Source organism: Ostrea edulis, chromosome 9 (assembly GCF_947568905.1).
Source record: "Ostrea edulis chromosome 9, xbOstEdul1.1, whole genome shotgun sequence".
Taxonomy (NCBI): Eukaryota; Metazoa; Mollusca; class Bivalvia; order Ostreida; family Ostreidae; genus Ostrea; species Ostrea edulis.
The window spans coordinates 35,606,708-35,734,750 of record NC_079172.1 but is presented as its reverse complement, the minus strand read 5'-3'; the positions used below and the strand labels follow the sequence as shown (position 1 = coordinate 35,734,750).

Here is a 128,043-nt window from a genome sequence, read left to right as displayed (position 1 = left end):
AAAAAAAAAAAAACAACTTAATACTAGTGAACTCGTGTAAGTACATTAGAGATTGCACCAAAAATACTAACCCGAATTTTACCGTGTTCCCGATTCTACTGACACAACAGGGACCTTAATTTCTTCACTAAGGCCCAGAACAGTTATCGGACCCACAAACTTTGAGGAAACAACCCGTGAGGGTGCAAAAGTTTTATTCCCATGAATTCCTCAGAATTGATATTTCGGTACGCGACCTTCTTGTTTGATCAGTTAACTGCAATATATAGGTCATTTGATATTTTAAGACAATTTTCTCGGACCTGATTGCAGTATAATAGAACAAAGGAAACACTCCTGTGCAGATAAGAGAAAACTAATGCAATAGATTGTCCGATCTTACTTCAGAGATCCTCATTATTCACAAGATGGCGCTACGTCTCCTAGTGTATCTGCTAATCTTAACATGCTTCACCAAAGTAAAGGGGGACAAGATGGAGGAACCGGAAATTGCTGGAATGGTCCTCAAATTATCTAAAACCGTGGAAAAACTGGAATCCATTGTAGAGAAACTACAGAGGGACAATGGGGACTTAAAGGGCGCCCTCGCAGATCTGTCCACCAGACTGGAAGCTGAGACACATCAAAGAAAGCTAATCGAACACCGCCTTCTTGAATGTGAAGGACGTCTGGATTCAGTGGAACGACATGCTGTTTTTGATAAGTTTCCGACAGGACAGGGAAATAAAAGTAGTTCTCATGATTTAATTTTTCGAAAAAGAAATACTCCAAAGAATGTACAGAGGCGCAGACGACAGGGTAATACACATTTTGTTAGTATAACCATATACATGTATACATGTAGTATCAATTGAAATGTTAAAATATGCGTTACTGATTTCACCACTTGTATACGAAATTTGTAGGAATTCGCTCCACCAATGGCACCATCGCTTTTTCTGCGTTCATGTCCACCGGTTTGTCCCCCGGCCATTTACGAACCTTGGTATTTGATGCTATTTTCACCAATGAGGGAAGCGGTTATAACCATCACATGGGCATATTCACGGCTCCCCGCTCTGGACTCTACGTCTTCACGTGGACAATACGAGGGTCGACAAGTTCAACGTACTTCAACACGCAGCTAGTGGTGAATGGACTTATATACGGCTCGATTTACACACGCTATCACTATTCGTCATCAAGTTCGGGTACATCAGTGGTGTACGTGGCTGAAGGCGCGGCGGTCTACGTCCGGACAGGTCCCACTGGGAACAGTGGGAGTATAGTTAGCAGCTATGATGGATACACAACATTCTCGGGGTGGACAATTGATTAAATGTTGTAATTAACTAATGTAATTATAGTATGCTTTCATTAAAACCGTGAAACGTCTCAGTTGTAGTGTAATTGTAAGGTGTTTCCACTGCAGGTTGTACATCAGAAATCTACGTTATACAGTAATTAATGAGCGAAAAATCAATGTTGAGATTGAATGTACCCCCTCCCCCTTCCCATCATGTATACCTACTGCCAATGAGAGAAGGGGGTTACTCTGATAGTACCGTGTCCACTATGTAGCGCCAAATTAATATAAATTCAAATGATTGAAGATACCTTTAATTATTTGAATATAGTGTCATTTCATTTAATGCGGTCAACAATTCCAATAAAGATCTCTTTGAATGATTAATGGTTAATTCTGAATTATTGTGCGCATTAATTGAATTATTGATAGCATGAATTATTTTGCTAAATTGATGCGGCAATAATTGAATTGTGGTGCTCTTCAAATAAATTAATGATATCAAGAAGTGAATTGATGCGCGTTACTATTCAACTGAAGAGAACAACAATTTAATTGATGTACGCAACGATTCGATTGAAGAGAGCAATGATTCATTTATTGCGTGCATCAATTCAATCAATGGGCAGAGAAATTGAATAATATTGTTCTTTTAATGGATTATAACGCGCATTCGAACTCGGGTACATCAGTGGTGTACGTAGCTGAAGGCGCGGCAGTCTACATCCGGACAGGTCCCTCTGGTAACAGTGGGAGTATAGTTAGCAGCTCTGATGGATACACAACATTCTCGGGGTGGACAATTGATTAAATAATTGTAGTATGCCTTCATTAAAACCGTGAAACATTGCAATTCTAGTGTGACTATAAGCTTAACAACATGCTTTCACCGCGGGTGGTACATCGGGAGTATACAAAACAGTAATTAATCAGCGAAAAAAATCAATGTAGAGATTCTCTCTCTCTCTCTCTCTCTCTCTCTCTCTCTCTCTCTCTCTCTCTCCTCCATGTATACCTATCGCCAACGAAAGAAGGGGATGTTAAACTGGTATTCAAATAATTGAAGATACCTTTAATTATTTGAAAATAACATTAAGTCATTTAATGCGCTCAACAATTCAATTAAAGATCTCTTCGAATAATTAATGATGTCTTGAATTCTGATTTATTGCGCGCATTTATTGAATTATTGAAAGCATTAACTGCCCTGATGCACGCAATAACTGATTGTCGTCATATAAATTAATGATATCAAGAAGTGAATTGATGCTCGCTACAATTCAATACGCAATTTCCGAGTTGCCCAATACATGTAGTTCTTTCCCTTTGTGGAACTCTTACGCACAGTGAGATCGACGCAAACATACTCTCGTCCACACGCGATGGGTACAAATGCTTATAGCTGCCTTCATTTATTGCTTAAAGGCCGATTATCAGACACCATGCTACCACCCAAACTGCAGGGACACACAGTATTCATTTTATTAGTATTCAATAATACAATAGCTCAAACAAAAATCGATTATCACTATCTTTCTTTGATTAAATATAATAATAATAATAATGTGCGGCATTTATATAGCGCATTATATAATTTGTAATTACTCTAAGCGCTTTAACAAATTAATGTAAAACATGATAAGATTAATCAGAGCATAAAATATAACATCCAAATAAAATAAAACAATTTAAACATTACGAGTTCATGCGACAAACCAGCCTTTACTTTAAAAAAGAATATATTACAAAATATGGCTATAAGATTTCCTAAAAAGATATATCACCCCTGCAGAAGAGGAAATAAACAATAATTTAATATTTGATTTAATGGCCCAATTCAAACAAATACTATTTTCGATATGGTCAATTTAATGTATACCAATGGCTAATATAAACGAAATTTACACTTTCATTACTTTTATCCGTATTTACACAGCTAGTCTATAATACATGTACATGTATACATCTTGTACCCACCGAAGCCTTCAATAGAACACTGAACGTACCTCCATCACAGAAGAGCTGTTATCTCGGAAGTTGCGTATTGGAGAGAACAACAATTAGATTGATACACGCTACGATTCAATGAAAGAGAGCAATGATTCATTCACTGCGCGCATCAATTCAATCAATGCGCGCAATAATATAGGGTTATTATTGAACTTATTGAACTTATATTGGTGAATATTGGCACGAGTTGGCTGTCAAAATGCACGAGCTTGCGAGTGCATTTTGACAGCCAACGAGTGCCAATATTCACCTATATAAGTTCAATAACCCTTTTATCATATAGTCAAAATATTTAGTTGTTAAATTATACCCCTTTTCACTCAAAATACTCCAAAATAGACGAGTATTCGTCAATATTGGCATCTAAGGTGAAGGTGTGCAATATCAGCATGCATTTCTTAACTGTTCAATATTTAACCCGTCATTAATGCATGAAACAAACTGATTTTGTGAATGGGGACATCATAATTTATGTACAGTAAAACATTTTGCTTAAGTATATATCAAATACCGGATCTGTCAGATTCGGAGGACCGTCGTTTGCCACTTTGGTTTGTTTACGTCGTTACGGTAACGTCAATATTGAACGCTCATACTTGGAATGTTTCGGGCGCATACAATTTACACACTGCAAAGTTAGCGTTCAATAAATTATACGGATATTGAACGCTAACATTCTCTAGATTTTACACAGATTTTATAATAGACTAATTATCAGCTATATAATAAATTCAATTATTGCATTTATAGCGGATTGTACATAGAGCGCATCAATTCAATTAACGCGCACAATAATTGAATTATTGCTCTCTTCAATATTGAATTAATGATATTGTCAATTAAATGGATGCACACAATCATTCTTTTAGAGAGAGCAACTATCTAATTAGAGATATCTTCAATTCAACATATCCACAATTGAATTATTGCTCTCGATCTTTGAAAGAATTCATGCGCGCATTAATTACATATACAATATTGTTGTAAATGATTAACGATATCTTCAGTTAAATTAAAGACATCATCAAATGATTCATACCTAGCTCTAAATTAATATTCTAGGGCAAAATTTCTACCACATTGATGCGCGCATCAAATCATGTTATTGCGGGTATTAATTGAGTTGATGTGCGCATCCATTCAATTGATGATATCAATAATTGATTTGATGCGCGCATCAATTGAATTATATGCGCAATTATTAGATTAATTGAGTTTATGTTAAATTCGTGCATTATAGTCCACCATTCTGCCTAGATTAAATTATGTAATAATGACATGTAGAGTGGGTACCTTATTTTCTCAGATATAGGATTCACGGCGGGTGTAACCGGTCAACACGGGATGCTTAATCATCCTAGGCACCTGATCCTACCTCTGGTGTGTCCAGGGGTCCGTGTTTGCCCAACTATTTATTTGTATTGCTTATAGGAGTTATGAGATTGATCACTGTTCGCTATCTTCACCTCGCATGTATAAACATGTCCACACCCCATGGATGTTTATTGCAGAAAACCTCTAGACTCACATTTAATTCAAACGTTGCGCATGGCATTTTCGCGTACCAATTAACCTCTTATGCCTCAAAGTCAATCAGGACAAGATCAGGGACACTGAGAGCTAGTGTAAAGTTTCTTTACCAGCCATATCTTTCAACATTGAATCCAAGAGTGATTATGAATTTAGTAACATGACTTCACCTAGTCATCTAAACACAAGGTCACAGAAATTCATTGTTTACCAACATAGCCGTTTAGTGTGAAAATGTCAATGACGTGAGTTTTCCTTTATATAATTACCTGCATGAGATGTAGTAAGAATTACATCAGTCACATGCAGGAGATATGTAAAAAAAAAAAAAAAAAAAAAAAAAAAAAAAAAAAAAAAGCCCTAAATACCAGTGTATAGGTACTTAAGTAAACAACTTCAAGTACATCAAAAATTGCACCCAATTCGAATTTGACCTTTTTTAAAAAAATCTTATACAGAGACACAACAGTGACTTTATTCACGAAGTCTTTAAGCCCCGTAAAGTTACGGCACACGTACACTTTGCGGAAACAACCTGGGGGTGCTGAAGTTTTATTCACACTATGTCCCTAGAATTGATATTTCGGTACGCGACCTTGCTAAATGGTCAGTAATCTGCGATCGTTGTCTACGCTATTGAGTGTAACCTATGTGACGTAATTAATGTGGGGGAAACTAAGGATTCAGTTAATCAAAGAACATCGGGGCACAAATTTCAAATAAATAATGGTGGTAACCAACTTCTTTACAAACATTTCAATTCACCGGACCACTCCATCTTGTCCATGAAGGTAAGGATTTTGGAAAAAAATTACCATCACACAAACAATCCAACATTAAGTACCTATTTTCGTAAACAACGAGAAGATCACTGGATCAGAACCCTAGGTATTGCATTTCCATATGGATGCAATGATAATGTGTATGATGTGGGAAATTTGACTAGTCCACAAGGAAATAACGTGAATGTGTTGGGACTCTTTTCCAATGCTCAAAGACGGAAACGCAATCATGGATATCGTTCATATAAAAGACCAAGTATAAATGATGTCACGTTTGATTCACTTTTAACATTACATCAACAGACAATGAAGTCCACATCATATTCGCACAAAACTTTACTCTGTTCTGTTGAGAGTTTTACGTGATAATGGATGTTGCCAATCACAGGCTCTTTAAACCACCACGGATCATGAATGATATTCCTTCCAAATCATGCAGCCAGTTGCTTGAGATAAAATTTACATACAAAGGAATAGATGTCGTCAACATATGATAAGCAACATTCTTTGTCATAAAAAAAGTCTACACCTAGTATTTCCGACAAATATACTTCTACTGTTGCATCCAAACTTTTAAAATATAAACAAACTTTACACTGCCTAGATATAGACCATCTTATACTTAATCCACTTACGTGTTCTAATTGTTCTTCATCTTCTTTCAACTATAGTCCAGCTGGACATGTCATTACTGGTGATGTTGATAGAGCTGAAAATGAGGACTTCAAATCACTTATTTTAAAAGGTCCTAAGTACAGAGAACCTCGGTCTTTCAATGGCGACAGAACTTCATCTCTATTATGAATTCTATCGAAGATTATGCCAGACGATGGACTAAATATGAAAAAGAAGAACTTGATACATTGTCAGAATGGATTAAAAGTATACGAGGAATATCAAAATCCCGCATTATACATATTAAAACAAAAGTGAGTACCATCTATCCTTCTGTGTTTAGTAAACCAGAAGTGATAAAAGAATTACAATGTAGATCATGGGTTGCATGAGGAATATGTTTTGGTTCCAGCTGACCAAGCTTGTAACAACATTGTCTTCGTTTGTAAGGCTCATTATCACAATTGTGTTTTAAACGAACTTGGCATTGATTCCACTTTTGGTAATCGTACTTATACTCCAGCTGCCCTTTCAAAAGATGAAATTCTTCAAAACCAGGCTTCAGTTTTAGACACATTTAATATCCCAGTCAATGGGTCGGATGAACATGAGTTACCGTACCTATACTGGATTCCTAAACTACATAAATACCCTTATAAAGAAAGATACATTTCAGGATCCAGTAAGTGCTATCTTTGCTCCTCACGAAAATATCATCAGCTGTGAAGGAGAAACTTCAAATTTACTGTGCGACTATATATTCCAGAAGTGGTGTAAATCAAATGTGGATTCTAAAAATTTCTTAAGAAGTTTTAGTAAACTTGAAATCGCAAAACTTTTCTCAAATCAACAACATCAGAACCTATGACTTTTCAACACTTTACACGACCATTCCTCACGATATATTAAAGACTAGACTTCTTGATATCATAGACAGTTGCTTCTTTTAAAGAAAAGGGGAAACGGAAATATTCATATCTTGTGATCAGTCATCCAAAAAATTACTTTGTTAAACACCACTCTGATTCCATGCACAAGTACTCTGAAGTTGAAATTTTAAAAAAAACATGATAAGAGTTCCTCATTGACAATATCTCTGTGGTCTTTGGTGATCAGGTCTTCCAACACTCTGTTGGAAATCCCATGGGAACGAATTGTGCTCCTTTGTTAGCTGACCTGTTTTTATACTTCTATGAAGCAAAATTTATTCAAAAACTTCTACGTGAGAAGTAAAATATCTCTTGCTGTGGCCTTCAATTCAACAATTAAATATATCGCTGACGTTTTATCTATCAACAATAATAACTGTCATTTATATGTCAATTCGTTATATCCCTGTGCGCTCAAAGTAAAAGACACTGACACTGGAGAGTCATCCACTTCTGTTTCATACTTAGATATTTTATTGAAAGTAGATAATTATAAACGGCAAACTAACAACTCAACTTTATGACAAGCGGGATTATTTTAATTTCTCCACCGTCAACTGTAGTAATATTCCATTATCACCTGCATATGGTGTTTATATCTCTCAACTCATTCAACACGCAAGAACTTGTTCTGCATATGGTAAGTTTTTAAATCGAGGCATGCAAACAAGTTGAAAGTACAGGGGTTTCAACAGTCTCGTTTAAAGTCAACATTATGCAAGTTCTCTGGTCGTTGTAGCGACATAGTCTTCGGGTCAGGTGCTGTCTAGCGTGTTTCATGCCGATTGTTGGACTGTTCTTGGCGCACTGATTTTGGCTACGGATTACTCCGTTTGCCTGATCGGGATGTGGGGCTTATGGTGAGTGTGACCTGTCAACAGGGGACGCTTACTCCTCCTGGGCACCTGATCCCACCTTTGGAGTGCTCAGGGGTCCGTGTTTGTCCAACTACTATTTTCTATTGCTCTTCAATGTTATTTCGGATTTCAAACATTTCGGTTGAGCATCAATGAAGAGACATTATTTGTCGAAATGCGCATCTGGTGCATCCAAATTGGTACCGTATAAGTTTTATATTATACGAGTTATGAGATTGATCACCGTTTGTTATCTTCACCTTTCATTTAGGTTATTTGATAGTATAAGACAATTTCCCAAGAATCGATTGCATTTATAGAGCACAGGAATAACTTCTGTGCTGATAAGAGAGAACTAATGCGATATATTGTCCGATCTTACTTCAGAGATCCTCATTATTCACAAGATGGCGCTACGTCTCCTAGTGTATCTGCTAATCTTAACATGCTTCACCAAAGTAAAGGGGGACAGGATGGAGGAACCGGAAATTGCTGGAATGGTCCTTGAATTATATAAACCGTGGGAAAACTGGAATCCATTGTAGAGAAACTACAGAGGGACAATGGGGACTTAAAGGGCGCCATCGCAGATCTGTCCACCAGACTGGAAGCTGAGACACATCAAAGAAAGCTAATCGAACACCGCCTTCTTGAATGTGAAGGACGTCTGGATTCAGTGGAACGACATGCTGTTTTTAAGAAGTATCCGACAGGACAGGGAAATAAAAGTAGTTCTCATGATTTAATTTTCCGAGAAGGAAATACTCCAAAGAATGTACAGAGGCACAGGCGACAGGGTAAATAAACATTTTGTTAGCATTACTATATATAGTATCAATTAAAATTACAAACGCAAGTCATCACTTATGCGTTACTGATTTCACCACTTGTTTACGAAATTTGCAGGAATTCGCTCCACCAATGGCACCATCGCTTTCTCCGCGTTCATGTCCACCAATTTGTCCCCCGGCCATTTACGAACCTTGATATTTGACGCTATTTTCACCAATGAGGGAAGCGGTTACAACCACCACATGGGCGTCTTCACTGCTCCGCGCTCTGGTCTCTTCGTCTTCACCTGGACAATACGAGCTAATGGAGGATCATACTTCAACACACAACTACTGGTCAATGGAATTATACACGGTTCAATCTACACACATGATTACTACTACGCGAATTCGAACTCAGGTACGGCAGTGGTGTACGTGGCTGAAGGCGCGGCGGTCTACGTCCGGACAGGTCCCACTGGTAACAGTGGGAGTATAATCAGCAGCTATGATGGATACACAACATTCTCGGGGTGGACAATTGATTAAATGTTGTAATTAACTAATGTAATTATAGTATGCTTTCATTAAAACCGTGAAACGTCTCAGTTGTAGTGTAATTGTAAGGTGTTTCCACTGCAGGTTGTACATCAGAAATCTACGTTATACAGTAATTAATGAGCGAAAAATCAATGTCGAGATTGAATGTAACCCCCCCCCCCTCCCATCATGTATACCTACAGCCAATGAGAGAAGGGTGTTACTCTGATAGTACCGTGTCCACTATGTAGCGTCAAATTAATATAAATTCAAATGATTGAAGATACCTTTAATTATTTGAATATAGTGTCATTTCATTTAATGCGGTCAACAATTCCATTAAAGATCTCTTTGAATGATTAATGGTTAATTCTGAATTATTGTGCGCATTAATTGAATTATTGATAGCATGAATTATTTTGCTAAATTGATGCGCGCAATAATTGAATTGTGGTGCTCTTCAAATAAATTAATGATATCAAGAAGTGAATTGATGCGCGCTACTATTCAACTGAAGAGAACAACAATTTAATTGATGTACGCAACGATTCGATTGAAGAGAGCAATGATTCATTTATTGCGCGCATCAATTCAATCAATGTGCAGAGAAATTGAATGATATTGTTCTCTTAATGGATTATAACGCGCATCAATTCAATTACTGTTCTCTTCAATTGAGTTGATAATATCGTCATATAAATGGATGTACACAATCATTCTTTTAGAGAGAGAAACTATCTAATTAGAGATATCTTTTATTCAGCATATCCACAATTGAATTATTGTTGTCTTAAATTGAGTTACTGCTCTCTTTGAAAGAATCGATGCATGCATTAATTACTTATAAAATATCGTTGTAAATGATTAACGATATCTTCAGTTAGATTAAAGATATCATCAAATAATTCATATCTAACTATAAATTAATATTCTAGAGCATTATTTCTACCACAATGATGCGCGGAATAATTGATTTAATGCGCGCATCAATTAAATAATGTGCGAAATAATTAAATTATTTGAGTTTATGTTAATTTGGCGCTCCATTTTCCACAACACATTTTTATCGCAGAAAACGTAGTGTAAAGTTTCTGTCCAAGCCATGTCTTTTCAACATGGACTGCATGAATTATTATGAATTTAGTACCATGACCTTCACCTAAAGTCATCTAAATAGGACAAGGTCACAGAAATTCAATGTTTTACCAACTAATATTTCGTAGAGTGCAGCTAAAGAACTTCCATAATGAAATATGAGGTACGTTCTCATAAATTTTCATGGACACATGCTGTTTTTTTGTTGAGGCCAAAAATATATGTGTGTTTACGGTAAGCTACTGAAAAAATGTAGGGTTGGTAGGACGCACTTTTTTTGTTTGTTATTTAGTGTATTTATTATCATTTGTGTTCTTCTTGCATATCAGTTTTCCACAACTTCACCAACTGCTAGGATGGAGTTATCTCGTGCAATTTCCCCCACAACGTTATATTTATTGTTCTTTAGTTGATTTGTTTGTTACGTTTAACGTCTCACCCGAGAATTTTTCACTCATATGGAGATGTCACCATTGCCGGTATTCAAGGGCTCCAAATCTTAGGCCTCATAATGCTCGGTGCTTACGGCCTTTGAGCAGGGAGGGATCTTTATTGTGCCCAATTTAGGTAAAATTAGATCTTCTCTGACCGTTACACCGGAGAACGATATGACAGGGTTGTGTTTGAGGTCATGTTATTTCACCTTTCACACTAGACCAATGAAATGATTGCTTTCACTAACATGAAAGAAGATGGCAGTAGCTACGGGCGATTTTAAAAAGCCACAGAAAACATATTTTAACGGTAATGGATGTACAATATCTAAGATTTTCCTTTGCTCTTCCTTTAACGCTGATACATTATTAGTATCTCACAAGTGGTGATCTCAAAAGCTTACAGAAGGTAGAAACTGACTATTCAGAACGACTTATGAGGATGATCGGTAGGCGAAATAACAAGTCTTGGATAAGTATTGGTTCTGTAAAAAAAAATAATTTCGAATCATTCTAGAAGGGGTGTATGTACAGAAGATCTATACACGCTATCCACACTTCAGGTGTTGTAGTATTTGTAACTGATTGCTTCATAAATACCACGGTATGTAACAAAAGGTGCTGCACAGGACTTCCCGTGCCCCCCTCCTGTATTTTTTAATGTTCAATACTTTGGGTATTTCCGGTGTATTTTTGATAAAATGTGTAACTTTAGTGTTTCCATTTCAATGGAATACACAAATCTCGCATAGAAACCGTTAAATGTCATAGCACCGATCATTATAGACTGTTATTATGAGTTAAATGTCATAGCACCAATTATTATAGACTATTATTATGAGCAGTGATATAACATCATACACTAAACAAGTAATTAAATGTATGACATCTTTATATCAATAATACTGATATCTTAATGTATCAAATCAGATAAACTAAACATTATTTCTGTTCCCAGTTTTGTTTCTGCTTTCCCAAGTAATCATATCTTCCATATTCATTATTATCAAATACACCCTGTTTTCAAGATTTGTGTGTGTGTGTGTGTGTGTGTGTGTGTGTGTGTGTGTTAATATTTGCATATGAAATGGGAGACAATTTGATATTTTAGCCAGTTGGGGGGGGGGGGGGGGGGTGATTCTACTTAACCAGGTTTTCAAGGGGTGGTGTGGAGCTATATAGCCAGGTTTTCGGGGAGAAAAATAAGGAGGAAGACTAAGTACTCTTGTACAAGGACACAAGGTACACAGGTAAATATGTATATACATTTTGAAAATATCCATTCTTTATCTTTTTATCGAATCTAATCTTGCTTTGGTATAATTGTGTAACACAGGGTATATTATAAAACCTATATTGTGACACAGAAAATACCAGATATTGAACCAGTAGTCATGATTCAACGAAAGACTACAATGAACCTTTTCCAAAAAGTATTTCCTGTGCACAAATGAGATATAAGTCGCAATATGCCGTGTATAGGAGATAATACGCCCATGATAATACATGTATCTTGTTGCCATGACATACGTTTTCCAATTATGAAAAAAATATTTAATTCAGTGTCCTGAATTTACCATGGTAATTTGGTGAGAAGATTACGAATTAATTTTCGAGCGTGTAATTTGTATTTAGGACAATTGGAAAAAAGTTGTTTTGTGTTGTGCAGGGAAAATTCGAACAAACTTTGAAACTTTTTCGAGGAAGACACGGAAATGTCATTTAGACGACTGTTTTATCATATGGGACAAATGTAGGAATCAGTTAATGGAATTTTTCTCTATTATATACACTCGGAGCACTTAGTAATTTGAAATTCATAATGGAATCTGATAGAAATCCTGGACGTTCGTCACACAGACTTATATATTTATATGTACTCGTAAAACCTATATTTAGCGAATTTTCGGGACGAAATGACAACAAATGTAAAATGGCACAGTCAGCCACCATACTAAACCCCTAGACTACCCGCTATGATCTTGACCGCAGCCCAGAGCCCAGAACCTATTTTATCATTAACAAGGAACCTCCCACAATCAACAAATGAAATAAACGAAACATGTACATAAACACTTCTTCTACGAAAACGATAGTAAAGTCTTTACCGTGAAAATGTCAATGAAGTCTTCATATGAAGGAGATATGTAAAAAAAAAAAAAAAAAAAAAAAAAATAATAATAATTACAATGAAAAAAACAACAACAACACAAAACAACAATAACACAAAAATACCTAAATAACAGTGTACTGATGGAATCAACGTCGTCAAGTATATAAATAATTGCACCAAATTCGAATTTTACTCTTTTTCCAATTCCATACAAAAACACTGCAGGAAACAATCCGGGGGCGCAAAAGTTCTATTCACATGAAATCCTCAGAATTGATATTTTGGTACGCGACCTTGCTAATTGGTCAGTAATCTGCGATATATAGGTCATTTGATATTATAAGACAATTTTCCAAGAATTGATTGCGTTTATAGAACAAAGGAATCACTCCTATGCTGATAAGCAAAAACTAATGCAATATATTGTCCGATCTTACTTCAGAGATCTTCATTATTCACAAGATGGCGCTACGTCTCCTAGTGTATCTGCTAATCTTAACATGCTTCACCAAAGTAAAGGGGGACAGGATGGAGGAACCGGAAATTGCTGGAATGGTCCTTGAATTATCTAAAACCGTGGAAAAACTGGAATCCATTGTAGAGAAACTACAGAGTGACAATGTGGACTTAAAGGGCGCCCTCGCAGATCTGTCCACCAGACTGGAAGCTGAGACACACCAAAGAAAGCTAATCGAACACCGCCTTCTTGAATGTGAAGGACGCCTGGATTCAGTGAAACAACATGCTGTTTTTAAGAAGTATCCGACAGGGCAGGGAAATAAAAGTCGCACTGGTGATTTAATTTTCCGAGAAGGAAATACTCCAAAGAATGTACAGAGGCGCAGACGACAGGGTAAATAAACATTTTGTTAATATTACTATATAATATATATATTATGGTATCAAATAAAATTACAAACGCAAGTCATCACTTATTCATTACAGATTTCCGCATCCGTCTTTTACCATTTGTTTACGAAATTTCTAGGAATTCGCTCCACCCATGGAACCATAGCTTTCTCTGCGTTCATGTCCACCGGTTTGACGCCTGGACATTTACGAACCTTGATATTTGACGCTATTTTCACCAATGAGGGAAGCGGTTATAACCATCATATGGGTGTCTTCATGGCCCCGCGTTCTGGTCTCTACGTCTTCACGTGGACAATACGAGGTAATGGAGGAGCAGTCTTGAACACGCAGCTACTGGTTAATGGAATTATTTACGGGTCAATTTACACACGCGATCCCAGCTACTCGGATTCGAGCACGGGTGCATCAGTGGTGTACGTGGCTGAAGGCGCGGCGGTCTACATCCGGACAGGTCCCTCTGGTAACAGTGGGAGTATAGTTAGCAGCTCTGATGGGTACACAACATTCTCTGGGTGGACAATTGATTGAATGTTATCATTAATGTAAATTATAGTAGATTTCATTAAAACTGAGAAGATTCGCTGTTGTAGCGTGATTATAAGATGCTTCCACTATACCAGGAATCTACATTACACAGTAATCAATGAGCGAAAATCCTTGTTAGGGTTGAATGTATCCCCATCTCCCCTTCATGTATAACTACCGCCAACGAGAGAAGGGTAGGATACTATGGAATTACCGTGTCTGTGGAGCGCCCAATTAAAATAAACTTAAATAATTAAAGATACCTTTAATCATTTGAAGATAGCATTAATTCATTTAATACGCGGAACAATTCAATTGAAGATCTCTATTATATCTTCAATTCTGAATTATTGCACGCATTATACGCACAATAACTGAATTGTGCCGCTGTGGTAAAAATAAATTAATGATATCAAGAAGTGAATTGATGCGCACTACAATTCAATTGAAGAGAACAACAATTCAATTATTGCTCTTTTAATGGATTATAGCGCGCATCAATTCAATTAATTCTCTCTTTAATCTAATTAATCATATTGTCCATTAAATGGATTGCACGCAAACATTATTTTAGAAAGATCAACTATATCTTCAATTCGACATATCCACAATTGAATTATTGATCTCTTAAATTGAATTACCGCTCTGTTTGAAAGACCTAATACGTACATTAATTACTTATATACAATATCGTTGTAAATGAATAAAGATATCTTCAGTTGAATTAAAGACATCATCAAATAATTCATATCTAGCTATAAATTAATATTCTAGAGGATTAATTCTACCACATTGATGCGTGCATCAATTGAATTGATGAGACCAATAATTGATTTGATGCGCGCATCTATTGAATTTATGCGAACATCAAATCAATTATTGCGGGTACTAATTGAGAAGATGGGCGCATCAATTCAATTGATGAGAGCATAAAGAGCGAAATAATCTAATTATTTGATTTTATATTAATTTGACACTCCATTGTCCACCATTCTGCCTAGGAATATGTGATAATGACATGTAAAGTGGGATCTTGTTTTCTCAGATGCATTAACATGTCCACGCCACATTTTTATTGCAGAGAACCTCTCGAGTCAATTCAAAGGCTGCTCATGGCATTTTCGTGTAACAATTAAACCCGTATGCCTCAAAGTCAAGTGGGGTCAATATCAGGGGCACCGAGATTTAGTGTAAAGTTTCCGTCCACACCATATCTTTTCAACAAAGACTGCAAGAATGATTATGTATTTAGTAACATGACCTTCACCTAAAGTTATCTAAACACGACAAGATCACAGAAATTCAACATTTTTACCAACTAAAGAACTTCCACACTGAAATATGAGGGTTCTCCTAAAAGTTCACAGACACATGCTGGTTTTTCTGTTAAGGCCAGAGATATATGAGTGTTTACGGTAACCTATTGATAAAATGTAGGGTCGGTAGGTTGGATTTTTTGTTTTGCTATTTAGTGTATTGTTATTTGTGTTCTTGTTGCATAGCAGTTTTCAACAACTTCGCGCATATCTCAACAGTTTTCAACAACTTCACCAACTGCTAGGATGGAGTTATCGTCGGAAACCCACGGTTGATTAGCTTTCGTTCCTCTCTCCATCACCCGTGGGTCCATTCATTCCTACTCGCTCGTTCTCAAGAATAATTAATGAGACAATTTGATTAGGCGCTCATAGTATACCCCGAGCGAATTTGTCCAATCAGTTTACTGGACACTTTCAGTACAATTGGTATACAATTGTTGTGATAGCAAAGGTATGTTAATGTTACCTTTAAAAACAGAAGAGTTCCGTAACTATAACGATTACTTTGATTGGACAATATTTATTCACGAGAACGAGCGAGTAGTATGGACCTATGGGTGATGGACAGAGGAATGAAGCGTAATCAGCCGTGGGTTTCCGAGGATGGGATGGAGTTAAATCGTGCAATTTCCCCACAACTTTACATTTATTGTTCTTTAGTTGGTTTGTTTGTTACATTTAACGTATCACCTGAGAATTTTTCACTCATATGGAGACGTCACCAATGCAGGTGTTCAAAGGCTGCAAATCGTAGGCCTACTAATGCTCGGTGCTTACGGCCTTTTAGCAGTCAGTTAAGATCAGATCTTATCTGGCCGTTACACCGGAGAAGGATATGACAGTATTGTGTTCGAGGTCATGTTATTTCACCTTTCACATTTGACCAATGAAATGACGGCTTTCACTAACATGAATGAAAATGGAGGTAGCCATGGGCGCTTTTAGAAAGCCACAGAAAACTTATTTTAACGGTAATGAATGAAAACTATCTAAGATCTTCCTTAAAGTTTGCTCTTCCTTTAACGCTGATATTTGGAATTCGTTTAAACTATTCATGGATCGACGCCATTTTGTATGAACTTACAATCTGAATAGATTACGCTTGAGTAAAACGATTCCTGATTGGTCTTTGATTCTTTCTTATTGGTCGAATATTTATTGAATTATTCATAAGATTGGGGTCGATAAGATGACATCAAATGCTATGTTGTCAGATCCTTCTCCGGTGTAACAGTTAGAGAAGATTTGATTAAATTGTATCGTGCCACACCTGCTGTGACACAGGGCCTCAGTTTTTGCGGTCTCATCCGAAGGACTGCCCCATTTAGTCACCTCTTACGACAAGCAAGGAGTATAGAGGCCCTGACGTATTCTAGCCCTGAACCCCACGGGTTCTTTAAATTGAAGTGATGATATTGAAAATATCTATAAATGTCGTGGAATTTTGGAATATAACACGTATTGACTCTTTCAGGTGGGCACATTTTATGAAGGTGAGAGGCAAAACACTCGCCGTTTTCACTGAACCCCCAATGGCGAAAGTTGCCATTGTTATAAAAGTAGTGCAAGAGCCGTTTTGGTCCCGGAAAAAGATGGAATTTCCGGAAAATAACCGGTAATATATTTTCCGATAACGTTTTTTAGGGTCGGGACAAAAATATAGGGTCGGTAGGGTTACCATAAACACACCCTTTCTATAGGCCTTGAAAATGTGTGTGTGTGTGTATATATATATATATATATATATATATATATATACACACACACAATGTATATATATATTCACACAAAAATCAGAACAATGCACAGTATTTTGGCGTGAATACTTTGTAGAGTTGTATTTACAAGCCCCATGGCCCAGACCGACGTCAAGCCAGAAGGACCCAGTTGAAATATCACCTGTTAGTGGTTGAGAAGGGTTTAAGTTGTACATGTATAATGTATCCTGTCTGAGAGAAAGGAGGGGGTATATGTTCTACAATGTGTCTTATTTGTACAGGGGGAGGTGTATAAGTTATATAATGTGTCTTATCTGTACAGTAAGGGGTATAAGTTCGGTATAGGACTACCCCTATATACTTGCACAGTAAGGGGGCATAAGTTCGGTATAGGACTACCCCTATATACTTGTACAGTAAGGGGTATAAGTTCGGTTTAGGACTACCCCTATATACTTGTACAGTAAGGGGTATAAGTTCAATATAGGACTACCCCTATATACTTGTACAGTAAGGGGTATAAGTTCGGTATAGGACTACCCCTATATACTTGTACATTAGGGGTATACGTTCGGTATAGGACTACCCCTATATACTTGTACAGTAAGGGGTATAAGTTCAGTATAGGACTACCCCTATATTTTTGAATTTATAGAATAGATGGGTAGACTGATTCGTCACTTATAAAATTAAATGGGGAGTGTCTATGGTGTGCCCCTGATATGCGAGGATTGTGTCTACTGCATAGGTAATTGTCACAGGCACATGAAGTGTGGGTAGCTTGTATAGATCTTATGAACATACCCCCCCCCCCTTTTTTTTTTCTAGAATGACTCATAATTATTTTTATACAGAACCAATAATTTATCTAAATATGTTATTTCCCCACCGATCATTCTCATAAGTCAGAGATTTATCTAGGTTGTTTTTACTACCGGTAAAAGGTACCTTTCCCCTTTGGCAACAAATGGATATTTCCCCTTCCACAGATAAAAAATTCCCATCATTTGTAGAAACTTCACAAAATTGTATAACAATTTTCAACAAAAATCATTTTTTTGATATTCTAAGTCATTTTCTATAATTGTCAGACTTACAATATAGATACAATGAGTAATTAATCAATTTATATGGCTGTTATAATCTGTATATATTATATTCCATGGATGTCCCTCATCCCCACCCCCTGGAAGCTCATGACTGGATTTCTCAAAAATTCCCCTTAAATATAAAATGGGTAGTAACATCTAAATGCTGGATAAAACCCTGTAAGTCATTCTGAATAGTCAGTTTCAACCTTCTGCAAGCTTTAGAGATTACCACTTGTGAGATACTAATATAACCTACTAATACATATATACATGTATATTAGTATCTCACAAGTGGTGATCTCAAAAGCTTGAATGTTCAATACCTTGGGTATTTCCGGTGTATTTTTGATAATATATGTATATGTAACTTTGAACAGTGTATTTATTTCAATGGAATTCACAAATCCCGTATAGAAATAATAATAAACTATTACTATGATCAGTGATATGACATTATACAAGTAATTAAATGTATGATATCTTTAAATCAATAATACTGATATCTTAATGTATCAAATCAGATAAACTAAACATTATTTCTGTTCCCAGTTTTGTTTCTGCTTTCCCAAGTAATCATATTTCCATATTCATTATTATCAAATACACCCTGTTCTCCATGCAGATTTGTGTGTGTGTGTGTGTTAATATTTGCATGACCATGTGACCTCAAAATCAATAGGGGTCATCTTCTACTGAAGATGTACCAGAGAACCAAGTTTGATGTCTGTCAAGAAAAGGGTTCTTAAGATACTGAGCAGACAGTATATTCCTATGTCCAGTTTGACCATTGACCTATGACCACGTGACCTCAAAATCAATAGAGGTCATCTTCTCCTGAAGGCATATCAGTGTACCAAGTTTGATGTCTTTCAAGAAAAGGGTTCTCAAGATACTGAGCAGACAGTATATTCCCATGTCAAGTTTGACCCTTGACCTTTGACCATGTGATCTCAAAATCAATAGGAGTCATCTTCTCCTGAAGATGTACCAGTGTACCAAGTTTGATGTCTGTCAAGCAAAGGGTTCTCAAGATATTGAGCGGACAGTATATTCTAATATCCAGTTTAACCCTTAACATTTGACCATGTTACCTCAAAATCATTTGGGGTCATCTTCTCCTGAAGACGTACCAGTGTACCAAGTTTGATGTCTGTCAAGCAAAGGGTTCTCAAAATATTGAACGGGCAGTATATTCCTATGTCCAGTTTGACCCTTGACCTTTGACCATATGACCTCAAAATCATCCTTAGGATGTACCAGTGTGCCAAATTTGATGTCTTTCAAGCAAAGGGTTCTCAAGATATTGAGCAGACATTATATTCCTATCTCCAGAGTAGATTGACCCTTGACCTTTTGACCTGAAAAACAATAGGGGTCCTCTTCTACTCATAACTAACCCAAATATGATATATCATTATCATCAAGTGAATGGTTCTCAAGATATTGAGCGGACAACATGTAGTCTACCGACCTACTGACAGGTGCAAACCAATATGCCCCTCTTCTTTGAAGGGGGGCATAAAAATTGTTTTGTGTTGTGGACAGAAAATTCGGACAAAACTTTGAAACTTTTCCGAGGAAAACATGGAAATGTCATTTAAACGACTGTTTTATCAATGGGACAAATGTGGAGGTCAACTAATGGAATTTTTTACTATTCTATACACTCTGAGCACTTCCTAATTTGAAATTCATAATGGAATCAGATAAAAAAAAAAACCTGGACTCGTCAAACAGACTTAAATGTTTACTCGTAAAACCGATTTCGGGACGAAATGACAACAAATGTAAAATGGCACAAATCAGCCACCATACTTAGCCCCTGGACTAGATACATAAACCCCTTTTCTACGGAAATGGAAGTAAAAGTCTTTACTGTGTAAAATGTCAACGGAGTCTTCACATGCAGGAGATATGTAAAAAAAAAAAAAAAAAAAAAAATTATAAAAAACAAAGAAAAAAAACCAAAAAACAATAAAATATAACATCATAAAAATACCTAAATATCAGTGTACTGATTGGCGGCAAATATATAAATAATTGCACCAAATTTGAATTTTACCTTTTTTCCAATTCCATACAGAAATACTGCAGGAAACAATCCGGGGGCGCAAAACTTTCATTCACACGGAGTCCTCAGAATTGATATTTGGAAACTTCGGTACGCGACCTTGCTAAATGGTCTGTAATCTGCGATATATAGGTCATTTGATATTATAAGACAATTTTCCAAGAATTGATTGCTTTTATAGAACAAAGGAATCACTCCTGTGCTGATAAGCAAAAATTAATGCAATATATTGTCCGATCTTACTTCAGAGATCCTCATTATTCACAAGATGGCGCTACGACTCCTAGTGTATCTGCTAATCCTAACATGCTTCACCAAAGTACAGGGCGACAGCGACAGGATGGAGGAACCAGATATTGCTGGAATGGTCCTCAAATTATCTAAAACCGTGGAAAAACTAGAATCCATTGTAGAGAAACTACAGAGGGACAATGGGGACTTAAAGGGCGCCCTCGCAGATCTGTCCACCAGACTGGAATCTGAGACACATCAAAGAAAGCTAAGCGAACACCGCCTTCTTGAATGTGAAGGACGTCTGGATTCAATGGAACGATATGCTGTATTTAAGAAGTATCCGACAGGGCAGGGAAATAAAAGTAGTTCTCATGATTTAATTTTCCGAGAAGGAAATACTCCAAAGAATGTACAGAGGCACAGGCGACAGGGTAAATAAACATTTTGTTAATATTACTATATATATGGTATCAAATAAAATTACAAACGCAAGTCAATACTTCTTCATCATTGATTTCCGTATACGTCTTTTACCAATTGTTTACGAAATTTGTAGGAATTCGCTCCACCAATGGAACCATCGCTTTCTCTGCGTTCATGTCCACCAGTTTGACGCCTGGACATTTACGAACCTTGATATTTGACGCTATTTTCACCAATGAGGGAAGCGGTTATAACCATCACATGGGTGTCTTCATGGCCCCGCGTTCCGGACTCTACGTCTTTACGTGGACTATACGAACTCATGGAGGATCATACTTTAACACGCAGCTACTGGTCAATGGAATTATTTACGGTTCAATTTACACACGTGACGCCAGCTACTCGGATTCAAGCACTGGTACATCAGTGGTGTACGTGGATGAAGGCGCGGCGGTCTACGTCCGGACAGGTCCCTCTGGTAACAGTGGGAATATAGATAGCAACTCTGATGGGTACACAACGTTCTCTGGGTGGACAATTGATTGAATGTTGTAATTCATGTAATTATAGTATGTTTTCATTAAAACTGTTAAACATTGCAATTCTAGTGTAATTATAAGATGATTTCATCGGCACTCGGGTCATGGATAATGAAAATAAAGACTATATAGAACTATCGAGGAAATTCGAATTATGGGTGAAGTCAATTTACAAACGTTTATGGAATTCATTTTTTTTAACAGCATATTAGTATATAATAAGCAAAACAAATTACCCCCCCCCCCCCAAATTCCACATTATGTAGTGGGGAAAATGGCACGATTATAGTTCGAATTTCCTCGATAGCTCTAAATAGTATTTATTTATATAATCTATGACCAGAGCGCCTATGGATGCTTCCAGTACAGTTCGTACAAAGTATATACATCACAGAGTAATTAATGAGCGAAAAAGCAATGTTGAAATTGAATGTACTGTTTTCTCATCGTGTACTCCTCCTACCAATGAGAGAAGGGGAGGTTATTCTGAAATTACCATGTCCACTACGGAGCTGAAATAATTGAAGATCCCTTTTTTTTGTGTGTTAATTTGAAGATAGTATCAATACCTTTTTTTGTTAAATTGAAGATAGCATCAACTCATTTAATGTGCGCGACAATGCAATTAAAGATCTCTTTAAATAATTGATATCTTCAAATCTGAATATATTGCGCGCATTAATTGAATTATCAATAGCATTAATCATTCTGCTGAATTGATGCGCGCAATAATTGAATTGTTGGTCTCTTCGAGTAAATTAATAACATCAATAACTGAATTGATGAACACTACTACTCAATTGAAAAGAGCAATTATTCAATTATTGCGCGCACCAATATTGAATGGGTACGCGCAATAATTAAACTAGTGCTCTCTTCAACTGAATTAATAATATCATCAATTCAATTGATGTTTTGCAATAAATCTTTTAGAGAGAGCATCTATTTTGAGATTGATCACTGTTCGTTATCTTCCCCTTTCATCTTCAATCCAACATATCCGCAATCGTTGATCGCTTAAAAAAATGATGTGCGCTCTAATTCCTTATACAACAAGTAATTAATAATGTCATCAACTGATTTGAAGGAAACATCAATTCGTTTATACCAAGCTCTAAATCAATTTCCGCGAGCAATATTTTTACTACATTGATGCGAGCAATAATCGACTTGACACGCGCATCAATTGAACTAATTATTGCGCACATTAAATCAATCATAGCGCACAATTATTTGAGATTGGTGCACGTATGAAATCCACTATTGCGAAATCTCACTAATCAATTGATGCGCGCAATGATTTAATTTATCAATTGATGATATCTTCAAATGATTTAAGATACATATGTATCTCCAATACGCCAGTTTCGAGATACGAACTCTTCTGTATAGGAGGTGCATTTAGTGGAACTTTGAATGTCTAAGTGGGACAGAGTGGATATACAGCCAACGAGGAAGACGATGAATGTATTAAAAGCGGCTTTTCTTTAAATATGTAAATGTGGGAAATACTAAATACTATCGAAAGAAATGTTTTACCGAAGTGGAAACGTACAAACAATGTCATTTGCAAGAAATATCTTGGATATGGTACTTATGACCAGCGAAATAACGTGATAGGATAAGAATTCTATGCATTTAATTACTCCCTAAATACTTATTACTTACTTAGTTTGTGTATCAGTCGAATTCGGGTTATCAAACAGCGTATGAGAAACTTACTGAGTACATTCACTTACACAGTGATGCATATCTGTCCCACTCCCGCGTGTAAACAAATTCTTTCGCACCTTACTATGTACGAGAGTTCTCCAAATGGAAATAACTCGGACGTATCTCGAAACCGGCGTATTATTTGAATTTATGTTAATTTGGCGCTCCGTAGTCCATCATTCCATCCACATAAAAGTATTTCATAATGACGTGTGAATTGGGACCTTATATTTTCAGATGACTAAACATCATGTCCAGGCCACATAGGTCTATTTATTGTAGAAAACCTCTCCACTCGCATATTCATGACATTTTGGCGTATCAAACCATTATGTCTCAAAGTCAATTAGGGCAGAATCAGGGGCGTCGAGACTAGAGTGTTAAATTTCTGTTCTTTTCAACATTGATTTTAAGAATGATGATGTATTTATTACCATGACCTTCACCTAGTCATTATAACACGTCAAGGTTACAGAAATTCAAAGTTTTGTCCGAACATTTTTTTTTCATAGTGTACAACTAAAGAACTTTAGCACCGAAATATGATGGCTGTCCAGAAAGTTCGAAGACACACGCTATTTTTTGTTTAAAATAACGACTGTGGTAATTGTGTGACATAACATTTTGATATAGGCCATGATAATATACAAATACGAGGACAATGCACAATACTTTGTGTTTTAGCATAAATACTTTGTACAGTTGTTTATACAAGTCACACGGCCCAGCCCGACGTCCAGTTCAGATTAACTATAACGTTGCGATAATTTCCTATTCCTAGTCCAACATCACACTTCAGGTATCTCCTTAAATCAAACACATTAGAATACCATTCACTGTCCTGGTGAGGTATTGGAAACCGAAGATTTGTTAACATCACAGACGCGACTTCCCTCATGTTAGACGTGTGGGCTTCCATAATAATGTTTAACATTTTCATTACATTTAGTGGTCTTAAACTTCTTACAGCATCTCCGAAATAGAACAATACATCGGAAAATCGTCTATGTAATCAACGACCTGGGTATATTCAGTTACGGTTTTGTCTCTATCGAAGTTTCCCCCCAGGACAAAACAGAACATTCTATTATTGTAACACTCTTCCGTTCGGATTGCTGACGTCATATTTTCGGGTGTTTTCAGAGATCTATATTTCTTGCGGTGTTTTCTAGATACCCCCTTTAATCGTCAAATAAACATCAGAAAATAACATTAGTTAATTTTACCACATCAAAATTAAATTATATTTAGCTTTGACCTGTTTTTATTACAACTATTAACTATTTGAAATCATTTGCCCTCCGCAATTTTTAAGGACCGCAATTTCCCAATTTCTTTTGGATTTGGAATTTCAGAACAACTATTTTGGTATACATTGTGCAGATCTAGACCCATTTAAAATGTTTTCACAGAAACGCGTTAGACAGCCCTAGTATATTGCATTTAAAAAAAGAAGAAGACCTAAGTTGAATGTCACTTGTTAGTGAGTGAGGAGGGTTTTAGTCATACAATGTGTCCTGTCTTTGAGAGAGAAGGGGGTCTAATTCTTCAAGGGACAACTCTACTTTATCTCGTAATGATTTATATCTTGTTTGAAGAAATATGAGAGAGAGAGAGAGAGAGAGAGAGAGAGAGAGAGAGTCAGTCCCACTCTCCTCATTCTGCACATACACTACAGAATTAATGACAGTCACCCAGAATCCAAAAGCCTGGGTATCACACAATGCTCCAAAAACCCAAGTTTGAAGTGTGAGTACCACATAGAGATCTAAAAGCCCGGGTATGAGTTGTGGGTACCACATAGAGGTCCAAAAGCCGGGGTATGAGTTGTGGGTACCACATAGAGGTCCAATAACCGGGTATTGAGTTGTGGGTACCACATAAAGATCTACAAGCCTGGGTATGAGTTGTGGGTACCACATATAGGTCCAAAAGCCCGGGTATGAGTTGTGGGTATCACATAGAGATCTAAAAGTCCAGGTTTGATTTGTGGGTACCACACTGAATTCCAGGAAACAGGTACACAAGAGGCCCACAGACCTTAACGGTTACCCGAGTACCATAGCCTATACAGATCTGTCTGGGAGTCTCTTATTTACATTTAAGCCACATTCTTTTGTACACAGCTTTATCATGCATCCAATTCCTATTCAATTACAATAGAAGGAAAGTTGAAGTTTGAAGCATTTATACAGCCCTTATTCAAATGTCCCCAATTGACCAAATGCCCCCCCCCCCCCCCCCCCCCCCCAAGTTTCATCTGACCAGACCATCAAGGCCATGGATATTGTCATAATCATTATGCACAAAAATTATTGTCACAATACATAATATCAAGTAGATTTCGGTTGCAGAAACATTCTTGTTCTTTAGCCATATTGGCCTCACCCTAAGTTTGAACCCCTGACCTAACCAGGGGTAATGCATTTTATAATACATACATGTAGATTAAAGCTTCATGGACATCATAAACATGCATTCAGTTTATCTTTCACTACTGGAAGTAAAGAAAAGGATTTTTTAAAGTAAATAAGTCCATTTTATATGGCCACATTGGCCCCACTTTAGGGCCTAAACCTTTATTTCAGGTGCAAACTTAGGTAGAGGGCCTCATGAACATTATAACTATGCATTTATTTTTTTTCTCATACATATGTGGAAGGAGAGAAGATTTTATAAGATTAAAAACATCTCACTATATGGCCATATTGGCCCCACCCTTTGACATGAATCCCTGATCCAGAGGTCATGAATTTCACAATTTAGGTTGAGAGCTTCATGGATATCATAACTATGCATTTAGTTTTTCTCAAACATGTCTGAGAGTAAAGAAGACTTTCCAAGATTCAATACATTTTCACTATAGAGCCATCTTGGCCCCACCCTAGGGCCTAAACCCCTATACAAGGGACCATGATTTTCACAATTTAGGTAGAAATCTTCGTAATCATGCATTTGGTTTTTCTCACACATGTGCGAATAAAAGAAAAGATTTTTGAGGCATTATTTGCAGTTTTGGCCCCACCCATAAAGCCCCAGGGGAGCCAAGATCATAAATTTCACATTTCATATTCCTCTTTTCCTAAAGAAGCTTCAAACCAAAATGGTAACAATTGGCCTTGTAGTTTTCAAGAAGATCGATGTTAAAAATGTTAAATTGTTAACGGATGACGCACAGCGATGGATGAAGACCAATGGCAATAGGTTACCCGAGTGACTCAAGTGATCTAAACATAGTTAGTTACATTTAACTGACAGTTAATGTCAAATTAATGCTAAGTATATTTAAAGTGTTAAACAATGGCAAGTTAACTTTTAGTAAAATATAATGAACCTTTGTGCAACTCTGTCAAATAAGGAATTAATTGAGAAGTGGCTAGTTTCATTGGATAGGGGTTGATGTTTCTGCCCTGAAATATGAACTAATCACTTTGCACTTTTTGTGTTTTTAAGCTGACAATTACCAATAGCATAGAAGGATATCATCAACAGAGAAAGAACTTCAAAGTACACATGTATATGGTTAAACCTTTCTTTTATTTTTCTTCCTTTTCGATCTTTTAACTTTCTTTTCATTTCCAAACACAGGTAGATACTCTGTTGTCTGATATTTCCTAAATTTAGCCTGCTCCACACTTTCCCATTCACTTTTCCTCTTTCGACCGAAATCTGGAATTGTATCCACTGTGGCCTCTTCTTTTGAGAATGGAATGAAATCTGTCCCAATGTTCCTCCCACCAGAAGCAGTGTTCTTATAAACATAAAACTGAGAATAGTCTGTTGTATTTTGTTGTGTACTCAGTGAGTCTATCTTTTGGGAATCCACTTCATTTGCTGTTGTTTTTGTGTCAGCCAATGAGATTTCTTCTTCTTTATCATCTTTTGTATTGAAGTCTGTGATTGGTTCCTTTTTAATGGACTCACTCTCTATCCATGGCAGACTTTGTACAGGAATTAGATCAGAAATTAAGTCCACAGCTTCATCCAGTCCTGAGGACTCGACAGTCTGGGATTTCTAAATTTAATAATACACGTCGTTGACATATGGAAATAGAAACGACTGAGGCTCTTAGTTTTAGGAATAATGTCCCCCCCCCCCCACCCCATAGAAAGGGGAGGGGGAATTTAATTTAATTGAATTTACTAATCAATACAGTACAACACGGTTACAGTAAATAAACTTATTTAATGAATTCACGTTTACAGCGAAGTAAGATCTATTCCCCGTAAATTCAATTTATTAGATAAAATGAATTATGTTTGTAGTGAATCGAAATTGCTCATCCCCAGGACTTTGCTAAAAGTGTGTTTTACTGTACAACTATAGCCAGTGAAGTCTGTAAGTCTGAATATATACAAAACAAGGTCCCTGAAGGAAAACCGTTAAATGAAACATTCATAAATTGGGCCTCATTTTTAGAAAGAATGGTAATAATTAGTAGATAATTAATAAATCTAATATTCACGCCCCAGAGATGACACTCAATTGAAATTTCTGGTCCACGCAATGTCATATCATAATCATACACATATATAACATAAAACTATGTCAATGCCTCATGCTTACTAATTTCCTTGACTACGACTGGCACACTACAATGAGGAACAGATTACCTTGATTCCTAATGCCATAAGTGATGAAATCTTCAACAAAGGACACAGTGTAGTACTTAGTTTTGAAATGGAAGCAGCTGGGCAGTTCCTACTGGCAGCTAGACCAATCAAATGTTGTGTAAGCATCTCAGGTTTACATGACTGACAAGTGAGAACCAATCGCATCTGATCTCTCTCCAAGCCTTTAATAACTTCATTTATTCCCAAACAAAGTCTTGCCCTACAAATAATTTAGATAAATAAAGTAATATTAACACCCTAATATTTTGACTACTTGTATGTGGTCCTCATTGTCATTCCAGTTTTTAGCCGAGTTGCAACAAAATTGAACTCAGCTATTGGTTTGGTGATGCGGGCGGGTGGGCGGGCGTTTGGGCGTCAACAATTGGTTTCCGGATGATAACTCGAAAAGTTTACAATCTAATCAAATGAAACTTTAATATACTGTTGGGTACCAGGTAAGGAAGACCCCTATTTATTTTGGAGAAAAAAGGTCAAAGGTCGAGGTCACAGTGACCGAAAATAGATTTAAAATTCCAAAAAAATTTGGTTTCCGGAGGATAACTCAATTTTTTTTAATTTGAATCACATGAAACTTGGATATATTGTTGGATACCAGCACAGCAAGGCCCCTATTGATTTTGGAGAAAAAAGATCAAAAGTCAAGGTCACAGTGACCGAAAATAGATTGAAAACTTCAGACAAATATGGTTTCTGGACAGTAACTCGAAAAGTTTAAAACTGAAATTAGTTCTTCACAATTATAAATATGCCACATCATTCCTGACTTTACAATGTATCCCATGCAACTTGGCTCATGCACCGCTGGGTGCATATATTAATAATTTTTTTTACAACATGATTCCCCAGAGCAGGGTAAGACTGGGATTTGATAATGCACTATTCGGGTGAGTGATGTGACCTACAGGCTTTTTGTTGTAATATGAAGTGATATTCTACAGTTTTTTGTAACTTTCACATCCTGCTTATTTTTCTTGCACACAAACATGTCTGCTATGAAATTTACAAATCAAAAATATTTTCTAAAATTCTGAGACATCAAACAGACAATACTGTATGTGTATGTATATATACAATAAATATCCGATATCTATCTTTATTCTCATTCAGCTTTAATTTTTGTCATTTTCACTGCTGACCAAAATTTGTGATATTGAAACTGCAGTGAAAAATAATCTTGCTATTAGCCATTACATTTATTGGTAAATAGAATGGACAAATAAAATTATGAAAATTTAACAAAGAATAAAAATGAATTGTCACAAGACTAAAGGAGTGAATTTTAAGTTATATAGAGAATGAGGTGGGATGCTTGCAGATTCTGTGAAAGATCACACATGAAACAAGAGGCCCATGGGCCACATTGCTCACCTGAGTCACCTTGGCTCATATTTAAAGATTTTTCCTATATATTCATATGTAAAACTTTAATCCCCTATTGTGGCCCCAATCTACTCCTGGGGGCCATGATTTTTTTCAAAATTGAATCTGGACTATGTCATGTAAATTTCCACTTTCCTGGCCCAGTAGTTTTTGTGAAGTAAAATTACTAAAACAAATCTAAATCTAAAAACATGATATGCATGAATAAAGTTCCACGCCATACAATCAAATGATATAAAGTTGAAATAAATATACAATTATACACTTGAAAATGTCATGTTAAAATGATGGTAAAGAAACCATAAAGATTTAACCACCTATAATATGTTTTTGAGAAGATTTTTCATATATATTTGTATGTAAAACTTTGATCCCCTATTGTGGCCCCATCCTATCCTCGGGGGCCATGATTTTAACAAACTTCAATCTGCACTATGTTAGGAAGCTTTCATGTAAATTTCCACTTTCTTGGTCCAGTAGTTTTTGAGAAGAAGATTTTTAAAGATTTTCCCTATATATTTCAATGTAAAACTTTGATCTTTGATTTTTTAAAAAGATTTTATTACTTATGTAAAAGTTTGATCCCCTATTGTGGCCCCATCCTAACCCCAGGGGTCATGAGTTTCACAAACTTGAATCTGCACTATGTTAGAAAGCTTTCATGTAAATCTCAGCTTTTCTGGCTCAGTGGTTCTTGAGAAGAAGATTTTTAAATATTTTCTCTATATATTTCAATGTAAAACTTTGATCTCCTAGTCTCGCCTCATCCTACCCTCGGGGGCCATGATTTGAACAAACTTGAATCTGCACTATGTCAGGAAGCTTTCATTTAAATTTCCACTTTCCCGGCACAGTAGTTTTTGAGAAGATCTTTAAAGATTTTCCCTATATATTTGTATGTAAAACTTTGATACCCTATTGTGGCCCCATCCAATCCCTGGGGGCCATGATTTGATCAAACTTGAATCTGCACTATGTCAGGAAGCTTTCATGTAAATTTCAGCTTTTCTAGTCCAGTGGTTCTTGAGAAGAAGATTTTTAAATGACCCCACCCTATTTTTGCATTTTTGTGATTATCTCCCCTTTGAAGGGGACATGGCCCTTCATTTGAAGAGACTTGAAAGCCCTTCACCCAAGGATGCTTTTAGTCAAGTTTGGTTATAATTGGCCCAATGGTTCTGGAGAATAAGTAAAAAATGTAAAAAGTTTACAGACGGACAGACGGCGGACAACAGGCGATTAGAAAAGCTCACTTGAGCTTTCAGCTCAGGTGAGCTAAAAAAGTGTGTACACAGTGCTGATCAAAAGACAGACACCAATAGTGATTTTCCTAACAGATTCATACCTGTCAGTCTTTGTTTTACTCTGACCATCTCCCTGTCCATTTGTCTGGACATCAGATGGTGGTTCTGTATTCTGAGTCTGATCATTGCTGGCAGGGTGCACTACATTGTTATCAGTTTCCTCAGCGTCTTTCCCGTCCTTTCTTTCATCGGACACGCCCCCCTCTGTGACCTGACCATCTTTTGAAATATCCGTGACAGCGTTCCGTCGTTGACGTTCTTTTTTCAGTATTCTTTGTTGCTTTAATTGTTTACTTCTCGCTTCCCTCTCTTCTGCTATTGGTGTTATTACTCTAAAATACCCATACAATTTTTTACACCTCAAATTAACACAAAAATATCAAAAACATATGATATATATTTGTCAAATACACAGCCAATTGAACATTAATCTAACATTAGAATAACTTTCATTTAATGCTAAATTATTGTTAAGCTTAATTGGCTGTACAACTTGAACATAGTCCTGACCTCCCAATTCCATCACTTCCTAAACCCTCCTTCTAGATCAGCCTGTACAGGTATTTAAATGATACTGCCATTGTAAGTTATGTAAATATCTTTATATGTGTTTAAAAGTTAGACCAGAAATTTGATACATCATTAGGAGAATATCCTCACTATACTCACAGTAAATCATTCATCACACTATAGAGCTTATATAGCATTACCTACGCCTTCATCATTCAATAGAAAATTGTACTAATGTTACAATTCTGCATAGTCTTCCTTGTTATGTCATACTTTATGTCAATCATATTATTGTACAAATCATTTTATGTGTATACATTAATCTATGAACTGCATGGTTCTTGGTAATAAACAATACAATTACATAAGCCAATTTCCAATACTTACATGTCTTATCACAGGTGTGAATTAGTGCTTCTAATATCAAGCTTTGTGTAAAGTATGATACAGTATAATTTGTCCAAACCGAACTCTGAGTACTCCGGCGCTCTGTCAATTCCGGCCATAAAATATAGTCCCTAACATTTCTTTAACAAATCCTTTATTGATAATTCCCTGTACTCCGGATACTGCGTATTCTGTATATCGGCCGGCTCACACAGTCCCAACTGCTATCAATTAACTTTTAATTATCCTGTGTAAACCGGCCCCCGATGATACACCACCCTAATTGTTGCGGTCAATTGTATTCGGTGTACACAAGGTCCCAACTGCTCGTAATTAGCTCTAATTATCGCATTTAAACCAGCCACCCCACGATGACCAAACTGTCGGTATTCGGTCGATCACACGCGGTGTACACAAAGGGTGTCTCAAGGGAAGCCACAGGTAAGTAAAAGAGTGCAACTGGCGATGAGTCGCGATCAGTTTAAAATAAAACCTTATTTTTAGGGGGTGCAATTTTCAATTATGACAGCACCACGCACGAGGTAATGGCGCCCTCCCCCTAACGACAGATGCGAGAACTGACATTAAAAGACAAAGTTCAATTAATCGATGAATTCGATACATTCTTGGAATGAAACAAAATCGGCAACAATCCCGTTGTGTTTTCCAAAAGCAGGGTTTCCCCTCGTGGACTTCTCGGAGCTCTACGGCGAGTCAGACAGTGATGATATGCAATTAGTTAGCACAACTCGCCATGTCCGGTCGATCACTTGGCATTGTAGTAGTTTCCATTTCACAAATTGAGACAGTTGAAAGCGATACATTTACAATGAAAGCTGGGAAAGACAAATTTTAAACGAACACAACACAAACTTGACGAACGTACATAATGTAGCACTTGATAACGGCGATGATGTAGACGAAATTGACAATTTACCAACAGAAAATTGCGTGAATAATTCCCAGATTTTAAACTGTTTAATAAAAATTGAAACTTTTTCAAATGAGCATGACAATAAAACACTGACATTTATATTTTTACATTTTGAATTCTTTTGTGATATATTAAAACGTTTGCAATCATTACACACGTATGCATAGATAGTGAATACAAGGGAAGCAACTCTCATTCTTGTCAACATTCTGCACTCCGGACTCTGTGCAAACCGGCCAATTTCTTTGGAACCACACATAGCCGGTTTAGACAGATTATACTGTACATGTAATATCCAATTATAAATAGTTTCACGTTAATCATAAATTAATTAACCTCACCACACCAATCACAAGTCCACAAACACCAAGACAAAAACAAACTACTCGGATGGTAAGGAACCAATGGACAATGGCTCCCTCCCCCTCCCTCTCTCACGGTATTAAAGGAACAAATGGACAATGGTGCCCTCTCTCCCTCTCTCACAGTAAACTACCTAATAAAGCTTATCTATAAATTTCATCTTTTCTGGCCCAGTGGTTCTTGAGAAGAAGATTTTTTAATGACCCTACCCTATTTTTACCTTTTCTTGATTATCTCCCCTTGGAAGATGGCCTGGCCCTTTATTTTAACAATTTAAAATTCCCTTTACCTAAGGTTACTTTGTGCCAACTTTGGTTGAAATTGGCCCAGTAGTTTTTGAGAAGAAGTAAAAAATGTTAAAAGTTTACAGACAGACAGATGGACGGACGCCGGAATACGGGTGATCAGAAAAGCTCACTTGAGCTTTTAGCTCAGGTGAGCTAAAAACGTGTCGGACTAGTGAACTCTCTATAGCACTAGTCCGTACGGACTAGTGAAAATCTGGAAATCAATCTTGAAATGGTATTATTTTTAGCAAGATTTGTCTGAGCCTCTTAGATGTTTGAACTTTGGTTGATTACCTGCATGGTCAAGTGTTTGCATGACTATGACAGCCTGATCTTCCAAACACATGGAGTGCGTTCGAGAACGCCGTTCTTTGAACGTGCACAAATTGTCAAATTCCTGCCGATTTCGAACGCCGAGTACACATTACGATAACGTGTTTTAGGTGCAAGAATAGTGTGGTCTGAGAACATGCACGTTTGTTCACACATGTTCTCGTCATTCGCGACTCTAACACAGTAGTTCATAACTGACTTGGTCAATCGAGTGAAATTTATTGACTTTATTGATAAAATTTCGAACTCCTGTGACTCTAAGATCTGAGCACCAAAATAACAGAAACGTCGATCTCGAACGCACTTATGGACATTTATAAAAGGATTAACTCCGAGGTTAATATTGTATGCTTCTGAAGATCTTGAATGCGAAATAAAATATGGTGGTCTCTTTTTTGGTAAGGAACCAATGGACAATGATGCCCTTCCCCCCTCTCTCTCACGGTAAGGAACCAAAGGACAATGGCGCCCCCCTCTCTCTCACAGTAAGGAACCAATGGACAATGGTGCCCTCCCTCTCTCATGATAAGGAACCAATGGACAATGATGCCCTTCCCCCCTCTCTCTCACGGTAAGGAACCAAAGGACAATGGTGCCCCCCTCTCTCTCTCATGATAAGGAACCAATGGACAATGGTGCCCCCCTCTCTCTCACGGTAAGGAACCAATGGACAATTCTCTCTCTCACGGTAAGAAACCAATGGACAATGGTGCCCTCTCTCTCTCAAGGTAAGGAACCAATGGACAATGGTGCCCCCCCCCCTCTCTCTCTCTCACGGTAAGAAACCAATGGACAACTCTCTCTCTCATGGTAAGAAACCAATGGACAATGGTGCCTCCCTCTCTCTCAAGGTAAGGAACCGATGGACAATGGTGCCCTCCCTCTCTCAAGGTAAGGAACCAATGGACAATGGTGCCCTCCCTCTCTCAAGGTAAGGAACCAATGGACAATGGTGCCCTCCCTCTCTCTCTCTCTCATGGTAAGAAACCAATGGACAACTCTCTCTCTCTCACGGTAAGAAACCAATGGACAATGGTGCCCCCTCTCTCTCTCACGGTAAGAAACCAATGGACAACTCTCTCTCTCACGGTAAGAAACCAATGGACAATGATGCCCTCTCTCTCTCACGGTAAGGAACCAATGGACAATGGTGCCCCCTCTCTCTCTCTCATAGTAAGGAACCCATGGACAATGGTGCCCCCCTCTCTCAAGGTAAGGAACCAATGGACAATGGTGCCCTCCCTCTCTCTCTCACGGTAAAGAACCAATGGACAATGGTGCCCTCCCTCTGTCTCTCTCTCACGGTAAGAAACCAATGGACAACTCTCTCTCTCACGGTAAGAAACCAATGGACAATGGTGCCCCCCTCTCTCTCTCTCTCGGTAAGAAACCAATGGACAACTCTCTCTCTCACGGTAAGAAACCAATGGACAATGATGCCCTCTCTCTCTCACGGTAAGGAACCAATGGACAATGGTGCCCCCCCTCTCTCTCTCATAGTAAGGAACCCATGGACAATGGTGCCCCCCTCTCTCTCTCAAGGTAAGGAACCAATGGACAATGGTGCCCTCCCTCTCTCTCTCACGGTAAAGAACCAATGGACAATGGTGTCCTCCCTCTCTCTCTCTCTCACGGTAAGAAACCAATGGACAACTCTCTCTCTCACGGTAAGAAACCAATGGACAATGGTGCCCCCCTCTCTCTCTCACGGTAAGAAACCAATGGACAACTCTCTCTCTCACGGTAAGAAACCAATGGACAATGATGCCCTCTCTCTCTCACAGTAAGGAACCCATGGACAATGGTGCCCCCCTCTCTCTCTCAAGGTAAGGAACCAATGGACAATGGTGCCCTCCCTCTCTCTCTCACGGTAAAGAACCAATGGACAATGGTGCCCTCCCTCTCTCTCTCTCAGTAAGGAACTAAATGGACAATTGTGCCCCCCTCTCTCTCTCACGGTAAGGAACCAATGGACAATAGTGCCCCCCCTCTCTCTCTCATGGTAAGGAACCAATGGACAATGGTGCCCCCCTCTCTCTCAAGGTAAAGAACCGATAGACAATGGTGCCTCCCTCTCTCTCTCTCAGTAAGGAACTAAATGGACAATGGTGCCCTCCCCCTCTCTCTCATGGTAAGGAACCAATGGACAATGGTACCCTCTACATCAAGCAGCTGACATACAGAGAAAAACAGATTAGATATTTCAGATCTACAATCCTTCATTTACAAACTTTGACACAACACACATGCATTGTGTTCAACAGATGTACAGTAACTCCACTAGCTGCAATAATGTAGCCCTATCCAATTTTTTTAAATTCTGACGTTTTCGGGATAGGGCTACAATTCCATAGGATCTCCGTAATGGTGCAAAATAATTTTATGAATAACCGATAATAAACTCTGTGTATTAGTCCCAAATGTTGTTTACACCAAAAGGAGTACCAACTTTGTGCTCGGGCATGTCTAATAAAGGTGTTTTTCATTAAATATAATGTACAGCATGCAAAATTCTTCGTCTGCTCCGCCATGCTTGTTATCGCAAGATCTCGTAGGTGGATCTAATGAAAAACCTATACATTGACAATCAGCGCGAAAATGTAGTTACTCGAGCCACTTCGACAAAGAAAGGAAAATCATATTGTTGCAGAAAGAATTTATATGGCATATGCAAATGACTTGACAATCGGAAGTTTATACTTCAGTACATCAAACATGGCGCACAAATATGAATCGAGAAATTGGAATTTATCGAAATTGTTGGAAACGGTAGAATAGTGCCTCACAAATCTTTAGTTGCAGGTTGTAAATTTATATATTGACTAAGAAACATAGAATATAATTTTATTTACGTAAAGAAAGTCAGGAAATGTTTAGAATGAGCGCAAATGTTGCGGGAGTGAATCACTCCCGCATTTGTACCATTACGGAGATCCTAAGGAGTTGTAGCCTTCTCCCTAAAAAAAAAAAAAAAAAAAAAAAAAATCAGAGAGGGCTACATTATTGCAGCTATAACTCCACTTCCGTGAACAGACAACAAGATGTGGAAACTTACTCTATCAGTATCCGTAGGATGGCCTCCTGTGTTTCCAACGGCAAGTCAGATCTGAAAGAGTCAAGGCGTTTAATTTATTCCTAAACAGAAGGATGTTAGATAATTGTAATGATGACTTTATCAATCATTTCTTTTTTCACCATACACAATCTTCAGCCAGGAATTAATATGCAAATACTTCTATTAAATATCTATTCATAGCAGGAATACCCAAAGACTTCTAGTCATGTACAATTATTTTTATCATTATCTACTGTGAAAACAGCAAAGAGACCTCTACCGAATTCCATTTGTTAACAGTAACAAAAGGCCCATGGGCCATAGCACCCACCCAAGTCAAACCTACGCAGAGCATGTCAAACACAACCAATTTAGTTTTTATATAAACATGGTCAAAATAAGTACATGGAAAGTTTAATGGATATCATGCATTTTGTTCTGACACCTTATTTGCATGATAGCACTATATTTACATTTAACTCGCATGCATTTAGCTTTATTCACCTTTACTCTGTGAACAAATTACTTTAAAAAAGCAAATCTGACATCGTCATTCAGTTTTGATCTCTGCTGCACAAGCCCTTATAGTTACGCAGAATACCTATCAATTCAGACCATTTTACCAGTGAAAATGAAATGTTGTCGGACTGACGGACATGTCCGGTAATTTGACTCTCGGTCTGGTTCACTTCGTTATATTTCCAGTCCGAATGTCCGGTGACTTTCCGGCAACGGTTTCGGAAACTACGCAGCGTTCCCCCCCCCCCCCCCTAATATAACTGGTACTGATAAACGGTACCATTACCAATGCCAAAAACTGTTGATTTTTCCCAATTTTGAGACTAGAAATTCCCAATTCACTTGCCGCTGCTATTTTCGAGTTCCAGTTCTGTTTATAAATAAAAACCATACAAAAATGGCAACATGTTCCAATGAATTAAAATGGAACAATAATGCTGTCCCCGGTAAACCTTCAAAACGAAAATCCAATGACCAGGAGGCTCAAAGTCTTTCATGTTTTAATATAAAAATAATACTATTTTTTTTCGGTCTGGTAAAATGTGATTCGGTCCGGTAATGTTCCTGTGTTTACCAGACCGAATGTCATGTAAAACATTTCAACATTTCGCGATCACTGTTTTACTATAAAACATTCTGTGTGTGGCGGATCCAAACTTATTGGCCTAAAATCATTAAAATGACTAAATTGAGTATCTGATCCTGAAAAAATGTCTAGATCCGCCGACCTCGCATGTATGTTTTGAGTGAATGAGGCATTTGTGAAGCAAGTGAATGTAAACACGGTAACACTATTCCGACTCACTAACATCGCATGTACACTAATTGCATACTATACCGCCATAATTCTAATAATGCATATTTCAGATTGTAATGTGATAATAGAGGGCGAAGCCCTCTCACGGCCCTTCGGGCCGTGAGAGCGGAGCTCTCCCTATAGGTAACACATATATACATGTTTAAAAGGAAAATATAGGAAAATAAAGAAAAATTAAACCATACCTATGGAACTTGAAAAGTTTGGTACCAATGGCGTCGATTCGAATATTAGCGCGTGGACATGTATTCCTCCATTTTGAATCTCGTCTACCCTAGTTCACGTTGTTCTGAGATGTTGCACATAAAATCCGTAAAAGCATGTGAATCTTATTTTCTTAATCATATATAATCACTCCACGATTAACGCCATGTTTTTTGCTGTGGTTCAAACGCTATGTTTGTAAATTTGCTAAATAACGACGCTGAATATGACGTCACAATGTACTGTTTGCATCAATTTGCGTTATATTTCCCGCGTTCAATATATAGGCGGATCAAATGTCCAAAATTAGGATGCTTTGATACAGCTCCGTCCGCGTGCTAACTTCGGGTTGTTTTTGTCCTGTTTTGGATATAGATACTAATGCCAAAACTTTTTTGCTTCGCCCTCAAACACGGTCACACCGTAAAACATATTAAGGAAAATATAGGAAAATAATGAAAAATTAAACCATACCTATGGAACTTGAAAAGTTTGGTACCAATGGCGTCGATTCGAATACTATCGCGTGGACATGTATTTCTCCATTTTGAATCTCGTCTACCCTAGTTCACGTCGTTCTGAGATGTTACATAAAATCCGTAAAAGCATGTAAATCTTATTTTCTTAATCATATATAATCACTCCACGATTAACGCCATGTTTTTTGTTGTGGTTCAAACGCTATGTTTGTAAATTTGCTAAATAACGACGCTGAATATGACGTCACAATGTACTGTTTACATCGATTGCGTTATATTTCCCGCGTTCAATATATAGGCGAATCAAATGTCCAAAATTAGGATGCTTTGATACAGCTCTGTCCTAGTGCTAACTTTGGGTTATTTTTGTCCTGTTTTGGATATAGGTACTAATGCCAAAACTTTTTTGCTTCGCCCTCAAACACGGTCACGCCGTAAAACATATTAGCGAGCGCTGGCTCGTACTGTGAGCTCTAATGACTAGAGCGCGGGAAATAATCCGAGCTAAATCTCAACCTCTAAGAAGAATTTTTTTTTTACGCCAATCCCAGAAGTCCCTCGTACAAAATGGCGGATGGTTCGATTCGTAAAATAATAATAAAAAAAATCTTTGAAGTATTACAAACCTTTCTTATTTGAAAGGAAAGGATGACAATCATATTCTTCCCCCTTTCTTTTTCTTTTTAAAATATTGTCTAAAGAAATGTAAACAGTCACGTCACAACTACCAGGCTACGTCACAATACACTCGTTGCATTTCCCGCTAAACTGGTTCCTACATTGGCGAGAAGAGCAAGACAGTAATCCTACGTATTGACAGTGAACCAGATCAGTTTTCCTTGTTTTCAATATAAATTTTTTGAAAATGTATTCAGATATGCTGCGCTCGCCCCAACGGTCACACCGTAATCATATTAAGACATTGACACAACTAATTCTTGAATAACAGTTACCTGGCGTTTACATACGGACTACATAAAACCATTTTCTTGGGCCTTTTCTTTTGCTGCTTAGCTCGCATTTGACTTTTTAAGGAGCCTTGGATGTCCGAGAGAGACAACGTGGGGGCCGCCATAATTGATTATCGTCGAAATCCTTCGTGCGCTTTAAAGAATCATAGTTATTTACTACTCCATCCAAAGCGTTTTGGCAACATTGTTTTGTTTTGGTTGAATATATTTCCCGCCACGTGAGATGCCTCCGAGACGATCTTCTCGACAAGTCAGCAATGAATCGGAGAATTTGCCTGAACAGGACACACAACAGCTCAACAGCAAGGAAAACAACCAGTGGATATGTTTCCTGAATAGTAAGAATGACAACCGCTGCATACAAAGTGGTTCTTTCTTTTCATTGAGACCATCTTTCACTGACTTTCAGACATGCTGCTGTTTGTTTACAATGTTGATATATATCCAAAACTAAGAAATTCGTTGATGGGTTGATACTATGTTGATGGAGCTACTGTTAGAGCATGCTCATCCACATGTATAAACCTTTCATTGCTTATTTTGAATAAGTTTCTCTTACATATGTTAGTGTTAAATCTAGGATCAAGAGAGTCATGCGGGTTAGAATAGGTCCTCAGTACCCCTTGCTTGTCGTAAGAGGCGACTAAATGGGGGGGTCCTTTGGATGAGACCGCAAAAACTGAGGTCCCGTGTCACAGCAGGTGTGGCACGATAAAGATCCTTCCCTGCTCAAAGGCCGTAAGCGCCATGCATAGGCCTAAATTTTGCAGTCCTTCACCGGCCATGGTGACATCTCCATATGAGTGAAACATTCTCGAGTGGGACGTGAAACAATATAAAATCAATCAATCAATCTAGAGAGCAGTCTTCACGAAAGCATTTAAAACTTGCTGGCCAGTCGGACCAGTGAACTGTTTGAATTTACTGGCCCACAGTGAAATTTACTGCCCCCGCCCCCCCAAATTTTCATAGTACATGTTTATCACATACATTATGGAATGCATTATAAAACTGTGCAATTAATTTACTGAAACTATGCTTAATTATTACTCATATTCATATCCACCCTAAGACATCCTTTCTGTCGATACCAGAAAAACAACACCGTACACGGTATTCTCTCTCTCTCTCATCGCCCGCAACAGGACTACAAATTTACGTCTTTTTCACAAACGAGTAGCCTTCTCTACCAATACCAAATGTAAACGATTGATTAATTCTGTAAACTATAGAAATTGCATACAATCAGAGATAACTGCAATTGACGATCGAAGTTCATTTTAATTGGACAATGCAATAAAGCAGCAGTTACTGCAATACAGAACACTGCCATTTTTGTTGTTTCAATAAGTTGTTAGTTGAATATTCACGTGATCAACGTACAAGTTATCTTGACAATTACAATTATTGTTATCGTTCTTTACTTTAGAGAAATAAACAAACCACGATGTCAAAACACTTAGTTACTTTATGTGCTAATTATTGTTTTATTTTAAGTAAATAAGATGTTTAGAATATTTAAATCCAACATTATATTTAATGTAACTTACAAAAAGTCTACAAGCCCATCGGACTTCCTGATTTTTTATTTTCACTGACCCGACCCTAAAATTCACTGGCCTCGGTCTTCGGACCACTGAGTTTTCGTGAAGACTGAGAGAGGGCACACATATCATATGTTCAAAAGGGCACTTTTCGTCGCGGCAAGAAAATTTTTCGGCACTTTCATTGTATGATACTGTGATTATATAGTTATAGAATAACCATTTAGCCTCTTTAAAGGTTAATACCTGCTGCCTTGATTTTAAACTTTTCAATCAACCTTATGAAATAAAGAACAATTGTTTATATTAACAAATATTTTTAAAAATTTATAGAGAAAAAAGGGCATGGTGCAATTAAAAAGGGCATGGTGTGGCGCCATGCTAGTTTGCTTTAGATTTAAAACTATAAATATATGTTAACAGTGTGTAGTGTACTGAAAATTGCACACTCTAGGATAAATCATCAAAATTCTCCGTTTAATTGAAATGTGTTGATTATCCTTAAAAATTGTCCCCTGCCCATACCTACTGTATATCACTAATAATAGGAACTCTTCAATATCAGGAGATAAACAATTCCTTCTTGGGAATCCTCATTTGCACAGAAAACTTTTTATTATTTGGAATGTTCATACCTAGATGGTAAACAAAGCGAAATTAATTGTGATAGTGGATGACGGGTGTATATGTGTGTCCGACCCCCCCCCCCCCCCCCCCCTCTCTCTACCCCTTCTGGATTTGCCACTGCATTGCACCTGTGACATTAAAAAACGGGATTTATAAAACTGAGGTGTAGAAAACAACTCATTCATGTATGAAGGTCTTGACACACTATTTATTGAGTGTCCCAATTGGAACTTGGTATGTTATAGGCAAAATTTAAAATAATCAAACTTTGTCGTGACTCTTTCAGGTCCGTATGACATATACTATTTAAACTATAGAACAATCTGTCAAGCAATCGTTTTGCACGATTTTGTGGATGATATGGTACTCTTGAATAGCTCTATTCAATACCTTTCCAACGGTATAAACACGAGCCATCAGCTCCACCTAGTTTTAAACTTATAGTCATTTCAGTAGAGCCAGTCATTGACCACTGTTGTAAAAATGGTTGGGAAACGGGCTGAGAATATTAAAGAAATTAGAACTCTGAACTTATATAAAAGTTCTCACAAAACTCGGTCATTCGGTAATGCAGATTTTTATTGAATTGGGGGAAGTTTATGAGTGTGACAAGGTATCTTATGAGGCAGTTCGTAGGTGGAGAAAGAAATTTCTGACTGGCACAGAGTCCGTCAGAGATGCAGCAAAATCTGGCCGACCTGTTACTGTAACAGGCAAGGCAAATGTCTCAAAAGTCAGGGATATAATTGAAAGTGATGGCAGATACATGATTCGTGATATTGCCAAACTTTTTATTATTTGGGATGTTCATACCTAGATGGTAAACAAAGTGAAATTAATAGTGATATTGTCAAAGTTGTTGGCATATCGCTATTGCGGTTGCATTTCATTTTGAAGCGTATTTTGAAAGTACGAAAGATTTCTGCCAGATGGATACCGCATATATTGACAAATGACCAAAAACGGGTACGAGTACAAATTGCTAAGCAATTGCTCAAAGACAATTTGCAAACATTGTTACTGGTGACAAAACATGGGTTCACTATTTCAAACCATTAGAAAAATTGTAAACAAAATATGGCTAACTAAACATGGTAGAAGGCCTGTGGATGCTAAAAGAACCATAAGCACAAAAAAGATTCTTTATTGCATATTTTTCTCATGATGATGTAGCCGTACAAAATTCCGGTGCCAATTAAGGGCAAAAGTGTTACAGGTCGGTTTTGACGAGATGTTATACTAAAAAAGCTCAAGAAATATTATTATAAATGATGCCCCGTGTCAGGATTTAGGCATGTTTGTCTACTTCATGATAATGCTCCATCACATACATATGAGCTTGTGAAGCAATTTTTGAAGTCAGAGAAGGTTACCGTCTTGCCACACCCACCATACTCTCCAGATCTAGCCCCATGCGACTTTTACCTTTTTCCAAAACTTAAAAAGTTCTTATGTGGTCGTCGTTACAAGTCCCGACAAGCCCTTGGCTCAGCCATCAGTCAGTGTCTCAGAGATCTACCTAAATCAGCGTACTGTGACACATTTGAGATATGGATCAGGAATTTTTTTAGGGTCTGTAAGGGGCCAAAATAAGGCCCCATTCCCAATGCTAAAAAGTAGGTATTTTCCCCAATTTTTGCTTTGAAATTCCCAAACAATGAAAATAAATCAAGTACGGTAGCCAATTTTTCATAGAAACTTCTTCACAGGCCCATAGATGACAATTTTTGCATCAAAATTGTTAAGTAAACCTAATTTTTTGGCCTCTTCCTTTTTGAATGAGGTAGGCTTTGACCAAATTGAAAGTCAGAAGGAGTTCAATTATAGCTTAATGCACTCTGGATTGGTTTTCTCCCTATTTCTTTGTATGAGACATTTTTCCCAATTTCAAGCAAATGTCGCCATTTTTCCAAATTGGAAAGGTCCAGGCCCTTAAAATCAAGACCTTAAAAAAACCCCGTGGATTCAGAAATTCAAATTATTTATTTTAATGACATGTCACTTTGATGTATAGGGATATAATTGAAGCAAATGATGTTCGTTTTTGGCTCTTAAACCCTTTTAAAAATTATATTGACTTTTATATACATGATGTATGTAATTAAAGGTTTAAGGATATTAAGATAGTAAAAGAATAACAAATACACACAAAAACCAATCACATATTAAGAAATTCTCACCGATTCCCATCACTACTTTTAATATATTGTAAGTTTTTTTTTGAATGAAAAAGTGAAGATAATGAACAGTGTTCAATCTCATAATTCCTGTTAATTAAAGAATACAAAATTGAGAGTAGAGCATGCAAACATAGACCCCTAGACACATCAAAGATGGGCTGGTGCTAAGCCTAAGGAGGAGTAAACATCCCTGTTGATAGGTCACACCCACCGTAAGCCCTATATCTTGAATTAGTTTCTGGTATCTTAAAGTGTTATAGATCTACTTTCTCTCTCCAACGATCTATTAAGTGATGCAACACATCCTAGCTATGTTTAGAAGGATGAATTGATTTAAAGAATAAATGAATTAAAGAATACAAACAGTCTGATTTAAACCAGCCCCCCTTCTCCTGTCGTCGTCGATAGGAGAAGGGGGGGGGGGGCTGGTTTTAATCAGACTGAGAATACAAAATACAATGATAATTAATGAATTGGTAAAATTGAAAGATGGACTAATGAACAATTATTAAATTTTTCTTCAAAATTTCTTTTACAGTGTCTTATTATATTGCACTTGTATAAGGGTAAATGTTATTGATGGTGTTACCTGGTGGTGTTACCTGCAAATACACAGAATTCTAAATTAGTTATTTTGAATTGGAATGTTGTCTTCAAAGAGAAATAACTCAAGCACTTTGTAAAAAGTTCCTTGCAAACAGTGTCTTAAACCTGGAAATATGCAATACATTATGTATCATTGTACCCTTATACTGTTCAGTAATGATGTAAAAGTATCTAAAAAAAATAAGTATAAAGGTCAAATTTTTAAATTGATTGATTTTCCGTTGAAACACCTAAAATATTCTGTCTTTTGATTTCCTACAAAGGATGTAGTGTACCCCAGTTTTCAATATCTGAACAAGAAGACCCCCCATCCCCACCCCCGTCCGTGGTATAAATGTTGATTATGGGTTGTAACAAGACACAATGAAATATAAGTTTTACCAGTCCGTGATATAAATGTTGATTATGGAGGACATTATTAAACACAATGAAATCTTGCTGGTCACACACAGGGGCAGAAGAAACCTGTGACCTTAAATATTGATCTCCCTTAACCAGGATTTAATTCAGTGCATGTAATTGCTAGATCTACTTAACATATAAATATGGATTTAATTCAGTGCATGTAATTGCTAGATCTACTTAACATATAAATATGGATTTAATTCAGTGCATGTAATTGCTAGATCTACTTAACATATAAATATGGATTTAATTCAGTGCATGTAATTGCTAGATCTACTTAACATATAAATATGGATTTAATTCAGTGCATGTGATTGCTAGATCTACTTAACATATAAATATGGATTTAATTCAGTGCATGTAATTGCTAGATCTACTTAACATATAAATATGGATTTAATTCAGTGCATGTAATTGCTAGATCTACTTAACATATAAATATGGATTTAATTCAGTGCATGTAATTGCTAGATCTACTTAACATATAAATATGGATTTAATTCAGTGCATGTAATTGCTAGATCTACTTAACATATAAATATGGATTTAATTCAGTGCATGTAATTGCTAGATCTACTTAACATATAAATATGGATTTAATTCAGTGCATGTAATTGCTAGATCTACTTAACATATAAATATGGATTTAATTCAGTGCATGTAATTGCTAGATCTACTTAACATATAAATATGGATTTAATTCAGTGCATGTAATTGCTAGATCTACTTAACATATAAATATGGATTTAATTCAGTGCATGTGATTACTAGCTCTACGTATAAATATGGATCAGATTATAAGAATTTTGGAAGTGATTTACTGCCTGATTCCTAAGATAAACATTGAATCTGGAATGATGCCATTGCATCGAGTACGTTTATATAAATATGCACTTAGATTATGTTTTTGTTGCTCATTAACCTATTTACATGCTAACAACATGACAAGCCAGGAATGAGGATTTTAGGTTCTTAGGAGGTATTTTTGAAATCACCACTTTTTTTCCAGAAATGCTTGTCATTGTTTATGATTCAGTAGATCCACTGTAGATGAATTCCATGCAGGCAAGGCCAGAAACTGGATTTTTTGTTATAAACTTGAGTTCTGCATTTAACTAATGGTGATATCATCCCTAAAATGTAACTTCAAAGGAAGGCACATACACTGAGAACACCTCACCTCCCACACCACTCCATATTTACCCCACACCACCACTCCATACTTACCCCATACCACCACTCCACACTTACCCCACACCACCACTCCAAACTTACACCACTCCACACTTACCACACACCACCACTCCATACTTACCCCATACCACCACTCCACACTTATCCCACACCACCACTCCACACTTAACCCATACCACCACTCCACACTTACCCCACACCACCACTCCAAACTTACCCCACACCACCACTCCAAACTTACCACACACTACCACTCCATACTTACCCCATACCACCACTCCACACTTATCTCACACCACCACTCCATATTTACCCCACACCACCACTCCAAACTTACACCACTCCACACTTACCACACACCACCACTCCAAACTTACACCACTCTATACTTACCCCACACCACCACTCCATACTTACCACCACTCCATACTTACCACACACCACCACTCCATACTTACCACACATTACCACTTCACACTTACCCCAACTCACACCCACACTTACCACACACCCCCACTCCATACTTCCCCCACACCACCACTCCATACTTATCTCACACCACCACTCCATATTTACCCCACACCACCACTCCAAACTTACACCACTCCAAACTTACCACACACCACCACTCCAAACTTACACCACTCCAAACTTACCACACACCACCACTCCAAACTTACACCACTCCACACTTACCACACACCACCACTCCAAACTTACACCACTCCAAACTTACCACACACCACCACTCCAAACTTACACCACTCCACACTTACCACACATCATCACTCCATACTCACCCCATACAACCACTTCACATGTACCCCAACTCACACACCCCACTCCATACTTCCCCCCACACCACCACCCCATACTTACCACACAGCACTCCATACTTACCTCTCACACCATCACTCCATACTTACCTCATGCCACAACTCCACACTTGCCCCACATCACCACTTTATACTTACCCCACACCACCATCCCATAGTTACCCCATGCTACCACTCCACACTTGCCGCACACCACCACTCCACACTTTCCACACACTACCACTCCATACTTACCACACCTCTCACACTACCACTCCATACCCCACCTCACACACCACCACTCCACACATACCTACCTCACCACTCTACAATTACCACACCTCTCACAATACCACTCCATACTCTCCTCACAACACCACTCCACACTTACTGCACACCACCACTCCATACCAGTCTGATTAAAACCATGGCAGGTCTTTTAATGCTGTTATTAATGGCAAACGTACAAATGGAACATAAATACTGCTAAATCTATTCAACTATCGATGATAGGAGAAGGGGGGCTGGTTTTAATCAGACTGCACTCCATACTTACCCCATACCACCACTCCACCCCCACCTCTCACAACACCACTCCATACTTGCCACTTCATACATGGTGTGTCACTGATGGCCCTTCGTCCCCCACCCCTCCAAACTGACAGTGTTGATGTGTCACTGATGTCTTCCCCCTCACCTCTCCTTCATGTAACTAATTGTGTTAATGTTTCAATTATGGGTTGTATCTTGAAGTGCAAACAATGCAAAATGCAATGCATTTTCCTGTTATTTCAATGGGTTTTCGGATTTGAACCCCTTCTTTTAAACTCGGGAATTCTGTCATGTTTTGGTGCTTCATATATAGAAAATTTGTGTATTCATATTGTATTTTTGTGTCATTTTGATTACATGCATGGGACAAAGTGAATGAAGTGTGCTTCAGGCAGGGCACATTTACTTAGTATTTTTGGATTATAAATGAAAAGTTTTTGTGAATGTAAAGAAATTTAGGGAAAAAAACACAGTTCAGGATTGAAGACAAGCAAAGAAAGACATTTAAAAAACATGTAGAACACTGAAAGTAGGTCACTGAAATTCCTAGGTACAGATAATACCAAAATCAGGGTAATTGATAGTTATATTTGTTTTAAAGATATTTTGTGGGGAGAGGCTGTTGAATAGATTTAGTAATATTTATGTTCCATTTGTACGTTTGCCATTAATAACAGCATTAAAAGACCTGTCATTAAAGGAATCCAAAAAACATTTTATCTCTTCATGTGGGTTTAAATCTTCAATTTAAAGATTGATTCAAATGGTTTTAAGGATAAGCTTGTAAACATTAACTTCAGAAATCATTTTAGTAAATGAAAGATGTTTATAAACTATAATGTAAAAGCTATGAATAGGGTTTTAGCTCACCTGAACTGCAAGCTCTACATGAGCTAGTTTGTTTGGTCAGAATCTGTCATATAGAAGTTTTCACATTTTCAACTTCTCAGAACCACTGGGTCAATTTCAACCAATCTTGATACAAAGCCATTTTGGGTGAAAGGGTGTTAATTTTATGACAAATGAAGGACCATGCCCCCTTTCAAGGCGAAATTTTGAAAAGATAGTGAAAATTGGTTAGTGTGTTTTAAAAATCTTGAAAACCATTGGACCAGACAAGCTATTCTAATAGAGTTTTTCTTAGATAATGATGATGAAGTTTTTTCAAAGCATAATCCCTGGAGCCATTGTTCATTGAAAGTTAAAAAATTTTGGCCGTTAATGCTGAAGGTGGGACTGTAAATTTCGCTCATTTAAAAATATAATATGGGGATATGAAAATGAACAAATCGGGAAATTCTAAACTTTGCTTTCGATCAACCCTCAAAGTTTTCAAGAAACGTCAATTTTCGTCCAGCAGTACCGTACTTTGTTCGTGGAATTTTTTTTAATGTACAGAGTAGCTAAATAAATTTTGATACAACATGACTGATCATGAAAGTTATTGTAGAATGTCGTCTGTTTGACGCGTCCCTCTATTGACAGTGAAGTTTTAGAGTTGCCTAAAGCGGGTGTACGTTAAAACATACAAATACACAATACGTTAAAATGAGCTATATGAATTAATAAAAATAAAGTTTATCTGTGTTGATATCTCGTATATGTTTTTGTTTTAAGGTGTGACAAATATTTGTATCAAGGTTTTCTGGCGACACACATATTCTGAAATATATCGCGGAGTATATTAAAACATTGACCAAACAAGGACGCATTTTCGTATTCAAATTTGTAAACAAACGCGAAACCCTCTGTAAATCTTGCATCATTCTGTGCCATGGGAATGCGTACAAGATTTCATTAAGTATTTGATTGCCGTCCAAAATTTATTGTAAACACGACTTATTGGATTGACCCGCTTTAAAAAAGTCGATCCTCCTTTGATAACCGCTATTATGATATCTTGTTTTTAAACTCCCAAACAAATGAAATTCTATTGCAGAAAAAAATCTCTTGGAGGAATTCCAAATTGGCAGCAGAGCTCGGGTATTAAATAATTGGCAAGATAAGGGATATGTAAAAACAGATCTGTGGAGATTCGTTACAAACATAAGCAAGACACCGAAGCGGAAGGACGATAATATTTCTGATTCGGAATACGTTTTGTTCAGTTCTCACGATTTTAATAGATAATTAAGGAAACTAATTGTAGAAAAGCAGATAAAAAGTTCACAACGCCTTGGAAGTTTTCCTGAAAATCTCCGTGATTGATAAACTAAGGACGAAAGATACTCGGAAATTGACAACTTGTAGTGATAGAAAAAGAATTGAAGCAGCAAGGAGTGACTTCATAGATTTTAAGAGCTGGAAGAGAAAAGATCGTTGGTGGGTAAAATTTTCAAGATGGAGTCCATGGAAACGTTAATTTCATGTGACGAAAACAAGAAATCCATCTTTGAAGTTGACGCTCTATATCGTTGTAATTCGCTGGACAAAAACACAACGTTTCCACCCAAACAACGCTCCAAGTCTCCATCTAGGCAGTCCGAGAAAAGAGAAGATGACCAACATCACGTGCATTTTGCCGAGGCGCCATCTCTTGAATTTCATATCCCGGACGTTTCTGAAGATTCAGAAGAAAGGGACGGCTCCTTGCCATTTCTGTGTTCAAAGCATCCGAAACCCATACTGAAGAAAACCGCACCACGGAAAAGCCATGCATGCACAATAATTGTCTACGGAGAATGAGGCAGACTATCCGTCAACCGGATTAATCTAGCAGAAACCAGTACACTACCAAACCACGAAGTGTCACAGACTCGCACAGTTTGCCAGCAACTGCAAGGAACTTGACTCTGGAGAAAGGGCCCGGATGCAATACTTACATTTAGTCATTTACTCGAACTTGGTACTAATTTATTCTCAAAGCATTTTGTTCAATTTATATTGCAATTTCTACGCATTTATACGAGGAGAATGATTGTACAGGGGTATAGCAATCAGCTCTGGTGACAGAAGTTTGTGTCAATGAAGGACAACAGATTAGTAGTGTATGCATTTGTTATAATTGTGTGCTATTTATAATATTCTACGAGAGAAGATTATTGTTATGTTGCGAATGATTTTAATCGAAATTAAATTGCTATCGTTAGATTTGAGTTGTTTCTAAATATTGATGAGGATTTTCAGTAAGAAATGAGTGTTTGATAGACATCAGTTCATGTTGTAAATCGATGACTCTTCTCTCTTTCTCTTGGACAGAGAGACACACTTCATGTACCCCATGTCATCAGTTTACAGAAAAAGGGTTGTTTTTGGTTTTTTTATAACGGATGGTGGTGGTTGGGAGTTCACACTTATTCCCTCGTTTGTACTCAGTGCAGTTTGATTATATTTCTATGTGCTAGGAAGAAAGATATGTGAAGATGTCATGGACTAATAAACGCAGGAGGTTTTCCGAGGACTGGGTCTGTATATCTGTACATCACATGAAGTGTTGTCCATTGATTCATTTTGTAATATGCAAATTTTATGTGGGAGGCCTTGAATATCCAAATTAAGATTATATATTTAAAAGATTACTGTTAGCATTCCAAACCACCATGTCAGTGAACGTTCCTATGCTCATTGAAATTCTAATAGCTCTCAATCTGAAAATGTTATTTTATTATAAAAATGTGCTATTACGATAGTTTTGTGTGTAACTTTCACCATTGATAAAATCAAAATCAAGTATTAAGATTTCATCAAAATAAAAATTTCAGTTCTATAGAATATATAGCATTAAATAAAAATAAACTTTTGTACGGGAAGAAAATGTAATTTTACTTAATTCAGAGCCTCTGGATAGGTTTTCTAACACAAATATTAATAACAAAAGTTTATAAACCTTTTTTTCTTTCTATCACTGCAATAGTAAATCACAATTTTGCAACAAAAAATGTCAACACTGAAAATGAGAGCTAGCATAACTTTTAAGGTATATCATGCTATGAAGAATAATTTGAAGTATAATGATTTACAAATGGGAATAATTAGTTTGAGATTTTTAGAAAACAGAATAGTGAACACCGTTTTATCTCAAATGACTTTGAGAAGTTGCATGCAAAATTTCCAAAGTATATACTATATATACAAATGATAATGATAGCCATTTCTCATGAATGCGTTGCAGTTGTGAACAATGCGTGTATGAATCTTAATAAACATTAACGTCTACAATGGCTGGGAATTCCGCTAGAAATTAAAGTAGATTGTGAATAAAAAATAAAAAATTTCATTTTTGAAAACGTGAGTGTATGAACCTCAACGCTTCACATCGGCACATCAAACTTCCACCAGAGTTTGTTTGCTCACAAACCAAACTCTTCCACTTAGGCATTATGGGATAGCGATTTCTTAGGCCGCGTATACTGTGACGTCACTGTAGAATGACGAAAAAACATAAAGTCAAACGTAAACAACTTTCAAAACAAGAACGTAAACATCAAGTTTATTACTTTACACAATAATTTGAACAGAGTCTCCCTACTTTTTAATGATCTTTTGATCATTTTATGTTTAAAATAAAATCCATACTTTTATAATAATGCTCTTAATATCAATATCTTCAAACTTTTAACTGCGAACTACTTCTTTAGCGTTATTTGCCTGCGTGATAATCGCGGACTCACAATATACAAATCTGTATATTGTGCTGCGTCACATAGGAGAGGTCCAAACTCCCCGTCGAGGCCTCATTACGTCACAGTGCCTACGAAACGAACTCTGGTGGAAGTTTGAGGAGAGGTCTATTCGTAGGTGACGTAATGAGGCCTTGACGGGGAGTTTGATCGGCACATATATTTTTTGATGACGTTCTAATGCGCGTCATGAAGTGTACTGGCTTGAAGTGTTGCAGTACATACCCTCGTGCATTACTAAAAACAACACTTTTATAGTGTTTCATACGAGAGGAAGTGCCGCGTACTTTTCGTCCAGTTTCTATGTGGATATCGGAACATTTTCTTGCTTTATTTTCTTAGAAATATGACTTTTCAATAAAATTACGATGAATCTGGAAAACGAATTTCTTCGTACATATTTTATATCCGTAACTCTCAATATTGCAAGCAGTTTTTTTCTTTCTTTCTGATGTTGGCGTGTATCGATGACTTCGATCTAATTGAATTTTATGCGAAAGGCCTAATTAAAATCTTATTTTTTTGTGTTTTATCCACCATATTTAGGCCTACAAACGATTGAGTGCAAATTTATATTTTTGTGTATCAATATTTCCTTGACAATTTTTAGCTAAGCTTTTAATTTTGCGCGATATATATGTATATATATATATATTACATATATCTAAAATTGCAATTTAAGCAGTACTTGGGGTTTCCCCTTCCTACGTGTATGTCAGACATTGTTAACTTGAAGCAGTTGACAATGTTCTTCAATGCGTGAAGTCTAATTCATTATAAAATGATAGTCCACGAACTTTTGTGATAACCTTTATATTTATTAGTGTCTGATAGTCCATACAATATTGACCTGAGATGTCAATGCTCTATTGACTTACAGTCCATGATGTTGTATTGACCTAGTAGTTCAAGATGTATTGAACTGACAGTCCATGCAATATTGACCTGGTAGTTCAAGATATATCGAACCGACACCGACAGTCCATGCAATATTGACCTTACATTTCATGCAATATTGACTTGACTCCGCGCAATAATGACCTGACAGTCCATGCAATATTGACTTCAGTATGCAATACTGACTTACAGTTCATGCAATATTGACCTAGTAGTCCATGCTATATTGACCCAGTAGTCTATGAGGTGTAAACCTGACAGCCCATGAGATATTGACCAGAAAGGTACAAGTATACATACACTGTGTCTGCCTATATTAATGATAACGTAGAAATCTTTATTCACCCCTTGTATATATGTACGACCATAATGCATCGATAAGATAGCCGGGTTTTGTGTGTGTGTGTTTGGAATACACGATTGATAAATCTGGATTGTGCCAGGTCAAGTTCCAATAGCCAAATACTGTTACATAAATGACTTATATAAACTGTATCTTATTGCGACCTATTGCAGTATTTATAATTATCCGAAGATGTTATAAAACTTTGTTAGATTAACCTTAAAACGCACAGATAAACCTAAGCCGGTGAACAACGCGTACTTTTAATTAAGAAGGATCGCCATATTTCACCCCTGTGCACTCAGGTCATGTTTATATTTCTGTGGGGCATGTGAAACGTATTCAATGGTTGTTATTTAGTAAGGCTTTGTCTGTTCGTTTGTAACATCTTGGGATTTCGTTACTGTAAGAGATACAACTTTATGAACGATCCCGACGCGTGCGTTCCTTGGATAGCTCTAGTTGAAATTTACAAGATTTCAAACGTGAAATGTATCAATAACTAACAGGAATTCTATTTATACTTACGTATGTCGTTAAACAGATTGGGTCCAATCATATTATTTTCCTAGTGGGACCATATCACCCATGGGGATATATTTTCATAAAATTTTGATTTTCGGTGTTAATTTTAAAACATCTTGGTAGAGTGCCTATTACACAATCGGAATAGAAAATTATTGCTTAATGTGCTTTTAATATTAAAGTATCCCTTTGCATAGATTGAGACGTTTCGTAAGTTTTTTCGCAAAATTAAGTCCGCGTGAATTTCATGTCCTAAAGCGCCCCAAAAAACTGCAGTGTAAGTACAAAAGTTGTTTTTTCCCTGACACAATTATATCATTGCTTTGTGTTCTGTTTCACTTTTGAGATCTTGTAAATTCCAATTACATGAGACAGGCTATTTAAAATAACATATTCAAAAGACGCCTATCTCATCTGTACATAGGCGTGGCTTGGGTTCGAATATTACCGAGGCAGGGGGTCTGGGGGGCTGCGCCCCCCAGAAGCTATCGACATTTTAACAACGTAAAAGGTGGGGTGTTTTTTTTTTTACCGAGGCAGCTGCCTCGGTTGCCTCAATGGAAGCTACGCCACTGCTGTACATGTACATGGAGTAATGTTCACCCTCCTACAAGGCGTTTTACTAGAGAAAACCATACGTCATCGCTTTTTCATCACTCTATACTTTTTTGGTGTGGAAAATTCGAGATGACGTGTTTTATTGAAGTAAAGTTAAACTCAGAAATGCACAGGGGCGGATTCGGAAAATTTTCAAAGTAGTCGTGACCTCAGTTTGTGCCTTTTTCGCCGGGTGGGTTTGGGTTGAGGACGCAAAAATGACTTTTGTTAAAGTATTCAAATAAGGGGACATAATCCTTTTTTCTAGAGTCACTATTGGAAATATATTACGGAAAGCATAACATTACAAGATGTTTATAAAATATTTTTGAATAATGTGCAAGTTCTTAGGCAAAATCATTTCACTAATTACAGATCAACATGTGCATATTAACTGTTTCAGGTTCACACACCATCAGGCGTCTTGCTCTCTCTCTCTCTCTCTCTCTCTCTCTCTCTCTCTCTCTCTCTATATACACTGAACTTCTTAAGAAATAAAACAATCGTACACTATACCAATTTTGATATTTTCTTATATTATTCCGACTGGGCGAAAATATATCCCACTAGGGATATGATATCGTATTTGGGTGGTTGGACCGAACTGTTAAAACATTGATATGATTATAAAAATGCGACCGTTCAAATTAAACGTGCTCTTTGGTCAACAATGGCTCGAGGCACTAAAGGTGTAGAATATACAGACCACCCAAATCAGAGGATGACAACCCTGAGAAATAAATGTATATCATACTGTGACAGTATTCATAAACACTGTGTCCGATGAAGTCGTATTGACTCATGAAAACCGAATTGAGATGTAGAGTCTGTTATTTTCTGTAACCCCCCCCCCCCTCTTCCCTGAGTTTCTCGGAGTACCTCTTGCATCAGAAGAGCGCAGCCATTGCACGATCGACTTCCGTTTTTCATTTTTTGCCAAACGGAAAAGGAGGGGGGGGGTAGAATCGTTATATTTGGAATTAGTATATGAAAATGGTCTAATTTTTGTTTTGACCTTGAGTGTATTGATTATAAATACACTTGAGTTAAAAGTTTTATATTGATATGACATAAGTGATACTTGTATTTTAAAGTTCGATTGAAACATTTCTATGGATTTTATTTTAAACTGACCGATTTTTGTTTTATATTGCGTTCTTAAGAATTTTATCTTTTTCGATTCTTTGGTATGAAAAGTGCAGTTCGTCCCCCCTTTTCTTCAACGAGATCGAACGATATAGTGGTAATTAATATTATACAATAAACAATGGGGCTTTGGTTTGGATTTAAAAGCACGTCTGTCCTTTGCCACGCTAAACGTAAACTGGCCGCTCCCGTCTTTTGTATTGGCGAACGGTTAAAGATATGAATGTTGGGAGATATGGCTTGTTGACTAAAGGAAAAGACAGGGTCGGACATTTGATAAGGGGAAACGAAAAAGAATGGCGGAGTTGCCATGCCCTTGGAGGATTTCCAGCAGGGCTGTTTTGACATTAGTAAACAAGTCGCTCCTCAGAAAGAAATCGCTGTTTGTCGTGATTGGACGCGTGAAGTGGTGATCGTATTTTGAGTATCATTTTGTGAAAGTTTTTCAAAGTGAATTTTTGTCTTAACATTGAATATTCATGTAATTGACATATTTGTCGATTGGTTTGTGAAGAAAAAGTTAAAGGAAAATTCATTTTTTTTACGAAGAGGTTGTTGTACAAAACCAATTGTGCCTTTCCTAGTCATGACAAAGACAATGGACGTGGCTCCAATGAGCGCGTGTGAACACAGCAAGAATTCCATGTTTTGTTTAGGACCGTGTGAGGCTTGTAAAACCAGATTAGCGGCAGTGGAGGAAAATCGCCCAAACGACAATGAAAATGCCGCGAAAATCAACCAATCAAAACATTCGGGACGTTGTCTCGAGGTACCGCAGCTTCCCGATCACCCAGAACACCACGTTCATTGGTCAGATGAGGATGAAGGGATTAATTCTAGTCATGAACTGGAAACTCGGATTGAACCAGTGAAAAGTCCTGTGACAAGTAGTCGCGAGGACGTCCACGTGAAGCCAATTTTAAAACACAAACCCACATGTGTGGTTGTGGTTCATGTAGATGCCAAGTAATTATTTATTAATTACAAAATACTGGAATACAGTTCATAACATATTTTTGTCTCATCAAACTTGAGCAACAATATAATGCAAGTACGGTGACTTTCAGATTTTTTTTTTTTACATCAAGGTGCAGGCGAATGTGTTTACTTACATGTATATACATATCTTTATAGATACTAGTTCTCAATGATGATATACTGGTGTGGAATAACTTGTTGATGTACTATTCGTATTTTAAGATGTTTACAGTGTATTTCTAACAGTCAATTTGTTACGTTAAGTATGGTTCATATACCCTTGTCCTGCATGCATTTCAAACCACGCTCGGCTTTTCCACAGTCGATTACGAAAACGGCCGAGTATTTACGATTGCTGCTGCAGCTGTTGTGATGCTTTATGAGGGATGGAGAGTTTAAATGGTCTTGTTCATTGTATTGTAACTGGATTGTTGTAGAAATTATATAGGTGTAAATATGTCTCTAGAACTGGAACCAAAATATTTTTTGGAAAAAAATAAACTTTAAAAGTTGATTATATTTAAGGACATATCTGACGTTTCTGATATTTTCTCTTAAATATTTTTATCTCCTTGATAAGAAGAGTTCATGTATGGTTTCTGAAATAGGTTTGAATTTTATATTGTAGTAATATTACAATACTTTTGGTAGCTCAGTGGTTAGGTCACCTAACTAGTAATGCAAAGGACTAGGGTTCGATAACTGATTGTTCCAAAGATTTTTCTCTCCTTTGCAACAGTAATATTCTTTTTCTACAACTTACTGTAGTACACAAGAACTATCTTAACATTTTTACTTGCAAACAACCAGGAACTATCAAGATGTGCTAACTCTAACAGACATGGTAATAATTACACCCCAAGATTTTTTTGTAGAAATGAGATGCTAAAAATTGCAAGTGAATTATTTGTGAAATGTCATGAAAAATTATTTATCAATGAGAAACGTCGCATATGTCCTAAAGACCTCGGAACATTAACTGGCAAGATTGAAAATATACAGCCTAATGTGACTGCCATCTGTTACAGTCGAAACATTTAATGTCACAAATGTTTTCCTATCTTGCTAGTTAATGTTCCACGGCCTTAGACCTCTGTGAGATTCGAACTTAAGATGTACAGATTATCTATCAACCCACTGAGTTAACTAGCTAGGCAACCACTGAGTTAACTAGCTAGGCAATGGAATTAAAAGGACAAGAAACACGTTTTTACCAGAAAGAAAATTGACCATTATGACACTGTGTTATTCTGCCTTAATTATCATCTGTGCTTCACTTGGATGCAAGAAATGTTTGAATTTAAATTTTGTGATCTCTATTCATTTATATTCTCTGCGCAATGATGAAAGAAGAGAGAGTATGTATAAGTGTACAGTATGTATCTCTAAAAGATAATTTTGGAATATAGATATTTGATGATAATGTAAATTTTGTGTAATACGACTTAAAACTTCAAGGCTTTTACATGTGTCATCGTATTTATAAATGAATTAAAACTTTAAAACTATAGTAGAGTGTTGTTGTGTTGCAAGCAGGACAAACTTTGTAGTGTTCCATCGATCTGTCTATCCTTTGTCCATCTGCCCATCCATTGGTTTCTATGTAAGGGTGACTGTTTCTGCCACTCAGATATTCAGATTCAGCTACGTTTGTAATACTACAACAGGGTTTTTTCACACCGTGTTATTTTCGCCTTTCTACACTTGTTGATGGTTTTGCTCCGTTTTAAATTCGCCCAGACACAGTTGTGTTAAAAGAGAGATATGTGAAAAAACCAATTTCGCCCAGTCTTAAATTTGACCACAAACAACAAGGGCGAAAATAAAATGGGGTGGGGGGGGGCAAATATTTCCCAGTATACAGTACTTAAATATGTTCAAGTAGTGCTTGCTTTTAAAAAGGTCACATTCAAGGTCAATATAACAATGCTCAAGGTCGAAGATATTTTTAACATCATTGTGGGGAGGTTCTGACTTGAGATGTATATATAGGTAGTGATTTACTGCAGCTCTTACATCAAAACAATGGGCTAAATGTGAAGAGGGGGAAAACCTGGACACTTTGTCAGAATGGATAAAAAGTATCGGAGGAATATTAAAATCTCAGACGCATTAAAACTAAAATATGTACCATTTCTCCTTCTGTGTTTAGTATAAACTAAAAGTGATGGAAGAGTTAGATAGGTTACAGGAGGAATATGTACTGGTTCCAGCTGATAAAGCTTGTAACAACATAGACATCATTTGTAAGGCTCAATATTACAACTGTATGTTTACAAACTTGGCTCCAATTCCACATTTGGTAATCCAGCTGGTATTCAAAGTTTCTTCAAAAGGTGAAATTCTTCAAAATCACATTTCAGTTTTAAGCACATTTAATATACATATATTATAATTGTACCAGTCAGTGGAATGAATGTGAGTTACCAAGGATACTTGATTCCTAAACTTCGAATATTCCTTACAAAGATATATTGCGGGATCCATTAAATGTTCTACCAAGCCTCCATCTTTAAAGGGGCATGGACACAATTTGATTTGAAAATTTTCAATTTTATTTTTCCATTTTAGTGTTTACAACTAAGGTATTTCTAATGGTCAGCCAAAATTTGAATGTCAGTTGCTGAGTTAGAAGAGAGATTATTTGTTATGCAAAACAAGGCTTATACCTGTCATGTATTTGTTTCATAGGTTAGATATACTAGTAAAATGTTGTTCAAAGCAGATTTTTTTTTTTCAATTTACAAATTAATTTTGAACACAACCCAGTTTCTAGTGTTTGTCACATCTCATTTCGTTTTAAACTTAAGCAATCTATATGCAAACAAAAACATGGCACAAACCTTGTTTACATAACAAAGAATTGTGGGTGCTGTATCTCATTTGTAACCCAAGAAATGACATTAAAATTTTTACTGACCATTAGCAATACCTTATATATATAGTTATAAAGCATTGTAAACATTAAAAATGGAAAAATAAAATTTAGAAAATTTTAAGTTCAAATTGTGTGTCTGCCCCTTTAACTTCTCAGATGTACTGTGCTGCAACATATGCAAGAATCAGATGTGGATTCTTAAGAATTCCAAAGATGAAATCACAAAATTGTTCCAAAATCAACAACATCAAAACTGTATGACAATTAACACCAGCATTCCTCTTGATGAATTAAGATCTAGGCTTTATGACAACTGCTTTTAGACAACTTAATTCTTCTGTAATGAAAAAAGAACTTGAAAATATTCATATCTTATGATCTATCATCCAAAAAACTACTTTGTTAAAAAAAACAGACCTTGAAATAAAAAATAACTCGGAGTTTTTCATCTATTTGATATTTAGATATTTGTATGTGCTTCAATTTGGATATTTTATTGAACAAACAGGATGGCCATAGCTAGCTTCTCAGCTGTTGTCAACTAATCTCATTATGTACCCCATTAGCACCTGCATATGGTGTTTAAGTTTCCCACTAATTTGACTTTTGAGAGCATGTTCTGCATATGATGACTCTTTAAACCAAGACAGGCTATGAACAAATAAGTTGATGTTACTGGGGTTTCAGCAGCCTTGTTTTAAGTCAGCATTTCGCAAATGTTATGGTCGTTATAATAATCTAATTTGCAAATACAAGCTATCACTGGGTCATATGCTGCCCACCCGTGTTTCATACCAATTGTTAAGACCATTCTTTTCACATTGATTTTTACTTTGGATTACAATGTTTACCTGATCAAGATAGATCGGGGCTCATTGAGGGTGTGACCAGTCGAAATGGGATGCTTACTCCTCCTAGACACCTGATCCCACCTAAAACTAATCCAAGACTGTCCTGTTCTCAGTTTTGTATTCTCTATAGGATTTAGGAGATTTGATCACTATTCATTATCTTCACATTTTTCATTTAGAAGGGAAAGTAATCGGTGTTTTGGGTGAGACCTTAAAGTATTGAGGTCCCATGTCACGGCAGATGATGGCACCATGAGAACCCTTTCTGCTAGGACTCTGGGTGCCATGTGATGCTTCAACAACAGGTGGTGACATCTCGAAAGTAAACAATTGTTAAAGGGGCGTAAAGCAAACAACATATCATCCTGATAAACTGGATGTAAAGCAAAACAACACATCATCCTGTCGGACTGGACAACATGAAAGTACAAATGTATTCACTCTTTATAAGAAAATCACACTTCAGTTACAGTAAGATTAAATGTGGATGTAGAGTGAATACATTATATGATTTATATTCTAAAATAATTAAACATGATGTTAATGTTGTGTAATTTACGAAAGAATGTCAAAGTTTGATGTACAATCAGTGAGTGTATATATATATATATTTATATTTATATATTATGCGCGACAGACCTAAGTCGTTAAAACAGGTAGTGACAGTTCCATCGCCAAACGCTCGGCATCAGATGTGAATGTCACGGGTCCTCAGAGATGACCTTAGAAACGGATGTCCCATGCTACTGTGAAACGCTAAAGAACCCACAACTCAATGGCCGTAAGCGCCAAGCATAGGCCTAAATTTGAAGCCCTTCACCGGTTTTGGTGACGTCTCCATACTAGTGAAAAATTCTTGAGAGGGACGTTAAACAAGATACAATCAATCAATCATATATGTTATGTGTATGTGTTTGTCTATATGGGAGTGTTTTATAAATCAGTCATTGTAAACATGTTGTGAATTGGCCCACAGAAGTAACTACCACTCGATACAGTGCAGGGTTTCTCAATGCTTTAAACTGGTAATGAATAATAAAAATCTATTGGCAGTCTTTTTCCCATTCAAGTCGAATCTAGTCTACAAATTTAAACTACAGCCCTAGATTAAAAGTTCTTCCAGAATCCTTTAAATTGTGACAAGGTTGACTTTTGAGATTGTCAACACGACCCCAGACACTGAAGGACATCTGCATGATCTGATAGAACAGGGTATCAGATTTAGTTGATCATCTATTTTAAGTAACACCACAGATAGGCCACAGTATATTTTAAATAGTCAAAAAGTTGTACAGCACAACTCTATTGTTGTGAATTGGATGCACTGATGAGTTCGTTGTTACAAGATAATAGATATCTGGTAATATTAGAATTTGTGTTTTCGGAATATTGATAAACAAAGTTTGTAGAGCATACAATGCTCCTTTTTTTTTTTTTATCAACAGCAGTTAGGATTTTTAAAGAAATTATATATAGAGAATGTTCATTTAGAAACTTCCTTTCCCAGTATAGCAAATAAAGAATTCCAAATGGTTAATACATTATACGTCTTTTTGAACTTGTTGATTTTGGTTTCATTGAAAAGGCAAATAATAACTTAAAAAGACTCAGCACAAATGTATTTAAGAATCTCTTTTGCTTGAAAGGGTTATTTGAAATATGGAATAAACACATTCAAATAACTTGGCTCTGTGTAAGATTACATTTTCTATTTTGGTCTTTAAAAATATTTATACATGTACTCTAAGTGTTGTGCAAATATATCAGTTGTAAGTTTCAGAAGCACTTGATTTAGTGTACGTTTATTTAGAACAATTTTTGCATTTAATCTCTTTTACCTTATTTGAGCAGTCATTTTGTCTGTCTGATCAGTGATGTAAACCTGAAACATATTCATCTTAAGGCACCACAAGTCATTTTCAACTTCAAAATTATTTCAATCATTCTAAGGTAGAATATACTTGTGTTTGTTCAGATTAAGGACCAGTTCTCTTTACAAGGGAAGATGAGAAATGAAAATTAGGCATGATCTGTAAAAGATCTTCTAGAACAGGGAAGTCAAAACTTGCCTGGAAACTCCTTTGTATGAATGAAGAGTCAAGTTTTAGTCCCCCCCCCCCCCCCCCCCCCCCCCCCACCAGGCCAGGATGAGACCACTATAAAACAACTTCCCTAGCCAAGGGTTTACGTTCCGTTCCACTCAGAAACAGGAGTGGATCGTACACCCTTGGCTAAAGCCAATTCAACTTAATTGATAGATTATCATCCCCGCCCACCCCGATATTTTTTTATTTTGCAAAACTTGCGATTTCCAGAAAATGTTCATGTCCAACTCAGGTTTTTACACTTTTTGTTTACATTTTCGGTATAGCAACGTGAAAAGCCACATGAAGAATATGGTTACTTGCATTCTTACGAGCGTAAATCTTGAAGAAGTTTGGTATCTTCTTGTGTTTGAAATTAAGCTTAACCTGGAATGTGAAATAAGCATAGATTGATATCCATCTTACATTAAATGAAGCACTTCTGTTGACAAAAACTCGTTTGTCATTAATATTTTTCTCAGAAAATAAAAATTAAAAAATAAAATCCTCCCACTCACTCTATACTTTTTGGGGACCCTTGATGATAATCTACTAATTAAGTTGAATTGGCCTAATGAAGATGATGATAGGAATTCAGAGGAAGAATATATTGAAAATCATATGTATTGATCTTTTAGGAATCAAAAGGGTTTATTGTGTTTTATTGATATGCACGCAACCTCGTGTAGACTAGAATGAAGTTTGCTTAAAAACCATGGAGCTTAGGGTCATGATTGGGTTAGAAAAACATGATCCCAGGGTCATGATGGGGTTATAAAAACATGATCCCTAGAGTTATGAGGGCACTAGAAAAGAAAAACATGACCCCAGGGTCATGATGGGGCTAGAAAAACATGATCCCTAGAGTCATGAGGGCACTACAAAAAAAACAACATGACCCTAGGGTCATGATGGAGCAAGAAAAAACTCCATGACCCCAAGGTTTACAATTGGACTAAAAAACTGAAATATGGGGCAAGGTAACTCAGGTGAGCAGTGTGGCCCATGGGCCTCTTGTTAATCAAATCATTACATACTTGTGTTAAGATATATCTGTTGTTTTTGTACAAACAAATATAAATTGTATTATGTTGATAAATCATGTACTTTCTAGATAGATTTTAATGATTATAGCATAGGAAGACGGAACTAAGGTGTAAGTACACAGTTTATAGTCATGGTTGTGATTTACAGATACAGTACTCGATATTGACCCCAACAATGAGAGCAGGACAACATTCTGCCGACTACGACACCCCAGAACAGGTAGGAATAACCGGCCGTCATTTCTCTCAATCGAAACCTATTTTATTTTTGTGCTTGGACAGTCATTATTATATCTGTGTTATTCTGGTGTATCTGTCGTTATTTTTATCATTTTCCAATTTCAACTTCTTATTCACTTCTCTTCCACAGAAAAGGGTGCCATGTTTCTCTTTGCTAATAATGACAGAGATGTGTTCGAGGTCTCTGTGTTCTCGGAGGATTGCCGATCGTGGTTGGTTGATAACTCAGTACAGCAGGGTGAGTCCGCGTTCTGTCAGAGAATCCAGGGCGTATTTGGTACAGTGAAATTTGTTTAATTGAGGCAGGTAGTGCCTCACACTACTGTTCTTGATTTCAAAATTTCATAATGCTGATGTACAGGATGTGTTAGAAAATGGGCAATCATTTCTTTTGCCTACCTTTTTTTTTACTACCTATTGACTGATGTGAAAACACCCTGTAACGTATAATTTTAAGATTTGTGCTATTACAGATGGCAGTCTATACATCACTACCCCAGTAGATTGCCTGTTTCTTGTCCTCCCGTACCTTCTAAAGGTGAAAGAAGTAAGTGTCATTATTTGTTAATATCACCTAGTCACTATTATCAAGAATGTATGGAAGGAAAACAAAAACTGGTGTAAATCACTGAAAGAGACTGTTAGTTGTGGAGAAAATTTAGTGACGTTAAGAGACTGTTAAATGTGGAGAAAATTCAGTGATTTGGCTGTAAATATGTATAAATAAAATAGTAAATTACCATTACCTGTCTTCCAACCTTACAAAAAATTACTACTGATCTGCATAGGCACAAGCCACACTCAATACTGACTGACTATATACACAAGCAGCACTCAATACTGACTGTCTATAGACACAAGCCACACACAATACTGACTGACTATAGACAGAAGCCACACTCAATACTGATTGACTATAGATACAAGCCACACACAATACTGACTGATTATAGACACAAGCAACACTCAATACTGATTGACTATAGGCACAAGCCACACTCAATACTGACTGTCTGTAGACACAAGCCACACTCAATACTGATTGACTATAGGCACAAGCCACACTCAATACTGACTGTCTATAGACACAAGCAACACTCAATACTGACTGACTATAGACACAAGCCACACTCAATACTGATTGATTATAGACACAAGCAACACTCAATACTGACTGTCTATAGACACAAGCCACACACAATACTGACTGACTATAGACACAAGCCACACACAATACTGACTGTCTATAGACACAAACCACACTCAATACTGTCTGACTATAGACACAAGCCACACACAATACTGAATGACTATAGACAGAAGCCACACCCAATACTGATTGACTATAGACACAAGCAACACACAATACTGTCTGACTATAGACACAAGCAACACTCAATACTGACTGTCTGTAGACACAAGCCACACACAATACTGACTGACTATAGACAGAAGCCACACTCAATACTGATTGACTATAGGCACAAGCCACACTCAATACTGACTGTCTATAGACACAAGCAACACTCAATACTGACTGACTATAGACACAAGCCACACTCAATACTGATTGATTATAGACACAAGCAACACTCAATACTGACTGTCTATAGACACAAGCCACACACAATACTGACTGACTATAGACACAAGCCACACACAATACTGACTGTCTATAGACACAAACCACACTCAATACTGTCTGACTATAGACACAAGCCACACACAATACTGAATGACTATAGACAGAAGCCACACCCAATACTGATTGACTATAGACACAAGCAACACACAATACTGTCTGACTATAGACACAAGCAACACTCAATACTGATTGACTATAGACACAAGCAACACTCAATACTGATTGATTATAGACACAAGCCACACTCAATACTGACTGACTTACTCAATACTGATTGACTATAGACACAAGCAACACTCAATACTGATTGACTATAGACACAAGCAACACTCAATACTGATTGATTATAGACACAAGCAACACTCAATACTGATTGACTATAGGCACGAGCCACACTCAATACTGATTGACTATAGACGTTAAGTATAACTTCAATATACTATAAATTTATTTGCAAAACAAAGAAAAAAATGGAAATGAAATATATATTATAAGGAAGCAGGATTTAAGTAAGATTTGGTATACTTTGCTATTACACTGGTTTAGCTCTCACAACCAGAGTAATAAATTGAGAGTTTATTGATATACTGAGATATTCTTGTACTTACACAGAGTAATAAATTGAAAGTTTATTGAGTTACTGAGATATTGTTGTACTTACACAGAAAGGAATGTATATGACCCTGGATCAGATTGTGAGCGACTCAGATTACCCAGAATGCCACAGACTTGTGAACACTTCAGGAACTTCAGAGCTGCATCACATAGCCGATATCAAAGGCAAGTGTACTGTTAGAAAATTATTTTGCAAAAATATGAAGATCACAATTGAAATGTTCCAGCCTCCTTATATCATTTCTGTACAGGTATTGTCTGAGGACCAGTGTGTTGCCTTAGTAATTAATTTTTATTTCAAAATACAAAAAATGTCTATATGTATTTTCCTCCACTTTTCCAGGAAGTGATGATTTACAAGCTTATAGATACAGTGAAGAGAAGTCGTTGTCATGGTTACAGTCAAAGGTAAATAATCGTCAAAGTGTTTCATAGAATATAAGTTGCCAGTAGCTGTCTGTTTTTCATTAAAGGTGTAGTTTCATACTGTGCATAATTTGTAGACTGAGCGTTTAGCTGAAAAACTATCAGAGAGGGGGATATGTGTGTCGGGGGCACAGAGCTCTACGTATATCAGAACAAAACGTGCTGCAACAGCATCACAAGGTAAGAATGATTTTCCTTTACACAGACAAATGGCTAATCCCAGAAAGTTCAAATTAAGGAAGTTCCTACTCTTGTATGAGCTGTCTGTATGAAGGGAGATAATCCACGTATAGGTATTTGACATGGAGATATTTTATATTGGAGGCTATGTCAAAATCAGCAATGAAATGTAAAGTTACTTGAGTTTTTCACAGTAATTTATACAAATCTCCATGTGATTTTACTTTTGATATCCATGTCATTAGTAAAGCCCATAATTTTTATTAAGTCTATTTTTTTTTTTAATTTCAGAAGATTACATTAGATATGCTTTTGGAATGATCTGTGACTATTTGCCAGCAGAGATTGGAGAAAAATTCAGAGAATATATGAAGCAAGTATAACTGTATGGGGAATTATAGATATTGAATTGCTGAAGAATTACAAGTAAAATGTTTTAAATTAGTTGGAGAGGTGTAAATGATAGAATTATAAAGAAAAACATTGGTGAATTAGTTTGAGAGGTGTTAATGATAAAATACTGTTTTATCCAGAATCCCTATAGTTGTGGAAAAGAAAGAAAATGAACCTCCATCTAAGGTAAGATACAGGTAAAACAAATCCTCTGTCTGAACAACAACCCGACACAAGTGTTTAAAATCACAGACTATAGGTAAAACAAATCACCTGTCTGAACAGCAACCCCACACAAGTGTATAAAATCACAGAGTATAGGTAAAACAAATCCCCTGTCTGAACAACAACCCAACACAAGTGTATAAAATCACAGAGTATAGGTAAAACAAATCACCTGTCTGAACAACAACCCCACACAAGTATATTAAATCACAGAGTATAGGTAAAACAAATCACCTGTCTGAACAACAACCCAACACAAGTGTATAAAATCACAGAGTATAGGTAAAACAAATCACCTGTCTGAACAACAACCCCACACAAGTGTATAAAATCACAGAGTATAGGTAAAACAAATCACCTGTCTGAACAACAACCCCACACAAGTGTATAAAATCACAGAGTATAGGTAAAACAAATCACCTGTCTAAACAACAACTTGACAAAAGTGTTTAAAATCACTTGTTTAAAATCACTTTAAGGAAACTTTCTGAAGTAATGACAATGCTTCTGTTAACAGAAAGTAAAGCTGGATGATATTACTCCAACAGAGGACTACAGTCAGGGCAGGACCGAGGACAAATCAGCCAAAGTAAGGAACTTCAGTCTTAGAGTTTTATATTTAAACAAGTAAGGAACAGATATTCATGACGAACAGAAGTATTTTATTTAAACTTTTAATTTTTACTTTTGTCTGGAAGATATTCCAGCTGCCTTCTTCATCAGGGTATGAACTGTGACATTTCACTTAGGTATACTTATCATGAAGTGCTAATGCAGTTCATAACCTCATGTTTTGAAAGATGTGATTTATTTTCTGAAATACCTCATTTACAGATAACTACTTTCTCTATCGTGTAATTTACAGATACCTACTTTCACTTTCAGGCCAGTAAGCTAACAGCCGGCCAGAAGAAACTCAGTAAGATAGATAAGTCTGGGATGAAATCGCTAGCTAGCTTCTTCTCTCCAAAAGCAAAGTCTTGATATGAATTAGAAACTGGAAAGAAAAGAGAGAATTTGTTCCCGACATCAGCCTAGTGGTGCACAGGTGGTTGGTGCAAAAGACATCTGGAACAACCATAAGTTCTTGGATTGTTTTTGTTTTTGTACAAATTAGTTGACCTGTGTTTGTTAGTGTGTTCATATATGGCAATTAAACGTTCAAAATGAATTTATGTAGCTTTTTACTTTTTATCTCAAGGTTAAGGAGCCAACACAAACCCAACATCAGGGGCTCATTTCACTACAGTCCTGTAATATTATAACACTACAGAAAGATATGAAGACATGATGTATGGGGTCATGTCAGCATCAACTTTCACAAAGTTTGTGTTGCGACATAATATCAATGGAGCAGATCAAAGATCTGATTTTATGCAGATTGTTTTTACTAAAGATCTTACTAAAGGACTTGTATGGTGGCATATTTCTGCCATCACTTGTCAGATGACTATGTTGACCTGTCAGATAATTATGTTGACTGGTCAGATAATTGTGTTGACTTGTCGAAAAAAAACAAGAAGATTATGTTGACTGGTCAGATGATTGTGTTGATTGGTCAGATGATTATGTTGACTGGTCAGATAATTATGTCAACTGGTCAGATGATTATGTTGACTTGTTGGAAAAAATCCACATTGATCTCTCAATTCTGACATGCTAATGACAGTTTCACATATCTGACAACAACGTAATCTTGACAAGTTGATAAAAAAATCTGACATCGTCAAAAACATCTAACAAGTCAACATAATGATCTGACATGTCAACATAATGATCTTTGTTAGGGTTAGGCTCGTAGGATCATTATGTTGACTGGTCAGATTATTATGTCGACTTGTTAGATCATGATGTTGAGTCGATGGCACGTTTTGAGGGTGAAAAGCATTTTGACGATTTCTATTTTAACTATTATTTGACAAGTAGATGTAATTAGTGGTCAAGTAGACATAATCAACTGGCAAGTTGACATAATTAAATGTCAAGAAGACATAATTAACTGACAAGTTAACTAATTATCTGACAAATGATGGCAGAACTATGCCACCATAGACTTAATCAAATCACATTTTATGATTCATTTTAAGGCTGCATTTTCTTCTGATACAGATACAGAAATTAAGACAATATCCAGCAAAAAGTCATGGATTCGCTCCAGTATATCTTTATCCCAAAGCATAAACGTAGGACAATGTGAAGCACTACAATGCCCATGTGTACACTTAAACTCACCAATACAGTTAGTAATTGGAACACGTACTTGGTTATTCACAAATATTTACATTCTTATACATTTGCTGTTTTATTGTTTTCACACCAGGATGTAAGCCCTGACGCGCAAGTGATCTTTCTATTTGACATAACAAGAGGCCCATGGGCCACATCGCTCACCTGAGTCACCTTGGCTCAAGATTTTTCCTATATATTCGCATCTAAAATTTTGATCCCTATTTTGGCGCTAACCTACTCCTGGGGACCATGATTTTTACGAACTTGAATCTGCACTATGCCAGGAAGCTTTCATGTAAACAAAGACTTTTCTGACCCAGTGATTTTTCCGAAGATTTTTAATGATTTTTCCCTATATATTTGCATGTAAAATTTTGACCCCCTACTTTGGCCCTTATCTTGTCCCTGGGGACCATGATTTTTACAAACTTGAATCTGCACTATGTCAGTAAGCTTTTGTGCAAATGTAAACTTTGGCCCAATGGTTCTTGAGAAAAATTTTAAATATTTTTTTTCTATTTATTAGTTATGTAAAACTTTTATCCTCTATTGTGGCCCCATCCAAGCCCCAGGGGTCATGAGTTTAACAAACTTAAATCTGCACTATGTCAGGAAGCTTTCATGTTAATCTCAGCTTTTCTGGCTCAGTGGTTCTTGAAAAGAAGATTTTTCAAGATTTTCCATATATATTTGTATGTAAAACTTTGATCCCCTATTGTCGCCTCAACTTACCCCCAGGGGGCATGAGTTTAACAAACTTGAATCTGCACTATGTCTGGAAGCTTTGATGTAAATTTCCGCTTTTCTGGCCCAGTAGTTTTTGAGAAGATCTTTAAAGATTTTCCGTATATATTTGTATGTAAAACTTTGATCTCCCATTGTTGACCCACCCTACCCCTAGGGGACATGATTTTGATAAAATTGAATCTGCACTATGTCAGGAAGCGTTCATGTAAAAATCAGCTTTTCTGGCTTAGTGGTTCTTGAGAAGAATATTTGTCCTATATATTGGTATGTAAAACTTTGATTCCCTATTGTGGCCCCATCCTACCCCCGGGGGCCATGATTTGAACAAACTTGAATCTACACTATGTCAGGAAGCTTTCATGTATATTTCAGCGCTTCTGGCCCAGTGGTTCTTTAGAAGGAATATTTTTAAATGACCCCACCCTAGTTTTTGCATTTTTGTGATTATCTCCCCTTTGAAGGGGGCATGGGCTTTCATTTGAACAAACTTGAAAGCTCCTCGCCCAAGGATGCTTTTGGCCAAGTGTGGTTATAATTGGCCCAGTGGTTCTGGAGAAGTCGAAAATGTATCAAGTTTACAGACAGACGGACAACAGAAAAGCTAACTAGTCAGCTCAAGTGAGCTAAAAAGCGTATAGTTGTATATCGGTAGATATGAAGACCAGTTTATCAAAAAATGGAAATTCAAGGAATCAATATCTAGTTTGAAGATATGAGAAGCAATTGCCCCATGATTATGGAGCGCCAAATTAATCTCAAATAATTGAATACGCGCAACAATTTGATTTAAGATCTCTTCAAATAATTAATGATATCTTCAATTCTGAATTATTGCGCGCATTAATTGAATTTATGATAGCATTAATTCTTCACCTTGATAGATTGATTGTTAGCTGTTTTCCGCCACACTAAAAAAATTTCAGTTATCTGGTGGCGCCCAGTTTTTCTGGGAAGAGAGAACCCAGATACAATGTACCTGGGAAGAGACCACCGACCTTCCGAAAGTAAACTGGGAAACTTTCTCACTTACCGGCGCGAATCCCGCGCCGACCAGAGGTGAGAGGCTGTGTGATTTTGAGCGCGATGCTCTAACCACTCGGCCACGGAGGCCGCTTCAGCTGAATTGATGCGCGCTTTAATTGAATTAATGATCTCTTCAAATGAATTAATGATATCAACAATATTAATTCATTTGATGAGAGCAATAATTGATTTAATGCGCGCATTAATTCAATTAATGAATGCTCTCTTCAAATTTTGATTTAATGATATCTTTAATTCACTTGAAGAGAGCAATAATTCTTTTAGAGAGAGCAACTATGTGATTAAAGTAGTATACAATGTAATAAATCTAAAATCATATAAAGGTCAAGAAAGAATAGAAATTGTGCTTATACATTGTTATTTCTAATTTCAAAGGAATTCTTACCCAAGTTACATAATTCCTTTACATTCTGTGTCATAAAAGTTGGAATTAATTTAAAGACAGAGTTATTGTAAGCAATATTTCTACGAAATTGATGCTCTGATCAATTGCGCGCATCAATTGAATTGAAGAGAGCAATAATTGAATTGATGAGAGCAATAATTGATTTAATGCTCGCATTAATTCAATTAAAGAGAGCAATAATTGAAGATATCTTCAATTATTTGAGTTTATGTTAAGTTGGCGCTCCATACATGATTTCGTAGTTTTCATGTGATGAGGAAAATTCTGCGCAATTCTATCGATCTAAATATACAGTATGACCCATATTTGCTAACCAGGCATGATAAAAGGATAACGAATAGGAATGTGACCTAAATGAACTGTATACTTGGTAATGCAAGGCTAAACACGAAACATTACCTTTATAGAACAATCAAACGCCCCCCCCCCCTCCCCCCTCAATAAACCTTATTTGTATTGTACCGTACTAAACGCGTTTCATAGTACATGTACATGTATTGCATTTTTAAAAAAATATTTCTACAAGGAAAGGGAATTCTAAAAATGTACAAAAACCTAACATACAAATTTAAACTGGAAAGGGTTAAGTATCAAATATGGAAGTTATATATTAATATGATTAAACCAGTAGTTGTATTGGACTAGTTCCTTCACAGTGGAAAAGCTGAGGAGCTGACCATCCTTAAATTGTTGGTAGACATTGCAAACAGGCCTAAGATCAGAGACATATATTACACTGTAATAGATATATATATTGATTTTTAAAAACTCATCACAACTTTTGCTCACTCTGAGAAAAAAAATTGATTTTAATACTTTCAACCCCTTTGTATCTTTTAAAAACTTGTTCACCCAGATATTGCTGTTTGGAAAATGAAATGTAACTACCTTAAGGATAAATAACAGAAATACGCCAGAGATGCAGAAATATAGATTTCTGTGTCCTTTTACTATCATCTGAGCTCCCCGGTTATATTTTATAGTTATCACTATTCTTGAGTTATCTTTCTTGGTGTATGTGTCTTTTAAAGGGGAAAGGGGAGGGTGTTATTCGAGAATTTTTCAGTCATGTTACTTTAATAAGTCACCAGCTGCATGTAGACGAAGCTTAAATAAAGATAAAGAAGCTTAATTTTCATTGAAATATGGTTTGTAACTTGCTTAACGTCTCTCTCGAGAATCCACAAATAGCGCTCAGGGCGGCAGCAGGGAGGATTCTTCATTGTGCCAACGCCCACCGGGGCCTCTGGAAATTTCCAAAAGACTTAGTAGTTCCAGTTGCACGATGGGTAGTTAACTGTAACTTCAACAGACAGTAAATTGCCATTAACTCTTTAACATTTATATAGTGTTAACTGTCAGCTAAACTTAACTCATCTTCATGCAACTGGGTCCAGGGCAGGGACATTTTGCGAAGGTTCCCATTTTGGGTTTGCCGCGATCATGGTGCGAGCAGGACTCAAACTCGCTAAGTGAACGCTCATACCAGTGACTAGAGACGTAAGCTCATCGTGGTGAAATTTTTTTATCAGTGAAATGCTGATATTTGAAAATATGCATACCATTTTAGGTGTATTTCAGTTACATTATTTTTTAAAGACCCATATTTCATCTTAAGGAGTTATGCTACACCAGAAAAATTTGATATGGATGAAAAGTGGACGATATGTACAATATTTTGAAATTGAAAACTTTCAAATTAACTTTATTTAGTCAAAAAATGCAGTTTTAGTAGAAAACAATCCGAGAAAAATTTAAAACTCCCACTAGACTCGAACACGCAATCGGCAGTTCAGCAGTCGACGTGCTAACCCACTGAGCTACTCATCTAGGCGAGAATTTTCTAAATGAGTAGACTAATATTGCTGATATTAATATTTTTATCCATGTTTTAAAAGGAAGTCAGCCATTATTACGATGTAGAGTACCTCCTTAAAGAATATGCAGCGTTAACTGTATAATTTTGAATTTGGTGGGTCTTTAGCTCTTTGGTCTGTTCCAGAGCTAGAGGACTTTAGCTACACTACATGTATGGCTTTCATTAAATTATTGGCGTACGCAAAATTCTACTGAAACCTAGAGACTATAACTAGTTGAAAGGAATTTTGATAAAAGTTTTTAAGTTCTCCGACTTTTTAATGAGAATTGAAATTAAGCAATTCAATTGAAAAAAATAATAATCCCCAGCTGTGTTTGATTTGGACAATGCCTTTGAAAGTGTTCATATACGTCTCTCGTACAGGGCTTTACACCTGTTAACTATCTTACTGTGTGGCTCCATGAACTGATGTATTCTGCTTTTCCTAGTGTAAGATTTTGAAAAACACAGGAGAGAGAGAGAGAGAGAGAGAGAGAGAGAGAGAGAGACTAATGGTCCTTTGCTGGTCACACTACATGCACCAGAATTTCCTAGTGCAGTATCTAGATCCTGTAATAACAATCACACACACAGGACAATTTTCAACCCTTTTGATGGAAGTTGTGAGGACAGAAAGTATACTAGGAGGGCAAAATTTTGTCCTCACAATCGGGTCCCCATAAATATGATTCACAGCATGTGAGAGATGTAAATACTAAATATTAGATTAGAAAGGACAAGTGGTGTGGGGACATTTTCTTACCAATATTCTCTCTCAAAACCATCTTTTCACAATTCGAAAGACAATATTAGATAGACTTTCATAGGTGTCCCAATGGCTATACCTTACACAGTACATTTTTGCCTTTACAATAAAACATCTATGTACTATCTTCTAGACATTGTGAAGACGTCCTCACTTAACAGGTTTCATTGTCCAGAGAGAGAGAGAGAGAGAGAGAGATCTAAGATAGTTCCAGAATTTCTCGGTGCACTACACACATCCAAAGTGCAGTTTTAATTTGTGAATATTATCATCTCTTTTCACAAGCTTAGACTGGTGCAGTGGTACCCTCAGTACAGAGGTACCATAATTGCAGGGCAATAGTTTACAAATAAGTCATGTTCAACTTGCATGAAATTGCACATGCTACATCACCATCAGGAATTGTAAGTCAAGACTTGGTGTTTCATTCATTATTGTATTACATCATCATCATCAAAAAATCTACAAGTTTTACATCATTTTAAAATCACAGACCAGCTGATTTTATCAAAACTTGGCACATGGATGGAAAAATACTTTACACATATATAAAATATAACAGAAAGCTCACATTCCCAATAAATTAACTGTAAAAACATTCTCACACAAAAACCTCATCAATACAAACACTGGAATTTTTGCATTGGTGTGTCAACAATCTGTAACATCGTCATGGAGATAACTGTTCACATATTATATAAAAGTTGACATTTTTCACTCTCCTATAATGAGAATCGGAGACTTAAGATCACAAAGCATTTCTCTCGAGGAAACAAATATTTATATGCTTAAATACATAAAGCTTGGCAGTGGTTTGACATGCCGATCAAATATAGTTTCTCAACAAAATGATTTTTACAATGAAATGTCGGACAGCATTACAACGAATATCAGCTATGACAACAATGATAATCAGTACATCAATTAACATCTCTCACAATATCATACAATACGTCACAATTAAAGATGATAGAATTCACATGAGAAAGCACCTGCATTATATGGATGGCATATTGCACAATTTTATACCTCGCACAAGAAATTTTTAATCTCGAATGCCAACATTTTTTCACATGAGCAAGAAATGAACACAAATGAATTGATATGCAATCAAAAGGTGAATAATGGTGTAGCTCTCTCTCTAACAACATAAGCTATTCCGGCATCTCACGTTATCATAACACATTGTATCAACATTAAAATCAGATCTTGGTAAAGTGTTTTTTCCATTAGAAAATGCAAGTTCCAGAAAAAAAACTTGCTATAAATAATCTTGTTTTCCCTTACAACATCGAAATCAAAACAGAGTAAGGAAAAACAAAGGCAAAAAAAGGTTTGAAAAATTGCCATACAACACAGTAATGTTCCGCTAGCAGGGACGTTTGCTACAGTTCCATCGTGCAGTGAAATCCGCGGGTGCCCACATTAAACCATTCAAGTTTTCTCATATCCAGACAAGAACTTTGTGGAGGGAGGTAACCACGTTCTTCCATTGCTTTTCGTGGAGGGAGGTACTCACACTTGCCAGATTTTTGCTGAGTCATCTTCAGACGAAGTGTTGGAATCTTTGCTCTGCAGAGAGAAAAATAAAAATTAGAGATGCCTTTTTACACAATGCAGCTTCAATCAGACAAACTATTAGATTTTTAAAAAGTTTTACATTACTATAAACTGGCAGGCGTACTGCCATCAGGACAAAGATATTGCAATGCCTACCTCTGTTGTTAGATGCTGAATGTGTGATGCTAAATCTTCATCTAGCGAAAAACTCCCACCAGTTTCTAATGTGCTTGTGCTACCTGTTAAGGAAAGTAAAGTTGAATAAAATCTGTTCAAATTTGATGAATAACCTTAATAAGATTTCCTTTTGAAATATTTGTCATGCAATAATTTTTTTTTATCAGAGCCCCTTCACATTACTTATTTTCCTTTTTCATAGCAGTTGCATTCATCTTTAAGTCATTATCCATTTTCCCCTCAGTTATTCCCCTTTCTTGCTGCTGTCATGTTGACCTACTGACCTGTTTTAACATGACGGACGGTGGGGAGGGTTCCCTGTCTGGTCAGTGAACACGTTGTATGGTGGTATGGTCGGGGAGAGAGGAGGGAAGATGAGGCCCCAGAGAGGGTGTGCACACTACTACTTCTTGTCATGGGTCCTGAGCGCTGGAACACCCGAATCATAGCGTTCTTTTCTGCTAATTCTGTTTGCAAACTTTTGAGCCTGTAAAATAATAAAAATAAAAAATTAGATTTTTTTCAGTGTATTACTTCCTTTGTATTAATTAACCAAATGAGAATTATTTTTCTGGACATAAATCTTGGGGGCATGAAGAAACTGATGAAGGTTATAAACAGACATTTAATGGAAGACTGTGAAACCTTGCACAATTTGTTTTTATCTTTAATTGTAAAAGGGAGACAATTCACTCTAGGTTTTATTTCTCAGACAGCCTACATAATTTCTTACTTTGCATCTAGTTCCTCCACTTGCTGTCGAGCATTCACAACCTCCTCAAGCTGGGTCAACTTCTCAATTTTCTCCTCTGTTAAATTTTCAGAGTCCAACAGATCAGTGGACAGTCCATTGTGGACAGAGAACTGCCTCAGGGCGCTCTCCTCCAGATACTTCTGCTGCCACTTAATCACCTCTGTTTCCAGTTTTAGAATCTTGGATTTCTTCTCATTAATGAGAGTCTGTAGTGAGTGGAGATTGGTGGCCTCTGCTTGAGAAGCTGCACTATCTGACTGCGACACGGAGCCGCAGTCCTGTTGCTGGGATTTAAGTTTTGTCACCTCTTTTTCTAATTGAGTCCTAATTTGTTTTTCGAATTGTTCACGTTTTTCACATGCTGCCTTTAGACAAGAGAAGGATTTCTGTAGTTTTTCTAATCTTTCCATCTGTACTTGCTTCTTACAACACTGCAGTGAAAGAGAATATGTGTACTGTATGAAAAAAGGGGGATAACTCTTATCCCCTATTTATTTTTCTTCAGAGACAATGAAATCTATACAATTTTTCATACACAATATCTTCTACAATTTTTTTTATAGCTAATTGCAGTAAAGTACGAAAAGTAATAAAGAATGAACTCTCTAACAAAAATGCTTGATAAATAAAAAGGAACAGAAAAAAAATTGAATTCATTATATTACTTTCTAATTGTTTTTATACCTCTTCCTCTAGCCGGACAACATTGCCCTGAGCATTGGTCAGTGCGTTGTCCAGGATGTCCATCTTGGACTGCTGTTCCTGTAGAGATGTCCGGAGTGAGGCAACCTCCAACTCTAATGTCTCCTTGCTGGACATCAGCTCTTTGTCTGAAAATCAAAAACAATCAACAATTGTAAAAGAAAACTCAACACGATGAAAGCACTTCAATAGACATACACACCCCTGGAATCATTGCTTTGGGAATCAATCATCCCGGATATTGAGGATATTTTGTACCATGAATTGAGATAAACACAGAGTAGACAATGTTCAATGTAACGAAGAATTATAAAATCTTGGCAGTCTACAAAATTGGTCCCCATTTATTGAAATAATTCCTGAGTATATACACCTAATTTCTAAAACTTTTCACATCAGCATATTCAGTATTGTGTCTTTGTATTGAGTTCAATTCATATCAGAGCAAAGGCGAATAACTCACTTTGTGCAACCACAGCTGCGAATTTACGACTTCTCTCTAAATCGGACACCTGCTCTCCATCGTCCTCACATTCTGTGGTTGATCTGTCCACTTGCTCTGTAATCAACAGATTTTTTTCTTTAGTAAACTTTGTTAACTTGCAGAAAAACGTCAATTTTAGATTATATAATGCAGTCACTGCAGTGTAGGAATTATGTGCTTCAGGGCATGCTTGTAATAAATTTATGCACATACATGTAAATAAAGAAAACAATTTTACCAAGATAAAACGACTACTTAACATTTATTTCTTAGTGAAACTAATTAATAATTTGAGATTGACGTCCTTTATGATGCATTTCAATATTTTTAGACACAGCTCATGAAAATTACATAAATAACAAAACCCACACAAATTTTTAAAACTATGATACACAATTCAAAAGACAATTATGAATCATATTCTGCCCTATTGTCCTTGCCTCTGTAAACAGTCTAAAGGAATTTTCCTTCATTATGTAAAGGCAGATAAAATTTCACACCAATACAGAAGTTTGGGTGCCAGCCAAAAGACCAAGGAGTTTACTAGGAGAGATTTCTGGTGCTGATAATCTCATGCTAACAGCCTGCCTAACAAAAGGTTTTTAATCCCCACTGTACACAATGTGTGAAATTATACCCAGAGTTGACAACAAGCCATATCAATTGTAAATACTCCATGCATGCTCCTTATCTAAAATTTACAGATAAGTCTCATTCTAAAAATATGTTCCTCATATCAAGAAAATTATCAATTTATATGCAAGACAATTGGGTGGCAAACAAACACTATATTTGGAGTTTTAAAATTCATTTTGCATTGTTCATGCCTTTTGCATGTGGTATTTACATTTGAAATAATTTGGACGTCTGACATGGCAGTTCAATGAGGTTGTATGTAGTGTACACGTGAGAGACTAAGTTTCACCTTGTAAAAAAGAGAAAAGGCTCACCTTGTAGCTGTTTGTTCGTGGCCTGAAGTTTTCTTAATTCTTCCTTTAGCTTCTTCTTCATAATGGATTCCAACTTTTCTCTCTTCTGTGAGGATTTCACTAAAGATTCATAAGCCTCATGCACCTTCTGAATTTCAAATTCAAACTTTTGAAGTCTTGAAACTTTCCTATTGTACACACGGAGTTCATCTCTTAGTTTTCTGTTTTCTTCTGTCAACATGTCAATCATTCTATTAGCACGAGCAGTTAGGGGGTCCACCTCTTCATATCGAATCGATGAGGTTGGAGTACTGAAAATAAAGAACATAAAAATGTTCATGCATTTTTCAATTTTCAACCAGCTTATTCAATGTTCAAATGATGAAGAAAATTTTACCTATGTTAATGGATTTTCATCTATGCACACAATATATCTATACCTATGGTTTCTATGAAGCATTTAGTAAAACATATAAATTGTAAGATCCACCACAAATATGAACACAAACCTCTGATCCTCCCGCTGTAGAGTTTCTTGTTCCATCATTTTGCTGTGAGTCTCCCAATAACGCGTAAGGTCAGGTTGGGATTTACAGGCGGACATCTCTGCTGGATCAACGCGATCCATCGTCTCGTATGACCGTCGTAACTGTTCAGGCTTTTCCACACTAAATCCCGGATATTCGGGAGGTGGGGGCAGTTGTGTAAAATAAGAGGGCTGCAACTGCCACGTTTGTCCACTTGATGAAATCACATCTGTTGTTTTTGTCATAGAAACACACGAATTTGATACTTGGGGTGGATGCCATGAAAAAGAAGATCCACAACATGGATTGTTTAAATATCCAAATTTATCTGTTGGATGTGGAATACAGTGTCCTGCCATTTGGTAATACGGCTGTGAGACTGTTGACGTTTTCATTTCCAGAGCAGTGGTGGGCATACCTAGACGTGCTAGGATACTGTAGCTGGCATCGCTGCTACTATAGTCCAAATGGGAGGAAGGGTAACCAGTGGAAGACTGGTTCTCCTCCCCCTGTGGCTCTTGTCGCACGGAGGTAGACAAATTCTCCGTGGAGGACACAGATACATCGGTGCTAGTCTCACTTCCTGAGAAGCTTTGCCTTAACCCTGTAAAAGAAAAGAGTAGCAATGAAGATAATGAGTACAGGACAAAACATAAACCACCTCATACACACTTCAAATTCAATTTCTTTTCTTTTAAAATAGTGTGATTTTTTTTTCAATGAACCCCAAAAAATTTCCATTCTACTATAATATTTTTGTGGAGGGGTGGGATTCTTCAAGCCAATATAAAGAGCTGTTTGAGTCCTACACATAAATTACAGTTGAATAATGATGTCGGTATACCTGGTGAGCCCTATATGTAAATTACAATTGAATAATGATGTTGGTATGCCTGGTGAGCCCTACATGTAAATTACAGTTGAATAATGATGTTGGTATACCTGGTGAGCACTATATGTAAATTACAGTTGAATAATGATGTCGGTATATATACCTGGTGTATTTTGTAGTTGTCTGGAATGCCCAGGGTACGGCGGGGGTTCACGGTACTGCTGCTGGGACATTGTCACACCTTCCGGGTCTGTCACCACTAAATATTCATCACTTGAATATTGTCCATTCATAAGATCTGTCAAAAAAACAAAATACTATGTATAATGCTACTCCTTTCTTCTTAAATCAACAACAATCTGAACTCTGGTCTGTATTCTAAGCATGTCTCCCAGGCTTAACACACACAAAGAGAACAAAGACATACATAAAAATCAAAGGAGTGATATATTATTTCCCATTCAAATTTCCACATCTTTTTTTCATGATCACAAGGGGAAGAGAAATGGCCAAGTACACGTAAGTGCCAAGGCTATGACTAACTCTGTCTCTCTGTAGGTGAAATAGTCGACATTCCTGACAATATTTTGTTGTCTATCCTGCGTTAGTAAACAGTGGCCTCCACTGAGTAAATACACAGGTAGAGAAATAGTTCCCCTGATAACACCACCTAATCACCTCACTTAGACTTTCCCAACATTATTAAACACAACACTAGTTAAGATATATCCCTCACATATAAAGCATTAACATGTCTAATGGCTCCTTACTTAACATCGCTGTTTTTCTCAGCTGCAATTATTTCAATAAATCCCAAGGCTTCCTCCCTGCTCTCATGCCAGCCAAACACTGAATAATCATTGATAATATGGCCTCTCTCTCTCCACTACAAGTGCATTGTGGGATTGCCAAAATACCAAACATTGAGGCATTGAGCTGAACCAGTGTAGCGAGAAAATTATTCCACACTGGAATGTAGTGTATTTCCTGGCTTCAAGCCCCAGTAAATCGGCACTGTATAAAACTGCCTAAGGACTCAATGGCTGCATATTTGTAAATGGCCCAACATTATTAAATCGGAATCAGAAGACAGGCGCCCCAGGCATCCTGTTTACAGTTCTATCAATAGTATTTACACATTCCATTTAGTTTTAAGATACACAAAAGTTTTGGGCCATGTGTTGTTTTCACTATTCTTCCATTTATCTGAGTTGGATAAATTCCATTTTAATCTGACATTCTGTGAACTACTTGTGCGTTTCATTATCAATCACATGCAATACACAATGATAATGTAAAAAAAAAAATCCCCCAAATTTTGCTTATATTTTCCAATTACATGAATACATGTATCCTATAAAAATTTTAATAAACAAAAATAATATTAAAAAAAACAACCCTAAAAATCTGCTATTTCTCCGTATTACATTTCTTTGCAAAATATTTACCAGGAAAACAGATATAAACATGGTGTACATTTATGATAATTAAATTCCTGTGGGAAAAACTAATTACCAGAGAATTCAGTCATTTCTAATTCATGACGGACTTGGAATAGAAAATTCTGGTCACATGATCGGCAATAAATCTTTCTTACAATGAGAACTCCCTTCATTAAATATGCATTTTAATTAATTACTTCAGTAATTGGGATCCTTCATTTTGACAAAATATTTGTGGTTTTATACAATCAATCAGCTAATATAACATTACCTATGCAAAATATATCTCTCCAAAAAGAATTAACAATGCTGTCATTAATTATCAGGGGAAAAAAGACTTGAAAACATATTTATGAAACAATTTTTATTGCTAATTTCTGGTTTTATACTCATTTATTTATTTATAAATCTATCAATCAAACCCAGTAAATTTGAGATTGCTAGAATCATTAAAAGTATATAATAAAATTGAATCATTCCCCGATTTATTTCAATAAAAACTCACAGGGCAACATGTGCTGTGAAACAATTTTGATAAACTGTGAACCTGCATCCATTAATACTGCATGTACATACAACAAAAGACGTCTGTCTTAAAATGTTTCAACTCATATCTCCCAAAATATTACCCAGAGTTGTAATGTCAATAAATTACTTATCATAATTATTGATTAAATGGTAGATTTTAAAATTTGTGGGATATGATTGAGATATACCTTGAATCATATTCATGTTGGCGTATGTTGGTGAATCACACAGACCCTCTCTTCCCTCAACATGCATGTCTGTAAATTCAAATCCTTGTATAAAAATAAAAATTCCACTCAGTCACAAAATTACATCTCACTTCGTCTTCACTCAGAATCTCCTAAACCGCTGGGAAGCACAAAATTCCTATATATCCTGGTGAAGACAACAATCCAATTAGGTGATGCAATTAAATCTTTTCCGGACCTTTTTTTTATTCACATGACACCATCTTTTTGCTGAGTGACATAGTCACTTCCCTGGTTGTTGACACAAATCAATGACACCGTTTTCGTATAATTAAAATACTTCAACAAAAAAAATATTTTTTTTTGGATAAGTAACCGTGTCAATGAATTCGAAAAATTGCTCCTTGTCCGTCTAAGATCTATTTAATCTTTGAACAGTGTGATGTATCACCCACAGAGCAACACAAATGTCTCAGCTTCCGAGTCAGTCGCCAAACAAAAAGGTGAAGTGTCGTTCGACTCTGAAAACTATATCCTGTGGTTGCTACTTTTTAATTAGCTTATATTTTTCCACATCCGTGACACATATCCTTAAAGGGCGAAAGCACCAAAGGTTGATGACGTCTAAGTACCTGGTACTATCCAGACAATCTTTTGCTAATTTAACACCTTTTAAGAGGACGGTACTCCTGGGTCGATGCCTCTTTTTTATCTGGTGATGGTTGTTTAGGGGGAATACACAATTTGCATTCCGGAGTGATAATTCCCTGCCGTCAAATTGATGCTCTCAAATATCACAAGATATTAACTGAATACTTCACATTCTACAACCTCTTTGATTTTCCACTGAGAAATGTTAATCTCAAAAATTCCTTAATTCCTAAACATATAAATCCTTTAATGTCCAAGAATTAAAAACCAAGAGTGAAAAATAAATCTAAAAATTCTTCTGAAGTGATCTCCAACAAGCTCATACTTATTACAAAGCGTATGGTGTTTTTTTCCATCAACCTAAATTTTGTTTAAGGTTTTTGCACACGTTCTATCTAAGCCTTCTTTTTTCTATAACTGTCACGTTTTGATGTTAAAAGTATGAATGGAATCTCATGGTATAATCAAATAATGGTTCTCTAGAGTCACTAAAGCGTGGCAATTTCTGTACGGGCATGCCTCGCTGAACACTAAGTATGTTGTGAATGTAAACATACCACCCTTGTGCAATTTTTTATTCTTGTTTTAAATGGAAAGGAATGCCTGCTATTCAACACCTGGTCTTTTGGGCAGTCTAGACACACTTTTATCAATATGGACCCTCCATCCATGAATTATGTATTAGACCCATTACAAGACGACAAACACATTAAATACTACATTTAAACCGCACAGTACAAAACATTCTTAACGTTCAGAGAAATTAGCATTGACTATCATAGTCTTCTCTAGAGAAAATCGTTTGCAGAATCAAATTTCAAATATTTTTTTTAAAGTGAACAAATTTCTATTAACTCTCAATTTTTCTGCCATTTTGCATTTTACTTTCCTCATGAAATAAGTTTTCCTGATTTCATATAAAATTATCAGTTTTTCAGTGAGGGTATCAAATTAAAAAGTTGTTTGTTAATCTTTTCAATCTGCCTGATTCAACAGTCATTATCTTATCATGATCTTTTTTCCTTCCTTTTTTTATGTCTTCTTCTTTTTTTTTTTTTTTACCTGATTTTATCCTGCATTTTGTAAGTATTTGTGTTGCAGACTTGATGGAAGAAAAAGAGAGATTTTTCCTACCAATGTTACCTATCCAGATCTTTAGTGCGGAGTAGTCAGACAGGAGAGGGTACACAGAAGACATAATTTCAGTGGAATTGTGAATTTCTTAAATTATAATATGTAGTATTGACGACACTTGGCAGTCTTAAGACAAACTTTTTTCAAAAAATGATGAAAGCGAAAACTACTTTAATGTTTTTATAAGTAAAACGAATTCAATTTATGCTGTATGGAGTGTAATTTATTCCCATGAATTCTCAATTTAAAGTCCAAAAGAGTGAGGAAAATTTATATTAAAAAGTTACATTGGAAGGGGTAATGTATTTCAACTTTTGAACATCAGAAAAAATTTGCAAGTCCCTTATTTTGAAGGAATTTCATATTTGAGCTTATTACAACCTTACAAATTATATCAACTCAGGCATCCCTTTTTTGTTCGTATCAAGTGTCTGTAAATAATTTTTTTTACCAATCTGGCAAAGACTTCAAATGCTCTGTCAAAATAAGCTCTCCAACTCCTGTAAAAACTTCTTATGATGCCATAACTCATGATCAGAATTATTTAAAAATACAAAACCTCTAGACACCTCCGAGTGTGATGAGTGAGATAAAGGTCATATTAAACACCCCATAAAGTGCATAGCAGGCTGTCTTTGACAGTCCATAATTTGCCACAAGTGGTTTTGATAAGACAGCCAGCAGGACTCGACACTATACTGAGGTTAGGACAGAATCAGATATTTATGTAATCTGTGACGGTGAGATATGGCAAACAGCTGCCCCAAACATTCCTGAAACACTTGATAGGTTACCACCATACCAACAGATCACAGGAAGCGGTCAGAGACCGACCAGAAGAAGGTCACCGTATACAATCTATATCCTCCTGGCCTGGGGATGTTGAAACTATACTAAATATCTTAGATAAAATCTGCTTATCCCATTAATTCTAATGACCAACTGCAACTCGTGACTTTCACTGTGTCCTTGAATTGATATAAAGTCATTATAACACTAAGCTCAACAGGAGCTATTAATTAACACGGTCGGGCTGTATAATGCCGATTACCTATCAAAAGTTAATATCAAGGTTTTCTCCACACTAAAATAAGGATTTGGTGAATAATTTTTATGTTACAGTATTAATACATAGTACTGCACTGAACAAATTAAATGTTCACAAAAATTATAACCTCACAAGATGAGGAATCTGAGAGCATGAGTCACAAATTATAAGGGATTCGCAGCAATATAAACCACAACGTACATTTTTTCTTCAAATTTTAATCAATAAATCAACAAATATATAAAAACCCCCTCCCCTGATACCATGTGGAGGTAATAACTTTCTTCTCCAAATTCTCAGATTCCACCATGCCCTGTGAATACCAGACGGTGTCATCCATTCCCATTATTGCCTATTAATATTTATCACATAAATTTCAGCTATGTTGGTTATTAGTATCTACTACTGTGTACCGCTGACAGAGGCAGGCCTTAGGCTACTTGTTGATCATAAACAAGTTAAACAATGCTGCTGGTGTGTGTAACCCATTGTGCTAAATTGATATCATTGAGTGATCCAATACACATGTAGTGCTTATAACATATAGATCTATAAAGTGTTACATTAAAATCGGTGTGTCCATGAGTTTAACTATTTGTACAGATGTTTGAAATAATTATCTTCTGTTTCATGGAACGCTGGAGTTCATCACTGATTTGAGAATCAAGTATTCCTTCAGTTACCTTCCACATTAATCCTTGATGGTTGTTAAATCAAACCAAGAATTCCTGAACTTTCAAAGATATCTACATTGTGTGTCACTGAGTGCGTGGTACACCAAAGGTATATACAGCCATCTGAAGAATTTATGTCATTATAGACCAAGCAGGTTAATGTGTACAGGCACACCCAAGTACAACAGCTCCCTTATACTGAATTCAGACACCAATATAATGGACAGGCAATCTTACAACATACATCATACAGATCTCTAAAGGAAACTCAGAACAGGGTGGGCAATCTATATATAAATCATACAGATCTCTAGAGGAAACTCAGAACAGGGCAGTTGACACTCCATGTGGAATACAAAAATCTTCAAAGAAACTTTCCCTGAATGAGGGCTTAAGAATTCGCTAGAATAGTATTTACATGTCAGGTTTCAATGACAGTTCTTGTTCATGTAATTTCAAATGATGAGACATTTTCAGTAATTATCAGTCATTTTCTGTAACAGCCATGGCTTCATTAGTTATAGTCTGACATTGTGATGTCATAAGGCATTCATCATTCTTAAGACACTGTGATGTTTCTATGGATTCGTCTTGAATTTTCAAAGTTTTTAATCATGATAGATTATAAGGGTATACATAAAATTGCTTTTCAATAATAAGCAAGAGCATAATGGTTAAATCACTTTTTGAAAAATTGAAATTTATACCTGACTAGACCTAAAACTTCTGCATACCTCAGTAACGTGTATCCTGATACCTTTACAAAAAAACATAAAAATATAAAATATGTTTTAAATTATACCAATTTTTCATTGACAGCAGACGTCATTTTAAAATTGAATGTTCAGAAACACAATCTCAATGCTGAAATCTGACACATTCAATGGAGGTTTCAAGGTGTTACAAGTTTAAAAACGAGTCGTAATTAAATCAACTGAAAAGACAGAATTGTTCCACATCTAACATAGACAGAGATCTTGCGTGGACTTTGTATCATGTTGATCAATTGCAAAATATATCCCAGCATTCCATTCATTGATCCCAAAATTCTATAAGCTTTCAAACTTGGCACTTGAACGAAATACTTAAGGACCATTTAAAGTATTTCAAACAATCAGGGAATGGTGCCAAAATAAGAGATTGATAAGATCTCATGAAATTGTAACCCTTTCTTTCAAAGTTTATTTTTTAATACTGCGCAACACCGACAATTTCTGTATCAATAGCAGCAACAGTGACATTGTGTGTATCAAATCAATCATTGCAGAGGAAGTTTTAAAATTGTGCGCGTGTCAAGTGATTACTTAAGAATCTTGTAAACTAATTTGCGATCCTGTTCAATTTATTGGTACCATTAAAGCATTGTTAATTTCATCAGAGACCCCAGGAAGCTAGAGTTGTGTAAAACACATCAGTTGCATAAATTAACTGAAATGAAAAAAAAAAATTCATTGAAATGCATCTCCCTTAAGAGGGTTCATAAAATGAATATGTTCCCAATTTTTTTCATTCAATACTGTATAATCATGGCTGAGAAAGGAAGCTTGGTGACATTGCAAACTGAATTCTGTCCAAATCTGCTCACACTTCACTGTTAACATATCATTTCTCATACTTTACTGTTAACATATCATTATCTACACTTTACTGTTAACATATCATTATTTACACTTTACTGTTAACATATCATTATCTACACTTTACTGTTAACATACATTGTATCATTATCTACACTTTACTGTTAACATAGCATTATCTACACTTTACTGTTAACATAGCATTATCTACACTTTACTGTTAACATATATTACTCACACTTTACTGTTAACATATCATTATCTACACTTTACTGTTAACATATCATTATCTACACTTTACTGTTAACATATCATTATCTACACTTTACTGTTAACATATCATTACTCACACTTTACTGTTAACATAGCATTATCTACACTGTACTGTTAACATATCATTATCTACACTTTACTGTTAACATATCATTATCTACACTTTACTGTTAACATATCATTATCTACACTTTACTGTTAACATATCATTATCTACACTTTACTGTTAACATATCATTATCTACACTTTACTGTTAACATATCATTACTCACACTTTACTGTTAACATATCATTATCCACATTTTACTGTTAACATATCATTACCCATACTTTACTGTTAACATATCATTATCTACACTTTACTGTTAACATATCATTATCTACACTTTACTGTTAACATATCATTATCTACACTTACTGTTAACATATCATTATCTACACTTACAGTGAGCATATCATTACCCATACTTGACAAAAATGTATTTTTTTTTTTTTTAGAGTTTGAGAACATCTGTATATGTTGCATTTCAACTCTTCAAGTATGCAAGCATCAGAGATATCAAATTCACATTTTCTCAAATTAAAAACACCCATCAAGCCAAATATCTTTGAATATCTCTTTACAAGATCAAATCATGCATACACGTGTACTTTTAAACTGACAAGAATTTCTAGATAGAGCATATAATCTTGTCCTGGGGATACACAGGTCATTCATGCACGAGTACAACGAACAGGATCTGCCCAAGACCAAGTACAACCCTAAAAAGATCGAAGGCCTTAAAGGGTACCAGGAGAATGCCCCCATACACACAAAGACATACCAGAGAGAATTAAATGCATCCAACTGAAGGGGGGTTATGTAAACAGAATTAACATAAGTAAACAGACCTATCAAGAACATTGGTAGAATTCTCTTGTCCTGACTAAAGATTCATCTAACCCCGGATGTCAAGAACAGCAAACTGTCAAATTCCTCCACTGTTTAATGTTGACGGGCAATGTTCTCCTTGGCAGGTCGAAAAGCAAACAAAATACAGAAGCAAACCCTCTCCACAGCATGGAGGGGGACAATTCAGGTTTATTTATAGTCTCAATTGCATGTATTGTAACATTTGGGTCATTTATTGTCAGCCTTTCTTTGTTGAAGGACTGGTAAATTTATAAGGGGGTAATTATTGGTTCCTGGGCCTCCTGACAGGCATCACTTTGTCATACACCTGTCTGTGGTATTGAACACGGGATACACAAAAACTTACATGACTCTGTCCAGGTGTTACTGTATCAAAGAGTGAAAAATATTTGTATCAACTTGATAATCAAGACGAAAGCAGTAATGATAGCAAGTGCATTTCAAATGATGACTTAAAGCCTATACTTTTATTCATGATTCAATCAAAGTCCATACTTTTGTTCATGACTATAAAAGCCTGTAATATAGTTTCATTCATGACTTGGAACCTGTACTATTTTTAAAGACGACTTAATCAAAGTTTAGAAGACATCTCCTAGAGACTGAGGGCAGAGACAGGACTCTTTAAGACATTCCCCCAACCTTTGAGTTTGAGAATAAAAAACAAGGTGTGAACTCTCATAAGATCCCACCGCCCACCCCACCCCACCCCCGCAATACCTCAAGATTCTGCATTGGTCAGCTGCAGTCACAACGACTTAATTTGTAAAATTTGACCTGTAGTTAGTGCAGTACTGCACAGAGATGCCAAAAACAATTTTTTGAAATACCCACTGATTCAGAAAATCTAGATCATTCAACCTTCTGCGTGATGGGTTTAAAAGTTTAGTTATTTCTTTCCTTCTTCTTTTTTCTTTTGTAACCTGCCTGTAGAGGTATGCTGGAAGTTTTTACTTAACAAGGGCGGTTTTTGCTTTGTCATGTTTTTCATCATGGTTGCATGCAGATGAAATATTTAATACTCCTCAGGGGCCAGCTTGAGACTTGCTCTTGGAAACGCTTTGTTTAAACATTTCTGAAGAATTAGGTAATAAAATATAATTTATCAGTAATATAAAAGAAAATTTTAAAAATGCTGGCTGTCTTGTTTGATTTAAGCCGACAGCGTTTTCATTCCAGAGCGGAGATTATGCTTTGTCATTCATTCATCTTGATCTCCCTGAACATGAGGGTGATGACCCCGTTGTGAGTTTACAAAATTTGATTAAAACTCACCAAGGCAAAATAATTTGAGTAGTTTTAAAAACATGTTGTATTTGCATAACCTTTCAATTTAGTAACAAGTCCTTTGTAAAAATTTCATTGTGAACTTTTCAAAATTCAAAGCATAAAATTTTGGATTATACCAAGCTTTCACAATTTACAGCAGATCTGATAGTGAGAGTTTATGATACCAAAATGTCCAATTTCTGAATTTGTTAAATTTAAAATGAAAACCATTTGAAATGAAATCAAAGTCTAAAGTTTATTAAAGCATTTATCTTCTTTTTATAATGATTCAGTTTTGAATTGTTTAAAATATAATTCACAAAAGCCGAAAGAATTCTCTCATAGCAACAATCTTCCAGTTGTAATGAACCCAAACTTGATAAATAACTGGGACCATTAATTTGTTTATGAGAAGAGCTGCAGTTTAGGGTACTTTTCATCGGCAATTATAAATTCTTTAGGTTCGTTTTTCTTAACCGAGTTTATAAACATTTTTTTCTGCCCGTGTGTATGATCCATTGACCAAGTTCTCGCTACTCCCTCTTGTCTGCTGCATTTTATCCGCAGTGAGCGGTTTATCCGTAGTGATGCTGGTTTATAGGATATCATGCGGACCCTCCTTTAAACATTGTTAACACGTATTAACCTCTATTTCAAATTCTCCGACTACTAATACCGTTAATTACACTGCAATGTCTACAAACAAATTTTTTTTCTTCCAAAAATGAGGACTATGAAAATTAAAATTGATGTTTTTATAATCGAATACAATTTACTGTATAGAATTTAATTTATTCTCATGATTTCTCAACAGAGTCCAAAACTGGAAAATTTACAAACAATTATATAGGGAGTGGTGATAAATTTCAACTTTTGAACATCATAGAAAATTTACAAGTCCTTTATCTTTCAGGAATTTTGTATTTGTACTTATTACAACCAAACTATATATCAACCCAATGTTTGTGTCAAGTGTCCTTAAATGATATCACTGACAATTCGTCAAACATGTTGGTTATTATCTAAATGGTATGTCATGTCATTGTAAGTTTATTATCATTTCAGGTGTGGTACAATTATTCACCTGTTTTAAATACTGCACAATTTACTCTCTAATACACTCGGTCCGTATCACTTCCCCCGGTAAGCAAGAAATACCGAAGGTTTACTCCGATGTACTCGGTGACTTTAAAGTTTAAGTAAATATATATAGCCAACTCTTGTATTTACAAGAGTGCAGGTCCCATTTCTTCAAAGTTGCACTAATTACTATGATTACTTCTCAAGCCTGCAAGTTCAAAATTCTTCATCTCATAAAAAAAACCACTCTAGTACACAATTTATGCTGGAAAAGGAATACATTAATTGATAAGTAAATTGGACTATGAATGAAAGTTTTGTTGGTAATTGTACTGGCAATTAGAAAGCACTAATGGAAGACTAGAGTGTGCAGTTCCAATATTAACACAAAGACGAAAACATGATGTAAAAAGATTTATAATGGGAGATACTGATGAAAATAGAATCTGCCATCACACAACCTTAGATGAGCTAGCAGATTGGAATGGCAATCAAGATCATTTATCCATCAACAAAATAGAAAGTCCTGCTGTTTAACGATCTCCAAAAATGCACACAATGGGGGCATCTGGCTGCTTGTCTTTCCTCCTTTGAAGATTTCATTAATAAAATTCTGAATGCATTCTTTATAATTATGCATGATTAGGCTGAGAATGGAGTGTGGGTGGTGTGACTGCTTCTGTCAGATATACAATTTTCAACTGCTAGAGCCAATTTTCACTTCTTTTATTCAAAATTATCATTTTATCATTTACCTATGATTACAAGAATGTTGTTCTTCCAGAAAATTTTAAATCTGCAAAATTCAAGTAAAACTATTCAAACAAATGTTTTATGCACAGCAAATTAAATGTATGTCCTTAGATTCCGAAGACTGAACAACTTCCATTGATGTCTGGCATGTTATTTGATATTTGAATATATATACATGTAACGATCTGGTAATGTCAATGAAATAATATTAATGATAATGATAGATAATTTAATTCTATATGTAAAACACAATTTGATTGGATATTTGAATATATATACATGTAACGATATGGTAATGTCAATGAAATAATACTAATGATAATGCTAGATAATTTAATTCCTTATGTAAAACACAATTTGATTGGTTCATTTGACTTTATCAACATTTTTAATATTTTATACACTAATTTGCCTTTAGGGGCCTTAAGCTGTCTCTGCAGCATGCTTGAGACAGAAAACTGGAATAATACTCGCTATTCAGTGTCCACTATATTGCCACATTTTGTCACTGACAGGCAGCTTAACCTACGACCTTTTGACCAAGAAATATAAGATTTTCCTACCCTTCCCCATAGGTTCTCTGAATGTTTGGGTACCTCGATATGTATAATACATATATAGGACACTATCTCACCATTTATATGTATAATACTCAGACATTCCAAGTTCAAAGTCCTTACCTGTTATCTTTAAAACATGGAAGTGTTAGGTATGAATCTGGAATAGCACTCCTACTCTTTGTGACCTTGGCCTATGATCTTCAAACCCATAAATCAATATGGATCTTCCTCTTTCCTAATATAGCAAAACATTCTTATAGTGAAGTGTTGGGGATGAACAATTTCAATTAGCTATTAAAACATAATTCGTAACTTATATAGTCCATTGAGTTAAAAACATGTCTTAAAACTGCAGTGAATAAAAATCACTTCGCTGAAAGTGTGAATTCATTAAAAGTATGTCTGCTGTAACCGGTTTTTACTGTATTATGATATTAGCAAGTATGAGACCACTATCCAAATCAGTATGCTATATAGTGTCCACAATGCTTGCAGAGGTAAGTTAATATATTGGGGAATTGTCCAAGATACAGTTCAGAATAATCTGACTTTCTCCCCTTCAAGAGAGCAGGATTAAATGAGACTTTGCAGGACCACAAAAAGCAGAGCTTACTGTTCAAATCATCCCCAAAAGTCTCGAATTGAAAAGTCACTGTTCAAATACCATCCCTCTTCTCCTTTGAAAACCTGGCTTCAAAGAAGCACTCCGAACAATCTTGATATATCCCGGGACTTCGTCTGAACAATCTTGATATATCCCGGGACTTCTTCTGAACAATCTCGATATATCCCGGGACTTCGTCTGAACAATCTTGATATATCCCGGGACTTCGTCTGAACATTTCTTGGGATATCCTGGCTTGGATTTCTTGAAATAAACTTAAGTCGAAACTTGGACTTAAGTCTGAGATTTTACTCAAATTTTGACTGCTCAAATAAAAGGAAACTCAAACTTAAGTTTGAGATGTTTTTTTTGTTGAGAACTCCAAGCCTGCTGTATTTTCAGAGAGACAATTACTGGTGCTTTTCATGGACAGACACCTGTCTGTTTATGGACTGGAAACTTGACCTCAAACCATTTCATATCTTCCATGACATGATGGTATGCTATCATGTTCATTCTTTGAATAACCAAATTGTAAATTTAAAAAAAAAATCAAAAGCAATTTTCCTGAACAAATTAGATGTTTGCGGTATAAATTTAGGCTGTACCTCCTTATTTCTCCACGATCAATTCTACACAGCAGTAATTGTGATGTTACTTAAGATGTCTGCACACATTATAATACTTGGCTATCAATTCATTTGAAAACCACCAATTAAGATTTTTTGAATTTTTAATGGTTAACCACTTCAGTGTCCTTTATGTAGAGGTAGATCGTTATGCTTCTGTGCGTGTGCAATGCATTTTGACTGATCCCTCTATCTTACAATGACCAATTAATAAACGGTTTGACTGATCCCTCTATCTTACAATGACCAATTAATAAACGGTTTGACTGATCCCACTACTGAACAATAAAAGATTAATACAGGGTTTTCACCAAGAAATTAATCCCCATGCTAAGTTATTTGCAAACCTTTGAGATTCAACTGTACCAAATATTTTCATTGTATCAACACTGATTAAGCACTGAAGAAGTGGGACTGGGGTGGGTGGGGGTGTTGACTCGGGGCAGCGGGGCTGAAGAGATTCTAAGTTACATATACCAAATCCATCCCATCAAGCACACTCTTGTGAAGTAAAGATTAAACCCTGTTTCTAATGGTTCAATTTTCCATTGTTTTTTATTTCATTTACTCTTCTCTTTCTCAGATAACTTGACAATATTCTAAGCTTATCTTAAAATAGGTACCATGCCTATTTGCAGTAAATTGATATTAATTGTTGCTTTGCTTATGATGGTTATGCATAGTATTGCCCACAATGTATCTTTTAATCTAGAAATACTGTGAAATCAATTGCAAAATAATTCAAAACAAGAGGTACTGTGAGCAATGCTCACTAAGAATACCCCCCGCTTACCCCAATCTCCCAAAGGGGTGTTGGTAATAGGTATAAACTACCTCTTTTCTGAGTGTAAAAAACAAATGGCATGACAAACCGAACCATATTGCTACTTCGATGTCCAGTGCGCGTGACCTTTGACCTTTTGACCCCAAAATCAATAGGGAACATCTTCATCCCATGGGTAGTCCATATGTATGATATGGTGACTGTAGGTGGAAAGGATAATGCTTTAGAGCCCGGAAACCACATTGCTACTTCGATGTCCAGTGTGCTTGACCTTTGACCCCAAAATCGATAGGGAACATCTTCATCCCATGGGTAGTCCATATGTATGATATGGTGATGGTAGGTGGAAAGGATAATGCTTTAGAGTCCGGAAACCATTGCGTCTACAGACGGACGGACGGACGGACAACCCGATTCCAGTATACCCCCCCCACAACTTGTTGCGGGGGGTATAATAACTACCCTGCCTCTAAAATATCGCTTTGCAACTACAACAACTCAAGAAAGCACCCCTTTAATATCTCACACTAACTTTAATTTACAAGTATTCTCAACTTCATTCACAATCAATATCTTTGTTGAAAATACAACAAATTGTTTTTTTTATCAAAGATCATCCCAAATCTAACTTTAATTAATGTCTGCCTCTTTTCCTGTAGCTTCAAAACTCAGGGCACATGCTGCGGAGAGCATGGTGGATGAAAATGAGGTATGCCAATTTTGCACTCTTAAGATGAAAAACGCGGGAGAAGACCTCAGAAAACTGACCTTTAGCATACCAATGAGATTTCCACCTGCCTGATGAATAAATCGGGATGTAATTTGACAAGTTATGGTCTGATATATATCAACTTTTAAAAAGAAGGCAAGATAATGATATGATAAAAATTCACTAGTAAAAGTGCATAACAACAGTGTCTTGTGTACTTAAAATGTAAAACATCATTAAAAAAATTATTTGCAAATTCTCTTTTAGTTTTTTATCAGGCCTTCTTTTCATCCCACACATTCGAGCTTTTAAATTTCAAAAAAAAAATTCTAAAGAACAAAAATTGGCATGCATTTGAGACTGCTCTGAGTGCCCCCGTTTGAACTATAGAATTGTAAAACCCAAATAATTCCAGATTATAAACTGTGACCATATCTAACAATTACCAAAGGATTAAAATCGCTATAAGATTTATTGCTTTATGATATTCTGTTCTAGCTGGCTGTATATAAAACATGCATTCCTTGTGTTTAGTCAGGTGACTGCAGAACTTTAACAAGCGGCCTGTAAGAACAGTTAGACACAGTTCACTGCCATGCCATTATTGTACAGACTTCAGAAGACTTTGTACCAGAATGTAAACAACTAATGGGGCAACTCCCAATAGGTTTTCAGAGAGTCAGCAGGCATTCATATCCCTGACATGTTCATATCATTACCTCCTCCCCCTCCCATGTTCATATCATTACCTCCTTCCCCTCCCATGTTCATATCATTACCTTCTCCCATGTTCATATCATTACCTCCTCTCATGTTCATATCATTACTTCCTCCCATGTTCATATCATTACCTCCTTCCCCTCCCATGTTCATATCATTACCTTCTCCCATGTTCATATCATTACCTCCTTCCCCTCCCATGTTCATATCATTACCTCCTTCCCCTCCCATGTTCATATCATTACCTCCTCCCATGTTCATATCATTACCTCCTCCCATGTTCATATCATTACCTCCTCCCATGTTCATATCATTACCTCCTCCCATGTTCATATCATTACCTCCTCCCATGTTCATATCATTACCTCCTCCCATGTTCATATCATTCACCCTCCCATGTTCATATCATTAACTCCTCCCATGTTCATATCATTACCTCCTCCCATGTTCATATCATTAACTCCTCCCATGTTCATATCATTACCTTCTCCCATGTTCATATCATTAACTCCTCCCATGTTCATATCATTACCTCCTCCCATGTTCATATCATTCACCCTCCCATGTTCATATCAATATCTCCTCCCACTCCAATGTTCATATCATCGCCTCCTCCTCTCCCATGTTCATATCATTGCCTCCTCCCATGTTCATATCATTACCTCCTCCCCCTCCCATGTTCATATCATTGCCTCCTCCCATGTTCATATCATTACCTCCTCCCCCTCCCATGTTCATATCATTGCCTCCTCCCATGTTCATATCATTACCTCCTCTCATGTTCATATCATTACCTCCTCCCCCTCCCATGTTCATATCATTGCCTCCTCCCATGTTCATATCATTGCCTCCTCCCATGTTCATATCATTACCTCCTCTCATGTTCATATCATTACCTCCTCCCCCTCCCATGTTCATATCATTACCTCCTCCCATGTTCATATCATTACCTCCTCCCCCTCCCATGTTCATATCACTACCTCCTCTCATGTTCATATCATTCCCTCCTCCCATGTTCATATCATTCCCTCTTCCCAGGTTCATATCATTACCTTCAAATTGAATGTGGGGTCTTTTGACAAATGTAGTGGTAAACAAGAGTCCTCTACTTTGGGGCACCTAGTTTAGAAACGTATACTATTCATGCAATACTCGTTTAGGGAATTTTTTCAAAAAGAATAAGAAATCCTCCGTATATCTCGTGACAAGTGACATAACACACAGGGTTATTCTAACCATGCTAAAAACTCCCAATGAAGATGTCCATCCCTACAGTAAACAGTACATATAACGGGTGCTGTAAGTATGTAGATTTGGAACATTGTCTGAATGATGTAACCAGATATATTCCAAATATTTGGCAGGGCTGTTCATGCACACTACAAACGTGATCTTAAAACAAAGCAGGGCAGACACCTTTAGCGATATCTGATCCTAAAGACATATCTGAGGGAATACCTTGATGCGTATCAGGGACCTGGACGTGGGCCCATTCACCACAACGACACAGATGTGGTCTGTTACAAGGTGCCAAATTCTTTCAATCTAATGAAGTGTTGAACCATATGGATAGGGGTGGAGGGGTATTCAACTTAAGGGGGAAGTATTGAAAACTCTTATTTCAAATAGGGGGCCTCCGTGGCCGATTGGTTAGAGTATCGTGCTCAAATTCACACGACCTCTCACCTCTGTTGGCGTGGGTTCGAATCCCGATAGCGCCGGTCAGTGAGAAAGTTTCCCAGTTTACTTTTGGAAGGTCGGTGGTCTCTTCTTAGGAACATTGTATCTGGGTTCTCTCTTCCCCTAATAAAAAACTGGGCACCACCAGATAACTGAAAAATTGTTGAGTGTGGCGGAAAACATCCATCAATCAATCAATCATATTTCCAAAATAATTGTCTTATACAACTTAGAGGGAAATAAAACTTAACACATTTAAATTGTTGTGCTCTTTCCCTTTCTCTCTATCTCTCCCCTTCTCTGTCTCTCCCCTTCTCCCTATCTCCCCTTCTTTCTGCCTCTCCCCCTTCTCTCTATCTCTCCCCTTCTCTCTATCTCTTCCCTTCTCTGCTCTTCTCCCTCTCTCCCCTTCTCTCTGTCTCCTCTCCCCTTCTGTCTGTCTCTCCCCTTCTCTCTATCTCTCCCTTTCTATCTCTCCCCTTCTCTCTATCTCTCCCCTTCTGTCTGTCTCTCCCCTTCTCTCTGTCTCTCCCTTTCTATCTCTCCCCTTCTCTCTGTCTCTCCCTTTCTATCTCTCCCCTTCTCTCTGTCTCTCCCCTTCTCTCTATCTCTCCCCTTCTCTCTGTCTCTCCCCTTCTCTCTGTCTCTCCCCTTCTCTCTGTCTCTCCCCTTCTCTCTGTCTCCCTTTCTATCTCTCCCCTTTTCTCTGTCTCTCCCCTTCTCTCTATCTCTCTCCCTCCTTTTCTCTCTCCTGACTAAACAGAACTTCAACACACCTATACATACTTCTGCTGACATGCCCAAAGTAGCAGTCTCCCTAACAAAGTTTAATTTTATTCAAGGTCATCGTAATCAACATGCAGATCAATAAATCAACAAGCATGGGTGTCATTGATAACAAATGACCACTCAACCAAAACATCTCTGTGACATTTCCTTCTTGTGTTAACACTTAGCTAAAAAAATCTTAATGGGAGTAGCTTTACATCGACAACATCGTCATGGCTCACGTAGGAATAAAATTCTTCATTAATTACAAACGAAACTTGCATGTTTTCATCAGTTGCATTTTCCTGAAAATATCTCTGATGAAATGACAAAATGATAAGGAAATCTATGTATACATACATACTGCTATATTTACGTAGACCAGTGTTCTGATAGCAATAAACCCTTGGCGTTCATTGCTTGTCATTCCTAACAAAAACCACTGTGAATGTATGTTTCAACTTGACATAAAAACAAAGAATACTTATAGAAGAAACATTATGAAATATAAATATAAGGAATACATGTCAAGGTTTTTTGCAGTTAGGGGGATATAAAAAGCATTGGCAGCATGATGTCACTTAAGAGATAAAACACACGAGGGCATGAACAGCAATGCTTCACAACAGCATACTTCATGAAGTGCATCTTTTTAAAAATGAAATTTATTTCTTAATTTTACATTTTATTTCAATTTCTGTCAGAATTCCAAGCCATTAAATATAGGCACAATTTCTATTAAGATCCAATACACACATTTTTGCATTAAATTGCTTTAAAAAGGCTATCAATACAAAATGGTAAAGATATCAAAGGCAAATAACATTGGAAATGTAAATATTTCTGCATAAAGCAGCAAATTACCCCAATTTTCTACATCTCCACATGGGTGAAAAATCCTTGAGAGGGACATTAAACAAGAGACAATCCATCAATCAATCCAGTGTTTTTAAACTCATATAATACCATTAACCTAGACAAGGATTCATTCAATCTTTCAGGTATATTGTGCATGGAAATCCAATGGTTTCACCCCATCAAGGGTCAACACAAATGTTTTAATGTCAGCCTGCCCAAGTCAAACTTCCTTGGACAACAAACATACAGCACACAATTTAAACCTGCTTCACAGTCAGGACCAAATAACTTAAACCTCCTTCATACAAGACGAATGCTTACTTTATCATACTGAATGGTACTATCAGTTAAAAAAAGAGATGTGTTTGTGAAGCACCGATACCCCCATATTACAAGAAAGTGGACCAGCTAGGTCAAATGTTATGGTCACAAGGTCAAAGATCATGGTGTCAATGGAAAGGTCTTGCCACAAGAAATACACATACCAAATATGAAAGCTTTACCTCTTATGGTGTAAAAGGTTGTAAGTTTTTTGCTACAAACAGATAGATGGACATGCCAAAAACTATGAGCCCCTGATCTTCGATTCTGTGGGCATAATAAATACTCATTGGGTCTAGAATTCCTGGTTAAAGCATGTGTAAAATTTCATTCTCAGTGGTACATGTACCACACAATTTCCTATGAGTAGAAGTTCTCAGTGGTACCACACAATTTCGTATGAGTGGATGGAGTTCTCAGTGGTACCACACAATTTCGTATGAGTGGATGGAGTTCTCAGTGGTACCACACAATTTCGTATGAGTGGATGAAGTTCTCAGTGGTACCACACAATCTCGTATGAGTGGATGAAGTTCTCAGTGGTACCACAATCATCTACTGTGAGAGAAAGCTTTGTACTTAGTGAGTATTCATATTGTGGTCGTTATTTCAGATCAATATATCTTACACTTACTGATTCTTACAAATTATAAAGACACATAAAAATGTTGATGGGGCCCCATAGCAAACTTTCTGAAACTTACAACATGTATATATCACATTGGTACATCTAAAACAACTTATGATATTTACATATTACATTGGTACATGTACAGACGCCTTCACTTTTTTTTTACCTAATCAAAAGAATTTAAAATTCAGGAATGTCTCGAAAACACGAGATACTCCTTTAATAGCCTAGTTTTTCTCATTATACAGTAAAACATGGGACCAAGAGATTTGTCTACCTACAAAAACCAGCTAAACGTTTGTTGAAATGAATTAACCTAGTTGAGCTGAATGCTCACAGAAATTTTTATGTGACATGTATGCAAATGAGATGTAAATATTTGTCAAGTCCCTCTGTATATACAAGTTTTGACAAAAACTACCTTTATGGTAAGACATTAATATGTTAATGACAAAGCCACAGCTACGCCCGGGAGCTCATTCCTTGTATTCTAGCCGCGTATATGTTTTAATTACGGGACAAAAATGTTGCTGAATTAAATGAATTACTTTTTCATGAGTATAAAATAACCTTTCAAAAGAAAAAAATATCTCGTTAATTCAGGTAACAACACACATGTATGTTAATGAAGCCTGACCTGCTATAGTCTGTACATTTGTTGAAAAGGGGCAAAGAGAGAGAGGAAGAAATAAATGAATAGATCGTGTTTCTCAGGCTAATTATATACGCCATTCCTAATTTAGCACCGGGACATTTTGTTTCAGTTGCTGCCTAAACAGAGTAAATGACAGCTCCACCTACTGCATATTTTTGTAAATATTAATTATAGTTCCTGGTGTGGCCCACCATGCATGGCTCAATTAGTTTCTAATTCTGATAATGGACTCTTGGAGTGGCCCAAAGATCCACTTGCACAGCAGAGGAATTCCATTATAAGAGAGGTGCAGTGCATTCCTGGCTGACTCTCATCTTGACGGTTTTAAGGAGGGATGACACAAATTCTTCATAGAAACATTTTAGGTCTCAGATTCATGTTATCATATTGTCTGACATAAAAGTTTACCATATATGTAAAACTGAAATCAAAGAGATATGCTTTATCTTTTCAGAATTTTTCACCTGTTTAAATCATTGGATTAACATGATTAAGGAGTTATACTGGCAATCTGTTGATAGTGCATCAACATCCTACAGGGGTATGAATTTTTTCCCCCATAATATCATTACAAAAAATTACAATTTTTCCAAGGCAAAATCTCAAATTTGCAAGAACCCAGATATCATTACACGTACCATTTAGTTTTCATTCATAAACAATTCTTAATAGATGTTATACTGCCTTAAAACATAATGTAAAGCAAATTCAAACAGAATACCCCCCCCCCCCCCACCCGACAATATTTTGTCCAGGCAAAGTGTATTACTGATAATGACCTCAGCTGAATGTATTTAACAGTGGTGGTCAGTGTTATTAAACACTTCTCAAGTGCAGGTCCTCAATAAAGGGATGCCACATCATTGACACGCTCTTCCTCAACACATCGCCTGTACGGATATGTGACAGTGTCATTTCTGTCTGACACGTACAATCTTGCAGTTTCCCACTTACCACAGCAACGTGTAAATCACACCGGCTTTTCCTCAATCTTCATAGAAAGATGAACAGGAAATTCTCAGAGCAGACATCAGACATTCTTAGTGCAGGATATTGTACCAGGAAGTTCTGCAGCTCTCGTGGGGTCCATTGTCGTCGTTTCCTGAAATTATTGGGACCCTCAATAGGCAGCCTTCAATGTAATTAGCTGTTTTGTGTTCTGATTTGAATAAATTCCATTGAATTGTAAAATGGGGAGGTTTACAAGACAACCCCCCCATCCCCCACTGGGATAATGATAATGATTAGGCTGGCAGGGGGATATTCTCCTTGTAAACCATTCTGAATCAATATATTTTAATACACCTGAGTAATACTGGTCAGATATATCCAATGACCTGACTGGCAGGGGAATGCTAGGGAATTATCATCAAAAGCAAGTGATTTATACTTGCTGCAATACAGGCATGGTACATGAAGTTTTAATATCATATAATTGATTTCTCCTGGATTTAATTGACCTTCAGTTTACATCAACCAAAGTTTCAATCAAATCAAAGCTACAACCTATTGGACAACATCCTAGTCTGTAATCCATGATTATCATTTCATTCTATGAATTAGAGGTCAGCATTAGACACATTTTAATTCATATTTGCAATTAGTACTACATTCAATTACTTAAAATTCTATTTACATTATTCATTGACGATCTTTCCATTTTTCTTTGAGTACTAGCTATATAATAAATTCTGCTGACATAATTCTTTTCACTATAATAAAAAACAAGAGATGTTTGTAAAACACATATGCCCCCCATGGAGCAAAATTGAAAAGGGTTATACACACACACATCATTAAATTGAGAGTAATATCAATTCAAAATATTGAGCAGACAATATCTTCCTATGTCAAGAGTGACCATGTGACCTAAAAATCAATAGGGGTCATCAACTCCTGAAGATGTACCAGGGTACCAAGTTTGATGTCTGTCAAGCAAAGGGTTCTCAAGATATTGAAGGGACAGTATATTCCTATGTCCAGTTTGACCCTTGATCTTTGACCATGTGACCTCAAATTCATTAGTAGTCATCTTCTCCTGATGATGTACCAGTGTACCAAGTTTGATGTCTGTCAAGCAAAGGGTTCTCAAGACATTGAACAGACAGTATATTCCTATGTCCAGTTTGACCCTTGACCTTTGACCATAAATTCAATAGGGGTCATCTTTTCCTGAAGATGTACCAGTGTACCAAGTTTGAAGTCTGTCAAGCAAAGCGTTCTCAAGATATTGACCGGACAGTATATTCCTATGTCCAGTTTGACCCTTGACCTTTGACCATGTGACCTCAAAATCATTAGAGGTCATCTTTTCCTGAAGATGTACCAGTGTACCAAGTTCGATGTCTGTCAAGCAAAGCGTTCTCAAGATATTGACCGGACAGTATATTCCTATGTCCAGTTTGACCCTTGACCTTTGACCATGTGACCTCAAAATCAATATGGGTTATCTTCTTCTAAAGATATACCAGTGTACCAAGTTTGATGTCTGTCAAGCAAAGGATTCTTGAGACATTCAGTGGTCAATATATTCCTATGTCCAGTTTGACCCTTGACCTTTGATCATGTGACCTCAAAATCAATAAGTGTCATCTTTTCCTGAAGATGTACCAGTGTACCAAGTCTGATAAGCAAAGGGTCCTCAAGATATTGAGCGGACAGTATATTCCTATGTCCAGAGTAGATTGACCATTGACCTTTAACCTTTTGACCTGAAAAATAATAGGGGTCCTCTTCTTTTTATAACCAACCCACATATGAAATATCATTACAATCAAGTGAATGGTTCTCAAGATATTGACCGAACAACTCATGGTCTACCACATGGGGTTAAGACCAGCAGTTTGACCTTGACCTTTGACCACATGACCTGAAAATCCATAGGGATCATCTACTCTCTAAGGAAATCCTCTGTATTAATTTTGGCTATTATCAAGCAAAGGGGTCAACAGATATTGAGCGGACAAAACATGGGCTTAAGACCAGAGGTTTGACCTTGACCTTTGACCATGTGACCTGAAGGTCAATAGGGATCATCTACTCTCCAAGGGCAACCCTTGTACCAAGTTTGGTAGTTATCATGCATTGGGGTCAAAAGTTATTGAGTGGACAACACATGGTCTACCACATGAGGTAAAGACCTGCAGTTTGACCTTGACCTTTGACCATGTAACCTGAAAATCAATAAGGATCATCTACTCTCCAGGGGCAACCCCTGTACCAAGTTTGGTTGTTATCAAGCAAAGGGGTCAAAAGATATTGAGCGGACAACACATGGTCTACAGACCGACCGACAGACTGACCGACCGACAGTTGCAAAACACGCAGTATTTTAAGTCTTCCCCGGAAGACATGTGTCGCCTGCTAGTTCATTCTATATGTAATATATGACGTATAATGTTGAAAAAGTAAATTATTGAAATGGTTTTTGTCACTAAACAGGAAGTTGATAAGCGACAGATTCGAAAATGTCTTACACAATACAGTTGGCCACACTGATGCTCTGTGCCAAATATCAGGGAGTTGCCCCATGTGGTTCTTGAGAAAACTGTGACAGAAATTTTTTTGCTGTAAAAAATTCTAAGTCCCGGCAAACAGGAAGTTGATAAGCGACAGATTTGAAAATGTCTTACACAATACAGTTGGCCACAGTGATGCTCTGTGCCAAATATCAGGGAGTTGCCCCATGTGGTTCTTGAGAAAACTGTGACAGAAAATTTTTTGCTGTAAAAAATTCTAAGTCCCGGCAAACAGGAAGTTGATAAGCGACAGATTCGAAAATGTCTTACACAATACAGTTGGCCACAGTGATGCTCTGTGCCAAATATCAGGGAGTTGCCCCATGTGGTTCTTGAGAAAACTGTGACAGAAATTTTTTGTGACGACGCCGCCGCCAGACGACAACGCAGGACGACGGATAGTGATCCCTATATGTCGCCACTGCGTAACGCAGGCGACACAAATATGCCCCCTCTTTTTCAAAGGGGGGGCATAAAAATGTTCATGAAATATACATGTACATATATGTAGTTGTTAAAACATTACTATAAGTAACAACACTTGCTACAATCTTTTCTCAAAAATGATGAAAACTAAAGATTATGTTTTTATAAACAAGAGGCCCACAGGCCTTATCGGTCACCTGAGTACTAATGAAAAAGTATTGATACTAATCCGAAGGGCCATGAAATCTTAAGCTAAATTCTAATCAGTGTTTGAAATTGGTTTAAAACTTGGTATAGACCATAGGTCTATGCTGAATCAAGATTACATAGACCTCATCAAATTGTCATAGATCGCAACATTGAACAAAAAAAACAACACAATTTTAAACATTGTTATTTACTTCTAATGTACTTTAAAAAGCATATTTGCTTACCATTTCCATAACAATGTTTTCCTTTCCACACAACATTTATCAGACGTCGACTTTTGGGATTATAATGCTATAAACCTAGAAAATTGGCATAGACAATTTGTTCTATCTCAATTACAATTGGCATAGACCAGTGTCATTTGACATAGACTCAGTCTATCGGTCTATGGTTAATTTCTAACACTGATTCTAATGATCAGCAACAGTATAAACAAGATCTGTTCCTAAAACTTCAATGCCTCAAAAGTGCATACACTGATGAAAGGCTTTACATACTATAATATGTGTATTAACATTAAAAGATATGACTAATTTGGACCCATCCTAGAGTCAAAACCCTGGGTTGTGAAATTCACCATTTATTGTACATCCTTTTCTGCTATTCCTAAGCATTTAGATTTTATACAGCATCAGCCAACTTGCACATAAATACTATATACGTAAGTTTGGCCCCACCCTGGAGTCAGAACCCTTACCCCGGGATCATAAACTTTACAATTTTGGTAAAGGCCTTCCTGCTCTACATCAATATTTATTTAGTTTTTCTTACACATGTGCAATTCTAGAGAAGATTTTTGAAAATTGGTCAATTTTGGGCAGTTTTTGCCCTGCCCCTAGGGCCCCAGGGGTGCAGGAGTCCTGAAATTTACAATTCATGTCCCCCTTGTACCAAAGATGCTTCATACCAAATTTGAAAAGAATTGGAATTGTAGTTATCAAGAAGAAGTTAAAAATGTTCAAATGTTAACACACGAAGGACAACAACCAATTGCAATAGGTCACCTGAGTAAACCTAATAAAATTAATACAATTTACTAAATGAAATGTAATTCAATATTCCCATGATTTCTCAATTCAGTCCAAAACAGTGGGAATTTATTTTATGGTATTAATATATAGGAAGGGGTAATGTATTTCAACTTTTGAAGATCATAAAAAACATACAAGTCCTTATTTCTTAAGAATTTTATATTTGTACTTAATACTACGACCAAACTAGAGCAAAATTTAAATATCAAACCCATGCATCTATTTTTTTTTTTAATATCAAGTGTTTGCTTGGAGATGTCATAAATTTGATAAGCAGATTCTTTAATCGTAAAGAAGAAACATGCAAGCTTTAATTTTTCCTTCACAATGTCTTGGGATTGTAATAGTTTGTCATTATCAGATGCACTTCATTATCACCTGACATTGACCAAAAATATTTTAAAAATTTATCTCAATATGGATAAATCATTTTCATAAAAACCCCTTTGAAAAGTCATGCATGTACACACTTGAAAAATCACCCCCTGAGAACTATATTAGGCCTACATACCTAGCTTAAAACCTATTTATAACTTGCGCTTCAGCGGATAATGAATTTATTTTCCTTAAATGACAGAAACTTGACCTTTTGAAGTGATGAATTGCAAAACTGATGTTTATTTAAAATTTAACACTAGGTTAAAAAAGGAAAGGTGCTGTGTGTGTCTGATATATCAAATGTTTATTTATACCTGTTCAGGTATGGGTTTATTACTTTGCTAACAGTTAACGACCTCATAAGTAGGAGTCAACAATTTCAAAAATTTCAGTTGATCAACAATTCTAAAATAATATAATTGCACATTTTTTTTGGTGATTTCCCTTATACAATAGAGAATAAGAATTATAATTGGAAAGTTAATGCCTGTAACTAAAATATTTGAAATTGTTGATCAACTAAAATATTTAGCTACGGAAGGTGAAAAAATGTTTTCCTCAGAAATATTTTGTTTGCTTTGATTTTATTTTCTCACATATTTTGAGCTTCTTCAGCTACAAGATCATGGTCAATGGTCCACTTTCACAGGGAGAGATCAAAATCTGGAGAGGGATGTAAATGTCAAGGAAGAGATGTCTTAAAGGAGTGACGTAACTTTCAAGGGAGGAATGTAACTTTTAAGTACGGGAGAATTGTAAATAAAAAGGGAGATGTAAGTTTTAAGGGAGAGATGCAAGTTTTAAGGGAGAAAAGTAAGCTTTGAGGGAGAGATGTAAGTTTCAAGGGAGAGATGCAAGTTTTAAGTAAGGGACAAAAATCTAAAGGGAGATAAGTAAATTCCAATAGAGAAACATAAATTCAGCAAAAGATGTTACAAAGCGGATTAGAAAAATGAAAACAGAATCAGTTTATCTAAATGGCAGTATTCACCAACACTTTTCTAGCCATTGATTTGACTTAAAACAAGAACACAAAAATTACCACTTGACATGACAGAAGCCATGGAAATTCCATACTTGTCTAGCTTGATGGATTTGCAGACCTTGCACAGATAAGGTATACAGCTCATAAATCAGTCAAAGTAAAGTATATATTATCATAAATTCAAAGTATATGGAGTTTTGTCAAGAAAACCATAAATTCAGAAATACCTGAGCAGAAACTAGTTTGGTTCAGACTCGATTCTTTAACTTCAGCTCTATGCTCATTTAGTCACACCTGCAAAAAAAAAAAAAAAAATGTAGACTTGCAGAATCTACGGAAAACTGCAGTTCTTACCACTAAATATTCCTTCTAGGACTGGTAGATAGTGAAAATGCATTTCATTGATTGGTCTGAAAAAATTTATTCAAATGTCTGGCATGCAAGAATCAAATTTTAAAAATGCTGGACTTGCATTAACAAAAAGGTTCAAGGTCTTTGTGTATGCATTGTTAGTACTGTTTGAATCAAGATTCATGGGATCGGTTAAATGTGCATCTGTCTACTTCAATATGCACACTGCTACACACCTAAATATATCGTCCCTGTATACACAAAGACCATGCATTCATCAGAACATGTCAGAGCATCTCATTAAAATAAATCACAAACACGTAAATGAAACAAAAAAATCATGCCACAATTTGTCTGAATCATAATGGAGTTTTTCTGTTTGCTGTCAGCTTGCTGAAAATGTGAGCATAAAATTTACACAGATCTTTCTTATGTAATACCAATAACATGTATTTGAGATCTAATCTTAATTAGAAATGAAAGTTATTCAGAGTAGATCCTTTTGAAGTTCTATTGACTACCACAAATTCTTATTGTTAGAAAAAAAAATATCCAAGGTTTGAGTCAACGTCTCCCTGCTTTAATCCCATAAGCTTGGTCAAAATGAATGACACCTTACTAACATACTACATAAAACTGTTTTTACTAATAATCGAAAACAAAAATAAAGTATCAGAGTGAAGCAATTTATGTTCAATAAAGCATTGTAGAACAAGATCAAGGGAAGGCTGCTACACATATTTATAAGAATGGAAATATCTTCATGTTTGTACATGATTCACTATCAATATGCGTGTCTGTATTTACATGCATGTTAGATATCACCATTAATATTGTATCTGTTAGATATTGCTGTAAATATGTGTATCTGCATTAACAAACATGTTAGATATCACAATCAATATTGTACCTGTTAGATATTGCTGTAAATATGTGTATCTGCATTAACAAACATGTTAAATATCACAATCAATATTGTATCTGTTAGATATTGCTGTAAATATGTGTATCTGCATTAACAAACATATTAGATATCACAATCAACATTGTACCTGTTAGATATTGCTGTAAATATGTGTATCTGCATTAACAAACATATTAGATATCACAATCAACATTGTACCTGTTAGATATTGCTGTAAATATGTGTATCTGCATTAACAAACATGTTAGATATCACAATCAATATTGTACCTGTTAGATATTGCTGTAAATATGTGTATCTGCATTAACAAACATATTAGATATCACAATCAACATTGTACCTGTTAGATATTGCTGTAAATATGTGTATCTGCATTAACAAACATGTTAGATATCACAATCAACATTGTACCTGTTAGATATTGCTGTAAATATGTGTATCTGCATTAACAAACATGTTAGATATCACAATCAATATTGTACCTGTTAGATATTGCTGTAAATATGTGTATCTGCATTAATAAACATGTTAGATATCACAATCAATATTGTATCTGTTAGATATTGCTGTAAATATGTGTATCTGCATTAACAAACATGTTAAATATCACAATCATTGATTGATTGAATATTGTTTAACGTCTCTCTCGAGAATCTTTCACTCATATGGAGACTTCACTATTACCGGTGAAGGGCTGCAAAATTTACGGCCTTTGAGCAGGGAGTGATCTTTATCGTGCTACACCTGCTGTGACACGGGGCATCGGTTTTTGCGGTCTCATCCGAAGGACCATCTCATTTAGTCGCCTCTTACGACAAGCAAAGGGTACAGAGGACCTATTCTAACCCAGATCCCAGTCAATACATGTATTTATATAAACAAGCATGTTAGATATTACAGTCAATACATGTATTTATATAAACAAGCATGTTACATATTACAGTCAATACATGTATTTATATAAACAAGCATGTTAGATATTGCAGTCAATACGTGTATTTATATAAACAAGCATGTTAGATATTACAGTCAATACATGTATTTATATAAACAAGCATGTTAGATATTGCAGTTAATACATGTATTTATATAAACAAGCATGAAAGATATTGCAGTCAATATTGTACCTGTATTAACAAACATGTTAGATATTGCAGTCAATACGTGTATTTATATAAACAAGCATGTTAGATATTGCAGTTAATACATGTATTTATATAAACAAGCATGTTAGATATTACAGTCAATACATGTATTTATATAAACAAGCATGTTAGATATTGCAGTTAATACATGTATTTATATAAACAAGCATGTTAGATATTACAGTTAATACATGTATTTATATAAACAAGCATGTTAGATATTGCAGTTAATACATGTATTCATATAAACAAGCATGAAAGATATTGCAGTCAATATTGTACCTGTATTAACAAACATGTTAGATATTGCAGTCAATACGTGTATTTATATAAACAAGCTTGTTAGATATTGCAGTTAATACATGTATTTATATAAACAAGCATGTTAGATATTGCAGTCAATACATGTATTTATATAAACAAGCATGTTAGATATTGCAGTTAATACATGTATTTATATAAACAAGCATGATAGATATTGCAGTCAATACATGTATTTATATAAACAAGCATGTTAGATATTACAGTAACCTTGTACTGATTTCTCTAGACTGTATAGATACACCACTGTATAAGTACTGTACTTAATGTAATTGTCAAAGTACATGGTTCACTTCGTAACATTCGTACTATAGCATTAATGACCAATGCAAGCTTCTGACGTAGTAAAAACGTAAATGCGGGGTTAGTGTTTTAATTCAGGATTAAAGTACAAAGATACAACAGGATATCGCTAAGTAGCACCAGTATTCCTTGTAAAAGCAAAGTGACCACAAATCATAAAGGGTGGAGTGAAAACAACGGCGTACTCTTAACAGTACCGTAACAACATAAAAGAAACGGAGAGGGGTGGCGAAGGGCTGCGACTAGATTACTTTAAATATTTAGTTATAATCTGACACACAATGGGACAGAACTTACTACATGTGTTTATTAAGCCAACTTACAGGATCTGTTCTACCCTCGAGAGTAGTATAAAGTTATCACCATAGTATATACGTATATAATACATGAATTCATATTGAGCTATACAGAATTATCATGAGTTATATAGAGTAATACAGTATTTAGTCTAGTCTAAGAGTTGTACAGATTTATATAGAGATAGAGAATTATATAAAGTTACACACTACAGAGTTATCAGAATAATAGCGTGGCTGTTCATACCCTCAAGTATTTTCATTATAAAAATTTCTTATAATTACATTCTAATTTCATTTCTGTTGGAGAATTTCCATCCATCAAAATAGGTGTACTATACAATTGTATTAATCAAGATTCATACATATTGTTCACATTCTGACATGAGGAAATGGCTATCATTTCATTTGGTAACGATATCGCAGGCAAAAACAGCATATAATAATATTATTCAATTTTGTGTGTGTGTATATATATATATATATATATATATATATATATATATATATATATATATACTATATCAAATTGCTTTGTAGTGGTTTAGTTGATAAAGCATATGCTCCATGAGCTCTTCGACGTGCGAATCTCGACTTGTTCAGACTCGAGAGTTCAGACATCAAGACACCTGGCTAGTACTTTGTATAAACAGTGAAAGGAATGGTTTTCAGTAACTCTTACTGCCATAATTGCTCTACAATGGAGGTGAAAGGGGACTGGGTAAAAGGGAAGGTGAGAAAGACAGGAGGGAAGGAGAATGGAGAGAAGTGGAGATGGGGTAGGGAGGAGAAAGAGAATGGGAGGGGGAGAAAGAATGGGAAAAGGGGGAGAGAGAATGGGGGGAGGGGAGAGAATGAGAGGGAAGGAGAGAGAATGGAAGGGAAGGGGGAGAGAGAATGGGGGGGGGGAGGGGAGAGGGAATGGGAGGAGGGAAGGAGAGAATGAGAGGGAAGGAGAGAGCATGGAAGGGAAGGGGGAGAGAATGAGAGGGAAGAGGGAGATAATGGAAGGGAAGGGGGAAAAAGAATGGGAGGGAAGGGGGAGAGAATGAGAGGGAAGGGGAGAGAGAATGAGAGGGAAGGGGGAGAGAAAATGGGAGGGAAGAGGGAGATGGAAGGGAAGGGGGAGAAACAATGGGAGGGAAGGGGGAGAAACAATGGGAGGAAAGGGGGAGAGAATGGGAGGGAAAGGGGAAGAGAATGGGGGAGGGGAAAGACAATGGGAGGAAAGGGAGAGAGAATGGGAGGAGGGGAGAGATAATGGTAGGGAAGGAGAGAAAATGGGAGGAAAGGGAGAGAGACAATGGGAGGAAAGGGGAGAAAGATTGGGAGGGAAGGAGGAGAGACAATGGGAGGAAAGGGGGAGAGATAATGGGGGGATGGGGAAAGAATGGGAGGGAAGAAGAGAAAATGGGAAGGGATTGGGAGGAGATGGGGAGAGAATGGGAAGGGATGGGGAGAAAGAGAATGGGAGAGGAGGGGGAGAGAATGTGAGGGAGGGGTGATAGGATGGGAAGGAATGAAAAAAATGGGAGGGCAGGGGGAAAGAGAATGGGAGGGGAGAGAAAGTTAGGGAAGGGGGGGGGAGAGAGAATGGGAGGGAAGAAAATAGAAGGGAAGGGGAGATAGAGAATGGAAGAGAAGGAGAGAGAGAAAATGTGAGGGAGGGGGAGAGAGAATGGGAGGGAAAGGGAAGAGAAAGAATGGGAGGGAAGGGGGAGAGAGAATGAGAGGAAGAGAATATAAGGGAGGCTTTCCAATTAAGAGGTGGGAAAGGTGGAACCCTTCCTCTCAAAACACCAATCCTTGTCTCATTTTGTAGTGGTCACATTATCCATTCTCTCCCAATCAAGTCTACCAGAGTTATCTTTCCTTGGATTAGGAACTTCCATAATTTGTTATAGAAACAGAAATCATGATTACTCTGATTGGATTTATAAAATGTAATAATAAATAACATAAAACTACATTCCCTTGTTGTAAAATGATTTACAAATTATATGAATTTTATATTCAACCAACTAATTTCTTGATATCAAACAACAATGAAACAATTTAAATTCTATAAAATACTCTTTTAACATATTCACATTTTAACCCTGGTCACTTTAGCTTGTAATTGACAATTGGCCAGGTGTAGTGTAGACCTTAGTGCTGGGTTAGTCAGTTAAATTTCCTTGAAGTGTGATGCACTTACTCAGGGTAGTATGCCTTTCGATTTGATGAAAAAATAAAAAGAATTTCATTGTTACACTAAAAAAGTTTAATGAAATTTGATTGATAATGTAAATTCCAAAATATACACTAGAAATTCATTATTGACTAATTTTGTGAGAAGCATCACTCGCGTATTAAAAGTTAAAACTACTCGCTTTCATTTTTATATTGCTAAAATACATGCAAAGACTACAGATAAACAGTGCACTCGCTAATTTATGTTCTCACAATTTGATGTATACAAGTCATTTCACTAATTCACTCACATAAAATAAGTTAATCAGGATGTCAATGCTTCAGAAATAATACAAGGAAATATAATTTTAATTTTGAGGATGCATACATGTTCCATCAAATGAGCTGCATATGAAGTAATGAGTTGCTACACTTTCAATAGTTATTCTCATTGATATTTACACAATTCATGAAGTAAGATTTTAAAAAGTTAATGTCTATCCCCGATTTCCTAAATATGCATTGCTACTAGGCCTATATGATTAAAATAAATGTAATTTTAAATTCATATCTGCATGATGCATCCACAGGGACTCATCAACATGGTGTTATGTATATGGAGCGCCAAATTAACTTAAACTCAAATAATTGAAGATATCTTCAATTATTTGAAGATATCATCAATTATTTGAAGATATCATCAATTCATTTGATGCGCGCAACAATTGAATTAAAGATCTCTTCAAATAAATAATGATATCTTCAATTCTGAATTATTGCGCGCATTAATTGAATTGATGATAGCATATTTAATTCTTCAGCTGAATTGATGCGTGCTTCAATTGAATTAATGATCTCTTAATCAAATGAATTAATGATATCAACAATTGAATTGATGCACGCTACAATTCAATTGAAGAGAGCAGTAATTGAATGCGCGCATTAAATCAATTGATGAGAGCAATAATTGAATTGATGCGCACATTAATTCATTTGATGAGAGCAATAATTCTTTTAGAAAGAGCAACTATATAATTAAAGATATCTTCAATTCAACATATCCAAAATTGAATTAATGATCTCTTTAATTGAATTGTTGCTCTCTTTAAAAGAATTGATGCACGCATTAATTCCTTATACAAAAGCATTGTAATGATTTAAAGATATCTTCAATTGAATTAAAGAGATCATCAAATTATTTATACCAAGCTCTAAATTAATTATTACGAGCAGTATTTCTACTAAATTGATGCTCTCATCAAATGAATTGAAGAGAGCAATAATTGAATTAATGCTCGCATCAAATCTATTATTGCTCTCATTAATTGAATTAATGCGCGCATCAATTGAATTGAAGAGAGCAATAATTGAATTAATGCGCGCATTAAATCAATTATTGCTCTCATTAATTCAATTGATGCGCGCATTAATTCAATTGATGAGAGCAATAATTGAATTGAAGCGCGCATTAATTCATTTGATGAGAGCAATAATTGATTTAATGCGCGCATTAATTCAATTAAAGAGAGCAATAACTGAATTGATGATATCTTTAAATAATTGAAGATATCTTCAATTATTTGAGTTTATGTTAATTTGGCGCTCCATAGTTCTATCTAAATAATATAAATTATACTATAATCATGCATGTTCACCTTGAGCATAGTACAGATCTCAGCTGATGTTGCTGAGCTGGTACAGATTATGGTGCTGATGTTGTTGGCCTGGTACAGATAATGGTGCTGATGTTGCCACTCTGGTACAGATAATGGTGCTGATGTTGCCGCTCTGGTACAGAATATGGTGCTGATGTTGCTGGTCTTGTACAGATTATGGTGCCGATGTTGTTGGTCTGGTACAGACTATGGTGCTGATGTTGCTGGTCTGGTGCACGTGTAATCTGATTAAAATACAGATCTCTCAAATAGCGCACAGCGCAGTGCGCTATTTGAGAGATCAGATTGGGTGCACGTGCGGTGCTGGTGCAAGTGGTGTTGCGGGTTCCCACAACAGTAATGCACATAATATTGCATTACAGGTCTCAGTGCAGCAATACAACAACTTTACATAAATTTCTTTCATTCCAAAATTTTACCATTTCTTGTAATTTTACGAATTATAATGATCGACCAAATTTGGCGGGAGAAGAAGCTGGTTCGACATGATTTTTTAGTGTAACGAGCCCGATAATATATCGATGTTCTGATTAAAGTCATTTTGACGTTATCAATATATAACGTGTCAAAGTTATTTTAAAGTAATTCCACCCTCCTGTGATGTCATCAGATTTTGCAAAATCAATAATTTATTTAGATTTATGCATGATAGGAACATAAATTTGGTTGGACTCTTTTCCTATAGTTAATGTAAAAAATCTTGTTAAAAATAAACTATTTCAAAAGTCTAAGTTATAGATGAATAATCAATGAAACGTTTCAAAATATTGAATCCAAGGACAATAACTCTTTTTCTATTGATTTCTTTATCAAGTCTATTATGCGATAGATTTCCTTTATTTTTTACAGACATTTTGTATATTTTTGTGAAGATAGTTTCATGAAATTGTTATGAATGCTACTATATCGTCATAACCAGTTTGTATGGAATTTTGATAAGCGTTTAAGGAAAATTGCAATTTTCTGACGGTGATATATGATTCTGTTTATGTACGTCTCACATCTTAAAAAGTGTGATGACCTATGTATTTTATTTGATAATTTGTTAGTTTTAACTCTAATGAATGGAAATAAATACACATTTTAAACTTGTATCAGATAAAACTGCGAGTATGGAGTTACCTGTGTTTTTGTAATTTAAAAAAGTTTTTCCCTTTGCCTACATTCTTCATTATTTTGTTTGCTGAATTCATTTCCTCCTTTTTTATTCTTTACTTATTCGTATCCGATCAGTAGCAGACAATGTGATTGTGCTTCTTGTAATATGTAATTATAACATTTCATAACATATAAAAATGAACTTGATCAATGCATTCCAACATTTTTTGAGTTTATCTAAATATGAAATATTTTCAAATTTAATTTTGTAATCATTAGATTGCATATATATTTTGCATTAAAGACAACAAATTTCAAGAGATGCACATTCATTAAAAATCATAAATTTTCTTAATTTTTGTTAATTGAATAGCTATATATGCGAATTATTGATTTTGAAATAGTTGTTCAATTTTACTCCGTAGATTGTCTCAAAACTCCACAAATTTTAACAGAATCAACTCATTTTATTTTTATCACGATGACATTTTGATTTGCACATTCCGTAAATGATATTCAAAAGGTGCATTAAAGTTATCAAAATGAAAATAGTCATCTTTCATTCCTCACATTGAATGATTGACAGTTTCGACGAAAAATAAAACATGTTTTAATTAGGGAGCAAAGATTTGTCCTGATTTGATCATAAAAGTGTATTCATCTTGAGGAACATATTTCGGGTATTGATGACTTTTGGTTATTTCCTCTGCTGTGAAACAGAAGAATGATGTGGATATGTGTCACGCATAAGCGAATAAAGAACGTACCCATTTAAGAACATCTTTATGCAAAACCCAGCTTTAATAGATTTAAAATAAGAGATTCAGAGTTGAACTTAAGTCCGCAAGAATTTTTATATCACAGACTTGTCATGCTGAAAAAAAAATGTCAGACGACAATATGGCTCGTCGGGAAGCGCCACTATACACACTATTTCCCCTTGGTCAATTAAAAAAAAAAGTATATCGAAGTCCAAGGTCACTATATATAGATTAAAACTCTTGGTACCAAACACAAGGCCTGGCTATGAGGGATCTGTGTATGAAATATCACAGTCCTATCTCCCATGATTTAAAAGATATAGCAAAGGTTAAAGTCAAAATCCAAGGTCAACCAAATGGAAGGCCTGGTCATGGGACATTTAAATGTGAGATATCAAAGACATACCAACTTTGTTTAAGATATGTAGCCAAGGTTACAGTTTCTCTCTTAAAAATGGGACACCGACATTAGCTCTCCGGACATTCGTCCTGGCGAACAAAATTATGTTTACGGAATTCGGGGATTCAGTATGCACTCTTCCTCTGTGATTTACTAATCTTATAGAAATGGAGAAATTGTAACGGACCAAATCGGGATTCGTACCCAGGTCCCCTGAATCTCTAGTCAGGTGCTCTACTGACCGAGCCAAGTGGCCACCGAATTCGTCTAACTGCCACACTAATATGAGAGAGAGAGAGAGAGAGAGAGAGAGAGAGAGAGAGAGAGAGAGAGAGAGAGAGAGAGAGAGAGATGCTATATGTATATACATGTATGTCATTTTTACAGGGTGGGTGTAAATACAAAAAAAATTACAATATTACATACATGTACATGTAGATCTGGTTCTTGCTGCTAATGTTGGAAGAGAAACTAAATCTTTACAGTAATGCACTGTAATTTACAGGTATCCCAATAGATTGCAGGTATCCCAAACGTTCACACACAGACGCCAACAGCTGTAGGTGAAGTGCCACAAATTTTGTCCCATTGTTCGCGCATACAGCCGTAGTAGTGAAGGTTCTTTGTGCCAACCACAATCGTGACCTCCGTTCTAGAGTCATATCCGAAAATAAAGACCTGCGATTTTTTTTCTGCCAACCGGTATTTGTAAAGTATTTTAAAACGTTAACTTTCGTGTGTTGGAGCTCTCTACTCTTGTAAGCCTTCCCTGGGAAGACTTTCTGGATCACTGTTTGTAGTAAAAGTCTATAAAATGTGAATTCAAAGGTAATGACCTTCAAAGTTACGGGTGAAACGTTAAGGTTTGTGGAATGGAAACCTCAAATTAAGCTACTTTTTTTCATCCAAATTTCATCAGATTTGCTATAATAAATATTATATAATATGATGTACAATAGTAATGTGTATAAAAACCCAGGTTTCTGCTGGCTTTTTGAATTACATGTGAACGGTCAATCTCTTGTATATGATTTGATTTTCATTTCTTTTTCAATTGTACCAACCAACCAGAAATAAAGTCATCAATAAAAAGGAAGGTAAAAGGTCAAGGTGATATTTTTCGTTTCCTTGCAAACAAGTCTTCAAATTTCCACATATAAAATATATATCTACACTGTGCTAGTTGTGGCATTGATATGCACATCATCTCGATTTAATCATTTGTTGGTTGCCTAACTAGAGGATGTGCCCTGTAGATGCGAAGGTCACTGCATGTTTAAAAGAAAAAAAATTCACATGTAAATTTCTTTTAGAAAACTCGGACCCCATTGTCGAATACTCATGGCTGATATTGTCTTTTACTGATGAGTAGAAGACGAGATTAGCTGTGGGTATCTGACAATGCCCCAACCCAGGAGTCATAACTTTTACAATTTTGGTAGAGGGTTTGCTGTTCATTGCTAAGTATCATCTTGAGCTCATAAAGAGACTGAAGAATGCAGGCTGAAAAACCGCTGTACTAAAAACTTTCTATGGAGAAAATTGAATATGTAGTTACAGTCCCATAGTTAAACAAGAGGCCCACAGGCCTTATCGGTCACCTGAATACTAGTGAAAAAGTATCACTACTTCCACAGGCCTTATCGTCACCTGAATACAAGTGAAAAAGTATCCCTACTCCCACAGGCCTTATTGGTCACCTGAATACTAGTGAAAAAGTATCACGACTTCCACAGGCCTTATCGGTCACCTGAATACTAGTGAAAAAGTATCCCTACTCCCACAGGCCTTATCGGTCACCTGAATACTAGTGAAAAAGTATCACTACTTCCACAGGCCTTATCGGTCACCTGAATACTAGTGAAAAAGTATTACGACTTCCACAGGCCTTATTGGTCACCTGAATACTAGTGAAAAAGTATCACGACTTCCACAGGCCTTATCGGTCACTTGAATACTAGTGAAAAAGTATCACTACTTCCATGGGCTAAGAAATCTAGAAACAATTTCCTGTTCTGAATATCTAAGCTAAATTCTAATGTTCAGCAACAGTATAAACAAGATGTGTTCTTAAAACTTGACTGCCCACAAAAGTGCATACATTAAATAATAGCCTGTTTATTTACATTAAAACATCAAAAGATATGAATAATCCTAAAGTCATAACCTTGGGTTATGAAATTCACCATTTTTTGTACATCTTTTTCTACTATTCCTAAGTACCAGGGTATGCATTTAGATTTTATACAGTATCAGCAAACTTTAACATACACACATGTACAATATACTAAGTTTGGCCCCACCCTGGGATCAGAACCCTTACTCTGGTGAAAATCAAATTTACAATTTTGGTAAAAGACTACCTGCTCTATCAATTTAGCACTATATACCAAGTTTGGCACCGCCCTGGGGTCAGAACCCCTACCCTGGGATCATGAAATTTACAATTTTGGTAGAGGCCTTCCTACTCAACATCAGTATGCATTTAGTAATTTTTACATGTGTGTGGTTCTTGAGAAGATTTTTGAAAGTTGATCAATTTTTGCCCAGCCCCAGGTGTGCAGGAATCCTGAAATTTACAATTTATGTTCCCCTTGTTCCATACTAAATTTGAAAAGAATTGGAATGATAGTTATCAAGAAGAAGTTAAAAATGTCTATTGTTCACACATTTAATAACTGACCATTTTGGCCCCACCCTGATACCAAAACCCCTACCCCTGGGACCATCAAATTTACAATTTTGGTAAAGGACTACCTGTTCTCCCTAAATATCTATTTACTTTCAATTTAGTATCAATAGCATTAAAGATGTAATTTAAGTGTTTTCCACATAAACACTATATAACAAGTTTGGCCCCACCCTGGGGTCAGAACCCCTACCCTGGGGAACATGAAATTTACAATTTTGGTAGAGGCCTTCCTGCTCTACATCATTATGCATTTAGTTTTTCTTACATGTGTGTGGTTCTGGAGAAGATTTTTGAAAATTGGTCAATTTTGGGCAGTTTTTCCCCGCCCCTAGGGGTGCTGGAGTCCTTAAATTTACAATTTATGTCCCCCTTGTCCCAATGATGCTTCATACCAAATTGGATTGGTAGTCATTAAGAAGTTAAAAATGTTCATGTTAACACACGATGGATGGCCGACAACGGCCGAAAGCCAATTGCAATATTAATAATAGTAATAACAAGAGGCCCATGGGCCACACCCTCACCTGAGTCACCTTGGTCCATATCAGAAGACTTTCCATATATATTTGCATGTAAAACCATAGTCCCTATTATGGCCCCAAACCCACCCCTGGAGGCCATGGTTTTTGCAAACTTGAATCTACACTGTCAGAAAGCTTTCATGTAAACGTGAACTTCTTTGGCCCGATGGTTCTTGAGAAGAAGATTTTTAAAGATTTAATTTCCCTATATATTGGTATGTAAAACTTTGACCTCCTATTGTGGCCCCATCCGACTCCCGGGGGCCATGATTTTAACAATTAGAATCTGCACTATATCAGGAAGCTTTCATATAAATCTCAGCTTTTCTGGCTCAGTGGTTCTTGGGAAGAAGATTTTTCCTATATATTTGTATGTAAAACTTTGATCCCCTATTGTGGCCCATTCCGACCCCCAGGGATCATGATTTTAACAATTTAGAATCTGCACTACCTAAATCTCAGCTTTTCTGGCTCAGTGGTTCTTGAGAAGAAGATTTTTTAATGACCCTACCCTATTTTTACCTTTTCTTGATTATCTCCCCTTGGAAGGTTGCAACCTAAAAATGATCAAATCTTAAATCCACAATGTTGAACATATCAAACAATAAGTTCAACGGGTTCTTTTCCAAGTGTAATATAGAATGATTAGATTCTGTGGATTGGTTAATTAGACAATAACTAAGCGACCACGAACCAACCAATGAGAATGGTGCTTCCCGTGTGAAATAGAATTGTAGCAAAACAGACAAAAATTTGTAAACTTTATTCATTCATTGTCAACTACCATTCTTAACATCTCCACAACTCTCTTAACATCTTCTGGATTGTCTCCACTAATGAAATATTGTGAAGGAATTGAAGCATCAGGATGCATTTTCTTCAGATCAAAGAGATTATGATGAAAAGAAACCGATGGGTATTTATCTCTAATTATGTTCAAAAGTGTCTGTTTTAGATAATTCCACAGTTTTTCATTGGCGGGAATATGAAGGATCTCGCTGTATTGGTTTTGAAATGATTTGGCCTCCTCATCTACAACCCTGGTAATCAGTTCTTTTACTTTTTCTGCTGTTTCTCGAGTATCTGCAAATATTTCGAAACATCGCCTACTGGGTACCTCTGAGGATACTGTCACATGAACAAACAGTTTCTTCTCGTATTCTTTAAAAGTGTTTCTCATGTCCTCTGATCGCCTTAAAATGATTGCTGGTTCAAAATTGGTTGGCAAGTTGTCAGGAAATGGTAACTGTAATACCTCACATGACAGCAATCTTTGTAACGTTTCGTCAAGTAATTTTTCCACCAATTTTTCTGCCTCCTCCAATTTATCAACATCTCTGGAATAAATCATGATGCAAGGATGTGACCAGGTCTTCCTATGGATGATAGTACACCCTGTTTTCTCCTCCACATCGCCCAAGTTTTTGGAAACGAGAGCTTTGTTCACTACCTTTGAGGAAAATTTCTTTGGGACATATGGAATTCGTACTCGTTTATGCAATTGGTTTGAATACTTCAAGTTTTTATTTTTCAATTCATCCAATATCTGAGGCACCAACTGGCCCACATTTTCCACCTGCTCCTTGGTTTTTGCAAACAGTTTTATGTGTGGATTTTCACCTTTGCTGTCAATTTTGAACCCGACATCATATTTAAAACTTAAACGGACCAGCTGCTTCTGAATATATTGTATGTCCTTAATCATGGCAAACGGTAATGGCAAGACCACACACTCTTTTCCATATCTCTCCTGTAAAGCACTTTTCTCTTCCGCCTCACATTTCAAGTACGTCGATAAATGGAATCGTTTGGATGGAATTTTGGTCACATGACAGGATACATGATTCGTTTTATTGTTTATGATGGTACTCTGTGTATGCAGTAGTCTACTTGTACTTTGGCTGTAAAAGAAATTAACACATTATTGTAGTAAAACTTAAGAAAACTCACAAACCTGAGGCTACCAACTTTCGTCTGGGCTACTAAAAATTGTAAAAGATGTTACCAAACAGGCAAAATGTGAAAGCTGATATAATGTTAAGACTGTCATCAGTGATTTTTTAAGGCCTATTTTGGGTTCAAATTTCGGCCCTTTCCCCTCCTAAAACTTTCCCCCCCCCAATTTAGCTTGCATTTTTCCCAATAATAGAATTATGAAAGGAAAACGTATTTGAAAAAAATAAACATTTGATGTGAATTCTATACATAAGACTTAACAAAGAGTTATTGGAATGATGATTTGGATAGAATAATTGAAAATTTTAGAAGGTTAAAGAAAATTAGATGTGTAAAATAAAAATAATATAATGTTTGATATGATCTTATAACTTATTTACGATAAAATTTATTTTTCCCAATTTGACTGAAATGCCGACAATTTTTCCCAATTCGAAAGTCACAGGACCCTTGTTAAAAATGTAGAAAAATCACTGGTCATTTGGACAAAATGTGAAAAACAAGAATAAAATTAATCATTCATTATATATTACTCACTGTCACAATATGTGACAGTTACTTCTTAACATATATACATTTTCATTAGTGCTTTCCGCTATTTAATCAAAAGTGAAATGGTGAATACATTTGATGATTTGCCTATTTAATAAAGGAATTCGGACATACACAAAATAAAAAAAACAAATGAAAAGACACTTGTAAATAAGTGAAAGAGAGAAGACTGTGACAGTTTCAAAAGAATGGAATAGTCGATGTTCTGTGGTTATTTTCTCAGAAGGAAAGCCAAGTTAACCTTAATGCATCTTAATGATCTCAGAGTGACAACTCCTAATTTCGTTACCAAACCTCTCAAAAATAAGTTACTCTCATTGACAGACAAACAGACACCAGCGTTAAATTCAAAGAACTGAAAAAGATAATTCACAATCCTAAAAGAGTCTCCTTCGTAAAACATTTTACATGAAAAAATCCTTCAAAGCGATCAAGATTTTCGTGACCATGAAATATACAGGGAACAATGAAGGAAATTCGAGATAAACGTTCGTAAAATGCAATGGTTTCAACTAGACATTACCGCTACTAATGTTGTTTGTCTTATGTCTTACATATTTGTAAGTAAATTTATATACTTCAACACAATTCATAAAAAAAAATTATATAGCTATAGACTAATAAAACAGAGAGTACGACGGACACGTGCGCGTGCGTGTCCCAAGTCCTTGTCAGGTGCACTTTTCAGAATTCATTATAAAGGCCTAGCCTATTTAACCTTAACAGTAAAATATTCTGACTATTTGGACCTACCACTTGAGACCAGTCTCTGAAAATATCTTTGAGTTTGTAGTTAACAAACGCTGGAGGACAAGACGTCGTACAAGATACGCCATATTGAAATTGACATTAGGTTTCTATTCAACCTAGTAATCAGAGGAATTCGACCCCAGATGATTCGCTCCAAATACGGCCTATGGTATCTGCTTCAGTAAAACAAAACAGTGAAGTAAAAAGAGAAAGAAAATAAGAAGGAATGCTTTGCAGTCAGATCTTGAAAAAAGAATCTATTCAGATTGTTTCAATGCCTTTTTCTTTCTTTTTTTCAAAAGAAAAATAGTTTTATTTGATGCAAATTATGCTAGTAGCAAAAGTTTTAGAGTTATCGCTCTTAGTTTGGATACTGCTGAATCGGTCCCTTTTATTTTTTGCCGTCCCCCCCTCCCCCCCCCCCCCCCCCCCCCTCTCCTAATGCATTCAGATGTGATAAACTCTCAACATCAAAATCGTTCATATCATGTTGAGTTGGACACGCATAAAAAAATATTATGAATTATATACAGGCATGTTGGGAAAAGTAACCCTACTTTCAAGATATCCTAACAATCCAATTATATGGGGCTCATACTTTAATAATTAAGTTAAAAAAAAAAAAAGAATATGCAAAATTACGTAAATGGGCAGTTCACACAAAATGTTCTGGATAACTTATATCATCTTAACGTAAACTACCCAAAGAATATTGGGATTTGGTGTCTTTAATCAGAGAAGCAAATGATGGCAACAGAGAAAAGAATGAAAAATGCATAGATGGGGGAACATGGTATAATTATTTCAGCAATTTATTCAAACTTCCAGAGAAGCACACAGATAGGCTTGAAGCTATTCGAACTAAATCAAAGAATTGAAAACACTTCCAACTTACTCTCATTTACTAAACTTGACTATCAAATTTCCTCCAACGAATAAAAAAAAAAGCAATTTCAAGTCTAAAATCTGGGAAAAGTCCAGGATTTGACAATATCACTAACGAAATGTTAAAAGCAGTCCAAATTTACATGACCCCATGTTTTTTAAAACCTCTGGATTCTATCCACAAAAATGGGTAGAAGGGTATATAACACCATATTTAAAACAGATAATCCACGTCTACCCCAAAATTATAGAGGTATAACTATTACTAATAGCATCGGAAAACTTTTCAACGTGAACATGATACTTAACAATAGATTAGATAACTTCCTATTAGATAATAACGTCATACATGAAAGCCAAATAGGATTTACAAAGAAAACCAGAACTTCTGACCATTTATTTGTTATGAAATGCTTAATTGATAAATATATCAATACCGGTAATAAACACCCGTATGCCTGCTCTGTAGATTTCCATAAAGCATCGATACGGTAATACACGAAGGTATAAAAATGGTTTATTTTATAAAATTATATGCAACATGTACAAATACAGCAGCATCTCAATAAAACTTAACAATAAATTAACCTTTCTCATATGAAACAGGAGTTAGGCAAGGAGATGTTTTAAGTCCAAATATTTTTAGAATATTCCTTAATGATTTCTCAAATCTACTCGGAGAAGACCAGGTTTCACTTTCTAGCAAGCTTATAGGGGCTTTACTTTACGCAGATGACTTAGTGTTAATATCTGATAATCAACAATCTTTACAACTAAAACTTAATCTACTTAACAATTATTGTAAAGAATGGTGTTTGGATATCAATGTAAATAAAACAAAAATAATTATTTTTAATAAACGTGGACACCTGATAACAGAAAAAAATTCCATTGATAATACAGATAGAGAATGTGTAAAACATTACAAATATTTGGGTATAATACTCTCATCTTCTGGTTCTTTCAAAGAGGCAAAATCTTATATATATATATATATAGCAGTGAAATCCTTATTTAAAATATACAAAGATATCAAGCATACAGATCGACCTATGAAAACATTACTACATTTATTTGATCACGTAGTTAAACCAATTGTGACCTGTGGCTCCGAAATATGGGGTACATTCTCAACCTCATCGCAAAATAAAGACAAAGACCTTTATGAAACTGTCAAAGATTGGGAGATTGAAACACTACATATAAAATTCTGTAAATCTATAACTGGAGCGGAAAAGAAAAGCACAAATATTGCAATTTTATCAGAACTGGGCAGACTACCAATCTTCTATTCTGTTCTTACAGCTATTTTCTCTTATTGGCACAGACTTGAAAATAATGCCTGAAAATACGTTAATATACTGTGCATACAAAGAAAGTATGACTTTGGACAAGTCAAATGTAAAAAGTTGGTTTACAAATGTAACCTATTTTTCTAATGAATTAGGTATATCATGGTCCAATTGTAAATCAATGAAAATGTCAACTTTCAAAAGATATTTGGGGGGAAAATACGAGAAATTTTTGGAATATTGGTTTAAGATAAAGAGACGAAGGCTGCATCACTGGCAATTTGACCACATATTTCGATCTCAAACAAAACTTCAATATTGAAAAGTATTTATTTTTGAAAAATTATGAACAAAGAAAGATAATATGCAAATTTAGAATAAGTGCTCACAATCTCGGAATTGAGAGTGGGATGTATGAAAAAAATAACTAACACTGAAGGTAAAAAAGTTATACTTGAGAGAAACAAAAGAATTTGCAATACGTGTGACACGATTTGTGTGGAAGATGAGACACACTCACTTATTGATTGTCCTTTATATAAAAGTGAAAGGTAGACTTTTTTTCATAATATTTCTGAATATAATACAAACTTTTTAAATACGTCAAGTAAATAAAAATTTCTGTGGCTTATGTCAAACGAAGATAACATGTTAACCAAGCTGGGTCAGTTTTTAATCAGAATTTTTGAAATGAGAAACAATAACATACAATGTAAGAGGTAAAAAAAAATGTATTCGTTTCTATAAAATAAGGTATACCATAGATTCTACAATGAGACAAGATGTACCGGGTATAACTCGGATGCTTATTCTATAAATGTTCATTATACACATATGCATGTATCATATATTCTAAAAATTAATTACATGTATACATATGATACAATATTGTTACACATATACTGTATTTCTAGACAGCTTAATTTGCTGTTCACTCTTTTTCTTTCTGTATTTGGTCTTCTGATTGTCACTCCCCCCCCCCCCCTTTTCTCAGGCTTGTATGCCCGACAGGTCCCAGGATTGGATTTGTAAATAAATATTAAAATATTGAAATACATGTACATGTGTAACGCCTAGCTACTGACAACTATTTTATAATAAAAATACTTTTTGTGAACATGTATGGATTTTCATCACAATAATAACATAGGACGGTTCTTAATTTTTGAAGAATATTCAAAATCGGATGTAATGAACCAAAATGTATCAAGAATCGGGGAGGGGGCACTTTTTTGTCAAAGCTCAATTTTCGTAAATTTCATATAAAATTAGTTATTTTCACATACAAAGTAAGACTGCAACCCCCCCAACCCCCCCTTATTATTATTATTTTTAATTTTAATGCAGTATCTAATAGTAAGAATAGTAAGAATGTAAGATTGTACGGTTGAAACGAATCCTTGTACATTACCCCCCCCCCCCCTCCCCCCCCCCCCCCCCCAACTTCCCCTCATGATTTAAAGGATTTTGAAATATGGGCAAAATAACGCATCTCTTAGGTTTGTTGTTTTTCATTTTGTTTATCAAGAATTTTAGACAATTGCCAAGTCCTTTGTGATATATTACAACATTCTGAAAATTCTCCAATCCGTATCTCCAATTCCTTAATCGTCTGGGCGAGGCAGGATCGAAAAGGTCGATCCTTTAGTTCAAGACCAGGTTCGCTATTTTAGATTTATTCCCTACTGCCGTAATGGAAAGAGGGGGGAGGGGGGCATCAATGATTCTAACTTTGTATGTGAAATAAAATGTTGTGTGCCTAAATTCAAAATTAATTATTAGGGCGTCATATTTTATTTAAACTTGAAAGTAAACATCATATCACATCTTATCACTTGTATTGATCCCCGTCATGCATTTCATTTAAAAAACAATCTAAATCTGCATATAATCATTGTTAAAAGTTTTTAGTTGTAGTTTTAGAATATAGTTTGCTACATTACTATGTGGATCTTATGTTCTCTAAACAAATTCCATGTGATTTTTTATGTTGTTAAGTTAGACAGTGTCCGACTTTGTATCCAATAGCGAAATTTTACCGTCAACTGGTGATCAAATTGATTCATTACGTTTTAATTTGAATATTTCAAAATAGAATGAAATGTTTTCAAAAGAAACATAGGCCTATGTATTTTGCATTTACAATGTTTATCATATATTGTAATCAACACATCCCGATTCATTTCTTTTACCTTTTTTGTTTTGCTATAAATTTCATAAGTTTGATCGATCAAAATGTCACGTGGCGGATCTTCGAATTTCCCCGGTGTTCAATACTTTTAATGGTGCATTGTTTTAAAAAAAAACACCCACAAACAACTTTGACACTGCAAACGAAGACAGGAAGACAACTCTTTGATGTTTTAATCATTGCTTTATATCTTAAGTCAATCACAGAGGAAGACGAATTTATTGCATGAATTTTGTTAAAATCTTAATTATGATGAAATGGTACATGATCAATGATTAAATTGAGGAAATGTTGGGTATTTGGGGTACATTACGATGAATTCACATGTCATTCGGTATTTCGTACTACCCATTTAAACAAGTTTGTAAAATTTTAACCAAAATCAAAATTTCAACAATATAAAGCAAACATGCAATGTAGCGCATGTGATCAAATCTGCTGGAATGTTCTTCGGACCACACAACCAAATACATATCTCAAAATGC

General features: G+C 36.1%; 9 protein-coding genes and 1 long non-coding RNA gene across 13 annotated transcripts; 6 read left to right on the top strand and 4 right to left on the bottom strand.

Moving 5' to 3' along the window:
* Positions 1-88: 88 nt before the first annotated feature.
* On the top strand, positions 89-1,374 carry LOC125657620 (uncharacterized). The gene is made up of 2 exons (XM_048888315.2): positions 89-798; positions 906-1,374. The coding sequence occupies exons 1-2, from the start codon at positions 408-410 to the stop codon at positions 1,316-1,318; spliced, it is 804 nt and encodes a 267-aa protein (XP_048744272.2). The 5' UTR covers positions 89-407; the 3' UTR covers positions 1,319-1,374.
* Positions 1,375-8,525: 7,151 nt separating this feature from the next.
* Positions 8,526-9,383, top strand: LOC125668294 (caprin-2-like; the record flags this gene model as incomplete). The annotated part of the gene is made up of 2 exons (XM_048902237.2): positions 8,526-8,805; positions 8,915-9,383. Coding segments are annotated over 2 exons (693 nt in total), but the record flags the coding sequence as incomplete, so codon positions are not given.
* Positions 9,384-13,346: 3,963 nt separating this feature from the next.
* On the top strand, positions 13,347-14,413 carry LOC125668289 (uncharacterized). The gene is made up of 2 exons (XM_048902222.2): positions 13,347-13,813; positions 13,949-14,413. Exons 1-2 carry the CDS (start codon positions 13,423-13,425, stop codon positions 14,359-14,361), a joined length of 804 nt encoding a protein of 267 aa, XP_048758179.2. The 5' UTR covers positions 13,347-13,422; the 3' UTR covers positions 14,362-14,413.
* A 6,412-nt stretch (positions 14,414-20,825) lies between these two features.
* LOC125657621 (uncharacterized) lies at positions 20,826-21,846 on the top strand. Its single transcript, XM_048888318.2, has 2 exons — positions 20,826-21,222; positions 21,348-21,846. Exons 1-2 carry the CDS (start codon positions 20,826-20,828, stop codon positions 21,758-21,760), a joined length of 810 nt encoding a protein of 269 aa, XP_048744275.2. The 3' UTR covers positions 21,761-21,846.
* A 5,138-nt stretch (positions 21,847-26,984) lies between these two features.
* LOC125657612 (ribonuclease P protein subunit p38-like) lies at positions 26,985-39,789 on the bottom strand. The gene is made up of 5 exons (XM_048888305.2): positions 39,630-39,789; positions 36,658-36,708; positions 30,830-31,120; positions 28,081-28,300; positions 26,985-27,481 (listed from the first exon to the last, which is right to left on the bottom strand). Exons 1-5 carry the CDS (start codon positions 39,749-39,751, stop codon positions 26,990-26,992), a joined length of 1,176 nt encoding a protein of 391 aa, XP_048744262.2. The 5' UTR covers positions 39,752-39,789; the 3' UTR covers positions 26,985-26,989.
* A 24-nt stretch (positions 39,790-39,813) lies between these two features.
* LOC125657618 (ribonuclease H2 subunit B-like) lies at positions 39,814-68,429 on the top strand. The gene is made up of 11 exons (XM_056149004.1): positions 39,814-39,985; positions 63,683-63,754; positions 63,905-64,012; positions 64,248-64,321; positions 66,085-66,199; positions 66,378-66,442; positions 66,538-66,640; positions 66,932-67,013; positions 67,174-67,219; positions 67,776-67,847; positions 68,144-68,429. Exons 1-11 carry the CDS (start codon positions 39,871-39,873, stop codon positions 68,240-68,242), a joined length of 951 nt encoding a protein of 316 aa, XP_056004979.1. The 5' UTR covers positions 39,814-39,870; the 3' UTR covers positions 68,243-68,429.
* LOC125657629 (uncharacterized) lies at positions 55,804-57,176 on the top strand. Its single transcript, XM_048888324.2, has one exon. It carries the CDS (start codon positions 56,284-56,286, stop codon positions 56,665-56,667), a length of 384 nt encoding a protein of 127 aa, XP_048744281.2. The 5' UTR covers positions 55,804-56,283; the 3' UTR covers positions 56,668-57,176.
* Positions 68,430-74,730: 6,301 nt separating the features above from the next.
* Positions 74,731-83,524, bottom strand: LOC125657601 (angiomotin-like protein 1). 4 transcript variants are annotated; one of them, XM_048888282.2, is made up of 10 exons: positions 82,432-83,524; positions 80,437-80,571; positions 79,424-80,045; positions 78,936-79,225; positions 77,965-78,060; positions 77,484-77,629; positions 76,779-77,230; positions 76,330-76,532; positions 76,025-76,107; positions 74,731-75,880 (listed from the first exon to the last, which is right to left on the bottom strand). In XM_048888282.2, exons 1-10 carry the CDS (start codon positions 82,496-82,498, stop codon positions 75,824-75,826), a joined length of 2,151 nt encoding a protein of 716 aa, XP_048744239.1. In that variant the 5' UTR covers positions 82,499-83,524; the 3' UTR covers positions 74,731-75,823. The 4 variants fall into 4 exon arrangements, with proteins under 4 accessions (XP_048744239.1, XP_048744240.1, XP_056004959.1 ...); XM_048888283.2 differs by having other exon boundaries at positions 81,044-83,462; XM_056148984.1 differs by lacking the exon at positions 82,432-83,524 and adding an exon at positions 80,817-80,947.
* An 8,941-nt stretch (positions 83,525-92,465) lies between these two features.
* Positions 92,466-108,286, bottom strand: LOC125657633 (uncharacterized). Its single transcript, XR_007363398.2, has 3 exons — positions 107,499-108,286; positions 101,678-101,825; positions 92,466-92,599 (listed from the first exon to the last, which is right to left on the bottom strand). It is a non-coding gene; the product is annotated as an uncharacterized LOC125657633 (long non-coding RNA).
* Positions 108,287-120,680: 12,394 nt separating this feature from the next.
* On the bottom strand, positions 120,681-123,330 carry LOC125657611 (uncharacterized). The gene is made up of 2 exons (XM_048888303.2): positions 123,194-123,330; positions 120,681-121,833 (listed from the first exon to the last, which is right to left on the bottom strand). The coding sequence occupies exons 1-2, from the start codon at positions 123,274-123,276 to the stop codon at positions 120,699-120,701; spliced, it is 1,218 nt and encodes a 405-aa protein (XP_048744260.2). The 5' UTR covers positions 123,277-123,330; the 3' UTR covers positions 120,681-120,698.
* Positions 123,331-128,043: the final 4,713 nt, after the last annotated feature.

Coding starts and splice junctions, on each gene's coding strand:
- LOC125657601 (XM_048888282.2), bottom strand. CDS start 82,498: ATGCATGTTGAGGGAAGAGAGGGTCTGTGTGATTCACCAACATACGCC. Junction 80,572..82,431: donor CAACATGAATATGATTCAAG/GTATATCTCAAT, acceptor TTTTTTTGACAG/ATCTTATGAATGGACAATAT. Junction 80,046..80,436: donor ACAACTACAAAATACACCAG/GTATATATACCG, acceptor TTTCTTTTACAG/GGTTAAGGCAAAGCTTCTCA.
- LOC125657618 (XM_056149004.1), top strand. CDS start 39,871: ATGCCTCCGAGACGATCTTCTCGACAAGTCAGCAATGAATCGGAGAAT. Junction 64,013..64,247: donor TGATAACTCAGTACAGCAGG/GTGAGTCCGCGT, acceptor GTGCTATTACAG/ATGGCAGTCTATACATCACT. Junction 66,641..66,931: donor TGCTGCAACAGCATCACAAG/GTAAGAATGATT, acceptor TTTTAATTTCAG/AAGATTACATTAGATATGCT.
- LOC125657612 (XM_048888305.2), bottom strand. CDS start 39,751: ATGGCGGCCCCCACGTTGTCTCTCTCGGACATCCAAGGCTCCTTAAAA. Junction 31,121..36,657: donor ATCCTACGGATACTGATAGA/GTAAGTTTCCAC, acceptor TGGGTATTTTAG/AGTAATAACACCAATAGCAG. Junction 27,482..28,080: donor TTATGGCATTAGGAATCAAG/GTAATCTGTTCC, acceptor TATTAAATTTAG/AAATCCCAGACTGTCGAGTC.
- LOC125657629 (XM_048888324.2), top strand. CDS start 56,284: ATGACAAAGACAATGGACGTGGCTCCAATGAGCGCGTGTGAACACAGC.
- LOC125668289 (XM_048902222.2), top strand. CDS start 13,423: ATGGCGCTACGTCTCCTAGTGTATCTGCTAATCTTAACATGCTTCACC. Junction 13,814..13,948: donor ACAGAGGCGCAGACGACAGG/GTAAATAAACAT, acceptor CGAAATTTCTAG/GAATTCGCTCCACCCATGGA.
- LOC125657620 (XM_048888315.2), top strand. CDS start 408: ATGGCGCTACGTCTCCTAGTGTATCTGCTAATCTTAACATGCTTCACC. Junction 799..905: donor ACAGAGGCGCAGACGACAGG/GTAATACACATT, acceptor CGAAATTTGTAG/GAATTCGCTCCACCAATGGC.
- LOC125657611 (XM_048888303.2), bottom strand. CDS start 123,276: ATGGCGTATCTTGTACGACGTCTTGTCCTCCAGCGTTTGTTAACTACA. Junction 121,834..123,193: donor TCAGAGACTGGTCTCAAGTG/GTAGGTCCAAAT, acceptor TTTCTTTTACAG/CCAAAGTACAAGTAGACTAC.
- LOC125657621 (XM_048888318.2), top strand. CDS start 20,826: ATGGCGCTACGACTCCTAGTGTATCTGCTAATCCTAACATGCTTCACC. Junction 21,223..21,347: donor ACAGAGGCACAGGCGACAGG/GTAAATAAACAT, acceptor CGAAATTTGTAG/GAATTCGCTCCACCAATGGA.